The sequence below is a fragment of the Onychomys torridus genome, chromosome 14, assembly GCF_903995425.1.
Source record: "Onychomys torridus chromosome 14, mOncTor1.1, whole genome shotgun sequence".
NCBI lineage: Eukaryota > Metazoa > Chordata > Mammalia > Rodentia > Cricetidae > Onychomys > Onychomys torridus.
The window spans coordinates 47,640,313-47,783,355 of record NC_050456.1 but is presented as its reverse complement, the minus strand read 5'-3'; the positions used below and the strand labels follow the sequence as shown (position 1 = coordinate 47,783,355).

The window sequence follows — 143,043 nt, the reverse complement described above, 5'->3', positions numbered from 1 at the left end:
GAGTCAATGATCCTTGTTCCATATTCCAGCACGTTTCCAAAGAGCCAAAAGCAAGTGGGTAACTTGTGAGCTCCAGTATTCAATATGGAGGCCTTGTCTCAAACAAACCCAGGGCATCCCTACTCAAACATAAACTAACAAATGTAAGTGCTACCAAAGTTCCAGACACTATCCGAAGCTCTTCATTTGACACATTTCATTTTATACTTAAAAATTTCTGCTTTATATCCACTTAACAGATGAGTGAGTTGAGGCAGGTCTCAGAGCTATTAAGTTGGAAGTGGGGTATAAAGAGTCTGGCTCAGGCTGGGGATTTAGCTCAGTGGTAGAGTGTTTGCCTAGCAAGCACAAGGCCCTGGATTCAATCCTCAGCTCTAAAAATATAATTAAAAAAAAAAAAAATCTGGGGAAGAGTCTGACTCTAGAACCTTCGAAGTACTTATCACATTTAACATTGAAGATGAAATAGAAAACCTTCAAGCAGCGATTGCTCCAGAACTCAACACAGCCTTATTTGCGGTACCCTCTTTCTCCCTGCAGTTACATCAGCAAAGTAGACGTCCTGCACATCTTAGTCACTGCTGCCTATCGCCATGTGCCATCTCTAGACCAGATCTTGCAGCCAGCTGCGGTAACCAGACTGAGGAACCAGCTCCTGGAAGCTGAGTACTACCAATTGGGCGTTGAGGTGAGACCAAGATAAAGCATCCTTCTACCCTACCCCACTGTCAGGAATGGCCTTTGCTTAGCCTTGGAAACGGGCCTCGCCATCTCGCCATTGTCCAGATCATGGATGCATCCAGGGCACAACCAGTGTGAGAATTAGAGCATGGGAGGGTGGGCAGGTGGTTGGGGCAAAGGAACAGAATGGCTTGGGAAGACTCTTAGACCTGAATGTAGACACTTCTCACAGATGGAGCAATTTTTCCTCCAGGTCTCTACCAAGACCGGGCTTGATTCCACAGGGGCGTGGCATGCCTGGGGCATGGCCTGCCTCAAAGCTGGGAACCTCACTGCTGCACGGGAGAAGTTCAGTCGCTGCCTGAAGCCTCCCCTTGACCTCAATCAATTGAGTCATGGCTCAAGGCTAGTCCAGGATGTGGTTGAATACTTGGAGTCCACAGTGAGACCCCTCGTGTCCTTGGTAAGAAGCAAAGCAGGCAGAGTGCCCCATCCAGTGAGAGGCTAGGAACAGTAAGACCCCAGGGAGAAGACTGGCTTCAGGTCAGTTAATAGTGCAGGTTTGGGCTCAGAGGCTGCTAGGCTGGTGTGTGTGTGGTGTGGGTGTGTGTGTGTGTGTGTGTGTTATGTGTAGTTAAATAAGTGACTATATGTTTACATAAGTAACCCAAAATCAATATTTTAAAAGAAACTATAGAGGTACAAAAAAAGTCAAAATCATGTACCCAGATTACTTAGTTTTAATATTCAATTCGGGGGAGGGTTGTTCATTTTATTCATTTTGTGCATTGAGTGTATTGTAGTGTATTCATTCATGTGTGTGCATATGTACTCACCTCTACCTGCATGTGTGGAGGCCAGAGGTTGCTGTTAACAATCTTCTTCTATCACTCTTTACATTTGTTTGAGTGTGTGTGTGTGTGTGTGTGTGTGTGTGTGTGTGTGTATGAGCCCGTACACTCATGGAAGTCAGAGGACAACTTGCAGAGTCAGTTCTTGCCTCCCCACCAGTGAGCTCCCAGGGTCAAGTTCAAAGGTCAGGCTGGTTTCAGATGCCTTTACTGGCAGAACCATCTTGCCGCCCTCCACTTCCTTTCCTTTCCAAACAGGGTCTGCCCCTGAACCTGGCACTCGCCGTTTCCAGTAGACTAACTCTCCAGTTACCCCCTAGCCCCTAGAATCTGGGTGTCTGAACGCAGGGTGATAGATGCACACCAGCACGCCAACTTTTCCATGGGTGCTAGGGTCCACTCAGACCACTGAGCTATCTCCCAGTCCCTGGCTTTATTTTGTATAATCCAAAACAGCCTTGAACTCATGAACCCTAGATCTCAGCTGTGTACACTGCCAAGCCCATCTAGTGTTAAGATTTGTTGAGAGCCAGGCCTAGTGATGTACACCTATAGTCCACACTGCTCGGAAGCTCGGGGTGGGAGGGGGGTTGGAGGAGGGAGAACCCTTCTTAACTTCTTTTTTTTTTTTTAAGATTTATTTCTTTACTTACTTATTTATTATGTATACAGTATTCTGCCTGCATGTGTCCCTGCAGGCCAGAAGAGGGCGCCAGATCTCATTACAAGTGGTTGTGAGCCACCATGTGGTTGCTGGGAATTGAACTCGGGATCTCTGGAAGAGTAGTTGGTGCTCTTAACCACTGAGCCATCTCTCTAGCCCGTCCTTCTTAACTTAAGCCCCGGAGTTCAAAGCCAAATTGGGTAACACAGGAAGACTGTCTCAATAAACAACAGAAATGGAAATAAATTTCTTGGGTTTATGCTTTTGAATGAAACGTGAGTCGTACCCTATTGTAGAGAATTTTGTATCCTATCTATTTTTCTACTCTAAACCCGGAGTCTTTTTCCGCACTGTTAAATGTTCCCTCAGGCGTCGTCACATAGAGGCATGTGGGCCTCTGCTCCTAGCAGCTGCGCAGACTCAGTGCTTCCCACTTTTTCTCTCACATACTCTTTTCCTGCCAGCAAGATGACGATTACTTTGCCACCTTGAGGGAACTGGAAGCCACCCTTCGGACCCAGAGCCTCTTCCTCGAGGCAATTCCTGACGGAAAGATCATGAACAACACCTACTACCAAGAGTGTCTCTTCTACCTGCACAACTACAGCACCAACTTGGCCATCATCAGCTTCTACATGAGGCATAACTGTCTTCGGGAAGCCCTGCTGTACCTGCTCAACAAGGTGAGTCGTTCGGACACAGTCCAAGGGCAGTGGCCACCTTGACCATCCCCCCTCGTAGACTTAACTCAGTGTCCAGCTGTGAGATCATTTCCAGCAGAGTCAGGTCAAAAAGGCCCTGTCTATACAGTCATCCAATGAGGTCTGCAAGTCTTAAATTAAATCCCAAATTTCCCTCCTGACCAGCAATAATAGCAAATCCATCCCTTCTCCCACAGCGTAGAGCACAGTGAGACAATCAGCCTGGTCCCCAGAGTGAGGTACTCAGTGGGAGTCTCGTGGAATCTCAGGCATACTACCGAACCTCTTGGTTTCCACCTGGCCTAGGAGAGTGTGTACCTAGAGCTGTTACGGAGATGAGCACCCCACATGTGTACGTGAGGAAGCAGCACGGCCTCTCCTTGTTTATTCTCTCACTCCCCTGTCACCTCCCACTGGAGGCAAGATCACCAAGAGCATTGCTTGCTTGGTCCTCACCCTTTTGTTTCCTTATCTAGAGGGAGGGGGAGATTGAGAGAGAGAGAGAAAGAGTGTCTGTACACAGGGGCCATGGTGCATTTGTTGGTCAGAACAGCCTCCAGAAGTCAGTTCTCACCTTGCACCTTTGAGGCGGGGTGTCTTGTCTCTGCACTGTTCTGAAGGCTCTAGGCTAGCTGGCCCATAAGCTTCTTCCTGTGTCTGCCTCCCATCTCTCCATAGGGGTCCTGAGCTTGCAGATACATGCGCCTGCTCCTTGCATGGTTCCAAGGACGAAAGTCAGTGGTCAGGTTGCATAGCAAGACCTTTTACCCTCTGAGCTATCTCCTGGGCCTGGAATTCCTTTTTTATCTCAATATTCCAGTGGTAACTTTCTGACAAAGTGACTGATAGTTATCAAATTCCATAGGAAACTGAAAGAGCTTACCAGACTAACATGGTCCAGCCACACTAAATCAGAACAGCATCCAACGTAGTTTGCAAATAGACACTTCTTCTAGATGACTCCAAGAGAAATCCAGCATCATAATGAGACCTTATAGGGCAGTGAAAGGGAGACTGTTATGTGGCTACTACCATGTCTCAGCTGCTAAGCATGTCTTAAGAACCGTATCGAATGAGTCTGATTATCTGGAGTTTAATTTTGCCTTTCCCTCCCTCTCCACGTGAGTTGAGAAGTAAAGATGTTTCTACCAGGCACAGACGGAGGGTGTAAAGCATCAGGTCCTGTTGCCTTGGTTAAGTGCAGCCCGAGGTAAGCTGCTTATCTTGTTGCCCGAGTGGAAGCTGACAGCAGCACTGCCCTTGCTTTGCAGTTGACAAATCCAGGAAGGAAGCCTGCTCTCTTGTGCCCTGCCATCAGCTACCCTCGAACTTGTTCACGAGCCCCGACTTTGTCCTCCTGCAAATAGGGGTGCCGAAAGAAGACACCGAAAATGACACTTGAGCGCCTACTGTGTGTAGCGTTTCTGTGTGTTCCTATTCCTGTCATACTGCCCTCAGTGTGAACTTCCTACACATCACACCCTCTCCCCAAAAGGCCTTCGCAACTCATTAGGGTGAAAGCCAACTCCTTAGCATGCAGCTAGACCTCAAGATCCGTCTCCCATATTTCTGGGTTTTTTTTTTTTCACCACAAATGCTATTGATACTCCATATTCCAGACTCACCAAAATAGCAACATTATTATCTTTATTAGTCTTCATGCACTGCTCCATCTACCCAGAATGCCCTGCCTCTCCTTGTTTTCTTGGGAGAAATTCTGTTCATCCTTTCAAGTATAACAGAGGTTAAACATCCATAGAACAGGAGTACACACTTGGGAGGCAGAGTCAGGCAGAGTTCTGTGAGTTGAAGGCCAGCCTGGTCTATATTTCAAGTTCCAGGACAGCCAGGACTGTGTAGAAAGGCCCTGTATCAAAAGAGGAAGAGGAGGAAGAGCATGAAAGAAGAGAGGGAAGCAGAAGAGGGCAGAGGCCTAAAGGTAGAGAGGAGACAGGGCAGCAGAGGAGGCAGATGAAGAGCAGGGTTATAAAATATTAGATGGCGTACTCAGAGGAGGTGGCATCTGAGTAAAGGGCTGAAAGACACAAGAACAACTGGAGGAATTGTGCCCCAGGCAGAGGAAGTAGCAAATACAGAGGTCAGCGTGGCTGAAGCCAGGAGAGATGGGGACAGGGTAGTGTCAGGTACCATTGAGAGGGCAATAGATAAATCATGCAGTATATGTAGACACTGCGAGGACCTGGCCTGAATAGTGAATGAGAAACAAAATCACTGGAAGAGTAACTCCATCTGACTCAGGTGTCAACAAGATGCATTTGCTGGCTTACGATGGCAGAGACACAGTGGGAGATGGTAGAGCATGGAGAGGCCTGTTTCGATAATCCAGGTGAACGTGATGGTGGTGTGCGTCACCTTGTGGTGTGAGGCGTGGGCAGCTCCTGCGTGTGCTTCAATGGTAGAACTTGCTGATGTATTTTATATCCGAGTTGGAGGAGAAAAATGGTCCTGAGGCTTTTGACCTGGGCTCCTGGGAGGATGCTGTCATGACTGAGAAAGCAGGGGAGTGTGGGAGGAGCAGGTTTCGGAGAACTGTCAAGAATGCAGTTTTTTGTGTGTTGGATTTGTTGACTTTGTGGGAAGTCGTGCTGAGAGGAAGCTGGGTCCCACAGGAGATGCAGTTTAGGAAGTCCAGGGAGATGAGCAGGCTGGAGGTAAAGGTGTGGATATCATCACACACAGCGTGGAAAGCCCCGAGACTGGATGACATCACTACGAAAGTAGAGATAGAAAGAGAGTCTTCCCAGGATGAGAGAAAGCAGCTAAGGAAATTGAGTGGCCAGAGATGTTGAAAGAGAACCTAAAGAGGCTGGTTCCTAGTAAAGACAACTTTTTCTCAATTAAAAGTGAAATTTTTCAGCTTAAAGTTTTTCAAGGAGGAGGAAGTCATTATTCTGTCAAAAGCTGCTGAGCCCACTGGGGACAATAAGTCAGTCTTCTAGCATGGGAGAGGCTCTGGATTTGATCCTCAACACCACAAAGAACTGAAACTGGTAGAATTAACAGTGTAGAGATTCCTTATTGGCTAGCGTGCAGTGCCAATTGCATTTGGGGGCAAAAATGATATTGGGATAAATCATAGGAGGGAAGAAGAGCAGTGAGTGTGGAGAGCCACTCAAGGAAGGAGGGGAGCATCGATGGAGAGGGGTTCTCAGAGGAACCCGTGATGATGCAGAGGCGAGGACGGGCTACCCTAGGAGGATGCTGAAGTTCAGAGCAAGTCCTGGACTGCCAGGACCAGTCCCACACTTGTGGCTTCTTACCTTCCTTCTCTCCTGCTCCAGGAAAGCCCTCCAGAAGTCTTCATCGAAGGCATCTTCCAGCCGAGCTATGAAAGTGGGAAGTTGCACACTCTGGAAAATCTTCTGGAATCCATTGATCCAACGTTGGAGAGCTGGGGAACATACCTGATGGCCGCCTGCCAGCATCTGCAGAAGAAGAAGTACTACCACATTCTGTATGAGCTGCAGCAGTTTATGAAGGTAAGTGATAACAAGCCATCCTCTTATTATTATACTATTATATTATATTATTCCACTCCGGCACTGGTGCATTGTCATGCAGGAGAGGCTGTGCAAGATGAGGGAACAGGACAGTCATTTGATCCCTGGCCTTGGTATTTGACACTATAGAGCAAATAAATCCACCATGTTCTTCAACGTTGTTAAATATTTAGACTTTCATCCCACACTTAGAGCCAACCTTTAATCTTGTCCATAATAGCATTCTTCAGAATTCAAAAAATATTGGGCTGGACAGATGGCTCAGTGGTTAAGTGAACTGCCTGCTCTTCCAGAGGATCCAGGTTCAATTCCCAGCACCCACTTGGTGACTCATAATCATGTATAACTCCAGTCCCTGAAGATCTGATGCCCTCTTCTGACCTCCTCAGATGCCAGGCACGCATATGGTGCACAGACGTACATGCAGGCAAAATACTCATACACATAAAATAAAACAAGAATAATTTAAAAACAAAGAACTCGCCAGGCAGCGGCGCCTTTAATCCCAGCGAGTTCAAGGCCAGCCTGGGCTATCAAGTGAGTTCCAGGAAAGGCACAAAGCTACACAGAGAAACCCTGTGTGTGTGGGGGGGGGGGGGGGGGGCGACTCAAGGAATATAAAGGTGAAGAAGAACTAGAAGAAGAGGAGGAAAAGAAAGAAAAAAGGAAGAAGATACAGAATCCATAATGAATGATGATGTTCTGGAGCTAAAATGAGAAGAAATGAATGAAAGGAGGAGAAGCAAGTTTCCCCTCTCTGTGGATGCTCAGTACTGTAATCTCAAAGAAATGAGACCATCTGATGCCAAGTTAAGACTGACTTTGTACTTAATGGAGAATGGGAAGGATCTTCTTTGAGACCCCTACAGTGGTGAGATAATATCCCACCCAAGAGCTTGACAGGCAGTTCACTTTAGGGTCTCTGGGACCCTGTAATCACTGACGTAAAATGCTGCTCAGCTGGTGATAGAGTAGGCACTGGTGCCTATCGGGGAGGGAGCAAGGATCTGGGGATGAAGACGTCACAGGGCCAGAACCTGAAGTTCTGCTTTATCAGGGAGAGTCAGATCAGGATTCTCATGATACCCACCCTACCACCACCCCACCACCACCACCACCCCCACCCCCCCACCCCCCCCCCCCACCCCCCACCCCCCGACATCTCTGATCTCTCGTAAACCTAACATTCACTTTCCAATCCTAGGACCAAGTCCGGGCTGCCATGACCTGTATTCGGTTCTTCAGTCACAAAGCCAAGTCCTACACAGAGCTGGGAGAGAAGCTCTCGTGGTTGCTTAAGGCCAAGGACCACCTGAAGATCTACCTCCAAGAAACATCCCGCAGCTCCGGAAGGAGGAAAACCACCTTCTTCCGGAAGAAGATGACCGCTGCTGATGTGTCCAGGTGTGGCAAGGCTGGGGAGACGGTCAGTGAGGGCATGTGTCCAGGTGTGGCAAGGCTGGGGAGACGGTCAGTGAGGGCATGTGTCCAGGTGTGGCAAGGCTGGGGAGACGGTCAGTGAGGGCATGTGTCCAGGTGTGGCAAGGCTGGGGAGACGGTCAGTGAGGGCATGTGTCCAGGTGTGGCAAGGCTCGGGAGACGGTCAGTGAGGGCATGTGTCCAGCTGTGGCAAGGCTCGGGAGACGGTCAGTGAGGGCATGTGTCCAGCTGTGGCAAGGCTCGGGAGACGGTCAGTGAGGGCATGTGTCCAGGTGTGGCAAGGCTGGGGAGACGGTCAGTGAGGGCATGTGTCCAGGTGTGGCAAGGCTGGGGAGATGGTCAGTGCAGGGCAGGAAGGCTGGGCCCAAGTGCCACTGGGGATGAAAAGGCATCAGCCTTGGATGATAGTTACAGCCTGGAAAGCTACTGTAGGAAGGTATTAGGATCCCATGCTACAGCCAGACTGAACCCCACATTCCTTACAAGGAGCAAAAAAGTTCCAGCGCAACCTCTCTCTGATCTCTTTTCCTCCTTGGTACACGTCAGCCACTGGCCTCCAGCATCCTTAACCAAGTGCTTGCTCTTTTATGCTTGTTAACCCCTCTGTTTAGAACGTGCTATCTAAAGTAAATGCTTAGCCAGGCATGGTAGTACACGCTGAAGCAGGAGGGTCAGGAATTTGAGGCCATTGGTGTAGCTAGGTCTAGTCTCAAAATAATAACAACAACAACAATAATTAATAATAAAGCCGGTCAGTGGTGGCGCACGCCTTTAATCTCAGCACTCGAGAGGCAGAGGCAGGCGGATCTCTGTGAGTTTGAGGCCAGCCTGGGCTACAGAATGAATTCCAGAAAAGGCGCAAAGCTATACAGAGAAACCCTGTCTAGAAAAACCAAAAAAAATAACAATAACAATAATAATAATAATAATAATAATAATAAAACAACAAATCTTCTACCACTCCACTTTGTTGTCTTCTTAGACTCAGTCACTAAACTCTTCTGTGTCTGGGTACTGTCCATCTCTCCTCAAGCCCATGAGCTGGGAGAGCAGGGCACAAGCCTCCCTTCTCACTCTCGTACCTGCCACGAAGATGCTCTGTTAATATTTGTTGATTCAGTGCCGGAACTTTGTCCAGTCCCACAGTGCGCCCTAACTATTGTAGTCCATGGGGGCCCCCGAGTCTTTCCTTTCTGTCTACCCATAGCTGTTTGGAGGGTGTTTCAAGCCTCTTCCCTTCATGTCATTTCTTTGGTCTTTCCATTGCCAACTTCTATGAACCAGTCACCCAGCCCCAGACACCCACTCCTCAGAGAGCCCTGATGAGGCTGGACCATGCCTGCCCTGTCCCCATAGGCATATGAATACACTTCAGCTGCAGATGGAAGTGACCAGATTCTTACATCGGTGTGAAAGTGCCGGGACCTCTCAGATCACCACTTTGCCTCTGCCAACACTCTTTGGAAATAACCCCATGAAAATGGAAGTGGCCTGCAAGGTACGTGCAGGGTTTCTCTGACAGACTGCTCGCATCTTTCAGAATGCTTATCCCAGTTGTAATTATCTGATTATTTCAGTTGTTTGTTTGGTGACTTCCTCCCCACTGAACTGCGTGCCTCAGGTGGGGAATAGAGCCCATTGGGTCACTTGTATCTCCGGTGCCTGGATGCTCAGTAAAGTCTCAGCATATATTTAATAACTGACTAAATGGCATGTTGGCTCACATCTGTAATCCCAGCACTAGGGAGGCAGAGGTAGAAGAATCACGGTGAATTGAATTCACAGTGGATCTACATAGTGAATTCTAAACCAGCCAGGGCTGTGTAGGGAGATCCTGTCTCCACAAAAACTTGATGATGATGATGATGATGGTGATGATGGTGATGATGGTGATGATGGTGATGATGGTGATGGTGGTGATGGTGATGATGGTGGTGGTGGTGATGGTTGTGATGGTGATGATGGTGGTGATGATGATGATGATGGTGGTGATGATGGTGGTGATGGTGATGATGGTGGTGGTGATGGTGATGATGATAAATATAAATAGGGACCCTGATTTTTTTTATTGAGAAGTTATCTTAATAATTGTGATTCCTTTAAGCATATCTCCCTCTCCCTCCAGGTTATGCTGGGAGGGAAAAATGTTGAAGATGGATTTGGAATTGCGTTCCGTGTTCTGCAGGTATGATGTATTATTCAGGAGTATGGCAAGGGAACCCGCACCTGACGTTTCTGGGAAAGGCTGTTCTGTAGAAAATATTCTTGTCCCAGGAAGAGCAGATTTACATGTACATTAAGGAGGAGATCAGAACTGGGTCAGATGCCAGAGTCTATGCCACTGTGCCAAAAGCCAACCTTAGCATCTCAAAAGGTGTCAAGGAGCACGTGTAGGACAGCTCCCCGCAACTGGTGGACTGCAGCATGTCACTCATCCCCTCAGCAGGACATGTCTAGGAGTAGCCGGGACATCCTCCCAAGCCCAAGTCTGTGGCATAAGGGCTAACCGAGATAGGTTTCAGGCATTGATCCGACAGGTTTCAGCAGTGAGTCTTGATGATCTGTTTCAACACTTGGGCAGCTCTTAACAGACACCAGCTCCACACACCATTTCTCAGAGAAAGGTGAGTCAAGGGAGAGAGAATTGGTCTCAGGAAGTAAGTAGAACATCTTTTGAAAGTCCATGGAGCCAGGCATGGTGGCACACCCTGGAATCTCAGTGTTTGGGAAGTGGGGACACTGAAGAAGACCAGCCTTGACCCTGTCCTGAAGGAAAGAAAAGGCCCATGGAAGCAAGTAGGATGCACCATTTCATATCCTGAGGAGGCAGTTTTTAAACTCACTTCTGAAATGTTTGCCTTTCTTGCTTTCGCCAATGTGTGATATTTGTGTTCCCTGTTGTGACCGCAATCCCTCCCCACTGTGGGCATCTCCCACTGCCCTGAGCCCATCACCCCACGCTCTGTCCTAGGACTTCCAGCTGGATGCTGCCGCGACCTACTGCAGAGCTGCCAGGCAGCTGGTGGAGAGGGAGAAATACGGGGAGATCCAACAACTGCTCAAATGCGTCAGCGAGTCAGGCATGGCAGCCAAGAGCGACGGCGACACCATCCTCCTCAACTGCCTGGAAGCCTTCAAGAGAATCCCGCCGCAGGTGCGCTCCCTCCTGGATCTCTTGGGTCCACTCTCTGCTTCATCCTCATCCTCTTCCTCACTGCAAGATCCATTTCTCTTTCTGACTCTCTGCGCTCATGGTCTCTTAACAACTCTCTGCCTCTGTAGAGGCCCTGATTATGATGTCTGTCCCCTCAGCATGCTCTTGTCCAATAGTGTGTACTTGGAAGTGTCTGGGTTCTGATGATTAGATTAGAGTGGCCCTTGAAGCATGCTGCCTGCAAAACTGTTCCCTGTGACATGCTTGTGGGGCGAACAGAGCTACATCCATTTGTGAAAGCAGAGCATGGGCCTCTTAGGAGATGTTGTTCCTTCTGCCCCAATCCCAAGCATGGTATTATCATTAGCCATCATTCATTTTTTTTTAAGATTTATTTATTTTTTAAGATGTATACAGAAGAGGGCGCCAGATCTCATTATAGATGGTTGTAAGCCATCATATGGTTGCTGGGAATTGAACTCAGGTTCTCTGGAAGAGCAGCCAGTCAGTGCTCTTAACCTCTGAGCCATCTCTCCAGCCCCCATTCATTATTCTTATAGTGGGAATTGAGGTAGTGAGAAGGATCAAATGGGTAACCCCACCTTGGAGTCCCAGTAGCCGGGCTCAGACCAGATGGAGCCGAGGCTCCCAGCTGGGAGGTTCTTCTCCGTTTCACAGCGGTTACGTCTCTGTCATACACAGGAGCTGGAAGGACTAATTCAGGCCATACACAGCGATGACAACAAGGTGAGCAGAAGTGTCTCCTAGCCCTGGTGATGTTACTGAATGGATGCACAGGCTTCCCTTGCCCCCCACATCCTTATGCTTCAGTTTCTTTGCCATCCAGGACCTAGACAGCGCTGTAAAAGCTCCAGAGGGAGAAGAGAGAGGCAGGTGAACACTGACTGCCCAAGCCTTTGCCTTCCCAACTCTTTATCCCTGAGACTATTTTTAAATCTCCGTGTTATTCTGAGGTCTCTCGTCAGATAGCCATAGGCAATCTCAGTTCCGTTTTCAGGCTGACTGACTGTATGAGGTTCCTGGTGGGGAGGGGGTCTTCTTATTCTGGAGGGAAAGAGAGTGCAGTAAGAAAAACCCACTGTATTAGCTACTGTTCTCGTTGCTGTGACAGAATACTTAACAAGAAGCCATTTAAGGAAGGAAAGATGTCTTCCAACTTAGAGTTTGCGGGATGAAGTCCATTGTACTGGGGAAGGAAAAGCTCGGTGGCAGCTGGCTGCTTACATTGCACCCAGAGGTAGAAAACAGAGAAAGGCTGTGTGGTCTTGGCACACACCTTTAGTCCCAGCACTCAGGAGGCAGCAGCAGGTGGATCTCTGTGAGTTCAAGGCCAGCCGGGTCTACAGAGCAAATTCTAGGACAGCCAAAGCTACACAAAGAAACCCTGTCTGTGTTTAAAAAAAAAAAAAAAGAAAGAAAAAAAAAAAGATAGAAAGCAGAGAGAGACCAGAAAATGGGATCCTAAAACGGCAATACCCACCCCAAGTGACCATTTCCTCCAGCAAGGATCCACCTTCCAAAGGTGCCACAACCTTCTAAATAGCACCACCAGTTACAAACCAATTGTCCCACCACATGACCCTGGGAGGGGTATCTCACATTCAAACCAAAACATCCACCCAGCCCTTTGGAGGACAGTGTTCCCTCGGGGCCCAAGAATTCTAACCTGTTTGGGAAATGGCTGGACCTTTTGTTCTACATTAGCTCTGTGGGAAGTGCCAGCATGCTTATCCTTTCATCTGTGTAGTCATGGGAGCAATCATCCTGCCATCGTCAGGAAGGCCTCCAGGCTAGAAGAGTCCTGAAAAGCAAAGCCAGACCAGCTGGCCATCGGGAGACAAATTTTCCAGCTGTAGAGTCCCTCGTGATGAAAACTAGTGTTGGGCAATGGCTACTTCCACTACCCCAGAACTCCTCCACTGGAGCCTTGGCAGGCCCCAGGCAGAACCTGCTGACCATTTTTTCCAGTCTAGATCCTAAGGAGAGCATGTTCTAAACATTTCTTCACCTTTGTACAACATCCCAGTGAGGTCCTTGGAAAAGATGAGATTCCCACTTTCTAAAACAATGGTTACTTTTGTACAATCTGAATGAGAACAGTTGTTTCTCTGAGCAGCTATTCTAAGGTACTTTCAGGACCTCAGGGCACAGGTCTTGCCAAAAACTAGTTTGATCCATTTTTTTATTCTAGATTCTAACAATAGCATTCTCTTGAATTTTGTTTGTCAGCCTGAGGTATTTCATATACGGAGGATTAACTGAAGCTAGAGGCCTAGATGAGGAGGGCTCACTCCCTAGGGCGACTTATCTATCCCCCAACAGCAGTACCCAATTGCTTCAGTGAGCTCACAGCACACCAGATATTTTCTGTACTGAGAAACTATCTGAAATCAATCCAGAGAGACTAGTTAGCAAGACCCACACACATCCCAAAAAGATGAAACATTTTATACAGAGCAAAAAATGTCTCCAACTGAGAAATAACTATTACAGCAGAAAGGAAGCTGCCCGTGACAGAAAGGAAGCTGCCCGTGAGAGGTCAGCCACAGCTTGTAGAGGCCTTGCTCATGCTTTCCCAGAGTGATGAAGGCCTGGTGAAACCAGAGCCAAGGAGAAAAGGGTTCTTGAACCGTGAGATGGCAAGTGTGAAGATACATTAATCCCCCATGCTGGACTGCCTTAGCTCCAAACAAGAGGAGTCCATTCAAGTCTCACTGGGGTGATATCTTAACTAGACCTTTCCCAATTGTGTGTATCCATTTTTCTCTCCATGTTATCTGTCAGTGGGCTTTCAATTCGAGACTGGGACTAGCTCAATGGTAGAGTGCTTGCCTAGCATGCATGGGGCCCAGGTGTAGTCCCCAGGACCACCCACCCGAAGGGTTTTTGTTTTGTTTTTGTTGTAATTCAGCATGTTCAAAACAGAAAGGGGGAATCTGTAAACCCTTTGCAAGGGAAGGTATGATTATTTACTCATCCATTTGCCCATGTAAGGCCCATTTATTGAACAATGACTTCATGCGAGGCACAAAGGATATACTGTTCTTGCTCTCATAGACCTTGTAGTCTAGTCAAGAATATCAGTTAATCAACAGATAACTATAAAATCACAACCTGTGGATACTGGCAATACTAGTTCTGATTCTAAAAAGAAACTGGAGGAATAGAGACCCGACTACCTGTCTACCTTGGTTTTTCAATTCCTGTTTTATCTGTGGAAGCTCCTTACATCAGAACATAAAGCCATGCGATAGCTTGATGTCTTAGAACGTTTCAAGTTGTTGGGAAACAATAAAAAGCGAGCACCTAGCTATGAGTTTGGTGAGGGAGAAGTATTGTTTATCTGCCGGTGCTTTCTGATGCCCTCTCTGTCTGTTGATCTTCCTTCGGTGATCATTTCTCTTCAACTGTCTTGAACTCGATCACCAGGTCCGAGCCTACCTGACATGTTGCAAACTGCGGTCCGCCTACCTGATCGCCGTGAAGCAAGAACACTCACAGGCCGCCGCCCTCGTCCAGCAGGTGCAGCAGGCCGCCCAAAGCAGTGGAGATTCCGTAGTGCAAGACATCTGTGCGCAGTGGCTTCTGACAAGCCACTCCCGTGGTGCCCATGGCCCAGGCTCCAGGAAGTGACCCTGGGCAGGCAGCAGAAGCCAGAACCGCAGCCTGGGAGCTGCGGCCACAGGCGCAATGCCACACAATGCCCTCCATCTCTGTCTTCCTGTGGAGTGGAACTTCTGGCCCTGCCCTAGGTTGGAGTGAGCAGGATGGACCCTGCTTGCCTGTGTGGGCAAAAGCAGGTCCTTTCACACAAGTGCCGTGTAAAGTTGTAGAATCTGTGTTTGTCTGGAGATAGCCATCTTTCTACCTCAGAGTGACGGTGTGTGTGTGTGTGTGTGTGTGTGTGTGTGTGTGTGTGTGTGTGCACTCATGTTTACGCCCAAGCATTTTCTGAACAAATGAGACTCCTCTGTTAAAGAGAGGCACTTTACTTTCTACTTTCTGCTGGTCTGAAAACCTTCCCTGCGTTTGTGGTTCTTATTCCAGGTCATCCTGTGTGTCCACAGTTCCTCCCTACTGTGCAGACACGCTTTAGCAGCCCCTCTTGACAGAGAATTACAGAGCAATGCCAAATGACTGCCTCCTCTCCCTTTCCAAACTCAGAGACAGCATTAGGAGGGTGCCTGTGGAATATGACAGCTTTCCCAGCAACACCCTCACGAGCACAAGGCTTTCAGGTGACATCTGGTGACAGCATAAATGGTCAGATCTGGGGACGCTGAGGCCAGGCCCCATCACATTCACCCAGAGGGGAGGAAAAGGCAGAGCTGGCTCTTATCAGTATCCCTGCTGCAGGGTGGATGGGTAAGAACACATAATTTTTTTTTCTTTCAGAGTTTAGGGGAAGAGATGGTAGCCAGGATCCATGGCGATGAATGAATGGACGGACTCTGCCTATTTGTGTTCCATCCTTGTTTGTACCTCTTGAATTAGTTAAGAAACCATTCCTCTATCCCTTGTGCTTCCCTTCAGCCTCCTCAGGACCATGGGCTGGAATATGCAAAGACCTGGCTCATTGAGGCAGCAGTACACTAAAGGGAACAGGGCTCATTCATATCACAGTTATGTCTATAGATGAGTCAGAACAAGGCGGTAAGAAATAAGTCTCATCCAATGGTGGGGAACCAGATGAGGGTTTAATAAGCATCTGCTTATCTTCCCACCTGAGACAAGTCAGTGCCCGAGAGAAAGGGTCTGTCATTCAGTGACTGATTTGCAAATGAGAGCCCTAAAGAAAGGCTTAGAGCCCCAAGTCTCCCATCCGGCAGACCTCAGCCTGTTGGTCTCCCCTTTACTGCCAAGGGAACAGGAACTGGAAACTGAAGTCAGTGTCTCTGGTGCTTAGAAGCCCTGTTCATTTCTTCTGAACCAAGTTTTCCTTAATAAACCACTGTTCATGGACATCTGTCGGAGTCCAAGCTTTGGTCCCGTTGGAGAAGAAAGGCCGAAGTAAATACTAGATCTCTTAAGGATGCAGTCTGACAGTGACTTTCCCTGACTTGAGTCAGAACACACCACCCAGCTCCTAAGAACCCCCATTGCCTGGTGTCCGCTTACACTCAAGGCTGACCTTTTTGCACTGAGAATAAGCACTTTACACAACTGGGTTGTAAGTCACAGCCCTTGACTTAGGGTGTCACAACCAGATTTCCCTGACTTTCCTAACTTGAACTGTAAAATAGGGAACCATTGACCAGGTTAACAGACTGCAGACCTAAGACGTCACACTGTGGTCTCCAGCAAAGCAACAGTAACATCAAAACAATTGTACATGTCGAGGAGTTGTGTGTTCCACTACAACCAAGCCACAATAAACTCTCTGTTCCCCCTACTCCTCAGTTTCATGGCTTTATTTATATAAACACACTTTTTTAAAAGTTTTGTGTGAGTGCCTGTATGTATATATGGGTACCACACACATGCCTGGCATCTGTGGAGGCCAGTAGAGTCACAGGGGTCCCCTGGAAATGGAGTTACAGGTGGTTGTGGGCTGCCTGATAGGGTTGCTGGGAACTGAATCCAAGTCCTGTGTAAGAACAAGTCTCTTGGGGTTGGGGATTTAGCTCAGGCCCTGGGTTCGATCCTCAGCTCCACAAAAAAAAAAAAAAAAAGAACAAGTCTCTTAACTACCTAACTATGTCTCCAACCCATGACTTCTGTTTGTTTTGAGACAAGGTCTCACATAGGCTAGGATGGCTTTGAACTTGCTGTATAGCTGAAAGTGATCTAGAACTCCTGATCCTCTTGCCTCCATGCTCCTTGTTTCCGGACTCTTGCCTTTGCTCGTGTGTTCTGTGGAAAGAAAACGTGAGAGGGAAAGAAAGTTCTGCTGACTGACTTTCTCTTGAGCAATTCCTGTAGTGACTAGTGACTTTTCATTCAGTTAGGATTTTCTCAAATTCCCTATGTATTAAAAAAAAAAAATTACTAGTGGGCCACGAAGGTGTCTCAGTGAGTAAAGCGCTTGCCACGCAGGCCTGACAACCTCAGTTTGGTCCCTGACACCCATGCAGAGATGGAAAGAAAGAACTGACTCTTCAGATTGTCTTCTGACCTCCATATACACACTATGGCATGAGTGTGTCTGTACACACACACACACACACACACACACACACACACTATCCACATAAATATTAGTAAATTTTAAACTTTAAGAAAGGGCTGGGCATAGTGGTACACACCTTTAATCCCAGCACTTGGGAGGCAAAGGCAGAGGATCTCTGAGTTCAAGGCCAGCCTCGTCTACATAGTTCCAGGAAAGCTGCATAGTGAGACGCTGCTCAAAATAAAAAAATTAAAAAAAAAAAAAGAAAGAAAAAGAAAAATAGGAAAGCAATGAATGTTCCTGCTCAGCTCCCTTTGGGCCTGGAGAGATGGCTGATGGGTTAAGACCATTGGCTGATTTTCCAGAGAACCTGGGTTCAATCCCAGCACCTACCTACAGACTCACAACCATCTGTAACTCCATGTGGAGTCCCCCTTTTTTTTTCTCATGGTCCATTGGCCACCAGTCCACAAGGACAAAGGGGCAGAAGCAACAACAGAAAGCTTTGGATGGCCTGTGAACATGGTGGAAATCGCCTTCCACAAGGCAGCTTCAGCAAAACAGCTCAGCTTTATTCCAGCGTGAGGAATAAAGCATGGGGACAGTGGCAGGGGCACCACCTAATTTGCACCAAACAGCACATTCCTAGTCTTAGTTTATCATATGTGAAAGCACAGTCCTATCATAGTGCTTAGCACTGTGTAATTACCATATGGGCAGTAGGGGGAAGCATCTGCAGGGGACTGTGTCAAGGGTCACACTTATCCCTATAAGTCAGGCATCCGGGCCTAGAGACAGTCTCCAAATAGGGTCAGGAAGAGCAGGAAGCCCCCTCCAGGCAGAGGGAGTCCTCCATGTTGCTGAGCTTGGAGGGAGCTGCCCAGGCCATGGCAGATTGCAACCTCTAACCAGGAGGGCCTCCTAACAACTTCAGATCCAGGGAATATGACACCCTCTTCTCTCCATCAAGGGCACCAGGCACAGACATATGGTGTACAGACATATATGCAGGCCAAACATCCATATACATAAAAAAAATTATTTTTATAAAGTATTGTTTTATTAATGTGCTACAAATGTGGTTCAGTGTACAGCAGTTACCCGGCATGTGTAAAGTCCTGGGTTCAATCCCCAATTCCACCATTTAAAAAAACTAAATTTAAAATCCTCTTAGTGTACCCTTTACCACCAGAAAACTTGGTACGTTTCCTGTCTGCTTTAGGAGAAGTGGTGGACGTAGGTGATACAGTACGAGTAGAAACATGACTGAAAAGTCCTTCCATCCCTGTCACTCCCGGAGGCGACCAGTGTTACCAACGTCCAGTGTTTAGTCCCAGGGCAGGGGTGCAGGGGTATTTTTCCACACCAAATTACGCTGCAATGAATGATGCTGAGTCAGAGGATATGTGCATTTGGTAAACAATGCCACCTTCCAGAGCAGTTTCCTCTCCCTCCAATGGGGTGGAGAGTCTGCTCACCCTACCACGCCCACCATTCTTACCCCCAATAACTCACAAACTTCGTGGATCTTCGTTGGTTTTGAGATACTCTCAAGTTCATAGATTTTTGCTCAGGTGATGGGAGACAGATGACATCCTGAGACTTTCTTAAAAGTTAATTGCCGGGGTTTGGGGATTTAGCTCAGTGGTAGAGCGCTTGCCTAGCAAGCATAAGGCCCGGGGTTCGATCCTCAGCTCAAAAAAAAAAAAAAAGTTAATTGCCATTTTTCAAACTTTGTGATTCCTAGCATGACAAAAAAAAAAAAAAAAATAGCCAACAATGTTTTTACTACCAACTGATCTATGGATTTTTTTTTTTAACTATCTGTATGGTATTTGAGAAGAGCAAAACTCAAGCTTAAAACTACTTGTCTTTCTCTTTGGGTGGTAAGTTTGCAGAGTGACACCTGAGCTGAGGGCATTGGCATCGCTGCTGTTACCATCTTTCCCCAGAAATGCGAGCCCATCCGAGTCCTCATTCAAAACAGAACAAAAACAAACACATGCTAAGGGTGGAAGGAGACCTGTAAGCATCTGCGGTGGCCGTGACACAGACACGTCACAACAAGGAATACTGGAACATTCCATCTGCATGTAAGACAGGCGAGCACTGTGTTTGGAAACCCGAGACAGGCTAAGTTGCCAGATGTCTTTGGCAGAGGCTTAGGCAAAGTAGATCACAGGCAATTAGACTCTTAATACCCAGGCAAGTAAATACCAATAGTCACATTGCCCAGGCAGAAACGGACTCTTCTTGGTCTAACCCGCTCTCCTATGTTGCGTTATTTTTCTTGGGGGAGATGTGGAAAAACATATATTCACCTGGCTTATGGTACTTACTGATGGACAGAGCAAAGGAATAATTCCACTGAAGTGTAGCTAGGTGAATCGGTAAGTATACTGGGGTTACTGAGAGAAGCATAGGGAGATCTCTGGCAATCGCATCCCTGAAGAGCCCACTGTGGCCTGGGCAATGACTCACAAGAATTCCCCCATCCCCTGGTTACACCTCCACTGGACTCTTTGTCTCTGTGAAATTGACTGTTTATATGTAGGTAGCTTGTTTACCAAAACACCAAATATGGGTGTAATTTCCTGAAATAGAAAAAGAATTCTTTGTAAGAAAGCGAATAAAATGAAACCTGTTTACATCAAAGCTGAAACGGTACTGAGATGAAAGCAAGCAATAAATTTTATAAAATAAGTTTATAATACCTTATAAATCAGACAGGGCTGAAACGCCTCTGCTGGATGTGACTGGTCCTCCTGTTGTCATGCTCCCTGCTCCACACAGACCATCCAGTGGAGAACTCGAGGACTTGGGGAGCAATGGAGCCACCGCCTTTTTTAAGATTGTATTTATTTTATGTATGTGTACGGTGTTAGGCCTGCATGTATGCCTGTGCATCCCATGCACACCTGGTGCCCTCAAGGCCAGAAGAGGGCATCAGATTCCCTGCAACTGAAATTGTGAGCTTCCATGTGTGTGCTGGGAACTGACCCCGGGTCCTCTGCAAAGCGGCAAGTGCTCTTTAACTGCTGAGCCATCTCTCTAGACCCACTATGGATCTTTTAATGGTTCTGTGACACAGGCCACTCTATCTCTTCCCTAGATTGTGACCTGAGCAAGAAATCAACTCTTACTGAAGGAAGCCACTGAAACTTAGCATCGGTTCTTTTTCCAGTTCCTCTTCTTCAATTAGAATAGTTCCTTGTGTTCTATGCTTTCTTGGCTGTTTTAGCTAATAGAGATCACAGAGAAAACAGGTGGGACATACTGAATAGAATTTGAATGAGGAACAAAGTATACTAAGGCTATTAAGAGTCTGTATTAGGCCAGGTAGTGGTAACACATACCTTTAATCCTAGCGCTAGGGAGGCAGGGGCAGGTAGATCTGTGAGTTCAAGCCCAGCCTGGTCTACAAAGCAAGTTCCAAGACAGCTAGGGCTACACAGAGAAACCCTGTCTCGGGGTGAGGGTGGGAACACAGGGGGAACAACTCTGTATTAGAATGTTCACTTCTAATAATCAGTTAACCACGCAGATACTGAAATTGTCGGACAGTGACAGGACCTGGGGATGGAGACAAATAAACTGAAGCGAAGCAGTTGTCAAAGTTTCATTTGGAAGATGAAGAAATTGAAAATGAGGAACGTAGGCCAGGAAGCCAGGTGACAAACACTGGTTATCCCAGAAGGATGCAAGTTCAAGCCTGGTCCATGTAGCAAGTTCCAAGTCTCTCTCTCTCTCTCTCTCTCTCTCTCTCTCTCTCTCTCTCTCTCTCTCTCTCTTTTCCTCCTTCTCTCAAAAAAAAAAAAAAAAAGCCAGAGAAATGTCTGCTTCACAATGGCAATAGATTAAAATGGCTGAATACTAGAAATGTTCTATAGTTCAACTTAATGCCAATGTCAGGACACAAGCTTACTTAAACAGTGAGGGCAATGATTATCATGTAGCAGAAGTCTCAAGGGGAAGACGTGGTTAATTCCGTGACTCCCTACCTCCTGGTCAGTAGCCTGAGGTCTTCCCAACCTGTCCACTCCCGGTCTCAGCCTGCCAGCTTCATTGTTGGGCAGGCTCAGCTCCACTTGTGGACTTGGGATGCTTTTAGCCATGACAGCATGCGATGGAAAACAGACTTCTTCCTATGTGTCCCACTTTTTTGTTGGTTTTGTTTTTTGAGACTGGGTTTCTCTGTGTAGCTTTGGCTATCCTGGAACTCATTCCATAGATCAGGCTAGCTTCCAACTCACAGAGATCCACCTGCCTCTGCCTCCCAAATGCTGAGATTAAAGGCATGCGCCACCACTGCCCGGCTCTATGTCTCACTTTTTACATTTATACTTCATGTACTTATTCACTCATTAAGTTTTGAGACAGGGTCTTTGCTATATAGCCTAGACAGGTCTGAAAACTCCCTATGTAGTCTAGACCTGCCTTAAACTTACCACCTTCCTACCCATCCTCCTGTATTCTGGATTTAGTCACAGGCATATGCCATCACACCCACCTGCCTCACTTTCTAATCAACCAATTAGGAAACCTTTTCTAGAAACTACCAAAACTTTTTTCCTATGTCCCATTGGCCATGATTATGTCGCACACCTTTTCTTTAACTAATTTTTGCTTAGAAAATGTGATCATCGGATTATCTTGGACCAGTGGTCCAGAGTCCCAGGAACATATCAGAAACATCTGGGGAACTCCCCCCCTCCCCATTTGGGGAACTTTCAACAACACTTTGCCAAGACCAGAGCAATCACATGAATCCTGGTGCTTGAAATAGTCCATTTACAATCTGGGCAGAAGTAAGGACACTGTGAAACAGGTAAGTCAGAGTCACAAAAGGGAGAGCTTAGGAAATGACTATTGGTTGGCATGTTTTAGCTTTCTCATAGTCAGAACAAAATGCCTCATGGAGACAACCTATCAGAGGAAGGCTTTGTGTCTAGGCTCGTGGTTTTGGAGGGCTCAGTCCATGGTCACTTGGTGGTGGAAGGGTGTAATAGGAGATTTTTTTCACCTAGTAACATAGAGGAAGTGGACAGTGAGGAAGGAACTAGGAATCAGGCATAGCCTTCAAAGGCATGCTCCCAATCATGTGCTTCCTCCAAAAAGATTTCACTTCCTAAAGTTTCTAGAACCTTCCCCAAAATAGCCCTACAAACTGGGCAACAAGTCTGAGTCTGAAGGGGACATTTCACATTCAACCCATAACAGGTGGCAATTAGTAGGGTCTGCTGAGGTTACTCATTTTAAATTTCCAAGCAAGATGTGAAAATATCCTGTTTTTTAAAAGTTATCTCCCATCAGCCCTCCCTAGGGACAACCGCTCTTAGGAGCTCATTAGAAAGATGGGAATTGGGCTGGAGAGATGGCTCAGCTATTAGAAGTTGCTCACAACTAAACATCAGGGATGGGAATATAACTCAGTGAGCTTGCCTCTTGTCACTAAGGCCCTAGGTCCAATCCCCAGTGCTGGAGCAGGGGGAGAAGGAGAAAACTAGAATTAATTGCACATTTTCTCAGTTTTCCTACATATTCTATGGATATGTAATTTTAAAATATAAATCTCATCATACAACACACATTAATCCTTCTGAAATCTATCTAACTATCCATGTGTGGTTTCTTTTTAAATAATATAATTGTTTTTGGAACAACAACTTCAAAAGTAATAGCACTCCATATATATTTATAATAGATTTCTTAGGATTTTATATTACTATGAAAAGATACCATGACCATGGCAACTCTTATAAAGGAAAGCATTTAATTGGGCTGGTTTACAGTTCAGAGGTTTAGTCCATTAACAGAATGATGGGAAGCAGGCAGGCAGCAGGACACGGTGTTAGAGAGATAGCTGAGAGTTCTACCTCTATACCTGTAGGCAGCAGGAAGAGAGGGTGAGCCACTGGGCCTGGCTTGAGCTTCTGAAGCCACAAAGCCCACCCCAAATGACACACTTCCTCCAATAAGGCCACACCTCCACACGCCTTTGAGTCCATGGGGGCCATTTTCATTCAATCCACCACACTGGGGATTAGCTTTTTTTTCCCCCTCTAGTTGAGGGACTTTGGGCTGCTTCCTGCTAGTCTGGTGTCTCCTTACATACATATTCTAAGATCACCATAGATACTAAGAAGTAAAGAACAAGAGAGAGGGTCAGGAGGAAGACTCAGAAAAGGAACAGGAAGATGGTTGGGTTACTCAGTTTTTCATTGGTGTTTCAGATCACTGTTGAAACAATTTCAGGGGAGGAAACAATTTGGTTCAGAGGTTTCAGTTCATGGTTGACAGGTTCAATTGTTTCTGGGCCTCGATGAGACAGAGTGACATGGTGCTAAGACACAGCAGAGAAAAGCAAGCACTCTACCAACTTAGCTACGTTCCCAGCATCCAGCCCCACTTGCTCTTAAACCACGGACCCTTGGATCTGTATGGGGTGGTGGCTGGAGTTCCCTTCACGGTGTCCTCTAGCTGGAGCTTTTCTTTTCCTTGAGTTTGAGCAAAATGTTCCTTTTGTTGTTGTTGTTCTGAATCTGTTCAAAGTGTATATGTGTCTTATACTAGAAGATGATAAATACACAAAGGCCATCCTCTAGGGCTTGGAGTGATTGGTGGCATTGGATGCAGAGTCAAGTTAGACTCAAGCCTGGTGGCAGCGAAGATCATCTGTGGCCATTGGCCTTCATTTCTGCACACTGACACACTTCCTTGCTTGGGTGTCCCTTTGGATTCCTTTTCTCTTATTTTTCCAGAGGGTTGTTTTAGAGAAATCTAGGACAGTCTGTCAGATAAGCTGAAAGAAAAAGATTTGGTACTGCTTGGCTAGCCTAGCTAAGGGTGTCAGAGCCTCAGAGGACCCAGGAATAATGAAGGCAAGGGGACTGGAACAGTTGGAAGGAAGTGGGAACTGGTGTCACTCCTGAGTCATTCCTGTCTAGGATCCAGTCACCTGGGTTCCAGTGAGCCCTCAGCCAAGACAGGATGCCATATCCATATTCAAACACAAGTAAGCCAAAGAAAAACATTCTCTGTGGTCACAGAGAAGTGCCAAGATGGACAGGTGAATGTCTCCACCACTGATAAGCAGCATTATTGCTGTGGGACCAAGGCTTTGGATTGTTCTATATTAACTTTGGGAAAAAGGCATGGCTGACACCTCTTCCTTGCCTAGGCAGAATACTAGACAATATTTTGGTTGCTGGGAGGAAGCTGTAGGGAGGTGGTATGTAGCCTGGGGGCTTGTTGCTGAGGGAGGCTGTGGCCCAAGGGAGCACAGGAACAGCAGAGGAAATAATGGAGCCTGGCCTCTGCTACAGATAGAGAATGATCCATAATAGCCGTGCTTTTGGTTTCAAATGAGTAAGTATGTTAAATATATAGCCAACAAGAAGTAAAAGAAAAATAGCATGGCAGAACATCAGATTAGGCGCTTCTATCATCCAATGGAACAGCTCAAGAAGCCCAAGAAAACCATCAGCTGAGTCCCTGATTTACAACAAGGTCCCAAGCAGAACACCTTCCTTTCAGGTGAGACTTCCAATTAGCTATTCCCACAAGCATTTTTATATTATATTTTATATTTTTTTTATATTGTATGATTACCTTCCAGCTGTTCTTAAGGGCACAGATCAACTGACTCACCCTCCTGTTCTTAGGGACATCATGTTTTCACTCTCAGGCTGTTTTGTTATCCTCCTTTCTCCTTGACACAAGGCCAGCCTGTCCTGGACTGTGAATTTTAGGGGACACTTTGGGACAAACGTGATTGGGTCTGAAACGGAGGGAGAGCTACTTTGCTTCCAGAGCCAGCTTCAAACTCAAACAGCACATGGCAATTTGCAAACATAATCTCCATCACAGCATCTAATGTTGATTCCAGGAGGAATCCGATGGCCTGGGTCCGGGAGCCAGAGCAGCTGGCTCCTCGAGGCCCACACACAGCTTTGCTTCTTCTGCCTCTATCTAGCCCCCTCTGACTTATATGTGAACGCCACCTCAAGCTTATCCCCTGTGTCACTGTTCCCACTGCACCTTTTAGATAGATCTCTTAGACCCAGCAGACGTGCCTGGGACTCCCATGTGAACCTTTACACACACACGCACACACACACACACACACACACACACACACACACACTCATGGTGTGCTTCACTGCACAGACAGTAGCTGGGTGTACTTGCTCTCCACCTTCCATGCTTCTGAGTCTCTGTTCCTATTTCCAGCACAGAGAGGACTTTCAAGGGCATCATCAATGCAGTGCAGGAAGTACTATTGTTTCTTGTCTTGACTTTGAGCCTTGAGTTCAACATCTCTCTCTCACACACACTCACACACTCTCTTACACACACTCACACACTCTCTTACACACACTCACATACACATACATACTCACATAGCATAAAAAGAGATACACAGAGAGAATTAATAATAAAAGATTTTAAAGGCTACTCCCAGGGGCAAGAGGAGAAGTGTGGATAAATAGGATCAAAGTACCTCATACACATGTGTGAAAATGTCATAAATAAATCCATTATTTTTTTTCCGGAGCTGAGGACCGAACCCAGGGCCTTGCGCTTGCTAGGCAAGCACTCTACCACTGAGCTAAACCCCCAACTCAATAAACCCTTTATTTTTTACAGTTAATACATACTAATAAAATTTTTAAGGCTATATTGTATTGAAGAAAAGAGAATATTTATCACCAGTTGCCCTTTGGATGCCTCAGATCTGGGGTCAAGAAACATGACTTCTTGGGCCAGTGGGTTGTAACATTAACCACATCTGCCCACCTCTTTTGGGTGACCTTCAGCAAAGAGGTCATGGGGACCACACCACAGAAGAACAGGAGAGCCAGAGGGAATGAGAGCTGTAAATTTAGGGAGACAGATTGGTAGGGGCTTGCTCTTTTTGTATCTACATATCAAATCTATTTGGTTATAATCCATGGTGGAGCTGAAAGGCTCTGTATTTTAAGCCATACCTCTCACTTCCCATAATAAAATACCGGCCTTGAAAGAAACCTGAGTGAATGCCTCGCTTGCCCATCTTACTCTGTACCAGACGCCGTGTTCTAAGAAAGTTCTGGATGGATGGGTGAGTGGCTCAGGAAGATGACATATACCTCACTAGACTAACAGGCTGATTTCTTTTCTTCCATTTCTCCCTGAGAAAATAAATGAGGCGATGAGATGAACATAAATCTTTATTTCTCTAAAAATTGAGGTAAAGAGAATGGTTTGGGGTGGGGGGTGGGAGGGATATACATGGTGGAAAATGGGAAGGCCCAGCTTCATGCAATGGCTCCAGGATGCTCAAAATGAAGTTTGGTCAAAGTGAGCCATTTCTTCCCGCGTTGGTCCAGACTTCAGGGTCGTGACTAGTGTTTCATTTCAAAGAGAAGAGAGGCCAATCTAGAGTTCGAGGCTATAGTTCATAGAAATGTGCAACACTGGTGCTCCTGTGAGCATATAGGCTAGTGTTTCTGGTGCTGGTGAGGAAACTGACCTGATTTCCTAGGTTCCTCTACCATCCCCATGTCCAGCCTGGCATCTACATAGACCTCTTGAACCAGAGAGTTGTGGATTCTCTATGTCTTTGAGGAGGATGGTCTGCAGGTGTGAATATCATTCTGTACTATGACCTCACAAAAAGGTCATGTATATAAAGTGTTCTAGAAGATTCCGAGTAGGCAGGAGTCACAGCCGCAGCCGGCCAGGAGGATATCCTTTTGGGCTGAGCTTCTTTTGTCCCTTTTCATTTTGACATGGATTGAGCCTGAAAAGGCCATGTTCTTCCAGCCTACTATTCCCACTGGATTCCTAGAAGTTCACAACTGACATTCCACAGGCGCTCAGCTGTTTTCTTATCCCGGGCCCTTGGGGACACCCAGGTCCTCTTGCAGTCACTGGTGGGCATAGAGAGTGAACATCAGGATGAAAACTGACAATCTTGGAACATTTCTCAGAATAGAGTTCTAATTATATAAACTATGTGCACTGAACTAAGGAAACTACATTGAAATGGATTCCTAAGTATTTCAGGGTCAAGTGTAGTGGTACAGCCTAAATAATCCTAGCCCTTGGGAAGCAGAGGCAGGAAGATCAGAAGTTTAAGGTCATCCTTGGCTACAGAGTGACTTTGGGTTATCCTGAACTACAATTAGGCTCTGTCTTGAAAAAAACAAAATACAGGGGCTAGAAAGATGAGTTGGTAGCTAAAAATGTTGGCTGCTCTTCCAGAGGACCCAGATCTGCTGCCCAGCACCCTATCCAGCTGCTCCAGTTCATGTAACTCCAGTTCCAAAGGATCCGATATCCTCTCTGCCTCCCTGGGAACCCTCACAAATATACACTCACACAGACACATGTAAATTTTAAGATCTTTAAAAAAACAAAAAACAAAATATAAACATGTATGCACTTATACATATATACTTATACTTTGAAATAGTAATACATAGGCTTTTTGTTAATATGGTCTACAACAAGATGTAACACCAGAACTGATATCCAACTATTTCAAAGTAATTGTGAGCAAAAAAATTATGAAATATCTTCAATAATTCAACATGGTATGAAAACAGCTGTCACCCTATGGTGGCAAAGTCACAGATAACAAACACTACAATGACTTTCTTACTAAATTTAAAGAAACTCTGAATTCCATCTCAGTGAGACTTAAGCACTGCCCTGTTTCAGAGTGAGAAGAGGGATCAAGGATGGGAGGGATAAGACATAGACTTCCCCACTGGAGTTCTACCTTTATAATTATGATACTTCTATATGATGCTTGGAAAATACAACTCTGATTTTAAAAAAAAAAAGAGCTTATCATTTGACTGGCCTTACTTTTTTCCAACCTTATTGTTTATATATAGATACACATAAATGTATATGTATTTTTACTTTTATACAAAAGTGGGATCATGTTGTATTTGGTTTGGGGAAGAAGTCTTCTTTGTTGTTAAAATGAATTTTAATGATCTAGATAGAAAATATATGTACAACCCTCCAAAACATTTTAAATAATAAGGAAGCAGCTAGAATAAGAAGTGGGTTTGGGGAAGAAGTCTTCTTTGTTGTTAAAATGCATTTTAATGATCTAGATAGAAAATATGTGTGCGACCCTCCAAAACATTTAAATAATAAGGAAGCAGCTAGAATAAGAAGTGGCAATCCTCTTTCACATCCTGTCTGACTCTTCCTCAACTCCTGGAAGCAGAATTATTCCCCACTGACTGGTCTTTCTAGAATATCTACTATGTATTTGTAACAAACATTTTACATGTTTTTTTTTAAAAGATTTTACTTTTCATTACGTGCATCTATGTGTGTCTGTGTGAGAGCTTGTGTATATGAGGGAATGCCTGTGGAGGCAAGAAGAGGGTATCAGACCCTCTGGAGCTGCAGTTACAGCACTGAGAACTGACCTGGGGTCCTCTGCAAGGGCAGTAAGAACTCTTAGCTGCTGGGTCACGTCTCCAGCCCCTGTCATTTCATAGTCTAGGTTTTTTGTTGGTTTCTTTGTTTTCTCATATTGTATTATGAAAAAATCCCTTATTAATTGAATATTATCTTAAAATATATTAAATGACTACATGACGTCTCTCACATTCATAAGGCAATAATGTAAACACTCAGATTGTGGGGTAGATTTGTTCAACAAAAATAGGATGTATGCCAGGCATGGTGGTATACACCTTTAATCCCAGCACTCGGGAAGCAGAGGTGAGCTTTGTGAGTTAAAGCCAGCCTGGTCTACATAGTGAGTTCCAGGACAACCAGGACTACATAGAGAGACTTTGTCCCCCAAAAATTAAACAAACAAAAAACAACAAAAAAGGATGCAAACAAAAATTATGAGCCATACACATAATTCAGTTTTTGGTTTTGTTTTTTTGTTTTGTTTTGTTTTGTTTTGTTTTGTTTTGTTTTCGAGACAGGGTTTCTCTGTGTAGCTTTGCACCTTTCCTGGAACTCACTTTGTAGACCAGGCTGGGAACTCACAGAGATCCACCTGGCTCTGCCTCCCGAGTGCTGGGATTAAAGGCGTGCACCACCACTGCCTGGCATCAGATTTTTTTTTAAATGGTCCCATTTAAAAGAGAAAAAGAAGGGTTGGGGATTTAGCTCAGTGGTAGAGCGCTTGCCTAGCAAGCACAAGGCCCTGGGTTCGATCCTCAGCTCAAAAAAAAAAAAAAAAAGAGGGAGAGAAAGAAGCTAGGTATGCTGCTGGGACATAGCTGTAATTCCAGCACTCTTAAGACTGAGACAAAAGAATCATAAATTTGAGGCCAGATTGGACTTTACAGTGAGAAACGGGCTCTAAACTAGACCAAGAGCTGGCCATGGTGGCACACTCCTCTAATCCCAGCGCTCTGGAGACAGAGGCAGTTGGAACTCCTGATTTTGAGGCCAGCTGAGATGACTGTATGTATGAACTAATATACGCTTAGATGAGGGTCAAACACATTCCAAGAGCTCAAGCCACATGGCTGCTGCCATTCACCCATTCCCTTCTTGGATAAAGGTACTCCCCCGGTACTCCATTTCATAAATGGTGCGTTGCTTAGCAACAGACAGTAGACCAGACTGGGCCAGTCATGGAAAGGGAAGGAGACTTGATCTTGGACTTCTTATTTGAAAGCTCTGGAGTTGTGTTTACATGTGGTACTCAAATTTCTATCCTTACACAGCAGCAGGCAAGGCCAATTCTGCCAAGGCTGAAGTGAGGGTTCGCACTGAGCGGACGTGACCTCCCCCACGTCCACTTTTATGCCAAAGTGATTTCCAAGAATTAAAATGTCACATCAGCTGGTCTTTAAAGGAAAGGAATCCAGAGGGCCCGCTAACACTCTTGTGCTGCAGCATGACCAACAGAAAGCCGTCAGCGGCTTTCAGAAAACAACGGTACTCATGGGAACACGGCATTCCAAAATAAAACAGTACCACAAAAGCAGTTCTTTCCAACCTACGTTTCTTTGGAAAACTCATAGCAATCTGTTTGCAGACCCGACCCAAGCCTGGACTCCATCATCGGGCACAAAGCGTCTGACCAGGGCAAAGCTCCGGGGTGCTGTGATTGGCGGACACACGGGTCGTGGAGACCCCCTGCACTGCTCACACTTACCTGAAGTACTTGCCGCTCAGGGGCTCCAGGCCTTCGGCCAGGGCGCAGTGCAAGCTAGTCTGAGCTCCCTGCCGGGTGGACTTGAAGAAGGGAGAGAAAAGCCTCCACAACAGGCAAATCAGGTAGGAGTGCCTGACGATCTCAGACATGACGATACCTGGGTGAACCACATAGGTGGTGACCCCCGTTCCTAGGACAAAGAGAACACAGTAAGACCAAGGACACACTCTGAGCCCTGCCACAAAACACCCAAATGAGAAGAAGGGACTTGGGAAACCCTCCAGGGTTCAACACTCACTCTGCCCAGTATTCATGAATTAATCTCTTCGAGAGAGTTCAACACAGCCTTCTCAGCTTTCTGTGCTCCAAAAGAAGAGTCCTATTTCAATGTTATCTTATATGGGGGCTTACACACTACTAATACAAACATGTGGGAAATAGCGGTATTAATCATTAATAGCAGTATCTTTGCTGTTTCCATGGGAGGAGCTTTGGGACGACAATCTGTCTGAAAGGTTTGGGGTAGAGGCTAGTTGGGCAAGCACATTTATGAGGTGTGGCTGGAGGAGTGTTGGTGGCAATTATGGGACATTAAGCAGCCCCCAACACAACTCCTGCACCAGCTCATTTTCAATACTCTGTACGTGCAAGGGCTGCATTGTGCCTGTTCCTGGTGCTGTTCCCTTTCTTTTTAGTCTTTTGGTTTATACAACTACCTGAAGGAAAATAAATCAGTTACTAGCCAAGTTATCATTGGAGCAATCAGCCACCAATGGCTTGCACCAGCTGTTCAGTGAGATATTAAACTGTATGCTGGAAGATAGACGAACTAATAACTCCAAGTCTCCTGGCAATTGAAATGAAAACTACAAAAGTTTTGAGATTCTAATTTGGAGTGCAAAGGGTATTTTGATTTTCTACACTGTAAAGAGCAGGCCATTCTTTCACTGACACATGGAACTTATATCATCACATTTCCGCTTCTGATGGTGCTATAAATTCAATATGGTTCTCCAGCCATATCAGTTATGAATGTGAAGTATATCTTAACAGTGGATGCCCTAAACAAGGACAGACGAAGCTAGACTACTGTTCCCACCTTTGATGTGACGGCAGAGTATCTCTCACAACCAAGTCAAAGTGAAGATATTGGCCACATAATGCATATGTTCCATTAAAAAGGCCTCATCAATCTTGGACAACTTGTAACTATTTTAGAAAGTAGTTATTGTCCAAAAACAGAAGAAAATAAAGGTGAGATCTGACAGGGGAGCAGCTGGGTAAAATATATATATATATATATATATATATATATATATATATATATATATATATATATATATATATATATATATATATATATCAACACAGGAACAACAATCTAGACTCCATTCCAGCTGCAGTGCAGGTTCTTCTGAGTTCAAGGCAACACTGCACAGCATCCTTCTGGAGTCTGTTCCTGGGATGTGCTCTCATCATGCAGCCCTCTCTGTTTCGTGGCTTTATGCAATCTCCAGCATGAGGGGGGCATGCGAGTTTGGATCACTTAGCAGTGGACAAAATGGATAAGGTAACTTAGGAAATAATTCAAGCAGGAGACTACTGTGACCTCAGAATATTGAGACAAATGATGCCTTTACTGTTAATATTCTGATGATAAATCTGGTTGTAAAGGCAGCCTTGGCTGGTGGAGAAGGGTAGCCCTATGGGAAAATAAATTGTCAAAAGAATGATTTGGTATGGACTGTCATCAGGTTTCATAATTGCGCCTTGTCAAAGAAACATCATCCTCAACTGACCTGCAGAATGCTGTGGAGGAGGGTAATGGGCCAAGTCACTATGTGCCTTATTAATCCATTTCAACAGCTCGTCTGTGCTTCTCACTTGGTTCCTTACTGCCTCAATATATCTCCAAAGATCTGGTGATGAGAGGTGGTCGCTTCCTCTCACACCAGCTCTACCCAGCACAGGTGTCATGCCAAGGTCAGGCAACTCTATACCATCCTCTTCACTCTCTTCTTTTGGAATAACATTTCTTACTCAACTACTCAGAGGCAGGAGGATTTGGAGAGCAGGAGACAGAGGCTGGTCATGTCTCGGGTCTTAAAAGAGGGTGATGCAGAAGGCAATATTAAGATGCCCCATGTACAGCTAAGAAAACTGAGACACAGAGAAACTAAATAAACTGCCCAAGGTCATATCTAGTAGGCTGCAGACCAAGCTCTGTTGCCCCACATGGAGTAAAAAGTATTAATCCCATTGCTAGATTCTTGAGTGAGGCCTGTCTTACAAGGAATTGTACTTGAACAAATTCCTCAATACAGCTGTGCCTTTCTCTTTGTCTGTAGATAGAGAAAAATAGTAATGCTTATCTCATAAGAATGTTTTGGGGCTTATACGGTGCCTGGCATACAAAGCTCTCTATTATTTCTATTTATTGCCATGATTATCTTATTCTTCTGCTTTGGCATTCTGATACAGACCATTCTTCCCCAATTCTGAATTATTCACAATAGCCAATAGTGCCCTAGACTCAGAGATGTCAGAGCTCACAGAATATCTAGACCCCAGGCAAGAGCAGAATGAGTAAGGATTAAGGCCTCCTTTTATAGCTGAGGAGACAGTCAGGGAAGTTAAAGGAACGTGTCTACATATACACAAGCTTAGTATGTGCAAGGGCAAGGACTCAGACCCAGGAGCCTGAAATCCAGCCCTATCTTCCTGACGGAAGGCACAGACCCCTTTGGAGCTTGGCAGAACTTAGTGAGAGGCACACAAGAGAACAAGCTCTGGGCTTGGAGCAGAGAGCCCACGTTCCAGTTCTGACTCCTTTATGAACTCCAGAAGTAATCTCTGAGGTACAGTCTGACGACTCCATTTGTCATGTAAAGTTGAGCTAGCCTTTTCCATGGACTTCAGTTCTGACCTATAAAATAGGAGGAATAATACCCACTCTGACTGTAACAAAGGGTTGTTTGTAACAACAGAATGAAATAATAGGAGGCAAAAAGACAACAAATATGAGGTGACTTTTCAGAGTTCCAACACCTCCTTACAACGGTGCTTCCTGTGGGGCAGTGACTCCATCTGTGAATAACCTCATCCTCCTTGGCACACCAAGTTCCTTCTTGTAACGTATGTTGTACTGGTAAATTTTTATGTTTGAACTCCCAGAGAAGCCAGCTCTGGAATCGGGGTTGCCTCCCCCTTCAGCCTCAAGCATATTTATGTCAAACGTCTTCCAGCCCTTACCCTGTCCTTTCCTAGGTCAGGCTGGCCCCTGGCTCTGTAATGGGAAGAGGGAAAAATGGCAGCAGCTGAGAGTGTTAAAAATGTGTTCTTGAGCCGAGCAGTGGTGGTGCACGCCTGTAATCCCAGCACTCGGGAGGCAGAGGCAGGTGGATCTCTGTGAGTTCGAGGCTAGCTAGTTCGAGGCTAGCCTGGTCTACAGAGCTAGTCTAGGACAGGCTCCAAAGCTACAGAGAAATCTTGTCTCGAAAAACAAAACAAACAAACAAAAAAACAAAACAAAATGTGTTCTTGAGGACAGCTAGACAGCAAGCTGTTTCCAGCCCAGGTTACTATTGTCAATCCTGTAACATTAAAACGCCTGGAGTAGGAACAGGGAGCCGAAAGTTCAGCTACAGGAAGCTCATCCATGGAGAAAAGGTCAACAGGGAATTCCAGCTGCCTACTTCAATTTCAACAGTTGGCTTCTGCTGGCTGGTGTAGGTGCCTGCTTTGATAATGTTATGTTTATCTGAAGCTATTTGTTCTTTTACTTGGAAGCAATCTTATGCTCTATCCAGTATTCTCCATCTGAACTCCAGCTGACTGTCACAATGGGCCTTCGTCAGTGAATTTCCAGTAGATGTTTGTAAGCCCCTGATGCAACAGCCTTACCGTTTATTTGCTCTCTCAATTGGGTGACGCCAGTTGTCTCTGCTAGATGCTGTTAGTGCCCAATCTGATGCTTTAGTACCCGTCTGCTGCTTCTATCTGTTCCCACTATTTATCCTTTTATTTTTGCCTGCTACATATTTAATAAAATCACTCATTCAAAACAAACAAAAAAAAAAACCACAGCTATCATAGATCACTCTCTGGGCCATACAAAGTACAACTAAAATGTGTATGTTCACAGCAGCTTGGTTACAAAAGTTTCTATGAACCTCCAAGCTGGACCAAGGATCCTGTTTTTATTATTTAAATAATCAAATGCTTTCTTAGCTCTCCACACGTACCTTGGAGCCGCTTGGCCAGCTCTCGAGTGAAAAGCACGTTGGCCAGCTTGCTGTGGCAATAGGCAAAACCACTACAGTAACGCTTCTCACCATGGAGGTCGTGGAAACGGATCTTGCCACCAAGGTGGGCCACTGAGGATAGGTTTACCACCCGTGAAGGAGCAGACTCCTTCAATCGCCCCAAAAGCAGGTATGTAAGAAGAAAATGGCCTACAAAGAAATCCGTATTAGCTCACTGTCTTCTGAGGGTGAGTCACTCCATGCTAGAGGGTCACTTACTCTTCAGTTAGTCAATTCTCCAAAGCAAGGGCCAAAGCTAGACTGTAATCATGATATTTAATCTATATTTTTGTACCTATTGTTTATATACCCATCTGCTAGCCTCCAATTTCTCTGTATAACTGTGGGTCCTCATATACTCACACAGAAAGAAAGCTAGTATTTGGGGAAGGTAATATTTGCCTAGGACCCAAGAATACGCCACATGTTTCTCTGACTAAAACCTTAATCTTGAACTCTAAACACCAATCCATCTTATATATCAACTTCTCAAGGTTCATTCACCCCTGCATACCACCCCAAGGCTTGTTTTGGTTCTCATGTGGATGTTACTTCCCCTGCCAAATCAGGATTCCTGCATACCCACAGGTTGGCCCTGTCTAACAAGCCCTGCACTGCCAGCGCCCTATCCAAGGATGACATTTCTCCTTCTGAGATGGGGGGGGGGGCTTCTAAATACAGAGTCACATTTTTGATTGCTTAGAAAAGTACAAACAAGCAATGTGTCTTGTTTAAGGAATCCTATGAGGAGTCTATGAGACTGTAGGAGGCTCAATGGAGATCCTGAGTGTTGGTGTAGGGCCATCTTCCTATAGAGGACAAGGTGGATTATAACTCACATTTTAGCCACACAAGGATACTCACCCAGGTGGTTGACTCCCAAGTGGGTTTCAAAGCCATCTGCTGTCTTAGAATATGGATACAACATCACTCCTGCATTGTTGATCAGAATATGGAGCTTCTTTTCCTCTGTTGAGTACAATCAGGGAGATCCTGTGGCTAGTGATGCATCTTCTAGCCACCTGTCACTGTCTCGAGTGTTTGCCCTCTGCTTTCATTGGTGAACACTTTTTTTTTGTTATGCAAGATTATCACTCATCTTTCTCCTATCTTCTAAGATAAGATGTTGCCTCAGAGGTCAATAGCTGTTCCCCATTTGGACCTGTCTGTGTGATATGGAATCATCATTGTCATTGGGTTTCTGGTTTTACTTGCTGATATCTTCCTGGACACCATTTATTCATGTATATGGCCAATGTGTACTAACCACCAACTCTAGACAAGGCCCACACAGATGGGCCCTGGGATAGTACAGACATGGTAAAACAAGGCACACCTAGACCTTGTCCCTCAAGGACCTGTAGTCCTTGGTAGATGCTGGTAATTTCCCAAGACATGGGAACATGTTGACAATGGCACAGACTCATCTAGTGCCTGTAGCCACAGAAGGTTGCTTTTCTGGATGAAAGAAAAGAGCAGCAGCAAGACCACACCTCATGCCAAGGTACAAGCTCAGACATGGAGATGAAACCTCCAAGATTCCCTGTGTGGAGCAAAATGTTGATAAAGATCCTGCCCAGCTTGTCCCCCTGCCATCCCTTTGCCAATTCCCTGTCCTGCTGGTTCATGTGGCTGAACCTGTCCAGTGGGATCATGGGTATGATGCAAGGGCCATAGATGGTCCTGGGTGGGGCAGCCATCCCTACACTTTTTTTCCTGCTTTCCCGGCTACTCACTGGAACCTTACCTGCCAGGAAGCCCTCAGCAAAGGCTCGGATGGATTTGGTATCAGATAGGTCCAATTTCCGCACCAGCACCTGGGAGTTCTTGGTATCTGCTCGAATTTCACTAGCAGCAGACTCTCCCTTCAGTACATCTCGACAGGCAATGTATACTCGTGCTCCTGGGGCCAAAGTAGAAAGGGCAATGTGTGCAGAGGTACCGGAAGTGAGCTTGCGGCTGATGAGTAGAGCATACTCACAGCTGTCCCTAAGGTAGTGGAACGGCCATATTGCCACTTCAAGATTTTGATGGTAGAGCTGAGAACCCTGATTTTACACTCTAATGTTTAATTCTGCTTAGTATCTACCTTAGAATAACTGACTTGACCAATATTACACAGAGACATCATTCTCCTTACTCCTTGAAGTAGGGAAGGTACAGGAAGGGAGCAATGCTGAAAGCCAGAGTAAATTAGTGTCACATTGGACTTGGATTCCAGTTTCCTTGAATTCCCATCAGAGCCTCTAAGCCCAGGAAGGAAGACAAGGAAATTCGGGCAGGACCCTGGTGAAATGGGCAGGAGGTGTGGCCCTGAGGAGACAGAAAGGGAAGGACTCACCTCTTCGAGCAAGCTCTCTGGCTGTCTCCTTGCCAATGCCGGTGTTGGCACCTGTGACAACCACTACCTTCCCAGGAATCTGCACAGTTGTTGTACAAACTCCACCAGCAAAGAACTTCCTGTTGCCAAAGGGAGGAAAATCAGACACCATTTTCCCCATAACATGCTGAGATGCATAAAATGAGGCCACATAACTCCAAAGATGGAGGGCTTTAAATTGGAGTCATAAAATTTTTGTCATCTTAAGTTAGTTTGAGCCAGGCAGTGGTGGTGCATGCCTTTAATTCCACACTTCGGGGGCAGAGGCAGGTGAATTTCTGTGAGTTCCAGGCCAGCCTGGTCTACAGAGCTAGTTCAAATACAGCCAAGGCTTCACAAAGAAAATCTGTCTTGGAAAAACAAAACAAAACAAAAGAGAAGTTAATCTGCATGGGCTACTATTTGATTGGGCAAGGTAGTGACCAGCTCATAGTCATAGATGGGTTCATGTGTCCAGAAGCAGAAAATAATCACGTGGACAAGCAGAAAAAGGGCCCCTGAGCCAGGGCCAATGAAGGCATTCCTAGTCAGGTAACAAAGATATCAGTCTAATCTCTGGATTCCCATAGGTCAGCTGCCTCCTCTGACCCACATTGGAAGCACATGGGTGATGAACACTAGTAGAATCAATAGCCCTGAGCCCTGGGGCTCCAATAGTCACCGTAAAAACTGGTGGACAGCATCTGTGCTGACACATGTATCACCCTTCAACTGTCTCTTGGCTTTTAGAGAGTAGAGCATCTTGAGAGACTTTCTGCCACTGTGTTAAGGTGGTAGTGCTTGATAAGGATTTTATTCAGGCAACTGGCATACAGAGAAAACTTTCTTGTTGTAAACAAGACCAGAGAAGCTACAACACTTCCTGAACATCATTGGCTGACAGACACTGAGCTAGACTTTCTATACACTGTCATTTCTAGGCTAGACACTTTTTACACTCACTATCCACCCCAGGCTAGACTTTCTACACTTAATATCTATCCCAGGCTAGACACTTTCTACATTCGCTGTCTACCCCAGGGTAGACCATCTCTCTACACTCACTATCTTTCCCAAACTAGATACTCTCCATATATACTATCTTTCCGTATGTAATTTATATTATTCTCCCCAGCCATTTCAGAATTATTTCTACAGCACAAAGGAGAAAAGTGAAGCCCAAAGATGTTCAAGTCATTTCTAAAAGTGGCCAGGATCAAGTATGACACTTAGACACTCTGTCCTTAATATGTCTGTCTAATCTCTTTTTGGGGGTGGGGGTGGGGATTCAAGACAGGCTCTCTCTATTTAGCCCTTACTGACCTGGAACTCATTCCTTGACCTCACAGAGATCCACCTGCTTCTGCCTCCTGAGTGCTGGCATTAAGGCCTGTGCCACCATCTCCTGGCTCCTATATACCTTCTCTCCCTCCCCCTCCCCCTCGGTTTTTTCCTTTTTTTTTTTTTTTGCCAGAGCTGAGGATCGAACCCAGGGCCTTGCACTTGCTAGGCAAGTGCTCTACCACTGAGCTAAATCCCCAACCCCTCTCTCGGTTTTTTTTCGAGACAGGGTTTCTCTGTGTAGTTTTGGTGCCTGTCCTGGATCTCAATCTGCAGACTAGGCTATCTAACCTTCTTAATCATTGGCAAAGTTTTAATTCTCCACTCAGAACAGCTCTTTCTTTGGCACCTCCAGAAATCCCCAGTGAAAGGGCCATTTCCAAATCTTTTATTGAGAGAAGTATCACGGGGGAAGGAGTTTGTTTCCTTCCCAGAGGGCCTACTACTTGACAATGAGTCCCTCAACAGTGACACCCCATCCTACCTAGGGTCAGAAAAGAAAGGGAAAGTGTCAGAGAAACCTAAAGGGATCAAAGGAAAGATCCCGGACAGCCACCCCTCACCCTCAGCCTTCCCTTAGCACCAGCATTCAAATCAGCCCCACCTCCACCCGCCCAGGTGCTTCCTCCTCATTTTCCACGGCGGCTTCTATGACCTCTCCTTCCCTGCTTGAACTGCTTCGTCTCTTCTTTGCTCTTTCCCTTCTTCTCCTTTAGCAGTCGCAGCCAGCTACCACGGCGGGGCTTTGTAAAGTAGTGCTGAAAGGCTGGATTAAGACGTACCTGATGGACGGAGCTGTCAAGTACAAGATGGAGAGGAAAGACGTGAGCAGTCCCAAGATAACCAGCATCTTGTCCTTGGTTGCTGCTGCTCCAGATTCCGCCCTCAACCTGGCCTGGGGAGCCTTCTCTGGCTCCAACTCCTGGCAGCTCCTGCTGACTCTTGGCTTCTCTCACTCCAGGGCACTCTGCAACAGGCTGGTTTAAACGGAGCCCAGAATCTGACTTGAATCCCAGAGCCGTCAGAGCACAGCCTCTTGGGAGATGTAGTTCTGGAGGGGTGGGGCTTAAGGGAAGATTAGGGCTTCACTTTTTACCTGTAGAGAGAATTTGGAGAAACTGGAAGTTCCCCTAACCATCACCTCTTCAAGACAGAGTATGTTAAACTTTATCAGCAGACTTTATAAAAGCCACACACACAGTTACAATCCAAGTTATTTGGCAAGGAGAAGCAGGATGATCACTTGAGCCTACAGATTCAAGACCAGCCTAAACAATATAACAAAACACCCTGTGTCAAAAAACAAAAACAAAAACAAGCATGCAGACAAGCAAACCAAAACCCCAAGACCTAAGGTACTTGAAATATGCGTGATTTAACATAGAAGAGTGAGGGTCAGGGAGAAGGTTCGGGGTCGGGGGAGCACTTTCCAAGCAAGCCTGTCCACCTGAGTTCAGTCCCCAAAAAGCATATAGAAGCCAGATGTGGTGTCTCAGGCCAGAAGAGGTGGCTCCCAGCTGTAATCACAGTAATACTAACGTAAAACGGAAGCTTGAAGCTCAGGGGTCAGGGAACCCGGAGGAACTGGAAGCTCAGCAGAATCAAGAGAGAAGGCACAAGGAGAGAGCTGACTCCAGAAAAATTGTCCTCAGAACTCACAAACCCCAAAATAAACAAACAGGCCAGGGAAAATGGATCAGCAGGTTTCAGCAAAAACAAGCAGGCTTGATGCCCTGAGTTTGGTTCCTTGAGTTCCCACAAGCCGACTCCCAGGAGTTATCCCATGCCCTCTACACACACACACACACACACACACACACACACACACACACACACACGCCATGGCACTTGCATTCCCGCACTCACATATGTACACAATTATATAAGCAACAGTTAAAAATAAATAAATTGAAGAAATCGGATGAAGAGGAGGTGGTTGAAGGTCCTGTGGGGCTGCTAGTGTTCTATCCTTTGATCTGTGTGCTAGTACAGAGGTGTGCTCGCTGTGAAAATTCATTGAGTCAGACACTTGTGATTTCAGCGTTTTGTGTGCATGCTTTATGTTACACTTCAATGACACACCCGATGACATGTCAAGGGAAGGGTATGATGTTCAAGTACTTTCGAGCTAGACTTCTGGCTCAAATCCCAGGTCACCGTCCCACAAGCTCTATGGTTCTAGGTAAGTCACCGAGCCTCTCTGCTCCTCAGTTTACTGTTGATCCAAAATGGGAGTGATGAACACTTGCAAGCCTTCGTCAGGACAGTGTGCCTCGATCACCTCAGGTGATTCACAGGTCAGCCAGACTCCTAGGATGACACAGCAGTGAGGCCTACCAAGGTCATGCTCTATGAAACAGAGCAGGGAAGCTGCTCTCTGATTTGACTTTCGCTGGGAATTTGTCAAGTGGAGTCACTTGACATATTAGCTGTAGCTGATGTCACTGTCCTCAATAGTCCATAAGAACAGAGGCCGCAGAATCAGAGCAAGTGGGGAAGTTGTAAATGCCTCTTCCTCTTCTTCCATTCCTCCTTTCTCCCGGTCTTCATCCGCAAATTACTGATCCAGAAATCCAGATAAGAAAAACAGAAACCTAGTACTTCCCCCAACAGTTTCCCTAAAATACCTTTTGTATAATAATATGCCCATTTCTAGGCATGAGCAGTCTGCTGCCTCTGCCTGCATCCCTACCCAAAATTATACCAAAATGGAAGTGTTTTTTGGCTTTGTTTTGTTTTGGTTTTGCCTGGGGGTGGGAGTGTTTGGTTTGAGTCAAGGTCTTACCATATAGCCCTGGCTGGCCTGGCACTGGTCTACTCTGTAGACCTGGCTGACCTCAAACTCACAGAGTTCTTCCTACCTCTGCCTCCCAAGCGCTGGGATTAAAGGTGTGCATCACCATGCCTGATTGTATCTATTTTATTCAATAATGAGTTATTGTTCCTCTTTCTTGATATTTTTAAATTTTATTTTAAATTACGTGTATGGGAGAAGATACATGCCCATGAATGCAGGTGTCCACAAAGGTAGGCTTCAAATCTCTCTGGAACAGGAATTTATATGTGATTGTGAGCCACGCAGTGTGGGTGCTGGGAGTTAAGCTAGGGTTTTCTGCATAGTAGTACATGCTCTTAACCATTGGACCATCTCACCAGACTCTCTTCTTGATTCCCCCCCCCTCCCCCAGACAGGGTTTCTCTGTGTAGCTTTGCACCTTTCCTGGAACTCACTTGGTAGCCCAGGCTGGCCTTGAACTCACAGAGATCTGCCTGGCTCCGCCTTCCAAGTGCTGGGACTAAAGGCGTGTGCCACCACCACCCGGCCTTCTTCTTGATCTTAAAAGGTAAAATAACACATCACCTTTCTCAAAAAAAAAAAAAAAGTTCGCTGTGAGTGCTAACTGCCATTGACATTCCTATATAGATAGCAACCCTACCTTTAATCTATAGCAGATACTAGCACCATTTTGGGTTGTAAAATGGTAAAGAACTGTTCTGTGCAGTAGCTAGTGTTTAGCAGGATCCCTGTACTCCATTCAGTAAAATGCCTATGCACTACTCCTGCAACAACCAGAAATGTCTCCAGACATTGTCAACTGTCCGCTGTAGGCCAAAATCACCTCTGCTGGGAAACACTGTCCTTCAGGATGTAGGATCTATGGGAGGAGACTCCTGTATAAGGTTTTGGTCCTGATACTGGAGAATGAACACAGAGCTTCACCTACACTAACTTCATTCTCTACCACTGAGTTACAGTCCAGCTCTGGTATGTATGTTATTGAAACAATCAGAGCACAGCAAAGCTTCACTTAGATCCTTCACTTGACTCAGGTCAAGCCAAGCTAATCTGCTTACAGTCTGCTGCAAATGACTAGTTTCTCTCAGGGCCCAGGATGCTGATCTACTAATCATTTTGACCTTCCAAACTTTACTCCTCACACTTCAATTCTGTCTACCACTGATCATTTTATTAACCTACAATATCTGGGATCTGTGCATATGAACAGGCCAAAAACACATCTCTCCAGCTAATGAGATGGCTGATCAGGTAAAAATTCTTGCTACCAACCCTGATGACCTGAACTCAATCTTTAGTACCCAAATGATGGAAAGAGAGAATCAACTTCCTGAAATTGTCCTCTAACTTTTACATGCTTTCTGTACCATGTGGTCACATACACATACACAAAATACATATGTAGTATAAATCAATAATAAATGTAATTTTTTAAAAAGTTAAAGCCATATACCTCTCATGAATGACTTTCTTGGATGATAGGAGTGTTCTGTGTAGTTAGAGTTTTCCTGCCTGGCCCAGTCAGGACAAATCTCTCTCACCTGCCAGTCTAACAGTCGCTCAGACCCAACCAAGAAAGCACACAGAAACTTACATTGTTTAGAAACTGTATGGCCATGGCAGGCTGCTTGTTATCTACTTCTTCTATCTTAAATTAACCCATTTCTGTTAGTCTATACTTTGCCACATGGCTTGTGGCTTACCAGTGTCTTTACATGTTGCTTTTCATGGCGGTGGCTGGAGGTATCTCTCTCCAGCCTTCTACTTCCCAGAATTCTCCTCTCTCTTGTCCCGCCTATACTTCCTGCATGGCCACTGGCCAATCAGAACTTTATTTACACAGAGCGATATCCACAGCAGTTCTGCCTTGGTAGAGGTTTGGGTTGGACTTTAGAATGGCCAATGAGATGGCTCACTGGGTAAAGGCACCTGCCACCAAGCTGGATAACCCAAGTTGAATCCCTGGGACCCATAATGGATCCATGCATTGGTCAAAATAGAAAACATACATTTAAAACTTTTATATTTCACCATACGTAAATTTTAAAATAAAAACTAAAGATATTGAGCTATAGTTTGTGATATACATGCCGAATAGAGTAAATTGATGCCTTCATCAATTAAATACCCTTAATTTACTTAACACAAATGTAATAAGATTTTCTGGATTTTGTGATATTTGGAGCAACTGTTGGTTTTTTAAAGATTTGCAATATGCTCCTGACACCTTCTTAAAATATTTATATTTATTTTATGTGTATAAGTGTTTTGTCTGCATGTATGTATGCATACCATGTGCATGCCTAGTGCCCAAGGAGGCCAGAAGAGGACATCAGACCCCTTAGAATTAAAGTCACAGATTGCTGTGAGCCACCATATTGGAGCTGGGAACTGAACCTGGGTCCTCTGCAGCAAGCTCTCCTAACTGCTGAGCTATCTCTCCAGTCCTGATATTGACTGTTTTTTCAAAGTAAGAAAGTTTTTAGGTTCACACAATTTTGTGAGTCCTCTAAGAATTTGGTTCCAACAGGAGCAGATGGCAGGCCAGGGATTGTGACTCATGCCTACAGCCTCAGTTACTGGCTAGAGGCAGAGTTCAAAGCCAATCTGGACAGCATAGGTATCATAGTCAGGATTTCTATTGCTGTGAAGAGACACCATGACCACGGCAACTCTTACAAAGGAAAGCATTTCATTGTGGTGGCTGGCTTACAGTTCAGAGGGTCAGTCTATTATAATCATGGTGTAACATGGTGGCGTGCAGGCAGACATAGTGCTGGAGAAGAAGCCAAGTGTCTTACATCTCGCAGACAACAGGAAATGGTCTGAGACACTTGAGCACATATGAGTCCTCAAAGCCCACCTCCACAGTGACACACTTCCTCCAATAAGACCACCACACCTACTCCAACAAGGCCACACCTCCTAATAGTGCCACTCCCTTTGGGGACCATTTTTTTTTAAACTACCACAATAGATTTCAGAGAAGTAAATGGTGAAGCCTCTCCTACAGAGGATAATTAGAAAACAGACAACTGGGTACCAGGGATTGGAATGGGAGATAAAGTGAAAGAGATGGTGCTGAGGAGCTGGGGTTAGCTCAGTTGGCAGAAGGCTTGCTTGGCATGCACAAGGCCCTAAGTTTGAGCCCTAGGACTACAGAAATGGGGGGAGAAAGGAAGGAAGGAAGGAAGGAAGGAAGGAAGGAAGGAAGGAAAGAAAGAAAGGAGGGAAAGAAAGAAACTATGGTGAGTGGCTCAGAGATGGAGGGGGCAAGGCTGTCCAAAACTTCTGCCAACTTGAGAGTCCACAGATATCAGCAAAGTCCTTAGGCACCATGCCTCACTGATTGCTTTAAAACAATGCATTTTTCACTTGGGGCAAACCAAAGAATCTAAGGAATAATATGGAGAATACCCACTAGTACCTAGCACATCTGGAGTCCCACACATGGAATGCTGGGAGAGGAAGACTGAAAACTACATAGCAAGACCTTGTCTCAAAAGAAGAAGAAGGAGGAGGAGGAGGAGGAGGAGGAGGAGGAGGAGGAGGAGAAGAAGAAGAAGAGATAGAAGAAAGGAAGAAAGGAAAGGAAAGGAAAGGAAAAGAAAGGAAAGGAAAGGAAAGGAAAGGAAAGGAAAGGAAAGGAAAGGAAAGGAAAGGAAAGGAAAGGAAAGGAAAGGAAAGGAAAAGATTGGAAAGGGAAAAAAGAGAAAATCAAGATCAAGAATGCTGTGCAGGTTGCTTTTATGTCCACTTGCACAAGCTAGAGTCATCTGTAAAGAGGGAGCATCAATTTTGAGCAAATGCCTCTATCTTAGGATTTCTATTGCTGCGACGAAACACCATGACCAAAAAGCAAGTTAGGGAGGAAAGGGTTCACTGAAGGAAGTCAGGGCAGGAACTCAAACAGGCAGGAACCTAGAGTCAGGAGCTGATGCAGAAGCCACACAGGAAGGCTGCTTACTGGTTTGCTCCCCATGGCTTGCTCATCCTGCTTTATTATAGAACCCAGGACTGCCAGCCCAGAGACATCACCACCCACCATGGGCTGGACCCTCCCCCATCAATCATTAATTAAGAAAATGCCCTACAGGCTTGCCCTCAGCCCAGTCTTATGGAGGTGTTTTCTTACTTGAAGTTCACTGTTCCCCCACAACTTCAGCGTGTGTCAAGTTGACATAAAACTATCTGGTACAGCCTTCATCAGACTGGGCTGCAAGCAAGTCTGTGGAACACTTTCATAATTGACAGTTGATGTGGGAGGACCTAGCCTACTGTGTGTAGTGTCACCCCTGGGCAGGTGGTCCTGGGAGGTATGGAAAAGCAAGTTGAGTGAGCCAGGAGCAAGCCAGTTGGCAGTGCTCCTCCGGGGCTCTTTTTCTTATCCTTTGCTGGATGCTTTGATGAGCGCGTCTAACAATAAGTATTTTATAAATAGAATTTTCTAGAGAGAGACTGAGAACATATATTCAGTCTTTCCTGCATTATGGCTGATCAAATTTGTTTTGTAAAACATCTTACTTTGAAATACTACAGAAATACTGGGGGGGGGGGGGGACATACAGAGCATTTCTGAACACGCTTCCCTTAGCTCCACTAATCTTACCATCATAAGCCTTAGCCAGATTGGAAACTCCCCCATTATTTTGTTTTTGTTTTGTTTTGTGTTGTTTTTCAAGGCAGGGTTTCTCTATCACCCTGACTATCCTGGAACTCACTCTGTAGACCAGGCTGGCCTCGAACTCACAGAGATCTGCCTGCCTCTGCCTCCTGAGCACAAGGGTTAAAGGTGTGCACCACCACACCCAACCACTTTGCTTCTTTTACTTTAAGCAGTCAAGTACCTTGAGACAATACTCCCTCCCTTTGCCAAATGGGTTCTTGCTCAGATAGTAAGTAGGGCTGTTTGCGCCCCTTGGGGAAACTGCTTTCTAGCTTTCAACTGCTTTTCCACAAAGAAACTGTAACAAGGCAAAGTCTGTATTGTTTTATAACCACTATGCTCAGCAATCTGACAGGTTATGGATAAGAATGAACTTTTCTCCCAGACAATGTCTCCAAAGACCAAAATGACTAGTAAGTACATGAAAAGGCCTTCTTCCTCTTTAATCATCAGGGGAAACTAACCCACAAGAAAGGTTAAAATCAAATACACAATGGCAAATGTTTGCAGTGTAGCAGAGAAATTTAAACCTTCATGCTTGCAAGTGAAAATATATAATGAAATAGCTTCCTTGTAAAATAATTGAGCATAGAAATATGAAACGCAGGCTGGAGAGATGGCTCAGCCATTAAAGGCTAGGCTAAAAACCAAAAATATAAGAAATAAGAGATGACCCAGCAATTCCATTCCTGGGTATAGAGTCAAGGTAATGGAAACATGTCCACCCAGAAACTGCACACAAATGTTTATAACAGCATTATGTATAGTAATCAAAAAAGTAGCAGAAAAACCAAACTGCATTAATTGATGAGTGGCTGAATAAAATAAGCATATTTACATAGTGAAATATTTCTCAGCCATAAAAAGGAAATTAAATATTAATACATGCTAGAAAATTATCAATCTTTAAGAAAACAAAAACAAACCTTCTGCTGGGGGCTGGAAACATGGCCTAGTGGTTAAGAGTACATACTGCTCTTGCAGAGGGCCTGAGTTTGGTTTCTAGCACCCACATCAGATGCTCACAACAGCCCATAACTCCAGCTTCAGGAGGATCTAATGCCTCTGGCATGCCCACACACAGGCACTCACACATACACATAATTAAGAAATAATAAAAATAAAACTTTAAGAGATTATTCTAAATGAAAAAGGCCAGATTTAAAGGGCCACATGCTGTAGGATTTTGTTTATATGATGTGTCCTAAATAGATACATCCATAGAGACAGAAACAGATTAGTGTTTGGAGGCCAGAGGCGACTGTCAAAGGTGGCTCTCACCTTCTGCCCTTGTTGAGGAGGCACTTCATACTCCAGGCCACCTAGCCCCCAAGTTCCCCACTGATTCTCCTATTATCACCCTACCGCCTCTCAATGCTGGGTTTAGAAATGTCCACCACAAAATCTGAGCAATCTCCCCATCTCTAAATTGTACTTTAAAATAAATTTATTTATTTTTATTTTCTGTGTATGAGTGTTTGGCCTGTATGTATGAATGCACACCACATGCCTGCATCCAGCTCACAGACCTTAGCACAACCAATGCACTTCAGGCCTGCGTGAAACCCAGCACATAGGCAGCACACCTACCAAAAGGAGAACAAAGACCTAACCATGAAAGTCCATAGTTCTGGGAAAGTCCATAAATGTACTGACTTTGCCTTTTGGTTCTGTAGTTCTGCTTCTGGCTAACTGCTCCTGCTAACTTAGTTGTGTCAACCCAGGATGTGTGTGTGTGTGTGTGTGTGTGTGTGTGTGTGTGTGTGTGTGTGTGTTTAAAAGCTCATGTGAGAAAGGTTCTGAGCTATACTGGGATCCTGAACACCCAGTATAGTTTCTGGCCAATTAATAAAAACTTTCTATTGGCTTGTATCTGTGTCTGAGTGGTCTTCTCTGGTGGGTACCTCACAACATGCTTGCTTGCTACCTGCAGAGGCCTGAAAAACGTACCGGATCCCCTGGATCTGTAGTTATGGATGACTGTGAGCTACTACTATGCAGGTGCTGGGAACCCAACCCTGGTCCTCTGCAAGCGCCCTTAACCACCAAATTATCATCTCACCAGCCCCCAAAGTTTCCTTTTTAAAAGGATGAATTAATCACAGTACTCATGAGGCTGAAATGAGGATCACTTGGGCTCAGGATTTGGAAACCAGCTTAGGCAACATAGTGAGACTACATCTTTAAAAAAAAGAAAGAAAGAGAGAGAGAGAGAGAGAGAGAACAAAAAGAAAAAAGATGCATTTGTTGTGTAACTATAAATCAATTAATTATTAATTATATTGTATTGTAAATATTAATTATATACAAACAAAAACATAATTCATCGATTAAAACAAAAACAAAAACACAGGGGTCCTGGAGGGACAGCTCAGCAGGTAAGAGCACTTCCTGTTCTTCTAAACTACTCAGCTTCAGTTCCCAACACCCACGCTGTATGGCAGCTCATAACCACTTACAACTCCAGCTCCAGGGGATCTGACACCCTTTTCTGGCCTCCACAAGCACCTATACACAAGTGGCATACAGGACACACAGACACAGGACATACATACACATAAATAAAAAATAAAATGAATTTTCAATAATAAAAAAACAAACCCTTTAGGTGGCGGGGTGGCTCAGTGGATAAAGCTCTTGTCATCCAAGCCTGACAACCCGAGTTTGTGCCAAAGCACCCACAGAAAAGTTGAAGAGAACTCGTAAAAGCTCTCCTCTTATATTTTTGGTTGTGAGCCTAGCCTTAGGGGGAAAAAAAAGTTGTCCTCTAAGCCGGGCAGTGGTAGCACATGCCTTAAATCCCAGCACTCTGGAGGCTGAGGCAGGTGGAACTCTGTGAGTTCAAGGCCAGCCTGGTCTACAAAGCCGGGTTCCAGGACAACCAAAGCTGTTGCACAAAGAAACCCTGTCTTGAAAACAAAAGCAAAAAAACAAAAAACAAAACAAAACAAAAAAAGTTGCCCTTTGACCTTTACACACACATATAACAATACAAAAAACCAGACTTAAATGTCTTCATGCACATTTAGCATAAGAACAATCGTGGCTAATTTCACTAGAGTCACACCTGTGAGATTAAACACACAGCAGCGCTCAGTCTTCTTGGCTAGGGAGAGGTAAATCCTCTGTGTCCCCTTCCCTTGATTCTCAAAGGCCAGGCAACCCCCATGCCACTTTCTTGTAAAACAGACCACACAGAAGTGGCATCATGCAGCTTTCTATGTTCAGACTCAGGAGTCTTCCTGTCTCTTGACGACCACCCCTGGAACTCAAAGTCAGCTTACTAGAAATCCGATGAACAAGATCTGCATGCATAGCTCAAATTGTATTCTATTGTGTATGGACTTAACCAGTTTCCTGTTGCTCTTATAACTATCATATGAAAAGAAGTTTGTAACTAACAAATAAAATTCCCCAAACAAGAGAAGAAAACAAATAGGAGGAGAAAGAAAAGGGACAGGGGAAGAGTAGGAGGGAGAGATGATGATCAACCAGCATTCTAGGACCACCACAGAACGGTCCTGAGACTACAAAGAGAGAGTGGCCTAGCCCCTCCCAGCTCAGCTTCTGCCATAACTTGAGACATTTGAGGGATACCTTCTTGAATTTCCCCAGACCTGCCCACACGTCAATTGTACCCTGTGGAGCCATCACAGTCAACTCCATAGGGCACAGAAGGATCACCCTGTGAAGCCCTCCCTTACGCTTAATCAAGACCATTGTGAAGTAAATTTTATGTAATTCCTAAGTGTGGGTGGAGTGTTACCCAACTGTGGAACAATGGTTTGACAAAACTGCCCTGGAGAACTATTACTTAACTCACATTTGCAAAATAAATACCTTAAGCAATAAAACAAAGATCCCTTACTAATGACATCTTGCTACCCTTGAATCCATGCCTATATGTAAACTTGAAAGAGAATGATAGTAATTTATAAATCAGTTCTATCTGGAAGCCAGCCAGTCACCTAGGCCATAATCTTGTTCATTTCTTTTCAAATATCCGTTGAACACTTAACCAGTATGGATTAGTGAATGTGATGTTGGATTACAGTTGCTGAGGGGTGATTTGCCAGATCCCAATCTATCCAAAGTGAAAGATACTCTTGAACAGCACACCCTTCAGGCTCTCTATAGATACACAGAAGGATGGTCCCAGTAACCCAACCTAAGGAACTCATGGAGAGGACCAGGATATCCAGATAAAGAGGCTGTTGTGTGGTGGGAAACATAAGTCTGGCACTCAGAAGTCTGGGAGGGAGAAATGGGTGTGTTGAGTGTTGTGGGGGATGAGTTGAGCACTGTATTTCTTTAGGGGGATGAGTTGAGCTTTGTATTTCTTTGGGGGAATGAAACAGAACATGACCTCTGTGCCTCATTCTTTTGTTTAAACCCTTCACTGCTTGATGTAATGTAAAAGTGCAGCCCATCATGTTCTCCCAAGTTTCTATCTGTGCCTTTGACCTTAGTGGCCATCCCTTGCCTGTACCACCCTTCCAAATTATTAAAATTAGCAAACAAGATAATAGGGTTCATTATAGTATTTTCACATATATTATCATACCCTTTATAATATGTGCCCTTCTATCTCCTCTATCCCTCCTCCCACCTCACTGCTTCTCTCTCCCCAATGCTTTCTCGTTTTGTTTGTGTGTGGGTAGATAGATAGATAGATAGATAGGTAGGTAGGTAGGTAGATAGATAGATAGATAGATAGATAGATAGATAGATAGATATACAAATAAGTACATAGATAGAATACTTAGATAGATAGATAGATAGGAGGAGAGTTAAATCCAGATTCCATAAGAGAGAAGACATGTACTATTTTATTTTTCTTTCCCACCCTCACTGGGGAGGACTCTGTCTTGTTCTTCTCTCTGTCCTCCTTTAGGCCTCTTCCTTTCCTTTCATAGTCTTCCTTTTATTCATATCATATATATGTATTACCATATTTATATTTAAATCTAGATTATACATGTGAAAGAAAACAAGATATGTGCTTTTCTGAGTCTGGCTTCTTTCACTTAACATGATGATCTTTACCGTTTTCTAGAAAATGACATAATTTCATTCTTCTGTATAGTTGAATAAAATTCCATTGTGTCTATCTATTACTGTGGTAGTTTGAATGAGAATAAGCCCCATAGGCTCATATATTTGAATACTTGGTCCCCAGTTGGTCAAAGTGTTTGAGAAGGATTAAGAGTTGTGGCCTTCCCAGAAGGAGGTGTGTCACTGGGGTGGGCTTTGGCGTTTCAAAGGATTCATGCTATTCCCAGTGTGCTCTCTGCCTCTTGTTTGTGGTTTGAGATGTGAGCTCTCCGCTGTTCCTGCTGCCATGCTTTTGCTCTATCACCATGGACTCTAACTCTCTGGAACTGTAAGCCTAATAAATAAAACACTTTCATTTGTAAGTTGCTTTGGTCATGTCGTCTTATCACAGCAGTAAAAAAAGTAACTAATACAACCACATTTCCTTTAGCCATTCATCTGTTCATGGGCACCCAAGCACTTCAGTATCTTAGCTATTGTGAATAATGCAACACGCATAGATTTGCAGATATCTCTACTCAAATTACCTGTTGATCCAGGTTTAGCCACATTCTAGAAAAATCTGTCTTAGTTAGGGTTTGTATTGCTGCATCGAAACACCATGACTCAAGCAACTTGAGGAAGAAGGGGTTTAACTGGCTTATACTTTCACAGCAATGCTCATTATTGAAGGAAGTCAGGACAGGATCCTGGAAGCAGGAGCTGATGCAGAAGCCATGGAGGGGTGCTGCTTACTGGCTTGCTCCCATGGCTTTGCTCAGCCTGCTTTTTTTTTTTTTTTTTTTTTTTTTTTAATAGAACCCAGGACCACCAGCCCAGGGATGGCACCACCCATCATGGACTAGACCCCCCCCCCCATCAATTAAGAAAGTGCCTTACAGCTGGATCTTAGATCCTTTTAGATTTATCGAGTTGGCATAAACTAGCCAGGACAATTGACCTCTTGTCAACTTGACACACAAACATATCACTGTTTAACCATAACCATTCATTTCTTGTTCACCCCCAAGATCACACATTAACATCAAAATCACAACATAAAACATTTTACAAATGTTAAAAGTCCCACAGTCTTTAAAAATCAAACACTTTAAAATTCAGTCTCTCAGGGCTGGAGAGATGGCTCAGTAGTTAAGAATAGTTGCTGCTCTTCTAGAGGACCTGGGTTCGAATCCCAGTACCTACATAATGACTCACAACCATTTATAACTTCAGTGCCAGGGGATCCACACCCTCTTCCACATCCTGTGAACACCGCACCAATTTGGTACACAGACATACTTATAGGCGAAACATTCATACACATAAAACAAAAACAAATCTTAATAAAAATTCAGTCTCAACTGTGGGCTACTGTAAATCAAAAAATAAATTAAATATTTCCTTACTTCAAGAGGGAAGAACCAGGGCACAGTCACAATCTGAACAAAGCAAAAACCAAACTCTAACAGTGCAAATAACTCAATGCCCAATGTCTAGGTTCCATATATGATCTTCTGAGCTTTCTGGCTCTTCTCCTTGCCCCCAAATCCTTTGCACTCCACCCTGCTTTTCCCGAGCTCTGAACCCTTTGGTGTGTGTGTGTTGGGGGGGGGGTGTCTCTTTCCTCTGCACGCCTGTGCGTTGAGCTGCATTAACCTTGACCTCCTCTGAGGCCTCAGCTCCAATGCCATTTTCTTACTGATATCCAGAGCAAGAGAGGCCTGCTTTTTGTCAACTGCCAAAGCTTTCTCTATTCTCCTCCACAACCTTCCCATGATCTATTTAAGGTAATCCTCCTTTAAGACTTCCCCTGACATCCTTTAAGCTTGAGAGGGCAGAGGTTATGTCTGCCTGGCTCCCTCTGGGCCTCAGCACAATCCAGTTCACAGTAGGAATACCTGAAACATTTGTAAAAGGAATAAGAAACAGAACACATAAAAGGCTTTTTTATTGAGCTGCAAGCTGCTATCCAAAAACCTAAACATGACAATGAAAAAGTGACAAGAACTAATGATTACTAGAGAAATCTAGTGCTAAGTCTGTAAGAATATGTGTTTTGTAAAGGAACCTCCTCCCCAGTTGCTATACAACATATTGCTTCAAGTTGGCCACGCAACAAGTGTCTTCCAATCAAACGGAAATTAATTAAGCAAAAGAACCAGAAATTACTAGTGTAGATGGGAAATCACAGATAGATAATGACTTGTTAAAACTTAATCCATGTTCATCCCCACAAAATAGACCCAGATGAGAGAAAGGTTGAATTGGCAGCCTGCCAGAGAAATGTTACTGGCCCTAGTTCAAGACAGGATTAAATGTTTTCATAAACTGGCAAAACCAACTGTGCCAATCTGAGAAATCCGTTGCTAGTTTGAGGATTAACACGTGACAGTCATAAAAAACAACTATTATTTTATTATCATGCAATGATCAAATACTTGGTTCAAAATAGGCACAAGGGTGATTCTCTAGGGGAAAGTCTTACATGCTATGCCCCCATAGGACAAAGGCAGTCTCTGAGAAAGGATGCCTTCCACCTCACCAACTGTCAGACCAACGATGCCTTTCCTGTGTAATCGGCCTCAGAATACTTACCAGACGCTATCTCAGGACAAAATATGGTAATTTCCTAATCGTGACTGGGGAAAATTGAGCAAAGGACTGGACTTGGGCTCCAGGAAAAAGCAAACTGGGGCGATATTCAAAGAATCACTAGTGGCCAGAGGGCTGCAGAAGGGCTGGTTCAAGGATCCCACAGGGCCCAGGCCGTTGGATACTGCCTCTCTCCATTATTGGGTTCTTCAATAGTGCTTGGAAGCATTAGCCTGAAAGTACGCCGCCAGGCGGCCGCCAAATCCTGGACTACATTTCCCAGAGGGCTTTGCTCCTGGGCGGTTGCAATTGAATGTGGGTGTGACTAGGAAAGAGAAGCCATAGTCCGCCAGCGGCTTTGGAGCATCAACCTCCTCTGGGCTACAGCGGTGCTGAGATGGTTGTGCTCCTGCTGCTCCTCTGTCTTCCCTTCATCCTCTACCTGGCCACGCCGAAAATCAGGTCTGTGCGAATGTGTTGCCTTCTCTCGCCAGGTCTTTTTGAGAGGACAAGAATCCCCACTGAAACTCATCGTTTTTTTCCCCCCTTAAAAAAAAAAAAAAGAAAGAAAAAGAAAAAGACTGCAGGCGAGATCTTGGTGCCCTGGATGTGGGCATGGTGAGACGCCAGACTCCGGTTGGTCGTGAACGGGCTCCCGGTCCCCAGCATCCTGCTTTGCTCCTCTGGCCTACTTTCCCCCTAGCACCACCTACCACCTGCTTCTGGCTGGGGGGAAGCCCGACAGCGTGGCGGGCTTCAGACCCTACCATGGGGTGCAGCTCTCAATGCTATTTCCTCTACTCCCACGCTTAGAACCAGCCTTTGTCTAGCTACTTGCTTCCAGCCTTTGAGGTAGTACAGATAGCGCGTGCTTGCACTTTATTGCTTTCTGAACCCGACGCGAGTTTTATCTGTAGCCCCACTGCATGTATGCTCTTTACTGTTATTCACTCATCCGTGCAGATGTTACAGGAAGAATTGAAAGGGTAGATTGCTTTCGTGTGTGTGTGTGTGTGTGTGTGTGTGTGTGTGTGTGTGTGTGTGTGTGTGTGTTTGCCTGAATTAGACTCCTAGGGACCAGGAGAGGAAGGACGGAATGAAATAAGGCGAAATAGTCTCTTCACCTGGTGTCAGATCAGCCCAAAGCTGGCCTAGACCGCCGGAGAATCAGAGGCGCGCTCCACTAGGGGCAGCCCACTGATTGGTTCTGAGTAAGTCACCAGGAGTGACGGTGGACTAGTAATAATCGTCTAGCAGCATGGCTGTAGTTCCTATTGGACCTGAGGCTGGGCCGGATCCTCCTGTCATTTCTTACCGTAGTAATATTAAGATCGGCTTCCCTCTCTCTTTACTTTTCCTTCTCTCCCTGGTGGCCTTCTTCCGTTCGTAGTTTTACTTTCTCTTTGAATACTCACTGCTCTCACATGTAGTAGGCACACATGGATCTTTTTTTTTTTTTTTTTTCTGGAGCTGAGGATCGAACCCAGGGCCTTGTGCTTGCTAGGCAAGCGCTCTACCACTAAGCTAAACCCCCAACCCCACACATGGATCTTGTACTCACTTGAAAACATGGATTTCTTTCCACCACCAGATCTTCATATCCACATAGAATCTGAACAAAGACTTGAACCAGAACTAAATGGGGCACTTCTAGAAACAATGTTTCTTCAAGGAACAATGGCAATAGAATGCCCCTTCCTTCTGGAGTATGTAGAAGGGGTGGTAAGGGAAAACACTGGACCAATGACTGTAGATCAACAAGAGAGAACAGAAATTCAGGAGAAACCATGAAGAAAATTTTTTGGCAAACTTCTATAAATGAACAAAGACAAAAGGGGAAGTGTGGTGGTATTATGTTCCCTAAAATATTGTGCACCTTAATAAATTTATCTGGGGTCAGAGAACAGACAGCCACTAGATACAGAGCCAAAAATGGTGGCTAGAAAATGGGTCAGAGCAAGCCACAGCAGAAGCTAGGTGGTGGTGGTGCACGCCTTTAATCCCAGCACTTGGGAGGCAGAGCCAGGCAGATCTCTCTGTGAGTTCAAGACCACATTGGAAACACCTAGGCATGGTGACACTCGCCTTTAATCCCAGGGAGTGAGGGCAGAAAGAGAAAGATTATATAAGGACTTTATTATCCCCATTGGAGCTTGTGGGAGTGGGGCCAGAATTGGGCTTTTGTAGTTGATCTATCTTTTGTTTTTGCTGATAATGGAGAAAGAACCAAGCACAGGTCCTCAGGATTTGACAGTGTTGACACTCAATCTGAAGGGCTGTGAGAGACAGGCAGAGGCCTGACGCCTGAGCAGAGAGGTTTAGTTAGCCCCAGGCGTTAGTTTGCCTTAAGCAGTAGCTTCAGAGGCTGTTTGCATTTAGCAAGTTCAAGGAATATGTTGAAATGCTCTTTCAAAATACACCACTTAGTCAATAGATGCTTTTAGTCCCAAGATTGTAGAGAATAGATAAACCTGAGGGTTGTGTTTGTGCTTCACCCATTTGGAAAGGCTGCAGAGCATACAGCATAGACCAAGAACTCCTATTAGACAAACAAGATACAAATCCTCACGCTTTCTGTGTTACTCTGGTCTGTTGCTGTTATTATTATTATTATTATTATTATTTTGGTTTTTTGAGACAGGGTTTCTCTGTGTAGTTTTGGTGCCTGTTCTGGATTTTGCTCTGTAGACCAGGCTGGCCTCGAATTCACAAAGATCCTCCTAGCTCTGCCTCCTGAGTGCTGGGGTTAAAGGCGTGCACCACCACTGTCCGGCTTATTATTCTATTATTAATTTATGACCTTATAATTACATCTGGGGCTTTGCACATGCTTTTACCCCAAGCTAAATCCCTTGTCCCATTTTTTTTTAAAGTATGCACCAACACTCCCAGCCTTTTGTTTATATATATATATAATTTTTTTTTTTTTTTAATTTTGTGTGCGCTGGTGTTTTGCCTACATGTATGTATGTCTGGGTGAAGGTGTCAGATCCCCTGGAACTGGAGTTACAGGTAGCTGTGAGCTATAGATGTGAGCCACCATGTCTGTGCTGGGAATCAAACCCAGGTCCTCTGAAAGGGCAGCCAGTGCTCTTAACCACTGAGCCATCTCTCCAGCTCCTGTCTCATTCTTAAATGTTTTTTAAAATGTGTGAATGATGAGTTATCTTTTTCTTATTTTTGACCTAGATTCATAAGCTTATGATTCTACTCTTTGAATTGGATTAGCCATTCTCAAGATCATAAAATGCCATTTGTCACAGATTAGTATACAAAGATGAAGTTTTTTCTACTTGGTTGAGTCTTGTGATTACCTAAGCCAAAAATGCCTGATGGGGAACTCTAAATGAAGTCAGGTGCCTGACCAGTCAGTCAGCCAGGGGCCTTGTGCTTCAGGCTGTGCTGGTATTGTGTTGCCCAAAATATTGTGCACACTAATAAACTTATCCAGGGTCAGAGACAGAACAGCCACAATATTAAACATAGAGGACAGGCAGTGGTAGCACACACCTTTAATGCTAGCATTCCAGAGGCAGAAATCTACCTGAATCTCTGTGAGTTCAAGGATACAGAAACTAGCAGCATTTGGCTGGTTAAGCATTCTGGCTTTGGAGCAGCAGTTCAGCTGAGATTCATTTGGATGAGGACTCAGAGGTTTCCAGTCTGAGGAAACAGGATCAGCTGAGGAACTGGCAAGTTGAGGAAGCTATGGCTTGTTCTACTTCTCTGATCTTCCAGCATTCACCCCAATAACTGGCCTCAGGTTTGATTTTATTAATAAGAATTTTTAAGATTCTTACTACATCAGGGAGCAGATAGAACTTCGTTTTAGTTTTTTGAGACAGCATCTCTCTACATCATCCTAGCTGTCCTGAAACTCACTATGTAGCCCAGGCTGGCCTCAAACACACAGAGATCCCTCTGCCTCCTGAGTGCTGGGATCAAAGGCGTGTGCCACCATGCCCAGCCAGATCTAACTTTTATCTTTAAAATGCTATCACTTTCTGTCCTTAAACAAGAGCATAAAGTTTCTGTTTTCCTTTTTGAGACAGTTGCTTAGTAGCCCAGGCTGGCCTTGAACTCGATTCTTCTGTCTCCTAAGTGGTAAGATTAGACCTGGCTTAAGAGCAGAAGGCTGTCTTCTTTCTTTCTTTTCCATTTTTTTAAGCATTTATTTGTTGTGTATATGTATTTATTGTATGTTTGAGTGGGTACACATGAGTGTACCATGGCATATACATGGAGATCAGAGGACAGCTCCCAGGAGTCAGTTCTAACTTTCCATTATATAGTTCCTAAAGACTGAACTGATGTTGACAGGCTTGAGGTGAGCATGCTTACCTGCTAAGCCATCTTGCTGGCCTTGTCACCTTTCAACTTAAGCTTATAAAAGAACAACATTGGAAAAATAAAAGCAAATGCAGCCTTGGAGGTGCAGGAGCCCTCAGCAGGAATGGATAATGAAGAACTGATATGTTTTCCTATGATTCTAGGAAAATGCTGTCCAGTGGGGTGTGTACATCCGATGTCCAGCTTCCCGGAAAGGTAGTCATAGTCACCGGCGCAAACACAGGCATTGGGAAGGAGACTGCCAAAGACCTGGCCCAGAGAGGCAAGTGCAAGTGCGCCTGCTCCCAGCCTGCCCTGCTGATGTTTTGCCCTTCCTAGTGATTACTATATTCATTGTTTCTTCCCAGATTTTGAATGTAAGAATACTCCAAGCACCTCGTTAATTTCCTATTATAGACTGAATCTAGTGGGCATTTAACAAAAAACTAAAACATAATGAATATCACTTCTATTTTTTCTTTGCTCATTTGCTTCATATACCACTGTTGTGACGTAAGGGATAAAAATTGCTGTTTTGTAAAATATCAGGAACGTTCAGCATCTGTGTTCAGTCTCTCAAACCACTTGAAAATTAAGCTGACAATTTTTTCTTCATTTGCTGACAGGAGCCCGTGTGTATTTAGCTTGCCGGGATGTCCAAAAGGGGGAGCAGGTGGCTAGCGAGATCCAAGCCACCACCGGGAACAAGCAGGTCCTGGTACGGAAACTGGACCTAGCTGATACCAAGTCTATCCGAGCCTTTGCCAAAGACTTCTTAGCTGGTAAGTGGAGACAAAGACTATATTATGACCATTGAAGCATAATTTTTTTTTGAGCTGAGGATCGAACCCAGGGCCTTGCTAGGCAAGCGCTCTACCACTGAGCCAAATCCCCAACTTTCTTTGGAAGGTTGTTTTTTGTTTTTTGTTTTTGGTTTTGGTTTTGGTTTTTCTTCAAGACAGGGTTTCTCTCTGTAGCTTTGGAGGCTGTCCTGGAACTCGCTCTGTAGACCAGGCTGGCCTCGAACTCACAGAGATCCGCCTGCCTCTGCCTCTGGAGTGCTGGGATTACAGGCATGCGCCACCACTGCCCGGCGGCATAATTTTATTTCTATCATTATGCCAATATATTAAGATCAAAGGGACATCTTAAAGATGCAGAAACAGACAGAGAACCTGTCTGAGTTACCTTTCTATTGCCATGATGAGATGCCATAACCGAGGCAGCTTATAAAAGAAAGTGTTTAATGTTATAGGGGGTTTTTGCTCTTTGTGGGGGGCCCACCACCCAGCTCCCAAATAAATTCACACATGGAGGCTTATTATTACTTATGAATGCCTGGCCTTAGCTTGGCTTATTTCTAGCCAGCTTTCCTTATCTTAGCTTATCCTGTCTATCTTTGCCTCTGGGCTTTTCCTGTTCTCTTACTTCTGTAATTCTTACACTTACTCCGAGGCTTGCTGGTTGTGTAAGCTGGGTGGCTGGCCCCTGATGTCCTCCCCTTCTCTGGCTCTTTCTCCTTCTCCCTTTCCAGATTTCTCCCTCTATGTATTCTCTCTGCCTGCCAGCCCCACCTACCCTTTCTCCTGCCTTGCTATTGGCTGTTTGGCTCTTTATTATACCAGCTGGTGTTTTAGACAGGCACAGTAACACAGCTTCACAGAGATAAACAAATGCAACATAAACAAAAGTAACACACCTTCAAATAATATTCTACTACAGTTTAATTTGGATTTCACAGTTCCAGAAGGCTACAGTCTATGACCATCATAGCGAGGTTCATGGCAGCAGGTAGGCAGACATGGTGCTGGAGCAGTAGCTGAGAGATCACATCCTGATTGTAACCGCAAGGCAGAAATAGTTAATTGGGAATGGCATGGGCTTTTGAAATCTCAAAGCCCACCCCCAGTAACATACCTTCTCCAACAAGACTACACCTCCTAATCCTTCCCAAAGAGTTCTACCAACTATCGATCAAGTATCCAAATATATGAGCCTATGGGATCTGTTTGTTCTCATTCAAACCAGCACAGAGCCCCAAACTCACAATTGTGAGCAAGAGATAAAGTCAAACTGTAGCGGGAACATCAGAACTCAATGTGGGCTGGGCTTGGTAGGGTCTGTCATAAACATCCATGCTGGGATAGGAAAGTGATAGGCCTTTGAGAGCTGGAGCTGTATAAAAGGTTGGGATTCATCAAGAGCCATTTGGTCCTTGATATAAGTACTAAAAAGAAAAACAAAACCCTGGCTACCACCTTGGGGCCATAATAAAGCAACTTACTCTTTCTTAGTATATTGGATACTTTCCTCTTGCTGTGATAAGATATTATGACCAAGTCAACTTATACTAGAAAGCACTTAATTGGGTTTACAATTCCGGAAGGTTAGAGTCCATGATGACAGAGCAAAGGCATGGCAGCGGGAACAGCTGAGAGCTCACATTTTGAACTAGAAGCAGGACACAGAAAGTGTCCTGTGAATGGCACGAGCCTTTTGAAACCTCAAAACCTGTCCCCAGTGACATACCTCCTCCAGCAAGGCCACACTGCCTAATTCTCTCCCAAAATACTACCAACTGGGGACCAAGTATTCAAATGCCCGAGATTTATGGGGGACGTCTCATTCAAACACACACTTAGATCTGGATCGATGAAGGAAGGGTGGTGATCTGCAAGAAATTAGAACCCAAGCTGATATCATGAAGTCATTCTACTAAGTGTTATAGCATCTTCATTTAAAAACCTGTGGGGCCAGCAAGATGGCTCAGCAGGTAAAGGTGCCTGCTTCCATGTGGTGGAAGGAGAGAACTAACTCCCACACATTGTCCTCTGACCTGTACACACACTCCATGTCATGTATTCTCTCTCACTCAAATACATCAATGCAATACCATTGTTTAGAATTGGTATTTCACCAAAAGGAGACCCAAGATCACTGTTCAGGTATGCCTCACCCCCATCACCCAGGGGTGCTTAAGGAAGGCAGCTTCCACCTTAGGAGTTTACAGTCATGAATTACAAATCACACAGGAAATGAACTACAAGAGAGAGGTGACAGGTTTCTTTGGGGGCCCAAATCCTAGAAGTATCAGTGCCTATGGAACATCCTTTCCTGCCAACTTCTACATCTTCCCATTCAGCTTGGGAAGTCTTTCTGTTGGGAGAGATGGACAGAACACTTCCCCAAGACAATGAGTAAGGAGCTTTTGGAAAGCCTGGACATATATTCTGTGGCAGGAACTAGAAAATTTTGCCCTGTAAAAGTGTGTGAGATCAGCCCCAGTCTCACAATAAAAACCAATAACAAAGAAACTGAAAGGGGATATAGGGGGAAAGTGGAGTCTTACATCCCTGCTTTCATTCCCCCTCCTTGGAGGCCTAGGCCTGGGTTGTGAGGATGATTTCTGAGATGTGAAAGCCATGACTGTTTTCTCTTCCTGCAGAGGAAAAGCACCTCCACATTCTAATCAACAATGCAGGAGTGATGATGTGTCCCTACTCTAAGACGGCAGATGGCTTTGAGATGCACATTGGAGTCAACCACTTGGGTGAGAAGTCTCTCCTCGGTCCAAAGCCAGAGGGAACCTAAACTTTCTCGGAAAATTCGGGGTCAGATCAAACCTTCTCTGTGGAATCATTGGGGCTCAGGGCTATAATCAACCATGCATGCATAATAAATAGTTGAGAACCGCCTGAAAGCTGAGGGCTAACCAGCCCTGAGGCCTGCTCCAAGTTCTGCCTACTGTACATACATACACACACATATATACATACATACATACATATATACATACATACATACATACACACACACACATACGTGTATTTCTGTGTGGGTGTATGCTACATGTATGTATGTGTCTGTAGAAGTGGAAAGAAGGCATCAGATCCCCTGGAGCTGGAGTTCCAGGTGGTTGTGATCTTCCACATATGGGTGCTGGGAACCAGATGGGTCCTCTGGAAGAGCAGCAAGCACTCTTCCCTGCTGAGCCACCTCTCCAAGTCCTCTCCCTACTTTTTAAATCTGTGATTCCCATTTGGCTTCTGTTGGGGGTAGATTTGAATGGCTTGATTAGACTGAGGGATGTGTTGCCATTCTTATGAATAATCCTTATGGTCAGCATCAGGTAGAGGCCATGTTCTCTTTGTGTTCATTTGTTGGGGGACAAGGTCTTACTAGGTAGCCCAGATTACCTTCCAGCTCATGATCTTTCTGTCTCAACCTCCTGAGTGTGTACTGCTGTCTGGTCTCCAAGAGTGGCCGCTCAGCGCTGTTGACATGAAACAGGATTCATATCCATAGCACAGAGCTGCCTTGTGTAAGGGTGTCCGTGTCTTTGGCTGTTTCTATTCCTTAGATCCCCTCTGAACTTGTTCTCTAATTTACAATGGAAAGTGGCAGCGGTGGGCCTCGTTCCTGAGTGCCACCTCACCTCTTACAGCTGCTACTGCAGCTACCTCCAGAGCTGAGCTCTGCTGGCCGCTGTGCGGCTTAGCCCAGCCGGGTGCTCAACAACTCTGATAACCCCACTTTCTCTCGACAGGTCACTTCCTCTTGACCCATTTGCTGCTAGAAAAACTGAAGGAATCAGCCCCATCAAGGGTAGTCAATGTGTCTTCCTTGGCACATCATCTGGGAAGGATCCACTTCCATAACCTGCAGGGTGAGAAGTTCTACAGTGCATGTCTCGCTTATTGCCACAGCAAATTAGCCAACATTCTCTTCACTCAGGAACTGGCCAGGAGGCTGAAAGGTGAGTGTGGGGTGAACAGTGTGAGAGGCAAAAGTGAGTGGGAAATAGTGAAAAGCCATAAGGTGGGGACTGTTTTCCAGAGCCCATCACCTAGACAGAAGTGTAACGGTATGGTTTTGTAAGTCGCCCACATTGACCATTGGAGGTGGCTGGCTGGGGACAGGGAAATTCCTACTTTGAATCTGAGGGCTTGGCCCCACTGCTTACTGCTGTGTGGCTTTCAGGAAGTTACTGAGATTTTCAAGATGTAGTTCCTCCCAGGTGCAGTTCGGACTGCTTCATGGGGTTGCTGTCATAATCCATTCTGTCCTCACAAGCAAGTCAGAGTTTCTCACTTCCAGTGATAAGTGAAATGGAACTTAATAACAGACGTTAGTATGAAACATGTACTGGGATTGGTGGACGGGGGGGGGGGGGGGGGGGGGGGGTGCATCTCTCTAATAGCAAAGGGTCAAATAAGGGGCTGGAGCGATGGCTTAGCAGTTCAGAGCATGTGTTGCTTTTGTAAAGGGCCCAGGATCAGTTCTCAGCAGCCACATGGTTGCTCAACTATCCACAATCCCAGGAGATCTGACCCCTTCTTCTGACCTCCTCGGATACCAGACACACATGTGGGGTATATGTCTGCAGGCAAAACACTCATAACAAAAAATAATTTTTTAAAAACAAAAGGGAAAATATTCTTGAGAAGGGGGATCTCTAGTCATAAGTAAACAGGGGTCGTTAGCTTCGTCTGCTGTGCATTTCTAATAATGAGAAAGGGAATCTAGGGTGGGCAGTGCTTAGGAGTTGAGCCAGACAGAATTCAAGCTCAAGGAATCAGGAGCCAGAGCCCCACTGTTGAAGCAGAAATCAGACCACACGGACAGAGGCAAAGAAGGAAGGATGAGAGAAAGGTGGTCAGCTCAGTCCCGAAGCTGAGTCTGTGCCTAGGGCCAGGCATCCTTTATCAGCCCAGGATGGGTCAGGAGAAATGAAAGTAAGAACCACTAAGGGATGGCTGGGAAGTCAAGATGACCCAGAGGTAGAGATATGCATCCAGTGTGAGAGTTAGGTAAAAGCGGAGTGTGCACCAGTGAGGGACCCTAGCAGTTGTGATAACTAAGTGGAAAATAGTGGTATGATACAGGAATCCTGATGCCAGGGAAGATCCATCATCCATCCCACAGACATGCATCCCATGTCCTAGTTAGGGTTTGGGGATGAAGTACAGGACAAGACAGGCTCAGGTACTTCCTTGACTTGGCTTACATCTAATGGGGGAGGGAGATGTTAACAAGTGTTTGTATAAGCCACGTGTGTAAAGTCACTCTAGTTATGTGTGAATGACACTCACTGTAAAGAAGTTCAAATAGTACTTCCAAAGATGTACACTAAAGACAAAAAGCCTCCATTCATCCCCATCCTTCCAGTTACCACTGTCGGCAGCTACCAGTCATTTTCCCAAGCGTTTTCTTCTCTGTGTGTGTCAGAAATGAGGAACTACAATTCTAACAAGATCTCAATGATCTTTCCATGTAATCAATACAAATTTACCCCCATTCAAAGGAACAATTTGGGGTATAGATTTATAAATGTGAGCATATAGCAGTTAAGAGTTCTTGCTGCTCTTCCAGAGGACCTAAGTTCAGTCCCTGCCTATAACTCCAGCTCCAGGGGATCTTCTGGCCTTTTCATGCACCCACACACATGGCATACACACAGAGAAACACACATATACGCAGAATAAAACAGAAATAAATCTTTTTAAAAAGTATCAGCATCAGCCAGGCAGTGGTGGTAGTGCACGCCTTTAATCCTGGCACCCAGGAGGCAGGACAACCTCTGGAGTTTGAGGCTAGCCTGGTCTACAGAGTGAGTTCCAGAATAGCCAGAGCTACAAAAGAAAACCCTATTTCAACCCCCACCCCCCAAAAAAAGGATGAGCATCATAAAATTGTAAGATGTGTGATGTCACCACAAGTGTAGATTTTTGTCGGGGGGGGGGGGGGGGGGCATGTGTGTCTTCCCGTGCCTTGCTCTCTTTGGCTAGTTGGTGAAATCGAGTCTTATCTTCCTCTCTGACATGACACCCACCTGCACCAGGCTCTGGAGTGACAACGTATTCTGTCCACCCTGGCACGGTCCATTCTGAACTGGTTCGGCACTCATTGTTTATGAGATGGATGTGGCAGCTTTTCTCCCTTTTCATCAAGACCCCTCAGCAAGGAGCCCAGACAAGCCTGTACTGTGCCTTAACAGAGGGTCTGGAGAGCCTAAGTGGCAGTCACTTCAGGTATGAATGTATCTGTCTTTGCAAACGAGTTGTTATTGCTTAAGGGAAAAACTTGGGTTTGTCTGGTATAGTATTTGCTTTTGTGTACAGTGTATATCCCAGAGATGGAGACATGGCTGTCAGCACAGGCTGCTCTTCCAGAGGTCCTGGGTTCCATTCTCAACACCCAGTTAGAACTGTCCATAACACTAGCTCCAGGGAATCTAACACTCTCTCCTCTGGCCACCAGGGGCACCAGGCATGGACATGTGCACAGACATACAGGCAGATAAGTAAATACTCATGCATGTGAAAATAACAAGACACTTTTAAAAATTTAAGTACATTTCTTAAAATAACTTTTGTCCTTTGAATCGAAGACTTTTTCTTTTAATAGGAGAATTGGCCTGTTCACATTTATGTAGTACCTGCTAGGTTTAACTTTATTTTTATACCGTCTTTTATAGTAATAATTATGTTTTCTCTGTTTCTGTTCTCTTTCTCTCTCATGTCACTCCTGTTTTCCTCCTTTTTTTGGACCCCACCTTCTGTTTTGGTTTTAATCTGTATTCCTCTATTATCTTCAAGATTGAAATAGTATCAATAGATCCCCTTCCATTTTGTTTTATTATTTTCTCTGTGCTGGGAATGGAAACCAGGGCCTCTTGCAATGTTAAGGCAGGTGTTCTATCTTTGCTATATCCCCTGCCCTGTTTTGGTTTTTTTGGGTGTGTTGTGTGCATGTTAGTGTGTGTAAAGGTGCATGTGTGTCAGTACATGTGGAAACCAGAGGACAGCTTCAGGCCATCCACCTTTTGAAGAGGCTGGGACACAGAACAACAAGATTTCTCTTTAGCTTGAGACATGCCAAGGTAGACTAACTGGCCAGTGAACCCCAGGAACCCACCTGTCTCAATGCCCCAGTCCTGGGATTACAAGCACATACCACCACACCTGGCTTTTTTTTTTTTAAAACAGGAGTCCTCGTGCTTGCAAAGCATGCATACACTTTACCAACTAAGCTAATCGCCATTCCTATTTCCTATTTACTTATTTTTTGAGACACAGTCTTTCTGTTTAGCCCAAACTGACCCCAAATTCACAATCTGCCTGCTTCTGCCTCAACTTTTCTTGTGGAATGTTTTGAACATATATGCAGCATATGTAGAATAAATAGCACATTAATCCCATCTATACCCGCGGTCCAGCCTCAGCTGTCAATAACCATGGCCAAACCTGCCCCATCCCCATCCTCAGCCTGTCACCATAGTTTTAGTAAGAAAATAGTAAGAAAACATAGATCAAACTTCTAACATGTTTTACCTCCACCTTCAAGATATTGTTGAAATAATCTACGTTTTTAGAGAAGAGGCTGTGGATAGTATTAGATTGGAAAGATGAGTAAGCAGATGATAAAAGCTAATAATGCCAGACTTAGGGAGGAGCCCTAGAAGTTGGTTCAACGGAGAGACAGAATCTGATCTGTGCTTTCGGGGAAGAAAAAGAAAAGAGAAAACTTATATATATATATATAAATGAATGAACAAGTAACCCAGTAAGACACAGAGTTTTAAGTAATGAGAACTGGAATGAAGAAGAAGCTTACATGGGAGAGGTCTGAAGTGTAGTGGGTGCCTATGAGTGTGGGGCTGGAGGAGGATTTGGTAACCCAGTTTCACATCCGTGGTACTAGGAGGTTGATGAGAACATGAACCGAGAAACAGCCGTGGGAAAAGAGTACAGGACTTGAGGATCTTTAATTCCGAGGCAGTGGGCATGAAGTCTGGCCGACAAGGCAGAGAAGGAAATGCACCTCAGTGTTAGAGGGGATGATGGCTCCACCTCTACAGGGAAGACCGCAGGGCAGACACACCCTACTGGGACTGTCTTAATTCCATTGTTTGCTATTCACTCTCCAAAAGGGACAAGTTGGTTAGGAGGTAAGCTTGCTATTGCCAAAAAAATTAAAAATGAAATGGACAGTCAGTTGAAGTGACAGTTGAGACCGTATGTGTCTCGTGTGTGATATCTGCATGCCACACAATGTACAGTAGGTAGTGGAAAATGAGGACCTGAAGTTTAAGAACTATATAAACTATAAAAGCACCATACACTAGACAAATACATAGCTCTGTGCATTGGAATGATTTTTTTTTTTTTTAAGACGTGGTCTCACTATGTAGCCTTGGCTGTCCTAAAACTTGCTGTGTAGATCAGGCTGACCTTAAACAGTGGCCTCTACCTCTCACAGTGCTGGGATTAAAGGTGTACATCACCACATCAGCCTCTTTTTCTCTCCCTTCCTTCCTTCCTTCCTTCCTTCCTTCCTTCCTTCCTGCCTTCCTGCCTTCCTGCCTTCCTGCCTTCCTTTCTTTTGAGACATGGTCTCTTGTAGCTCACACTGGCCTCAAACTCACTCTATAGATGAGGCTGGCCTTGAACTCCTAATCCTCCTGCCTCTAATTCCCAGATGCTTGGATTACAGGTGTGCACTAGCACATGTGGTGATTGAACTGACTTGTAAGGACTTTTTCTCTGCTGTGGACATTACTTTTACTTCATTTGACCTAGCAGCAGTCATGTAGATCAGTACCTAGAAGCGAGCGTGGAAGTCTGTTTTAATTGAGGCCTCAGCTATTTCAGTGGCTATTCCCTCAGGCTGGTTTTACTAATCTACTTTCTGTCTCCAAGGATTTGCCTATTCTGGATGTTCTATATAAACGGAACCATACAACTAGAATCTTCTGTGTCTTCTTTTACTTACCCTAATGTTTTCAAGTTTCATCCATGCCCAAACATATGTCATTACTTAATTACTTTTTAATTACAAAGACTATTTCATTGTGTGGACATAGCATCATATATCTTGCATAAAATGAACATACTATTCTATTTACATAATACTATAAACATTCATATAATTTTAATTTTACTATTATTATTTGCTTGCTTTCATTGTAGCTTTTCAGACGGGGCTGGCCTGGATCTTGTGTCAGGCCTCCTGTCTCTGCTTCCCAAATGCTGGCATTATAGGTGTGAGCTACAATGTCCCAGCTCTGTTTTTTGGTTTTGTGTTTGTTTTTGAGACAGGTTTTCACTTTGTATTTTGGTTGGCCTTGACCTTGCTAAGTAACCCAGGTGGGCCTTGGACTTATGATCCTCCTGCCTCTGCCTCCTGAATACTTGAATTAAAGACATATACCAAGTAGCTGACAAAATGGAGGGAGGGTTCCCAGAGATGCACAGTTCAGAGAGGAGAACAATACAAATGCCTCATTTGCCTGTGGCCAACCCTGCAGGCTGAAAGAACTTCTGATTCTATTTATACCTGTGTTGGGGAGGAAGTCTTGCTGGGTAAGGCTTTGAACCTCCTATAACTGTAGGGATGAGGGCAGAGCTGCTCACTCTTGGTGACATGGGGAGGTCAGCTGCGCTCGGAGGAGGCCTTTCTAACTGCAAACAAAGTGTAAATGTAACGCAGAGTGTCTGAGCCGCAACACCTGACCTTTCTTGTGGGAGGCTGTCCTGTGCACAGTAGGATCTTTGGCAGCCCGCCTTGCCCCACTTGACGCTGGTAGACCCCTGTCCATTGTGAAAACCGCAGCTGTAGTTAGACATTACCAAGTCTCCTTGGGAGGGATGTCACCCCTGATTGAGAACCACTGCCCTGGAGGACAAAGCAGGGACAAAGGACAAGGACAATCCCAGCATGAGGATGTACTAGAGGGGACAGGGAGGTTGCTCAGTTGGTAAACACTCGGAGTTGGTCCAGAGTTACTTTGCTCGGGGTTCCCACCAGCATTTCTTGCAGGATCGTTGGATAAAATGATTCTCATTTAACTAGAACATCTCATCTGAGGACCTAAGGTCATTCACCAGAACCCACAGAAAAGTCAAGTGCAGTGGTACACACCTGTAATCCCAGCACTGAGAGGCAGAGACAGAAAGATCTCTGAGGCTTGGGGGCCAGCCAGTGTAGCTGAATTGGTGACCTCTAGTTCATTGAGAGACCCTGTCCTAAAAATAAGGTAGAGGGTGATTGAGGAAGACATTTGACGTCAACCTTTTCCTCATACATGAATACACACATGACATGTACACACATGCACATGAGTATGCACACATATACACACATATATGCACAAACAAAATGTACTAGATGCAGAGGATTTTAAATGACTAAAAGAATTGTCCTTGATACAAGGCTTGGATACCTGTCCTGCAGAGTTATAACAATGCAGAGAAGGCATATGAATACCTTTCTGTAGCTTGACTGTGTCCTCAACACAACGGTGTTGACCAGAACCATCAAGATCAGTATTATTGCCATTATAACAGAGTGGGTTTGGTATTATGAAAGTGGCTTCCTCTCACTCCTCCCCAGGTCCCCTTGTGACAGGGCTTCAAGCATGCCAGGCAGTGAACCTTCTTCACTCATGTACGGATGCCTTCTGCAGCCACTGTGAACAGTGGGATCTTAGCTCCTACACACTGTCTGGGGCCTTGAAGGGTAGACCTTGCAGCCTCATTTGAAGTAGATGGAGCTGTCCAGGTGTCAGGGAGGCACTGATCACATTGTATAACAGACAAAGCATTCTGATTAGACATGGTATAGGGAGAAGATAGAAATATTTTCTTAGGGGAAAGACTGGAGAATAGGTTGGATGTGGTGGCATATACCTATAATCCTGCATTTCATGGGAGGGCATAGAGGCAGACAGATCATGAGTTTGAAGCCAGGATGGGCCACAGAGCAAGTGTTCCAAGCTAGCCTGGGCTACATAGATGCAAACAAACAGAAAGATCAGAGAATGAATGGGACAGCACTGTCCCTGTGAAGTACCTGGGGGCCTGTGAACACTAGACTGCTTTCCTGTCATATTTTTTATTCTAGGCAAAAAGCAAATTCCATTCTTTTTTTGGGGGGGGGGCAGGGTTTTGAGACAGGGTTTCTTTGTGTAGCCCTGACTGTCTTGGAGCTAGTAATGTAAACTTGAACTCACAGAGATCCACCTACCTCTGCCTCTCGAGTGCTGGGATTAAAAGCATGTGCTGCCATCACCCAGCACAAATTCCATAATTAACCCTCTGTTCATCTCTGTTTCCCTTCCAGTGACTGTCACTTGACATGGGTCTCCGGCCAAGCTCGTAATGAGACAGTAGCCAGACGGCTGTGGGATGTCAGCTGTGACCTGCTGGGCCTCCCTACGGATTGGTAAGTGGTGGTTTGGACTCAAAGAAGATTGGAAGAGATGATGATTGTCCTTCAAAGTGGCCAAAACCTTGAGCACGAGAGCAGACCTTCAAGCCTTGCCTGCTTGGTGTCCATCCAGTTAAATCCCAGTACACTGCCAGATTCCTGGAAACATTTTGAGTTTGTACTGACTGACTTTGTTCCCGTGCCTGCCGATATTTCTAGTGCTATCTATCATGCAGTAAGATAGAGTACCCTCAAATGACCTACGCAGCTCCTGTTTTCCTTTGGAAGCCCATTCCTAAGAGAATGGAAGCCCTAAAAGGACTGGTGCATGGCAATATGAATTAGGTATGCTCCTCCCAGCCAACCAAACTGTCCTCGAAGAGCTCCACAGCAACCTCAGCTGAACCCCCAGAGTCCAGTGACTTGGCTCAAGAGCAAGCCTTTGTGGCCCCAACATCTGGATACTTAGCGGAAAGTCTTCACTAAATCTGGCAGTCTGAAGCATTTGCTACTGAAACACGTTCTCATGTCCAGATCACAGATGAGCTTCCTTCTCTAAGAAGTTTGTGGAATTTGAAGGGCGGAAATAAAAATAAAGTCAAACTGTCATTTCCCACTGTTTCTCAGCTGAGTGAGGAGGTAATGAAGTGTTATGAGAAGATAGGCACTGGGCTTCAGTTACTGACTCCAGACCCATGGAGGCCTCTTTTTTGTACCTTTGTTTCTCTTAGGAAACAGAAAAGGCAAGGCCTTTTCATTATCACCGTGCTGGTCTTTGTGTATCTCCTTGTGCATTCATGCAATCGAAAGTGTTTCCACGAAATTCACGGCAGCCTACAAAGGAGAAGTCCTCAGTCAGACTGTAGTTTAGTTTAGACAAATGACCAGAGGTCAGACCCATGTGGAGTCTTTGATATTAACGAGTATGGCTGCAAAGAGAGGGAGACTCTGTACATGTTGTAATCAGTCACTGAGAAGCACAGATGCGGCAGGGAAGAAGTTTTAAGAACAGAAAAATCCTGGGAGGGAATCTATGATAGAAAGGGATCAGTTAGGAATCTAAAACCATAACACAGTAATAAGGCAGCTATAGAAAGCTCACTATTGACCAGGCAGTGGTGGCACACGCCTTTAATCCCAGCACTCGGGAGGCAGAGGCAGGTGGATGTCTGTTAGTTTGAGGCCAGCCTGGTCTACAGAGCGAGATCCAAGACAGGCACCAAAACTACACAGAGAAACCCTGTCTTGAAAAACCAGAAAGAGAGAGAGAGAGAGAGAGAGAGAGAGAGAGAGAGAGGGAAAGAAAGCTCACTGTGTGTGTGTGTGTGTGTGTGTGTGTGTGTGTGTGTGTGTGTGTAGAAAAAGTCCAAAGCACAAGAGTGAAAAATTAACAAGTCTTTTTTTTTTTTTTGATTTTTCAAGACAGGGTTTCTCTCTGTAGCTTTGGAACCCGTCCTGGACTAGCTCTGTAGACCAGGCTGGCCTCGAACTCACAGAGATCCACCTGCCTCTGCCTTCTGAGTGCTGGGATTACAGGTGTGCACCACCACCGCCCAGCTACAAGTCTTTATTTAGAAAATTTATCCTAAGGACTGACACTGGTAATTACAGTCAATGCATACTCTTTCAGAGCATATCCTTATACTAGCTTAACATTATTAAGATGTCAATTTGGGGTCAGGTGGGGAGAGATGGGATGACTTAGCACTGGCTGCTGCTTCAGAGGACCCTGGTTCAATTCCTAGGACCTACATGGCAGCTCACAACCATCTCTAGCCTCAGTTCTAGAGGATCCAATACCTTCGTCTACCTCCACGGGCACTGTACGGATGTGATGCACATGCAGGCACTCACACATAAATCATTTTGTTAAGGAAAAAGAAAAGATGTCGATTTCAGGAATGGAGGTGAGTGCTTTCCTGGCATGTGTGAGGCTCTGGGTTGGATCCCAGTACTTCAAAAGAAAGGAGAGATAGCTTCAGCTGACTTAGAGTCTGTGCTTTATCTGGAGAGCTTTATCGGCAAAGAGAGTCAGGAATTCCTCATGTCCCATCACTTGTTTGGAGGATGTCCTTGTAAGATCATTTGCCATCTTCTTGGGCTGACAATTATATTTTAACTTGAATAGGTAAGACGGACAGGACCACAATCTTTAACTTCTAATACTTGTAAATTAATAATTTTGGTGGGTTTTCTTTCTGACCGTTAAACTATATATTTAAAAATGAGTTTATGGGGAAATTGGGAAACTTTTGGTAATGCAGCAAATAACTGAATTAATATTTTACTTAATTTATATTCAACTGTCAATGAAAATAAAGGTTCTTTTCAATTATCATGTTTTTAGTTCCAGATTATAACTGTAAGAATTAAAACAAAGTTTAATTGTAGTTTAAAGAAAACACTTACTGTGGTTATGCAGCTATTTCCCATTCTAATGGATGATGTGTCCCAGATTCATTACAGTACACATGCCTTAATTTGGGTTGTGAGCATCAGACCAATCATCAAATCTATTTCCTACTTACCTTTCATGCCACTATCCAAAGGTCACTGTTTCCACAGCTCTTGGTCATGGCTGGCTCTCCTTGTTTGTACCTCTTTATTTCTGTGGCAGAAATATGAGGCTTGAGGCTGAAGAGAAGGCACAGCTCTTAGGATCACACAACTGTTACCTGCATGACAGGCAGCTCACAACCACCTGTAACTCCAGCTCCAGGGGATCCAACACCCTCTTTTGGGCTCCACAGGCAGTGCACTTGTATGCATACATATACACATACATTTAAATATAAATATTTTAATTTTACTTTTGAGGCAGGATTTCTCTGTGTAGCACTGGCTATTCTGGAACTTGCTCTGTAGACCAAGCTGGCCTGAACTCAGTGATGCACCTGCCTCTGCCTCCCAAGTGCTGGGATTAAAAGCGTGTGACACCACTCCTGGCCTATCTTTTATAAGAAAAAGAAATATAAGACTTTTCACCACCACTAACAATCCCAGATTGTTAATTAATTAATTAATTAATTAATTAATTGTTAATCTCTGCACAATGCATATTACATTTTATTTATTGAATTCAATGATCATTGAATTCAAGCTAGTAAAACCTAGGGCCTCAAAGAGAAAAATCACCAAAACATTACCCAAGGGACCTGCTCCCCTATACATCTTGGAAAATGGAATGTAAGACTTTGCCTATAAGTGTTGTATCCTCAGTTGCACCCTCAGCCCCATATCTATCTTTCCATGCATAAATACTGAGCTCTCACACAAACTTTTGAGAGCAGGCTCTTTGTGCAAACCATACCATCAGTATACATAGGAACTAATAATACCCATGGAAAGTCAGAAGGGACCTCATGATTGTTGATATATTTCACTTAATGGCAGATGAGACACAATAAGACGGGTCTGCCTTCCACACCAGATCATAAATTACCCAAGCGCAGAGACAAAAGTCTATTTTGTTCAACATACGACTTGGCCTTTGCACAATGTCTATGCTTAACCTGTTGTGAGAGCCTAATGAACTAGACCGGCTCAGCCCCTAGAAGCTGTGAGTGTATTTTGGGATCACACAGCCCAGTTTCCTCTTCTGAAAGCATGGGACCCTGGACACTTAATCTCCTCAATATTAGTGTTTTACCATCTGAGGGCATGCGTGACTCTGCTCACCTAATAATCTAGGGCTCAGAGTGAACATTTAGTCGAAGTCGGGGGTCAGAACGAACTGCGGACAGCGAGGATGAAGTAGAGGCTCCTGTGCTTTCCAGTCACTGCGCAACAGGGCTGGCCTTCCACGCCCCTACACAGTGTGACCCATCAGCCGAGCTCCCTCACTTAACTACAACCCCCAGCATGCACTGCAAGGCCGGCGGGCCCGGATGAGGCGGCCGAGGCGCCCGTCCCGCGGGCCCCCTCGGGCATCTTCGCCTTGGTACCTCCCCAGCCCCGGCTGGCTGTCTCCAGGTCGGAGACAGCTGCTCGTCCCCGGCGCGGCTCCGGGCCCCTGAAGTCGCCGGGAGTCGTCCCCGCCCCGGCTTGCCGTCAGGCTTTGGCGCCTGGCGCCCGCGCGGTGACAGCTGGGGGAGGGCGTCGGGCTTGGAGGACCCCGGAAGCGCCTGGTTCCGGGCGGCCCAGGTCCCGCGGTCGCGGGGATGGCTTCGGGACCGGGCAGCTGAGCACCGAGGTGGGAGTGGGCCCTGCGCCCGGAGTCTCAGAGGCCGACGCTCACGTGCACCTTGCGCCATGGCCACCTCCGCCGCCGCCTCCTCCGAGCATTTCGAGAAGCTGCATGAGATCTTCCGCGGCCTCCTTGAAGACCTACGAGGGGTGCCCGAGCGGCTGCTGGGGACCGCGGGGACCGGTGAGGCGGGGGCGGGACCAGACCAGGAGAACTCCGCCCGGTGCGGTCCTCCCAAACGCGAACCCGGGTTCCCCTGCTTCCCGTTCGGACACGCCCCCTGCTGCAATCTGTCCCGCGACGCCCATCGTCTCCTGCAGCGGCTCGGCGTGACGGGGCGTGCAAAGGGATAGACATTAGGATGTCGTCCCAGAGATCCTCTCGTGCCCTAGCCCCCCAAATTCTTAGTTATCCGCCTCTCCCAGGAGCCTAGGAGGTTCTTAAGTCTGCGGTCCTGTGTTTCAGTATGATGACTCTTAAAAGAAATCGTAAGATTGGGGCTTGGGGATGTCGAATTTTGGCAGTTTGGTAGGCAATGAAAAATTTTAAATAATTCTAACCATAGAGTTAATAGGTGAGACAGGCGGGAATAGGTAAGGGAAGTCAAACAGCCACATCGAAGAGGAACTTGAATGTCTCCCATGAAGACTCTTTGATGGCTGTGGGGAAGTCAGCTGAGTAATGTGGATTTCATTTTAGAAGCAAGGCTGCGGTAGCTGGATAGAGGATGTGAGAATGGATATGAGGCTGTGTTAGGAGCTTCCGTGGCAGTGGACTAGGTAAGCATGGGAATCTGGAGAGTGAGCATTCAACCCAACAGGTGGCTCTGAGGCAGATTTATGAGACTGGTGGATAAGAGTAGGAAGAAAGACTGAAAGTTTCCGTGTTTTCTCACGTGATCAGTTGAGTGTGTGAACTTAAATATGAGGAGCAGATTCGTTTGAGTTGTAGAGGAGACTGTCTACATGTGGAGTGTATTCTGTATCTAGCCTGACAAAATATTCTCCTGCCATTAAAAACATTATGAAGACTTTATTAAATAGTAAAAACCAAGAATTTGCCAGTGGCAAATACTTTTAATCCCAGCACTTGGGATGTAGAAACGGGAGAATCTGTGTGAGTTAAAGGCCAGCCTGGTCTACCTAGTAACATAGAGCGTTCCAGACAAGATTTTATATAGTGAGATACTATCGAGGGGCAGGGGAGGGGGCAGATAAGGAGGGAATGGAGAGATGGAAAGAGAGAGACACTGGCTTCAGACTGGCTTAACAGCATTGTGACCTTGCAGGTTATTTTAACCAAAGTAGTTTCCTCTACAAAATAAAACATAGCATCTAACTTCATGGGCGTTTTGTGAGGAGTAAATGAGTTAATATACATAAAGCCCTTAAAAATACCATCTGGCAATAAGAGCTACTAGCTTCTGTTAATATATGGGAACTTGCTATTTTATTTCCATTTAAAGTATTAGCTCTTTATACAGCTATTCTTAGGATACTCTTTTTTGTTTGGTTTTGGGTTTTGGTTTTCTTGTTTCTCTGTGTTGCCCTGACTGACCTGGAACCTGATCTATAGACCAGGCTGGCCTCGAACTCAGATCCACCTGCCTCTACCTCCTGAGTGCTGGGATTAAAGGCGTGCACCACCACGCCTGGTCTCAGAACACTTACTTTCTAATGTTCTCAGCACTTTGTATATTTATGATATAGTATATTGTTTGTCTTTCTGTTACTAGAAAAGGAGTTTGGAAGTGTGGTCTACAAATCGGCACCATCAACACCACCTTGTTAGATACACACACTCAGGCCCCACCCAGACTAACAGAATCAGTAACTATTGTGACAAGCAGTCTGTCTTAACTGCACACATAAAGATTTCTGGTGCTGGCTTAAGTTTCAGAACCAATGAACAAGAAATAAAATAGTATTTTGTTCTGTTAGCATGTATCATAAACTCCCAGGAATAGTACCCAACACATCCTGAGTGTCGTAGTGCATGCTTAGGAGGCAGAGGCAGGGATGGGTCTCAATGAGTTCAAGGCCAGCCTGAATTCAGACAGTAAGACAGTGTCTCAAAAAAATAAAATAAAATAAACTACATAACAAATAAAATAATTTGTTAAATTATTTTAAACATCATTTTTGGTTGTTTAAGGTACTGTGAGTTCTTAGAAGAAAATAACTGAGTAAGCAGAGTATTTTTTTTTCACATTTTCATTACTCTTAAAAATTGATGTACACACCTATTAAGAAAACCAAAGCAAAAGAGAGACTTATTTCCCCAAAGTGTAGTCTGTATTCTCTCTTGGCCCTTGAAGGAGCACTGTCACTTCTGTTTAGGAAGTTTCTGTGGCAGTGACAGTCTTACCAGGGATGAGAATCACTGATCTCTTCATACCACTCATCACCTATAGCTTTGCATCCTCCAAAGAGCTTTTGTAAAGCCTCAGGGTGCTGCAGTTTGTCATCTAATTGGACTGTTGAATGAGGTTTTGATTTTGTGGTACCTGTAGACATGTGTCCCTGTGATAAGATTATTGACACTTCTGTTTTCATTTGCTTGAATTCTAGTATCTATACCCGAGTCCCGGTTTTGTTTTGTGTATATGTGTGTGTGGAGATCAGAGGACAGCTTATGTTTTCCTCGTCCACCACATGGGTCCTAGGGATTCAACAGGTTATCAAGCTGCAGCAAACACTTTAGGCTTGCCAGCCCTTTCTGTATTTTAAGAGCTAGGAAGGAAACATGAAGTACCACGCCCATGCCGAGCAGTAAACACTAGTCACTCACAGGTTACAGAATTTTAATTACTTCATCTCTGGTGAGTTTTGTTGCTTGTTTGCTTGCTTGTTTGTTTGTTTGTTTGTTTGTTCGTTTGTTTTTTTGCTCTGGGTCTCTGGACTACTGTGAAAAGCAATGGTAGTTCCTAGTATTTGAAAGTTGACTGTGCCTGGCACTTGCTAAGTGCCCTCTGAAGTCAGTATTACTCATTGCACTTACAAATGAAACAGGTTGAGAGAGCTGATGTTTTTGTTCTCTTCCATCAGATAAAGTAAGCATGTTGTTAGTCTACAGATAGACTCTGTAGGTCATAGAAATGCCACGCTAGGGTGCTAAAAGCAAATGAATCCTGTGTTTTCAAGATCTTGGTGAAACTGAAGTTTTTCTCACTAATGAGCCCAATATTCTGTAAGGAGAGGGTGTCATAGTACATTAATTTGAGCCTTTTCTCGCTGTTTTTCAAAGCCTGTTTCCATTTTATTCCAGAATATGGTGCTAGCCCATTTATCAAATGAAACAGTTGATCCCTCACCCTTCGCTCACACCTGACAGATTGGGTGTGTGCACATTGCTTCCAGTGGCTCTCACTCTTGGTTTGGGGCCATCCTTCCCATTATACAGTTCTGCTTTACGGTTGATTTTAGCATGGATTCTAGTTCTCTAAAAGGAGTAAGAGATTTCTTGGTTTAGCATATTTTACTGGTTGTTTAAGGATGTATACTTTGGGGTACACAAACACCCTTTGGTTGTACACAGCCATGTCAGAAGAATTGGCTTCTGAGTCAATTGTAAAGCTAGTGTCCCCATGTACTCCTGTGGCCTTAGATGCCTGAGATCTGCTTCATTGCGGGGTTCAGGTCCCAAAGAGGATGTGTGGAGTGGAAGTGGAGGTGGGGGGCGGGGTAAAGAGGAGACAACACTATTTGAGGGTCAATCGGGGAATCTGGTTGCCTGCCAGCAGCCTTTAATTGCGAAAAGATGACACTTTTTCTCCTGTATAGTTAGTTGCACATAGGGTTAAATGGGAGGCAAGGGGCATGTGAGCTGGAGTGTGGCTTGAGGTCAGGGGTTGAGGAATCTAGCATTGACCTTGACAATAGGCCCCAGTCATATGTAATGGAAGGGCCATAAGTTCCTCTTGGCTAAGAATGACTGCTTTATCAAGCAGGAACTTTCTTCAAGCTCCCAAGGAAATAGAGACGATATCCAAATGCCTGACCTTGGGAAGAGGACTTCTGGGGAGCAGACACTGTACTACAGTTTCTTAGTCTTACTGTATGGGCCTGTTCCCCTCATTATGCTCCCATTTGCCAGGGCTAAACTTGCCCCCATTTTTGTTGTTGTTGTTGAATTAATAGATTCTTGGGTTGGGTTTGGGAATTTCGTTTCTTTTGTAAGCAGTATGAAAAGTGGTTCACTGGGTGTGCTTTGTGTATGTTAGGGAGTATCACACAACCAGGTGGACATAGCACAGGTGAGCTGGGGTGGCAAGAGGTCAGGGGCGTGCTTGGCTACACAGTAAGTGGAGACCCTGTCTCAAAAGAGGGAAAAAAAATGAGTTCAGGACCTATTGTAACAATGGTAACTGGTTTTTTTTTGGGGGGGGGTTTTGTGTGTGTGTGTGTGTGTGTGTGTGTGTGTGTGTGTGTGTTTTGAGACAGAGTTTCTCTGTAGTTTTGGAGTCTGTTCTGGAACTTGCTTTGTAGACCAGACTGGCCTCGAACTCTCAGAGATCCACCTTGCTTCTCCCTCTGCTGGGATTAAAGGTGTGCGCCACCACTGCCTGGCTGTACCTTTGTAATGAGTAGATTGTATGTAGATTTCCACATGTAACTCTTTCAGGGAATGCTTTTTTTTTAAGCTCTGGAACTCATTATGTAGACCAGGTTGGCCTCAGACTCATAGATCCATCAGCCTCTGCATGGTATTAAAGGTGTGAGCCACCACAGTGAATGTATACATTTTTAAAACTTCAAATTCTTCACAAATGAAACTGATTGCTGCTTGTTAGATATGAAGGCATGATCTGCTTTCTTGTTTTACAGCCATAGAAATGAAGAAAATTACCCAAGCTTTCATGTTAAGGCAGGTCCAATACTGGTTCTAGAACCTAACCCCCCTGACTAACCAGAGCTCTCCACTCTACAGAGGTTTACTAGCATTCCAAGTAATTTAATTCCTGAGTAATTTATACTATGTCAGGTGCCATTTTTATTGTTATTTAGACATTATTCCTTTATCAGTGTATTCATATAAAATATATGTGTCTAATACAGTTAGCTTCAAAGGACATACATATTTTAAGTGGAAAATCTTCATGTTATAAATGATCAGAAGAAACATAGTAAAGGTGAAGTAATATTCATTTAGATACTATTACTTTGAAACTGAAGCTTTTTCTGTTATTGCTAAAAGGGAGGGATCAGGAGTTTCTGTTAAAGACAAAAACCAGCCAAGAGTGGTTGTACTCACCCATAACTCTAGCATTTGGGAGACTAAGCCGGGAGGTTTGCAAATTTGAAGGCAGCCTGGCCAATATAGGGAGAGCCTAACTAAACAAGCAAATAAACAAATAAGTGCGCCACTTAAGATGACATGCAAAGGGCTGGAAGGAGTGACAGTCTCATAATTAAATCATTATCCATGCCACCATAGGTGAGAGAGAGGTGTCACACTAGTGAGCAGAGGAGGTGAATTTTGAGTTTGTTTTTCAGAATAGTGGTGGTTACAGATTCACTTTGGAAACCCAGTGTTGATAGACATTCATATTGATGAGAGAGAGAATGCCTGCCCCTCCATGAGGATGGGGAGGAGAAAAGGTTAAAAATGATTATTAATTTAAACCTGTAGTAGGGATGCTGTTGGCCATAGAATCAAATAATTGTTAAGCTAGACTTTGTCCTCAGCAGGAATATTTCCCTGGGTACTAAATGCCAATGCAGTAGGTAGGCATCCTTCAGGCACGGTGAGAGCAAGTCTTCAAATGTTTCTAAGCCTCTGGGGAGTGGTGGTAGTGTGTGTGTGTGTGTGTGTGTGTGTGTGTGTGTGTGTGTGTGGTGTGTAGTGTTACCACCCCACCCAGGGAAGAAGGGGAAGGTGGTTCTAAGCAGAGGGAATGGCCTCTACAAACGCACAGAAGCAGTAATAAGTGTTTGAAATGCACTTGTCTTTTCTAGAAGAGAAGAAGAAGCTGGTCAGAGATTTTGATGAAAAGCAACAGGAAGCAAATGAAACGGTGAGGACAGGGAGCAAGTCCTTGTTTCTTGTACTTGGTTTTGATCTTTTCTAAAAATACTGTGACTTTATAACTGGTAACCTTTCCCTGTCTACTACCTTGATTTTGACTGTAACTCTTAGGTCCTTCTTCATTATTGTGATAAAATACTCTGTCAAAGGGGCCTGAAGGGAGAAAGGATTTGTTATGGCTCACATTTCAAGGGTATAGTCCATTGTAGCAGACAAGTCAAAACAGCAGGTCACATCATAGAGAGTGAGGATGAATGCATGGTTACTGCTCAGCTCCCTTTCTCCACTCAGTCCAGGGTGCTAGGTAGGGAATGGTGCCACCCACAGTGGGCAGTCCTTTGCATCCTTGAGTAATGCAATCAAAACCATCCCCTAGAGGCTACCCTAGATTACAGGTGTGTCCAGAAATTTGTCTCCCAGGTAATTCTAGATCCTGGCAAGTTAACACCACTAACTGTCATACTTACTAAATGTGGCTGCCTGGTGGGAATGGGTGTTGAGGGGGCTTAACAAACAAAAATAGGAAAAGTTTGAAGATTTCTGAAGTCCAGGCCTTTGATAATGCTTCCTGATATGAGTAGTAGGGGCATTCCCATACCTTTCCTGAAGCTGGCCACTGAGATCAGTTACTGACCTTTGTTAAACTTATTAGCACAGAAAATGTATACTTCATGGGGCATGCATGTGTGTGTGCACACTTATTTGCAGTGTTAGGTATAGAGCCTAGGTCCTCACACATGCTCGGTATTGGTAGGTAGGTCCTCATATTTGCAAAGCAAGCACTTTATTGTCTCTCCAGCCCCAAAATATACTTCCTTGAGTGAATGTCTACTAGAAACTATTTCAGGTGCTTAAAGTGAACATGGTGTTCGTGGCCCCTGCCACAAAATACAGTTGCTATTTTAGTAGCCTGTGGTAAAGTTTAAACTAAGCGTATGCCCAGGTTAGGGAAAAACCAGGCTGTCTACTTACCCCTTTCTGCCTCCCTAGTTGGCAGAGATGGAGGAAGAACTACGGTATGCACCCCTGACTTTCCGTAACCCCATGATGTCTAAGCTTCGAAACTACCGCAAGGACCTTGCTAAACTCCACCGTGAGGTGAGAAGTACACCTTTGACAGCCACACCTGGAGGCCGAGGAGATGTGAAGTATGGCTCATATGCCTTAGAGAATGAGCATTTGGTAAGTGGTAAGCATTTGGTAAGAATGAGCGGTGGTAGCTGTTCCTCCTTAGGGCCTGTGGTACAGAAGTAGATGGGCAACAGTTACATCAGTGCATGTTGGGTCTCGGGGGTTTTATTTTCCTGCCTTTGGCCTCTTTCCTGCATCTAGTTCATTCTTCCTACTGGTACCTGCTCTTTCTAATTCAGGTCTTCTAGATTTCTTTGTGTGCATACATATATAGAGATGTAGAGCAGTACTTTGTTACTAGCAAACCTAGAAACTCTTCCTGGCTAGACTCTGTCTTGACCTATTGCTCTAATTCCTTTTCTTCTTTTATATAAATTTTAGAATCATTTTCTCAGATATATTCCCAAAATCTAGTTAGGTTTTAAGTTTTCTTTCTTTCTTTTTTTTTTTTTTTTTAAGATTTATTATATATACATTGCAGAACATCAGAAGAGGGCACCAGATCTAACTATAGATGGTTGTGAGCCACCATGTGGTTGCTGGGAACTGAACTCAGGACCTCTGGAAGAGCAGCCAGTGCTCTTAACCTCTGAGCCATCTTGCCAGCCCTCATTTTGTTTTTGAGATGGGGTTTTATATTAGCTCAAGAAATCATCCCATCTCGATCTCCAGAGTAGCTAGTCAGTTAGGATTTTAATTCATCTGAGTTTTGTTTTTGTTTTTGCAAGACTAATGCAAGCTTTCTGTTAGCTTAATCTCAGGATAGCTCAGCAACTGATAGAGAAGAAACACAGTGCTTCCCAGTTAGAGCCATTCTGACGCCCTAGTCCTGTAGAGTCAGCTAGAATGCATCCAACACAGGATTCTGACATCAAATTAGACTCTAAGAACCCGTATCTTAAACCCTTAGAGAAGCTGGCTAGATACAGGAATAGAATAAAAACTTGACAAAGATTAAGTTTAGTGTGCTGCACTTGGATTATATTCCACAAAGAACAAAGTTGACATAGAATTTTTACAAGAAATGGAAAGGAATCCAGCATGTAAACTTAACATCTATAGAAAGACTAGCAGTAGATTCTAACTGCTGCTCTCTGACGGGTCTTCATTAGAGTTTGAGAAAAGAGTGATACAGACTTGACCTTGCTGGTGTTAAAGAACAACATTTGGGAGTAATGTAAAACTTTGAAATGGAGGCAGATACAGTCAAGGTAAGAGGCTGGGAACCCAAGTCAAGACAGGCAGATGCCATACAGTGGATGAGCTCAGAAAGTTCAAGGTGAGGTTGCTGTCTATGCTCCTGTGCCAGGGCTATGAATGCATGCCTTGGGACCCCAATGCAGATGGACACCGTAGACCTCACTGACAAGCTTATCAGCTTCTGTCTGGAGGCATATGGCATGGAGCTCACAGTGATTGTACTTAGAGACATAAGCATGTGGGAGATGGCCAAACAGCTGGAAATGGTCGTTATCAGAGTCTGATGCTATGTCCGCTGTGACCACTGCTCCTCCTCAGATGGCAGCCAGATCAGCACATTTTGTGTACCAGCACAGACAGGCACTCACTGCCAGGGTCCCAGACTTTGATGGGGTGCCAGCTGCAGAACAGTACCAGGCACTTTGCACAAAGACCACCAGCCCAAGCAAGACAAGGGAGCTCTTCAACTTTGCTGCAGTCTAGAGCTGCAGACACTTGCTCCAGGTATTCACAGCCCTGCTTGGTGGCTGACCTGGAGCAGAGCTGAGGCATCCAGCAACAACCCCTACATTTATTTTTGAAGAATAAAAAAGCTGAAATAATTTTGAAATGGGTACATGTGAGTATACCTGTAAAGACAGGCTGGAAAAAGGCAAATAGAATCTGTTAAAACAGAAATTGTAAAAATAACTCTCAGGAGGGTTGAGAAGTTCAAACATTTGTTTTAAATATATTAATTTCAGAACTTACAAGTTTTCTTGAAGGGGGATTCTCACTGTATTGTTCAGACTGGCCTCAAATGCCCAATTGAGCCTCTCAGCATTCTGAGTAGCTGGGACCATAAGTCACTTATCACCTTACCCAAGTCCACATGTCATTATAGATTATTCCATGTCTATCTGAGATTGATTTATGTGATTATGGGATGTCATTTCTTGCTTTCTTTAGACTAATCATTTAAAACTATGTTTTATTTAAAAATCTTTTTTCTTCCTTTCAGCTAATATAATTGTGGTTTATTTTTTAAGATCCATTTTTTGTTTTTCGAGACAGGGTTTCTCTGTAGCTTTGGAGCCTGTCCTGGATCTCGCTCTGTAGACCAGGCTGGCCTTGAACTCACAGAGATCCACCTGCCTCTGCCTCCCGAGTGCTGGGATTACAGGCGTGCGCCACCACCGCCCGGCAAGATCCATTTTTATGTGTATGGGAGTTTGCCTGCGTCTGTTTACCACATGCATGCAGCTCTTTCAGAGGCTAGATGAGAGTATTGGATCCTCTCACAGATGGTCGTGAGCCACTGTGTGGGTGCTAGGAATTGAACCCAGGTTCTCTGGAAGACAGCCAGTGCTCTTAACCTCTGAGCCATCTCCCCAGCCCTAATTTGTTTATTACATTATTTATTTTGCATCCGTGCACAGGCACATGTGTGGAAGTCAAAGGACAAAATTTTCAGGAGTCTCCATAATTGAATCCAGGTCTCCAGGCTTGGCACTGAGCCACCTCACTAGGCTCCATGTTCGCTGGACTGGACCTCACTATATTGACCAGGCTGGCCTCAGAAGTTGAGCTGTCCTTCCACTTCCAACTCCTGCTTGTTAAGATTATAAGCATGCCTCACACACAATTGGTTTACTTGACCCTTGGTGATTTCTTCATTTACCAGTTTGTATGCCATCTGTGAAGTAAACATTCTGCTCTAAGAGTCTACTTTAAAAATTTTTTGAGACAGAGTATATTGTCCTGGAACTTGCTATTATAGACCAGGCTAGCCCTTAGATCTCCTGCCTCCTTCCTGAGTACTGGGATTAGAGGTGTGCATGACCCCAGGCCCAAGAATCTTTTCCCCCATACAGGGCTTCTCTATGTAGCCCTGGCTGTCCTGAATCTCAGATATCCACCTGCCTCTGCCTCCGGAGAACTTAATTCTTAATGACATCCTATGCCATTTGCCATCTGTCCTGTAATGAGCTCTGTGAGCTGAGCCCCTCTTAGATGTGTGGGCTTCGAACAGATCAGGACTTAGACCTGCACCATCCCTGTCCCTAGTTACTGATTCTGGCCTAGGCTGCTTTTGTCGGCATGGTGTGCTTAGGATTATAGATAGAGGAAAAGTTCAGTGAAGACTAAAATTTAGAGCTCCTGGGGAGTTAGGGCACCTAAGCGGCTGACTTGAGGCCCAGATTCTACCTTCCCTGTGAACACATCACCAGTGATCATTTTGGAGTGTTGTTTGTCATGAGGTGAAGTTCACCAGAGTACAGCCACATAAAAAATAAATAGCTTATTGTTTTTAAGAATGTGGCAATGTCTCTGGCTTTTAATTACTTCCGTGCTGAGAAAGCATACTTTATATGGTCCCCAAGTCCTCAGTATCAGTCAAGCCCATCTTCAGTGAACTAATTTTCCAGAGTTTTAGAGTTAGTCCTTTACTTGTGACACTACTAAAGTTCAAGGGTAGCCGGGCATGATGACACACACTTGCAGGTCCAGCATTTGGAGGTTGAGCCAAGAGGGCCATGCTGAGTTTGAGGCCAGCTTGAATTACATTAAGATTGTCTCATTAAAAAAAAAAAAAAAAAAGTGAATAAATATTTAAACAGATAGTTTTAAGTTGCAGGCTATTTGCATTATCAAGTCATTTTTGCATCCTCCCCCTGCCCAGTCCGGTTGTTGACTAAACTTGCTAGTAACCAACCAGTTACATGTTGATGATAGATTTTAACTGGTCCACAGCAAAATGCTCCAGTTTTCGGGGTTTTTTTTTGTTTTTTTGTTTGTTTGTTTTTTTGTTTTGTTTTGTTTTAAGTCTCTTCTCTTGCCTCAGAAGTATAGCAGGCAGTGGGATGCACCTCTTTAGTCTGTGACCTTGAGCAGGATCTGATAATTCATTAGTATCTTTGATTCTATTTTAGAAGCACAGCTGGCCAGCTTTTCATACCCACTGCAGCTGAATACTCAGCCTTGAGTTGAAAATATTTTTTAAAAACATTGCATCTACCTAGGCGTGGTGGCCCATACCTGTTTCATCCCAGCACTTGGGAGGCAGAGGCAGGTGGATCTCATGAGTTGAAGCCAGCCTGGTCCACAGAGCAAGTTCCAGGATACCAGGACTACACAGTGAGGCCCTGTCTCAAAAAAAAAATTCTGAAGGATTTATTGCCTTCTTTTGGCATCCATGGGCACCCTGGTACACACTACAAATCCTTGAAAACTTTCTCATATATGCTGAACGTCTGATTTTTTTCTGGTCATCATTCTTTTGAACCATAAATAACTACTTACATAGCATTTACCTTTCATCAGGTATAATTAATCTAAAGATGATTTAATATGTTGGGAGGATGTATGTATGTTAACATGCAGATACTACACTATTTTACATATGAACTGCAGCAGCAGTGTCCTAGAACCAATGCCCTGCAGATACAAAGGCAAACTAATGAAATGATGCTCACTGTATCCTTTTACACAAGGAAAAGGTCACAAGGACTGAACTGACAATAAACTTATGAGGAAAGAAGTCTAACACGGCTCTTCCCTCCTGTCAGAACCGACTGCAGTCTCAAAGAGCATTGCTTCTCCAAGGCACCGAAAGCCTGAACCGGGCCACCCAAAGCATCGAGCGTTCTCATCGGATTGCCACAGAGACTGACCAGATTGGTACAGAAATCATAGAAGAGTTGGGGGAGCAACGAGACCAGTTGGAACGGACCAAGAATAGAGTAAGTCTGGGCAATATGTGAAGTAGGTGGGTCCCCCATACAAAGGCCAGACACTACAGCAGGACTGAATTCTGGGAATAACTTGGTTCTTCTTCTCCCTCACCCCACACATACATACAATATACTTTTCTTAATTTTCAAGTTGCTTGGCTAAGACATTTCCCCTAAGAATTAATTTTACAGGGGTAAGGAGATGGGTCAATCAATAAAAGTAGCAGCTCATATCTGTAACCCCAGAGTTGGGGGATGAGGATTAGAAACAGTTGGATCTTTGGAGCTTGTTACCAGCCAGTGTGGTCAGGTTTATGTGAGAGATCCTTTCTTAGTAAGGTGGAGATCAATCAAGGAAGACACCCTCCATTCCCACACAGATACGCACATACAACACACATATAAAAAAATACATGTATGTGTATATATTTGTGACTGAGTGTCATTTAAGCCTGGGTGCTGGCCTGGAATTCAGTGATCCTCCTGCCTCTGCCTCCTGGGATTAAAGTCGTGTGCCACCATGCTAGACCACAAAGAAGTAATTTTATCTGTAAGATTTAGAAATCATTACAAGTTTTATTTCTGAAGAATCTGATTTATGCCACTCCATCTCCCTTTATTCATTACAAGAGAATGTGAAAACACATGCAAGGATTCAGTGTCATCAGCATATTTTAATTTCAGATCTAGTGCCTTATTTTTCTATTCTTAGAAAATAAATGTATGTAGGTGTTTTACCTGCACATATGTCTCTGTACCACATGGGCCTGGTGCCTGAGGAGGCAAGAGGAGGACATTGGATTCCCTGGAACTGGAGTTAGATGGTTTTGAGCTGCCATACAGGTCCTGTCAATCAAACCTGGGTCCTCTGATCGAGCAGCAAGTGCCCTTAACCGTTGAGCTACCTCTCCAGCCCTATTTTTCTATTCTTATGAAAACACTAGCTACTTATGTGACTGTTTTTAACACCAAGGCTCTTTTTTCCCACGTCAAAATCAGTACAACTGATAGTTAATTTGCTTATAAATTATATTCCAATCCCATTAGCCTAAGGTAAGTTGCTCCATTGAGGGAAGAAAGCAGAAATATATGGCTTAACTGATTACCATATTGAGGTTCTCTGGTCTGACTGTAAGAGGCTTTAGGAAATTCCTTTATATATATATATATGTTAGTTTACTTCAAATTTAAAGAATGAAAAAATAGTTTGCCTGTTGAATGTTATATTCTTAATGTTTGTCCTGAGGCAAATCTTAACTGAAAACACTGTAGCCAGGATTTGGACAGGAAAGTACTAGCTCATTGTGAGGATTTGATTTTCTTGTACATCTTGTTAAAGCAATCCCCCCCCCCCCATTTTCCTATTTTGTGCAAATTCACAATAAAGTGCTACTCTCAAGGCAAGCTATAGAGAGGCAAATTGCTAACAGATTGTGCAAGTTTGGGGTCTTGAATATACTTTGTAGATTAGTTGAACTTAAAACACCAAAGATTGGTCTGAGAGATCGACTTGCCAAGGCCACAGGACAGTGGTAACAGGCAGCAAGGAGCATCATTGAAATGTCCTTCTGCTGACTGGATTAGGAGCAGGTAGTCAAATGAGAAAGGTATACCCGGGCTAATTCCTCTCTCCAGTCAGTGTAACTACTCAAGCAAGTAAAGAAAAAAATAACCAAGATCCTGAAATAATTAGCTCACTAGCCTACGAAGTCCTAAGGCCTGGAGAGCAGCACTTACTGCTCTTGCAGAGGACCCAGGTCCAGGGGATCTGATGCTCACTTTTGACTTGTGTGAATACCAGACATGCACGTGGTATACATACATCAGGCAAATGCTCATACACATAAATCCTTAAAAGGAAAAAATAAGCAAACACCAACTCAAGAGGCTCTCCTAATGACTGACAAAATTCAAATCTTAAATTGTCCTACAGTCACTGGCCAGGTACAGATGAAGCCTTCCTATTTGGCAGTCAGAAAGATTTGGTGCTACAACTGTGGCACAATTCTTTTTTTTTTTTTTTTTTTCTCCTGAGACAGGGTCTCATTCGGTAGTTTTGGCTGTTCTGGAACTCACTATGTAGACCAGGCTGTCTTCAGTTCACAGATCCTGCCCCTGCTTCCCATGTGCTAGGATTAAAGGTGTACACCACCATGCCTTTAGCCTTCCTGTTTGCATAGCCAGGGTGAAGTTTAGATTCCTCACAACCTCCCACTCCTCCAGGAGCACACACATGCCTGGACCTTTCTAGGTTCTTTCACTTAGACTCGAGTATAAGCCATTATATCCGTTGCATTTTTTAGCGAAGACCCTTTAGTACCCACTGTTCAAATTCTATAGAATTTTTTCAAAGGATAAGGAAATGATTGTTATTTTCTCTTTCAGCTGGTAAACACAAATGAAAACTTGAGCAAAAGTCGAAAGATTCTCCGCTCAATGTCCAGAAAGTAAGTTAAAAAACAAAACAACAAAACCTCATCTTCTTGAGACTTAATGTATTTCAACTAAGAAAGCTTAAAACAGTAACTTAACAAATGTCCTAATAACCTTAGTGCTATACAAGCACCCGGCACTCACCATCCAAAGAAGGGCATAGGTTGGGTGCAGTTAAACTCTCAGGATAGAGTCCTTTGTTAAAGCAGGGGAAGCTTGTCTGCTGGACACCATTAACGTCAGTTTCCATTTCTCGGAGGGCACCTAAGGAACCGATGGGCTTTTCTACTCCCTGAGCTGCTTTGTCAATGCCCAGTGTGAGCACTGATCGTGCTCAGTTCCTGCCTTTCATGGCAGACCCTTTGGGAGTCCTGTCCTGTTAGCAAGAAGTATTAAACAAGCTGGCAAGTAGTAAAGGTGGTTGTGGGATGAGTTGACGGAGAGAAGCATCTCCAAAGTTGTCCTCTGACTACCACAAGTGAACTGTGGTAGTGCACACATGTGTGCACACATGCGCTAGTTAGAACAAAACAACCAATCTGAGGTAAGTACTAACAGCAGCAAAAACAGGGCCAAAGGGGAGGTAGCGATGCTGGGCTAAGCTGGCTGTGCAGTAGTGTGGCACATCTTTGTGTACATGTGAGCCAACAAGAACTACAATAATCTGTTATTTAACTAGCAATTAGAGTAGAATTTTCTCAAACAGTGGTAAATTCCTTGTGAGATAAGGAGAAAGATGATGGTAATCTGAAGTAAAATTTTTAGAGTGACTGTTCAGGGAGCAGAGCAGAGGGAGAGAGGGGGGAAGGGAGAAGTTACAAGAGACTAAAAAGCAGTACTCAAGGCCACTAGTTACTTGACCTAAAAGCAGGACCCATCCATGAGCTTAGTGAACTTTGAAACCGGAGTATACCTCAAACCCTGTTTCCATGTGCACTCAGAGCTGTATGTACAACTGATAGGACCATATTTAAAGCAGCAGAAATACAAGTGGAGGATATTTTTAGAATTAAGAAGCCATGTTTATGTTTTGGTATTTATATTCCTGTTTCCCACATGTCTGATTACTAAGCGATGTCCTTCAGTTACAGCTGAAGAGCACCAAGAATTGTCAGTAGCCCAAGAACTAGGCCTTAGTGCTAAGTGGCTATGTGAACAAACAGACTCCATCTGCCTCACTGTATCCAGCATTAGAAACAGCTAGACATAAGGTTACCCAGACTCATGTCTACCCTGCTTGTCTCTGTAGAGTGATAACCAACAAGCTGCTGCTTTCCATCATCATCTTACTGGAGCTAGCCATCCTGGTCGGCCTTGTGTACTACAAATTCTTTCGACACCATTGAACTTCCTGGCGGGAAGGGATTGTGGACCAGTACCTTGACTCTGAATGAACGGTGTTCGGCATATGTATTGCTGCTGTGGGCTAACAGTTCAAGAATGCATTGTGTAGCCAGACTCTGGGAGGGCGGGCGATGGAAAAACCATATAAATGTGAAGGAACTGCAACAAGACCAGTATGGTATACTAAGGTAATAAATGCTGTTTATGACTCCTTCAGATTTACATGTATAACATTAATATCTTGTAAACTTCAAAAAACAAACAAAAAACCCAAATACATTTACAGTAGAAGTATTGGTCACCAAATAGAGAAGGGGAATTTTACAGCTGTGAGTGCACAGATGTTCGCATTAAGGCAATATTGATCCAGACAGCTGCTTAATATGTGTCCCCTTAACTGCCTTGCAACTCTGAATGCCATTGTGAAAGGTGCAGTTTACAGTATTTCCTAAATTCTCACACGTTCTTCATTTTCCGATTCATCTGGTGAGCTAGGAGTAGGGAGGTGGTCATAGACAATATGTCCTCCTTCTCTTGTCTGCCCGAAACTTGAAGCAATCACGTCCACCGCCAGGCTGGCTGTAGCCTTGGCCTCTTCCTCTGAAGTGGCCAAGTGAGGATTGACTTCAACAAGATCCAGAGCTGACAGCAACCCTGGAACAATAAAGGTAGGAGAAGACCTTAGAAAACTCCTGCTGGGCAGCAGTGGCGCATGCCTTTAGTCCCAGCACTTGGGAGGCAGAGCCAGGCGGATCTTTGAGTTCAAGGCCAGCCTGGTCTACAAAGCCAGTTCCAGGACAGACTCCAAAGCTACACAGAGAAACCTTGTCTCGAAAAACCAAAAAAATACAAAAAAACAAAAACAAACAAAAACAACCCTCTCTACTGCTACTTCCATTGAGGGTTGTTCCACCTGGTAGAAAGTCCTTTTCCAACCTAAAATTGCTACTGTCAGAAAGCCCTCTGCAGATGGCTAAGTAAAGGTGCCTTTGCCAAGCCTGACTTCCTGAATTCAATAACTGGGTCCACATGGTGTTAAGAGAGCCAATCCAGCAAGTTGTCCACTGGTCTCCACATGTGCTCACCACTCCCCACAAACATAGAAGCAAAATTAACTTAAAAACAAACCAACCAGCCAGGTGGTGGTGGCACAGACCTTTAATCCTAGTAATTGGGAGGCAGAGGCAGGCAGGTCTTTGAGTTCAAAGCCAGCCTGGTCTATAGAGTGAGTTCCATGGCAGCCAGGGCTACACGGAGACACCCTGACTCAAAAAACCATGAGGGCCTGACAAGATGGCTTGCTCCTCTTGTAGAGGACCCAGGTAAGTTCCCAGCACCCACATAGTGGCTCAGTAGTGTCTACAGTTCTTAATTCCAAAAGATCCATCATCTTTAGATCTCCGTGGGCACCAGCAATGTGGGTATACATCCACATATGTAGGCAGAACACTCCCACACTCAAAATGTAACCCCTTTGCACCCCATCCACTTGACCACAAGTTTAAGATGAATAACTATGTTAGGACTGAAAAATGATACACTGAAAAAAGTCTACACTGTTCAACTACTGTACTAAGCGTTGTCCGTCAGGCTTTTAGGCATCCTATCTTTTTGGGGTTTTTATTGGCCCTTTTCCCTCCCACCCAGTGCTGGGATTGAACCCAGGGTCTTGTGCGTACTAAGCACATACTTTACCACAGAGCTGCATTCCAGCCCCATCAGTACTTTACCCTTTTGTTAAGGTGTGTATGTGTGTGCTCGTGTGTGTGTGTGTGTGTGTGTGTGTGTGTGTGTGTGTGTGTGTGTGTGTACACCTGCCACTGTATGCATGTGGAGGTCAGAAGACAATCTTGGGTGTTGGTCTTTATTTCTACTTTGAGATGGGGTCTCTTTAGTTGCACATGCCAGGATATCTGGCCCTCAAGTTTCTGGAGATTCTCATGTCTCCATCTTGCCACAGGAACATTGGGATTACAGGCATGTGCTATCTCTGGGATCCAAACTCAGGTCTTCATGTTTGTGCAATTGATTTACCAAACAGCCATCTTCCCTATCAGTATCTCTTAAAGCACCACCTCACATGCCCAAAGTATAGTAACTGCTGTTAACTTCCTTTGTTTTAAGACAAGGTCTTGCTATCCCAGGCTATCCCAAACTTTCATGACTCAGTTCTAAGAAGAGTTTCCACATATGACACAATTTTTGTCTCTTATCTGACTGGCCTAGCGCCTTGGCATTTGGTCAAAGAGAAGGATCCAGCCAGGTGTTGACTGGTTCAGTCTGGATTCCAGTTGCCTTCTGAGGTTTGAGTTTGTGCCTCTGCATGGTTCATTTGTCTGGAGTGGGCTGAGGAAGGAAAGAGCCTCTCCCTATCTGCCTTCCCTTCTTCCCCCCTTATCTGGCCTACTTCCCTTCAGACATTTTCCCCCAGGACAGGGTTTCTCTACATAGCCATGCTGGAACTCACTCTGTAGACCAGTCTGGCCTCAAACTCAGATCCACCTGCCTCGTGAGTGCTGGGATTTTAGGCATGCACCACCACTGCCCAGTGTGGTGGTATATTGTCTACCCTAATAAACTTTCCTGAGGATCAGAGGACAGAGCCAGCCACTAGATTAGACACAGAGGTCAGGCAGTGGTAGCACACACCTTTAATCCCAGCACTTGAGATCTCATGCCTTTGCTTGGGAAGCACACATGCCTTTAATCCCAGGAAGTAATATGGCAGAGCAGAGAAAGGTGTATAAGGTGTGAGGAAACAGGAACTCTCTTTAGGCTGAGGATTTTGTAGAGGTAAAACTAGTGGCTGGCTGCTCTGCTTCTCTGATCTTTACCCTGATATCTGGCTCTGGGTTTTGTTTTTTTTGTTGTTGTTTTTTTTTTTTTATTAAAAGACCATCTAAGATTTGAATTACAGCCCAGCACCTCCTGGGCTTAGATTTCTAATTTAATCAGTTACTCTGGGTTAATCTACCTCTTAAAGAGTGATCTGAACAAACTAGAATTCACTATCATAAGTATTTAAGAGTATTTAGAGTGGCTACAAAGTTGACGTCTATTCTAATACCTGATGGTTTATTAATAGTACATCATGGTACGTGATAAGCTGTACAGTGGTTCTTAGTGACGCCTAGTTGAGTGTATTGTACAAAACTACAGTGACCAAGGATATTCACATCGCATTGTCAGTATTTCCTGCACAGATAACTTGTGTCCCTAGTGATTTGTCTTATTCCTGCTGGTTAAACCTAGCATCTAGCATATCCTAAAGTATCCTAAAGAGGGTTTGAACCATCAAAAAAAAAAAAAAAAAAGTATATTGCCTATGTTTCCAGACTACTGCCATCCTGCAGATTAGTTGAAGCATATTGTTGTCTTTGTTGACAATGTCACGTCAACAAAACAGAAGGGAAACAAGACACACCACTGCCTGCTAAGTTAACCCCTCCTGAGTGAAGCAACATGAAGTACTGAACTTCCAAGTTGTCTGGTAACTAAAAGATCATTGTCAATATTTATATTTGTGTATTAAGAATAAGTGTCTTCCTTATTCTAATAGACAGTTCTCACCTAAGGTTCTAGGAGACTCTAGGACCCAATCCCCATTTCTGTTCTGGCTAGTTAAGGGTTCCTTATAGGGCTGGTGAGATGGATCAGAGGCTTCTGCCACTAGGCCTCACAGTCTAAGTTCTATTCCCAGGACTGACGTGGTGGAAGAGAGTCGACTACAAGTTGTCCTCTGGCTTCCATGTGTGTGCACACTTTCTGAAGGGTTCCTGAAGGCAGTTGTGAGGTGTGTACCTTTAATCCCAGCACTTGCGAAACAGAGGCAGGCAGATGATGAGTTAAAGGCCAGCCTAGTCTATATAAGTGAGACCCTGCATAAAAACAAAGGATTCCTTATAGGCCTTGGCCTTTGAATCTTGGGGTTCTGGTTGCTCTTGTCTCCCAGTTTCATGAAGTGATTAGTGAAGTTGTATCATGTGCTAGTTACTGTTGATAATCTAGAATTCACCCTAATTCTTTATCAGTCATTCTTCTAAAGGTATCCTCCTCCTTATTAAAATTACCAACAAGCTCCAGGAGAAGGCTTAGATTAAAAAGAAAAAACTTAACTTACTAACTTAAACTGCCTTCAAGATTGAGACTGGGGAGATAACTCTAGTCGGAGTGCTTGTACGAGCATGAGGACCTGAGCAGAATCCTTAGAGCCTATGTTAAAAAAGCCAGGCATAGTGTTGTGGGATTATGATTCTAGTTAGGGAGGCTGAGACAAGTGGATCTTGGAGCTCATTGGCTAGTCAACTTGCCTAGTCGGAGAGTTCCATGTAAGTAAGAGATCCAAGAAACAAGATGGGTGGTACCTGAGAAACGATTTTAATCCCAGCACTCGGGAGGCAGAGCCAGGTGGATCTCTGCGAGTTCAAGCCAAAAAAAACCAAAAAAAAAAAAACTGGCCATGGTGGCTGGTGCATGCCTATAGTCTCAGCAGCTGGGAGGTGGAAGCAGGATATGTCATTCAGTCATCCCCCCTCAACTACATGAGTTTCAAGTCAGCTTTGACTACATGAGACCTGGTCTCCAAAAGAAGGTTGTAGCAGGCTTAACACCAAATCCCAACTCCTAGTGAACCAACAAGCCCTTACAACGAGAGAAAATGAGCTACTTGGCTTTGTCTTAATCTTCCTTTAGACAGCTTGGACACTGGGACTGCATGCTTGGTATTCTGTTTGTATATTAAATCTACTAAGTGTGAGTGATACAATTTCTTGTTCAGTGTTTGCATGTTTTGGTACAGTCCAGATCCAAAGATGCCTTTAAGTATCTATATCCTCTATTAACCTGACCGTATGATTTGGGGCAATAAAAGTCTAACCAAAAACAAATTCAGTGACATACAAAAGAGCCCCTGCAGAAAGATTTTAGTATGTTCCATATATGTAGTTAACAGGCTGCAAACTTGAATACTACATACCTGTTTTATGTATTTCTTCAGTAATATACATCCCTTCTCTATAAGTTAATCCCCCTACAACAGGGGTTCCTGTGGCTGGTGCCAGTTTAGGGTCAAATGCATCAATATCAAAACTCAGGTGGATTGGCTTCTGTCTTCTGGAAAGGAAAAGGACGAGAGAATACAACACTGGTTATGCTTAGAGTCTTCATTCTGTGGCTACAACTTGAATTTGTTCTCATCCTGGTGCTTTGCTAGTTCAGCGTATTTCTAGATTTTCTATTCCTGCAAATTACTCAGATTAGCACATTAACTTCTTACATTGTAATTTAATATATTGCTGTTTATTTTGCATGCCTCAGAAAAACCCCAGTGTGTATTTCTACCTAGGTCAGTAGAGCCTCTCACACTAGTAACAAGGAATTCTTCACTTCCATGATGGACTAATTAAGTTAGCTTCATTTAGGTTATAGTTGTTGCAGATGAACATAACCCAGTTTTCTGCTTGCAAATTTATCCTCCATTTCTAACTTGAGTGCAGATATCCCATGACTGAAACTAACATACAACATCCTCATAGCAAATGACTAACTTCTTAGTGGCTTAGAGAGTGACCTAAGATGGCAGTTCTGACCTGGACCACCCAGAAGGCTGAGAAAATTGTCCTAACTAGCATGCAGTTTTGTGCTTAATACGAACTCAGATGAAGTAATGAGACTAGGAAGATGTGAGGCCACTGGAACAATGAATCTTCTCATCGTAAGATCGTAATAGAGAGCCAACGGAATTCATGAGAAGAAGGATGGGTCAGTGACTTAAAGGAAACCCCCCAGGTCCATAAGAATATGGTTTGACAGTTTGCCTTCTGAACTATTTGAAAATATATGTACATGTTTTGCTTTTATTTAAGAAGTGCAGTTACTGTGTTCAAGATATGGGCTTAAGTGTGCTGCTCTCCCAGAGTTTGCCCATCTTCCCCTGGGACTTAGAAGTAGACATTTGCTGTTTTACTTACTTGCCAATCAGCAGATCAAATGTCTGTTCCATGACCTTCTGGATACCAAGTCGATCAATGTCTCTCATGGAGAAATACTGGATGTCATAATTCTTTAAAATAAAACTGGTGAGATAAAAGGAAAGACTCTAGTTTTAAAAGCAGTTTTAATAAACGTGTATTTAGGAACTATCACCTTCATATTGACCTACAAGAAGTAGGCAGGGCAGGCCCAGAGCTTAACTCTTGTACAGCAACTTACTGTTCGGGAGGGTCCACATCTCGTAGGCCAATGTACACAATACTCGGGGAAGAGAGACAGGGTTTGACCCAGGAAAATCCTGGCAGTTGTGGTACCTGTGAAGAGAGGAAATTCTTACTCTCACTAAAATAATCTTGATCCTTAAAGCATACTATCCCTTTCCTCTCCTGCCCACTGTACGTTTAAAATGACACAAAGCACACTTGAGCTAGAAGAGAAAACTGTCCAGTGGAAATGTTTCAGAAGGGAAGCCGCAAATTACAAGTTTCTTGAGAATGTTTTAAAAAAATTATTCTGCTGGGTGGTAGTGGCACACACCTTTGATCCCAGCACTTGAGAGGCAGAGGCAGGTGGATCTCTGAGTTTGAGGCCAGTCTCATCTACAGAGTGAGTTCTAGGACAGCCAGGGCTACACAGAGAAACCTTGTCTTGAAAACAAAAACAAAAAAGTCTTCTAAGGTGATCTGGTTTCTCATTAACTACCTACGTAGCAGGAATATGCTGGCCAGTCCTTCCTACCCCTTTGCTCATTACAGATTGGTCCTTTAACTTATCCTGGCTTAGCTTGGCTTTTTACTGAGTAGAGGGATAAAGAGTCTTGTCTGCCTTGCATAGACTCCCTGTCTTTTGAAGAGCTCAGAAGAATTTTACCCAAAGGCAAGCACAGTGTCACAGAGCCTCCAGATCAGTGTGCTTTAGTGACACAGCCCTTGGCTCTGAAGAGTCCAGGACTACAATTATCTGCTACTACAAACTGGATTTCCTCAACAATTCTGAGCCCCACTGAGAACAGAAACCTAGTTATCTTTGTAGCCCAAGCATCCAGCTGGCTGCCTGGTCCTTAATAATATGAAGTGAAGGAGTTGAGTTAGCCACATTCAGTCCACCCTTCATCCAAATCTCAATTCGATTCCCAAAGTCCCAGAATCATCTTGCAAGCTACTCCCTGTCTCATTTTGTCTCACTTACCTTGTCTTGTAGTTCTCTAACAAGAAAGGAAAGTGGTTGTCCATGGATATTTCCAGATACAGTGGTGAGGGGTGTATTAATGTCGGCATGAGCATCAACCCAGATGACACAGAGATCTGGGCGGTGCTGGGCGTGGCCGCTAATGGTACCTATTGCCAGGCTGCAAAGAACAAATATAATAATCTTCAAGGCCTTCTGCTTGGCAAACTGTCTAGTAACAGATAACCTCAGCCAACATTGCTTATACTCTGCCCCCAGGGCAAAGTCAGGGTCTGGCCTAAGGCTGGGCTCCAGGGAGACAAAAGTCCCTCAATTGCACTTCCCAAAGATTAACTTTTAAGTGGATTAGACCAGAGAAAGGTAAAGCTTTAAAGAATCAGTGCCCTAGTCCTAGGGGATCCAAGACGCTCTTCTGGCCTCTGAGGGCACTATACTCACGTGGTGTATAGATATGCAGGCAGGCAGAAGATCCGTACACATAAAATTAAATGTTAGGGGAAAGAATGCTGATGATTGGCTGTCCCTGCAGTGAGACACATGTCCCAGCTGCTCCCAGACCCGTGGTAATTTGTCCATTAGCCCTAACCCAGAAAAAGAACTCAAATATTAACATTTGTTCAGTGAATGCAATTTAGTCGAGCAATGGGATCTAGTCTAACACTTTGCAGAAAAGTTCTAACTTCCAAAGAATCTGAGACATTGAAGGGGGTTTTATTGTTCGGTTGACATGGGTCTTGCATGTTGCCTAGGCTGGTGTCCAAGGCATTCAGGCAGTCCTCCCACCTCAGCTTCCAAAGAAGCTTAGGCTACAGGTATGTGCCACTACACCCAATGTACAGTAACTTTTTTTTTTCCCCAAGACAGGGGTTCTCTGTGTAGCTTTGGCTGTCCTGGAACTCCCTCTGTAGACCAAGCTGGCCTCAAACTCAGAGATCCACCTACCTCTGCCTCCTGAGTACTGGGATTAAAGGCATGCACCACTACCACCCCAGTCTACATTCTTTTTTTAAGATAAAAATTATGAAGCTGACTTGCAGGTATAGCTAAGTAGCCCTGTATTTGCTGTAGTATGTGTGAAGCCCCGAGTTTAATTTCCAGCACCACACAATCAGCTGGTTTGTAACACTTCTTAAAACCCGAAAAGTGGGGCTGTAAGGCATTCAAGTTGCAAGGCAACCTCTATTGAGCTCGTGTATACCACTGAATAAAAGTCATTCGAATTATACATTTATTCCTGCCTGCTAGAATTTAACAGACTCTAAAACTCTGGCAAGTTTTAACTTTGAGTAACCTGGTTACCGTACACACAGCTATAGACGAAAGAAAAACTAAAGGCGGTGGCTGTCACATTGATGAAGTCCCCAGTGAGACTTGACCTCAAGGGAAGGAAAAAAAAAAAAAAGATTAAACACATTCAGAGACGGGACTGAGGTAGGAAGGGGGAGAAGCAGCCCTCTGCTCTGGTTGACTCCCCTGAATGCCCAGTCATCTCTAGAGCACCCGAGTCTGATCTGTTTCTTTTCCTGCCTGAATTTTTATTTCCAAAGAGGAATCTACTTGCTCTGCACCCAGAGCAAAGGTTTAACTTCTGGTAGTTATCTAGAAAGTTCTCTGAACACCTCAGGGAAAATCGCTAGGCTGAATCAAAAAGAGAAACAGTGGATTTGGATGCCTGCTCTGCTACTTCCTGGCGCTAGGCCTTGAACAAGTTATCTAACTTGTTCAATAAATGAGATAAAGCCCTATCTCCCTGGTGACATTGTTCGGATTGTCTAACTGAAAGTACCAGTAAGTGTTCAATGCTAGTGCACAGTACCTCTTTCCACTTTCACTGCTTAGCTCATGCCACACTCCCTGGTGAACTCTGATTACATTAGCCCAGAGCTCGCCCACCTCTGAACTTCTTGCGTAGTATTCAGTTTTTTTTCATTTTACATGTATTTATTTTATCTAGTCCTAATAGATCTCAGGTGGAAAACACTATTCACTAAGGATGATTGAAAGGACTGCGTCTTTATTAGAGAGAAAATATATTAGTATCCCAAGGAAGGATCACTAACAAATGTAATAGCAGAAATGCTTATAAAAAATTTCAGTATGGATGGATCAGAACAGCTTCATGAAGGTCTTGAGACACGGATCAGAACAGCTCCATGAAAGTCTTGAGACAGTTTCTCAAGAACCTTACTTTGTCTACCTCTACACTTGCATGCATAATCTTGTCTGTTGTGTATTTTTCTCTCAGTAAGGACACTGAAATAAAGAAACCCATCACTAAGCCCAAAGCACCCTTGCTCCTGGCTTACCTGTGGTCGCCTCCTATGGTGACACAGCTGTAACCACCTGACACAGCTCTGCTAACCACCTCAGACAGTTCCTGGTTGGCAAGGCCCACTGAGCGAGGACACACTATCAGATTATTGTAGGGATCATCTTTGGGAACTTTTGTAAAACTCAAATCTCCAAAGTCCTTTAGGTGGCATCCTGAAACACATGGAAATAACAAAATGAACAGTTGATGCCATTCCAACTTCTGCTGGCCTGGGCTACAAGTAATCACTGGCAACAAAGTTGTGATTTATCAGCCTCATTTTGTCAGAACAATTCCTGATGTCATCTGACTGGCAAGGTTGGCTCAATCCTGCAAAGTAGACCCTCTTAGGAACACCATTTTCCAGAAGCTGCATGTTGGACAGTGAAAGCCAGAGCCATTATTAACCTAAGAATCACCAGATAGGTAACACGCAAATAAGACCTCACTTCTCAGAATTATAAAATGTAATTCAAATAAAAACCCATCAGGCTATACGGAAAATTAAGTACTATTAATTTAAGACAAAAATACATGTGTGAAAATTCTCAAGGCCCTGGTTTGAGCCTCAGCAGGGCAAGAAAACAAATTCTCTTTTTTTTCCCCCTAGAATAAAAGATCAGGAGCTGAGGCTAGAAAGATGGTCAGCAGTTTAGGGTACTTTCTGCTCTTCCAGAGGACCTGAGACAGCATTTAACATCAGCTGCCTATAACTACAGCTCCAGGAGATCCAGTTCCCTCCTCAGGCACTGGAGCACACATAGAGTATTACCTAGCCTGTACAAAACCCTGTGCACATAGTGGCACTCCTCTTGGGAAGTGATAGCAGGAGAATCGGAAGTTGTCACCTTGGTTACATAAACAAGGTCAAGGCCAGCCAAGGCTACAAGACTTTTCCCAAAATAATAATAGTAGAGAACATAAAGAGAAAAATATCTAACGTTTATTCATTACTTATAGGGGCTCAGGTCCTGTTCAAATTGCTTAACATAAATTTTTATTTCAGACTTAAAATAATGAGGCAACTAAAATAATGCCTAGTGCATAGATGAGCCATCAGAGAAGGAACTTGCCCAAGGTCACACACCTGCTAAGTGCCAAAATCAAAATCTATAGTGAAGAGGCCTAGAAAGTGTTTTTGTTTGTTGTTGCTGTTTTTGTTTATTTTTGTTTTGTTGAGACAGGATCCCATTATATATACCTGGACCTGGAACTCACTATGTAAATCAGCCTGGCCCTAAACTTGAAGAGATCCCCCTGCCTTTGCCTCTGGAGTGTTGGGAAAGCCATTCATCTTAACATTTGCAGAGGCTGGTTAAAGGTTTGGATTATGACCCGTTCAGATTGATCAGGAATTTAAAGTGGACAGTTTAGGAGCTTTCCTCTTGAACCCAACTCATCCTAAAGCAAAACTTGGAGAGAATGTAAAAATGAAAAGCATTAACTCAAAATATAAAATCATAAGGCCAAGAATGACCTGGGGCATTAAGGCCAACCTTAATCCTCAGCAAAAAATGGATATTGGAAGCAAAACAGAGAATTTCATCCTTTCTCAAAAGATACACCTTGGCTAAAATTTTTATGAACCTTTTAATTCCTGCGTATTAAGAAATAATTATAAAAGGCCCCAAGGAGATCTAGTCAACTAAAGAAAGGAGATACAGGCAAGTAGAAGATGACTGTGACAGCAGGCTGAAGACACTCACAACTGTTCTAGTTTGCTCCTCTGTTGTTGTGACAGACACCACGCCCAAAACCAATCTGAGGAGGAAAAAGTCTATTTGGTATACGCATCTCAGTCCATCACTGAGGGTCATCAGAGCGGGAACTCAACACTGGAACCTGGAGACAGGAACTAAAGCAGAGACCATGAAGGGATGCTGCTTACTAGCTTGGTCTCCACAGCTTGCTCATGTACCACCCAGGACCACCTGTCCAGAGGAGGCATCACTCACAGTGAGCTGGGCTCTTCCACACCCATCATCATTCCAGAAAATGTCCTACAGCTGGGCATGGTAGCACATGCCTTTATTCCCAGCACTCAGGATACAGAGGCTGGTGGTTCTCTCTGAATACCAAGCCAACCTGGTCTTCATAGGGCATTCCAGGCCAGCCAAGGTCACATAGAGATCCTGTCTCAAACAAACAAACAAACAAACAAACAAAAAAAAAGAACGAAAGAAAGAAAAAAAAATGCCCCCATAGACCTATCTACAAGCCAATCTAATGGAGACAATTCTTAATTGGCATTCCCCTTTCCTTGTTGACTCTAGCTTGTATCAAGCTGACAAAATAACCAACAAGTTCAAGAATCAGCAGAAAAATGACCAAACAAAACAGTTGTTTTAAAAGGTTTGTGGGTAGGGGGCTGCTGGAGAGATGACTCAGCAGTTAAGAGCACTTGCTGCTCCTACAGAGGACCTGTGTTTAGTTCCCAGCACCCACATGGTGACTCATAGTCACTTATAACTCCAGTTCAAGGGGATCAGACACCTTCCAGCTCCTGCATGTATGTGGTGCACATACATACACTTGGGCATACACATAAATAAAGTTGGGAGGAGGCCTGAGCAAGGTGGCTCATTATATGCACATTTGTACATGTGGGCACACATACACATAAAGTTTGAGGGGAGGGCTGGGCAAGGTGGCTCATAGAGTAAAGGCTCTTGTCCCCCAAGGCTGACAACCTAAGGCTGATCTCTGACTCTTAACAGCCATGGTGGATGGAGAGAACTAACTCTCAAAAGTTATCCTCTGACCTCTATACATGTACCACAGCATGTATGTGCTCACACACATATCCACAATAGATTAATGTAAAAAATAATTTTGAGAATTCACAGACAAAAAAAATTTTTTTTTTCACATTTGTGTGATTGGTGAGGTGTCTAAGAGCATTGCTGGTCTTCCAGGAAACAGGAGTTCTGTCCCCAGTGCCCACATTGGGCAGCTCACAGCCTCCTCTAACTCTAGTTCTGGGGCATCTGAATCCTCTTCTAGCCTCCCAGTCATCTGAACACATATGGCACACAAACAGACATACAGACACTCTGAGGCTAGAGGAGGGTGTAAATTCCCCCTAGAGCTGGAGTTACAAGAGGCTGTGAAGCCATTGTGGATGCTGGGAATTGAATCCTGGTCCTCTGGAATAGTTAAGCGCTCTTAACCACTGAGCCATCTCTCCAACTCAGCTGGACAGATCTTGAATGATTCCTATTCTAGAACGTTTCTATCTCCTGTCTCAGGGACTTCCTTAAACCTCATCAAGCATGAGGGTTTTAACATGGTATAAGAAACCAGAATATACCTGGTGTTTTGTAAAACTACAATATTCACTGTAAAAGATGTGGTGGCAGTTTTTTGTTGCTAACTTCTCTACATCTGGAATTAAATGAAATCCTAACAGCATATCTATGAGGCATTTTTTTTTTTTTTTTTTGGTTTTTCGAGACAGGGTTTCTCTCTGTAGCTTTGCACCTTTCCTGGAACTCATTCTGTAGACCAGGCTGGACTCGAACTCACAGAGATCCGCCTGGTTCTACCTTCTGAGTGCTGGGATTAAAGGCGTGCGCCACCACCCGGGCCCGGAGACAAGATCCACTTCTAATCCCGATCTTTGAGGTGGGAAGATCCACCTTTAATCTGGCCACACATTCTGTTGGCAGCCCATCCATATAAAGGACATGGAAGAAGAAAGCACTCTTCCTCTCTGCCTGCTTGCTCTCACACTCACTAGCAAGTCCCCATTCCTTCACTGGTATTAGCACTTACTTCTTTGAAATTCTCATGTATACTGAAGAGCATCTGAGACATCCAGATTCATGGACTGAACAACTACTGAATTTGTGGGCTTTCCATTGGTAGACAGCTATTGTTGGACTAACGGGACTACAGCCTATAAGCCATTCTAATAAATCCCCTTTCTAAATATATATCTTTATATCTATATCTATATATATATACATATATACATACACACACATATAGTCATTCTATAAGTTGTTTCTCTAGAGAACCCTAATACAAAAGGTTATAATAATGTTAATATTAACTTTCAGAACTACTTGCCAAACCTTTCACTCATAGAAAAACAAGGACATTAAAGTTCCAGTGGATAAGATAAGTAATAGAACTTAAGGAACACTCAAGCCCAATCAAGGATCCCAGGGTGTAAGCTGATATAAGCCTGACAGAAAACAGTACTCTGGTCACAGGCGCCTAAGAGAAAGGAGCTGGGCAAGGTCTGAAAAGAAGCTGGCGATCTTGTTGGTTGCAGTACTCCAGAGCAGGCAGACCACATTTCACTAGAGGATTTTGGTCATTAAATGTGCAGCCTTGGGGCTAGGCAAGAACTCTGGGGTGGAGCAATTGCTTAACAGGCACAAGATCCTGAATTTAATCCCAGATACTAATCAGTTGCTGGAGGTGGTTCAACAGATTCACTTACATACTGAATGTGGACACTAAGATTACCAACTCTGGAGGACTGGATAGATGCCTCAGTGATTAATAGCACTGGCTGCCCCTCCAGAAGACCCAGCTTCAATTCCTAGCACCCACATGGCAGCTCACAACTGTCTAACTCCAGTTCTGGTCTCTGCAGGCACCAGGCATGCAGGCAAAACACCCATACATATAAAATAAATATTTTTTTAAGGCATGACTACCCACTCTATTTACTGATTCCTTCTTGCCAGTCTTCTTGTTCGTCACTCACTTTCCAGATGCCTTATCCACAAGGGCTTCTTGACCGTGCGCACTGGAAGGAATATTTCTCAATCTAACTATACCAGCTGCATGCATTTTTGATTATTTACATGGTCAACATGACTCTGGCCATGAAAACTTGATGAGCTTTGCCTTATGTGTCCCCAAAACTAAGAGGCAGACTCTTCTGGGGTTTGTATCTTGAAAAGCCCTACCTAAGTGACCTACTCCATATGACTGTCTCCCTAACCCGACTCTTTAATTTTCATGATGTAAGTACCATGTAAAAAGTAGAGACAATGACTGCTGGAGTCAAGGAAGGGCCTTCTACAAGTACAGTTTGTACCAATGCTATTTTGTGTGTATTTCTCCTCTTCCCTTATAGGCAATAAAAATTCTCTGGAAGAATGAATAAGGCCGGGCGGTGGCGGCGCACGCCTTTAATCCCAGCACTTGGGAGGCAGAGCCAGGCGGATCTCTGTGAGTTAGAGGCCAGCCCTAGGCTATAGAGTGAGTTCCAGGACAGGCTCCAAAGCTACACAGAGAAACCCTGTCTTGGAAAACCGAAAAAAGAAAAAAGAAAAAGAATGAATAAGTATCTAAGGGTACAAGCTCCCATGTTACTCCCCAAATCTGACAACTGTATTCTTGCAGGCCTTTATGCATAATACATATTTTTTAAACAAAATTATTAGATTGAATAGGTTAAGTTGTTGCAGCTAATTACTCAAAATATGGCTCAAATACAGCCATGTCTGTGTACCATCCAAGTAAACGGCAGACTTTCCTCTGTAGTGATTCAGGACCTGGTTTGTGGCTCTGTCATACCTAGGGTTTTGCTCTTTTGTGTCTAAGGCTAGGTCTCCCCAGGTTCAAGACAGCAGGGACAGAAAAAGGCATGAAGCAGCCCTTGCAAACCTATGAGACCTCATCACAATGAAGTTCTGCTTCATCCACCATGTTCATCTGACCTCTCACCATCAGACTGCCACTTCTTCAAACACCTTGACTACCCTTAACACAGCCAGCAGGATGCAGAAAATGCTTCCCAGGGCTTTGTCAAATCCCAAGCCAGGAATTTTCACACTGCAGGAATAAACAAACTTATTTCCTCATGGCAAAAATGTGTTGATGGTAATGGTTCCTATTTTAACTAGTAAATGTGTGTTTGAGCCTGGCGTGGAGGTGTTTGATTTCAATCCCAGCACTCTGAAGGGCAGAGGCAGGCAGAGCTCCAAGTTCCAGCTGTAGTTTGAGGCCAGCCTGGTCTATGTTACAATTTCAGGACAGCTGGGGCTACATAGTCAGACCCTACAATTAAAAAAAAACAAACAATGTGTAAGCCTAATAATAATGACTTAAGATCCATGGTCTGAAACTATAACCAAATACGCTGGGGCAACCCCACCCTCTGTCACCAGACTTCATAGAAGAGCGGGGATCTCAAAGGACAGTGAGTTTCTAAGCCCTTCCTGCCGGTTAGGTTAAAATGGTAACAAGATGAACAAAACAACAAGAAAGGGCAGCACATACTAGGATTACAGGTTGCATGAGGCATCTTTGTGGTTTTTTTCTCTCCATCCTTCCTCTTGTGTTTTCTTTGAAAACAATGTTGTAACCTAAGACTTCCCAAAATTTGTTTTCATATGTCAGCATCATTTTGTTAAATGGGTTTGAGTGAGAAGACCCAACACACACACAGAGACACACAAATAAATACAGGTAAATACACTTGCTATTCGAGTTACTGACTCAAGTTTTTTTGTTTTGTTTTGTTTTTTAAATCCTTACGTGGGGCCTAGAGAGATGGCTTGGGGCTTAAAAGGCACTTGTTGCTCTTGTAAAGGACCTAAATATGATTTCCAGCACCCACAGGGCAGCTCACAACTGTCTATAACTCCACTTCCAGGGGATCCGATGCACTCTTCTGACATTCTCAGGCACCAAGCACATATATGATGCACGTCCATACATGCAATCAAAACATTTATACATAAAATTGATTTAAATTTTTTTCTAACTCATTACATGAATTTTGGCTTGGATTTTAGGCTCTGAAGTAACTCTAAACATAATTCTTCTACTTTATGTTACATATTTATGTGAAGCAGCATTCTTAAAATTGGTGATCCTAGAATAAAAATATCAAATCACCTTTGAAAACCATTGACAGTAACTATGTCCTGCAAAATCAAACACTCAGCCAAGATTTACCTTTTAATACAGAGTCTTACATTTGTACCCAGATTTTCCTGGAACTATATCCCTTGACAGCCTCAAACTTATAATGATCCTCTTGCCTTGGCCTCTCAAGCACTAGGGTTATTTACAGACATGAGCCTGCACACCTGGTTCAAGTTTTAATTCTGCATGTAAAACTAGACACATCCATCTCATTAGTGTATAGATTTGCTATTGTCTTTAATAGATGTTAAAATATGTATACTACAGGGTTGTTTTAAAACAAATTTATGATTATCAAAAAATGCTTGATTTGTATACCTATATATCTAGAATTGCATAGAAATTACTCAGGTGAAAAGGAGAGACAAGTAGAAGTTTAAGCCCTAATACAGAGCTTAATGGCATGGCTGAGGGCCTAAATCTGGCCTACCATCCACAGATGTTCCTAGAAACTGGATGTGCCCACAACAGTGCCAGCCAACAAGTATGTGGAAAGAAACACCCTGCCACAGCTTCTTAGAAAGGAAAATTTCCCCTTGTGCCTCTTTTGTTCATTCATTTATCCTGCTTCCAGAAACCAGTACACACCCATTAAGTAGAGGCCTTGCCAATAGCACAAATAAGAATCCAGGTCTGGGGACAGAGCCACCAAACCAGTTCCAGACCTCCCTCCAGACTGTTTACTTGAAAGTGAAAATTTTTCCCAGCTGCTGACATCTCAGGATCTTGTGTAATCTTAGCTACCCAATACATGGAGACTGGATGCAGACTTTGATAAGGAGAGGAAAAACTGGCTTAGTTTATTACAACTGATTTGGGAGATGACAAGGAGAAGTTAGAGAGTTTGTTTTCTGAACTGGTAAGGGTTTGAGATTATAGATAAGGAACTGTCACGAGGAATGTGAGCATGTGATCGCAAATACAATAGGATCTTCAGAGGAAGTTGGTGTTGAAGACCACGTGTCTTTTTTTATTTTCTGACCAAACTGGCTTCTGCCTCAGCCTCCAGGGTACTGACTGGGTTTATGGGTATGCACTTCTGTGCCTGTTAGACTGTATAAAAGGTCCTCTGACTTTTACAAGCAAACTGTGTATAAACACAATTAAAAATGTGGGTTTTTTGTTTGTTTGTTTTCAAGACAGGGTTTGTCTGTGTAGTTTTGGTGCCTGTCCTAGGTCTCACTCTATAGTCCAGGCTGGCCTCGAAATCACAAAGATCCACCTGTGTCTGCCTCCCAAGTGCTGGGATTAAAGGCATGCGCCACTGCCGCCTGGCTCAAACTTTTTTTTTTAAGAATGGAAAAGAAAAAAAAAAAGATCTCTAATACTAACATTCAATGTATGACAGAGTAGGGAAGCCTAAAAATATGGAATTCCTCAGCTCAGGCCTTAGCTCCTAGTTCCTTAGGACAGATGGCCCTTCCCATAGGGACAGTGGGACTCAGAAAGGTCCAAAGCAGTGCAGTATTCTGGTCTTGTTCTAAATTCTTGCTATGGTTTTGAATGTTCCCCTTCAAAAATTATGTGTTGAAAACTTAATCTTAACGCACCAATTCCCAGTTCCCATGCTGGGAAATGGGACTGAAGGGGAAACATGTATGTCTCGACTGTGAGGTCTTCCTCATACCCACTGCAAGAGAGTGTGAGGCTGTAAGTTGACTCTCATTCTCTTTGCCATGCTCTCTGCCATGTCAGGATGCGGTAAACTTAGGCCTCACAAGATGTAGTCTCTTAATCATGGACTCCTCAGCCTCCACACCTAGAGCCGATACATGTCTACTCATTATAAGTCATCTGGTGCTGGAGAGATGGCTTAGTGGTGATAAACAGCGGCTGCTCTTCTAGAGGACCAGAGTTCGAATCCCAGCATCTACACAGCAGCTCATTGTAAGTCATCCAATTTCAGGTACCCTGTTAAAGCAATTTAAAATGCACTAACACAAAGTGAAATACAAAGCTGAGTCTCTGGCACTGGATCTTCCAAAGACCAAATGATGGTAGTGACAGAGGAGAATCCAAAACTCTGAAGACATTAACTTCAACAACTTAGCTTCCAAGCCCACATCTAGGCCTACATTGCATTATGCTGGGTTCCTTTTTGACAGTTGCTTTGCTTTGATTTCCTTCTGCCTGCAAAGGCAGATTATCCTTTTTTATATAAAAAGGGACTACACACGGCTCTACTCCCTCCAGTGATAGCAAATTCTGAGATTCGCTATTTGCTACTGAGGCAACCTCGCAACCAATTTTTGTCCCAATGATATCCCAGTGTTATTCAGACAGCATCCCAAAGACATTAATGTCATCTTTTTTAAATATAGAATTTCCCCCACAAACTAGAAATTGTGAATTGACAGCCTAAGATCTAGAGCTGTCAACAGACATGATTTGTGAAGTCTATGCAAAATATGTTTCACGGTGTTTGTAAAGCAAACACCGTGTAAGAAAACATGCAGGTCACAAGTCCCATACTTCCTTTCCAGTCACAGAAGTCTCCATAGTTTGATAAAGATATACTTTATATTCCATGAGGTTCATTCCTAGAATTTACAATTCAGTGGAATTCAGTGGTTTTTAATATATTCGTCAAGTTGTGAAAATGGCAATACTATCTAATTCTAGAGCACCTTCAGTTCCCTTCCTCCCCAAAACCTAAACACATTGCCAGTCATTCCTTATTTCCTCTGTCCTGTTTCCTTCAAAGAGCTGCCCTCTCTAGACATTTCACAATTAAGGAGCCAATAAGTGGCCTTTTACATCCGCCTTCTTTCAAAGCATAATGTGTGGGGACTCACAGAGGTTCCCTAGTAAGGCCTTACTCAAGGTCAGAAAGTCTGAGCTTGATTTGTCCAGCAGGGCTGCATAATGGGATGATTTGGCCAACGGTGTGGTTACCAGGTGTTTGGAAGGGTTTACACTTGTTGGTACTTTATACCTTGACCTTGGAAGGGGGAGGTCTTTTGCCCACATAATTAAACTTAGGGCAGCTGGGTATTGACTCAGGGCCCGACCAAAGCTATCCTGTGTGTCTGTCTTTCTTATTGTCTCTGTCAATATATCTATCTAATACTTTCTCATTCCTCTCTCCTCCCAAATACCCTTGGACAGGTCAGAGCTGGCCTCCTACAATCATCCCTTCAAGGCTCACAGTTTTGGTTTTGATGAAATCCAATGGATCTATTTTTATTTCTGTCATATCTGATTTTGGTGATTGGCTAAGATAGCCAAGAAACCACAGTCTGACCCAAATTCACAAAATTCACACTTACAGTTTCCTCTACAGTTTCATAACTTCACATTAAATTTAGAACATGCCAACTTTTAAAAATTATTTAAAGACTTATTTATTTTTATGTTATATGCATGTATGAGTGTTTATGAACTATTACATGCCTGGTGCCCTTGGATGTCAGAAGAGTGTCTTTCATCTCCTGGAATGGAACTATAATATGGAGACGGTTGTGGATGCTGGGAACTAAACCTCAGTCCTCTGTAAGAGCAGCCAGCACTCTTAACCACTGAGCCATCTCTCTAGCCAGAGCGAATTAGGAATTTTGACAAACACTATGGAGGGGGAGTCCTTTTTAAAAATTTATCCAGGGTGTCCAGTTGTCCTGACACCATTTATAAAAGATTCTTTTCTTTATTGACTTGTACCAGTCAAGTAAAAGCCTTAGAAATAGAGCATTCTAAGAAACTACTGGAATCGTCAAATAATGACAATTTCCTGGGAACTGTCATTGATGATGCTAAAAACCTGAAGTAGAAGGTCTACCCCTTTGAACACAGCAATCTCGGTTAGGGCTCTGTTAATGGGTTCTGTTCCATTAATATTCTAGATCTGCCTCAGGGTCTTTGTACACGTTGTTCTCTCTGCCTGAAGTATTTTTCTTCCAAATTTGCTTGGACTCCTTTCCTTCCTGCCCAGGTCTGATCACTTACCCCCTTTTCAGTGAAGTCTCCTATCTAAGGTACAGTGCTTACCCTTTGCTTTCCCCATCTCTGGCTTCTGCCTACTCTGTTAAGTGCTCCTGACCACTGACACACTTCCCTCAGTTTTACATTTCCATTTCCAATCACACCTTATTAGCACATTGTTAGCAGAAACTTGTTTTGTTCACTAGCATTAAGTCTAGCATCAAGGATTTAGAAGCACTCTAATGCAAATACAATATATTACAATTTTGCACATACACATCAGTAAAGGAATACGCTCATCATATTTTTTTTGTTTTTGTTTTGAGGCAGGCTCTCGATAGCTTGCCCTCCAACTCACTACTAGACCAGAATGGCCTCAAACTCTGAGATCCACCCACTTCTGAGTTAAAAGATGTGTGCCCCCATGCCCAGCTCATTATATTCTGAGTGCCTAAAAGCTGCTCTTAAGAAAAATAAACTTAGCTGGACACAGTGCCACATGCCTCTAATTGCTAACTCGGGATGCTAAGGCAGGAGGATTGCAAGTTTGAGGCCAGCTGGGATACATAATGATAGCTCCAATCAGAGAGAATGGGCAGGAGGGAGGAAAGGAGAGAGAGCAAAAAAGAAACTTGAAGATGTGGACATTTTTCAAAACAGATAGGAGGCATACTTTATATTAATTCACATCTTTAAGTTCAATGTGTTTTGATGGTTGTATAGTCCTATAACCACCACCACACTAAAAACAGAATGGGGAAAAAAAAAATCCAGTCAGCATGGATTATTATTGAGAACTTGATATCTGTAAGCAAATCAAGACTTTAGACTGCTGCTTTCAGAAGTCATATGCAGGAATGTGACAGTTCAGAAATCAAAGCACCTACCAGAACAGGAAGTTGTTGAAATACAAAAGAATTAAGATAGAGTCCAAGATTAAAGGCCACAGAAAGCAAACTAGAACACTGGATTAACTCACAAAAAGATTGTGTAAGGGGGTGGGGGCAGAAGACCAAAAATCTGCAATCAAGGTCTTCACAGTAATCTGTCTCTCACTGGCACTTATGAACTAATTTGCTAGTTGGGAGGATTTAAGCTGCAAACAACGGAAACCTGCCTAAGCAAGAAAACAACGGATGGATCTGAGACTTTCCCAGAAATCATTAAAAAGAATCATTAAGAATTTAAAATCTGAAGCCAGGCATGGTGACACAGACCTAGGGAGGCAAAGGCAGAAGGGTTGCTACAAGTTTGAGGTCACCCTGGAGTTCCAGGCCACCCAGGGTGACATAGTAAGACACCAACTAAGCAAACAAACAAACAGAAACATCTACTGACACCCACAATACAAAATGTTCCAGTGAAGGTATTGTCACAGTCCCTTCTGGAATTTCAAATCAAAATTTGCTATGCATGCTTTCCTTGGTGGAACCTAGGTCAATCGGCCACAGCTTTAGCAGCGATGAAAACAAGGCGGAATGTGCCAACTGGACAGGCACTGCTCTGTCAAGGCTCAGAGGCGTCTGTTGGTCCGTCTGCTCCAGAGTCTACTTAAGCTCTGACCACCGTGGAAATCCACTTCATGTCATTACAAGTAGAGTGAATGTCCTGTGCTTAGAAGTAGCAACAAGCCTCAATGAACACTTCCAAGTCTCACTTTGTAATTATGGTAATGTGACTCAGCTGTGACAGCGAAGAAGCCACACGTTACTAAGGCTGCTGTATAAAGACCTGACAGTGTTAGCTGGCCACAGGTGCTGCGATTCAAGATGCCGCCTGGGAATGTTCTGGCCCTCTCATCACAAAGCTCGCCTTATTTTTCCTAAGACATTGCTTCTTGAATCCACTCCCCCCCCCCCCATAGCAGAAGAGGAATCTGTTTTAGTGATGCAAGAACAGCCAATAGAGAGCCTGAGGTAGTCCATTGAACATTAGGGATTTTAAGTATGAAAAGAGGTATCTGTGAAGTTAGCATCTGTGTTTGTTTTCGGCGGTTAGGAGGCACACGCTGAGCTGCCTGACCGTGATGACGCAGTCTGGTGGCTCTCTCCCACTATCCACTGAAACTTTCAGGCTCACGCCTGGCGATCCGCTATCCTTTATTTTGCTGGACTTCTTAACACGCATACACACAACTGCTTGCTTTGTTCCCAAAACATCCTCCTCTTTAGGTCAACACCTCACTCTCTCCCTTGGTTGGTCCTTCCAGGTCCCTTTCTGGGAGACCCTCTTATCCAAAAACACACAAATGATGTGTCTCTGGCATTTGTCCATTACGGCAGACTCAGATAGCCAATCACATTTTATGATTTTTTTTCCTGCGAGCGCACGTGTGTGTGTGTGTGTGTGTGTGTGTGTGTGTGTGTGTGTGTGTGAGAGAGAGAGAGAGAGAGAGAGAGAGAGAGAGAGAGAGAGAGAGAGAGAGAGAGATACAGGCCAGGGATACAAACAGGGACAGACAGAATCAGCGGTTGAAGAAAGGTATTTATTGGGGGTGAGGACACATACACATGTAGCAGACACACAGAGGGAAAAAAAGATCCTTCAAAGATGGAAAAATCCAGTCTCTTCTTGAGGGCTAGGGGGTTTTAAGTCTCTGAAGAACTGGTGGGTTTGTAGAAAGAGGATGGTTGATTGGCACACAACTGTCATATAACATGTCCTGGATCTGGCTTTGAACTTGGTGAGCCAGTCCGTCAGCAGGAGACCTGCTGCTGGGGGAAAAAGCCTACAAAGCCCTTGTTTTAAGATGCCAGGCTTTTGATTCAAGTCAGGGGGGATGAGGAAAAAGTCTTGGAAATTCTCCATGGCTCCATCAGTCTACCTACCACAGAGGCTGTCTCCTAGTCTCTCACCTGTGTGTGCACTTGTGCATGCCTGGTGCCTATGGAGACCAGAAGAGGGGCATCAGATCCCCTGCAATCACAGACAGCTGTGAGCAGCCACGGGGCTGCTGGGAACCAAACCTGGGTCCTCTCTAAAAGCAGCAAGTGCTCTTAATTCCCAAGACATCTCAACCCCCCTCCATTCTCACAGCTCTGCCCCAACTGTGACTTTCCTCTAGGAAGCCAGGCTTGCTTGCCTCTCCACCCATCTAGTGCCTCATTTTCCTTCTGAAAACCCATCACGTTCCAAACCAAGTTTCTTTCCTCTTCAAATCTGCTTTTCTGCCAGGCGTGGTGACACACATCTTTAATCCCAGCACTCTGGAGGGAGAGGAAGGTGTATCTTTTCAAGTTCAATGCCAGCCTGGTTTACATAACAAGTTCCAGGACAGCCAGGGATACACAGAGAGATCATGTCTCAAACAACAACAAAAATTCTGTTTTTCTTGCTATCTTTTATTTTCTGTCTAACACAATCACCCATAATCTAGTTACTCAAGTCCATTCAAAGACATCACAAGTCTCTACCTTGTCAAAGGCCTTCCTTCTCTCCTTTAAAATCTGACCCATGCTAATTTGAAAGTGCTCAAGTGACTACAGTTATTTCGATACTCAAACTGGATGGGTTCTCAGTAATGCAGCTGCCTTGGAGTCCTCGTGTTCCTGTGAGCAACCCCTCACCCACCCTCCTATGTCATCCCAATACATTCACTGGTTCACCAACTTGACTTTGGTGTTATCTTTATTTCCATGTGTCTTCTCTTCCCTGTCATGGTCCCACATAAAAGGGACGAATTAGATCAGTTCATTATTCCTGATTTTGGAAGATGAGCGGCCCCTGGAATGGCCTCACAAATCAGCAACTGTTTTATAGTAAGAGTGGACAAAGATTCTGTAGTTCACCCAGATTCTGCATTCCCATTGCCAAAGCTCTCTACTGAGTGTACATTTTGTATTCCCAATACCAGGAAAGACTGTGAATGGTCCCAGGGACAACAGAGGAGAGGCTAGAGATATTTGGGTCAGATACCATACAGGGACTGAAATTTGGTACCTTGGTACTAATAGTTCTCCATTACTGTAGACATCTTGGTTTAGATTTACTTCTGGTCCTAAAAACCTAAATACTACCTCAATTACAAGACAGAAACTTGCAAATGTGACTACAAGGGGGCCTGTAAAAACGCACAGCTCTATCTAGCCCCTGCCTGAGATCCAGGGAGTCAGAACTCTTCCATGGGGGAGTTTAGGAGCTGCTTTTAACAAGTCACTCAAGTGATTTCATAATTAGGTAGTTTTGAAAAAACTCATCTGTGTCCTGATGTCAGTAATACAAACCCGTTAGGCCCAGAGAGGCAACGGTTTGAAGAGAGGCAACACACATGGGACTGATGGATGGCTCAGAAGCATCCGAAGATGGAGTTAGGGAAGCTACCATGATAGTGTAGTCACTGATGGCTGGCCCAGGCCCTCCTTTGTTCTGCCCACCCCCCCCACACACACTTTACACTATTCGCAACAAGACTTCCCCTGAAGACTCCCTGATGTCTCTATCTGCAGAAGGAATCTGAAGGATACCAGATGGTGCAAAACACTTCCCAGGATAGAAGAGATAGAATTCTAAACAGGTCTTGTTTCCATTCCTGAACATTGGAGATCCAACCACTTACCCAATGAGGAGAGCCTCTTCAGCAAGCCCGCTTCTCTAATGGCAGCTGGGCCATATTCCACTCCTTTCTTTTTCTGCGAATAATACAAATTCCACAGATATAAAGGAAGGTTGAGGAAGGGGCGGGAAAACTTTGACACAGTGATGCTACACTGAATTCCTAACAGCTTCCTCTGCAAACCTGCCACAGTATCCAAACTTCCACCGCAGGGGTCTGGTCAATTCGTTAAATGCTTAATGGATGGAGGAGACAGAACTCCGTTATTGAAAGCAAATCAACCTTCTGAGTCACTCACTGAGAGCCGGGCCAGAGGAGTCAGAGCCGGGCCAGATTGGGAAGGGGCTGAGTGAAGCTATGATCCGGTGGCTGGCATGGGAGGCTGGGCTTCCCATCCGTGAGCGCGCCCTCCCCGACAGCAGGTTTCTTTCTTTGAAGACAGAACAAAGCACCTCCGGTCCTCCCGCAGCTGGCGAGGCCAGCATTGATTTCTTTCCAGGTTAATGCTCTTTGGGCAAGAATAGATCCTGAAGCCTTCCTTAATCCCCAGGTCGCAGTCTCTAACCTCTTCAACGATCTTCCAAAGACCCGGGTTTTGCCTTCTCCAAATTCTCCATGGAGTCCTCTCCTCTCCCTTTTGCTCCCCTTCACCACCCCAAGCTGGGAATACCGATCTCTCTCCATAGTCCTGGGGAGGCCGCAGGAGCCCGCTCTCTCGATGCCCACTGCCCTCTCGATGCCCGCTGCCCTCTCGATGCCCGCTGCCCTCTCGATGCCCACTGCCCTCTCGATGCCCACTGCCCTCTCGATGCCCCACTGCCCTCTCGATGCCCCACTGCTCTCCTTCACCCCTCGCCTTCCATCCATCCCTCATCTGCATCTGGGTCGGGGAAAAATCCCAAGTGCGCTCCGGTGCCAGCCGCGGGAACCCGCGAGCTTCCCCCGTCTCCGCGGCGTTTCTCCTCCTCCTCGCCCTCCACCTCCCGGCCCCCACGCCACTCTCTCCGGGCTCCTTGTCCCGCCAGCTCGGGTCCCAGCTCTCACCTGTCCCTGAGAGAATGGGGCTCCGACTACAGCCACCGAGTGGACAGATCTCGTCAGGACGCAATGCACTTGCGTGCGGAGGAGACTCGAGGCACTGCTCCTAAGGAACATGATTGGCAGGGAGGGGATCACCATAGGAGAAGTGACTCAGTGCGACTCAAAATCTCGAGTGAGCTCCGCCGCCCCCAGCTCCACTGCCTTACTAGGCGAGCGCCCCGCCCTGTGATGTCAGCATCGCTTGGACACGCCCCCAACCAGCCCCCGGCGCACCTTCTCCGAGGACCACTTCTTTCCAGAGCTTGGGACACGCCCGCTGTTGAGTCACCAAAGAGGGCCTGTCTTCTCTCCCTGGAGGCGCCCCCAATGCCTAAACCTCGAGGACCTGATCCAAAAAGGCCTTGGTCGCAGTGGCAGGTGTGTGGTTTCCCGGGAAGCGGAGGTGAGGTCCTCGCCAGGTTGGAGACCTCAGTGGAACATGCGACTCGACACCTGCTCTCCAGGTTTCTTCACACATGTGTACCTGCCGCAGGCGCTGTCTCGACTGAAGACTTGGTGCTGGCCATGATCTGGCCGACAGGCGTCGTCTGCCAGTCCACACCAAGCCAGCATCTATCTATAGCTTTTAAGCATTTTGAAAGCTTAAAAATTCTATGCACATTTGCCCCATCTTTGAAGAGCCAAAACTCAGAGCAGAATCCTCTGGGTCTGGCTTCTTAGTAAAGACTCATCTACCTTGGGTATTCCTGATGGGGAAGTTAGGATTTACCAAGCAATTACTTTCTAGGTGTTTTTAATTTTTTTTTAAAATAGTTGTTTCTTTTTTAGATGTATTAGTGTTTGGCCTGTATGTGTGTCTGTGCACCACATGCATGCATGTGCCTAGGGAGGTCAGAAGTGGACATTGGATTTGCGGGAATTTGTGGGTACTTGGGATCGAACCCAAGTCCTTTGCAAAAGTAACAAGTGCTCTTACCTGCTGATCCACCTCTCCAGCCCCTGTTTTCAATTCTTTACATGATTTAATGAGAGCACTGGTTACTAAAGGTCAATTATATCAACACATTTGGACCGTTCTAAACTAAAAGGAAGCTAAAACAAATGCAAAATACCAAATAGCTACTCATGGCTTTAGTAGTAAAACATGTTTACTGGGCTCGGCAGTTAAGAGCACACACTGTTCTTGCAGAGGACCTGGGTTTTGTAGAGTTTTGTCCCTAGCCTGTAATTCCACCTTCTGGAGAATCAGGTGCTTCCAGCCTCCATAGTCACTGCATGGTAAGGGAGATAAAAAGATCTGAATTCTTTGATGTAAGCACAAGTTTGCAGTGTTTGATAGAATAGACATATTTAATGTTTCGTATACACAAGACTATCAACACCAAACTCTTAACAATAACACTATAACAAACAAAAATCTAGACCTTATTCTTTCCCAAATCCATGTTTCCTAAAGACATCTGAAATTTATTTCACCTGATGTCAATTTGCATGCTTCTTTCTAAAGTTGTTCAGAAGTCTCCATAGCAACACTAACTCCAAGGTGCTTGGTATAAAGGCCTTTCATCTTAGGGGATAGCTGGTATACGTGTCTCCCCCTGGTGGTTAAATAAGGACGTCTTGTGCTGTAAGCAAAATCAGCCCAATATTACTTGAACCTGGCAAGGCTGTGGTTAAGCGGCTTTGGTTCTTGTTTTAAGATTTATTATATATACAGTGTTCTGTCTACATGCATGCCTGCACACCAGAAGAGAGCACCAGATCTCATTATAGATGGTTGTGAGTTGCCGTGTGTGGTTGCTGGGATTGACTCAGGACCTCTGGAAGAGCGTTCAGTCAGTAGTCAGTTAACAGTTCTTACCTTCTGAGCCATCTTTCCAGCCCCCAGCAGCTTTGGGTTTTTATTGCTGTGATAACACACCACGACCAAAGCAACTTGGGGAGGAAAGGGTTTATTTCAGCTTATTTCAACTCTCAGGTCACACTCCGTCACTGAGGGGAGTCAGGGCTGGAACTTAAATGGGGCAGGAACAGAAGAAAAATGTAGAGAGACTCAGGCAAGAAAGGAACTAAGTACGAGAGCAGAAAAGAAGATGTGTAGAGAGAACTGACTCAGAAGAATAAGGTGTGTGGACAAACAGTTTCGTGTGAGTAGGTTTATTAGTGAACCCTTCAGATGAATCCACTGCCGGCAGCGTCTCCTGGAACTCTGGGTGAAGGCTATCGAGGGTCGGGACCCCAATAGCTTTTGTTAATATAAGGGCTCACAATTATCTATAACTTCAGTTCCAACATTTCTTCTGACCTTCTCAGGTAGCAGGCGTGCATGTGGTACACATGCATACAGGCAAGCCAAACTGCTATACACATAAAAATAGAATAATTAAGTCTAGGAAGAAAGAATCGTAGCTAAGCAAGACCTGGAAAGCAAGTAGCTTCTTCAATGGTTCCTGCTCCGACTCCTCTCAGTGATGGAGCCTTTCCTCTCAAGCTGGTTCTTGCGCTGGCTAGTGTTATGTCAATTTGACCCAAGCCAGAGTTCATATCTGCCTCTTTAATTCCATGACTGCCAGCCCACATTCTATCTTTCATAGCCTGCTGGGAGTAGAAAGGGGTTGAGGGCCTAGAAGAGAGGAAGATCCAGTAAAATCTAACTGTTGTGTTTGCTGATTTCTATGGTGTAAACACTCATTGATGCTGACTTCAAACTTCCTACACAGGAACCAAAGATATCATTGAGAAAGGAGTTCATTATGTAAAAATTTCACCATGTAGATGCAATACACAGAAATAATCTCAGGAGCATAAATAATAGTGAGAGATAGTTTTTTTTTTAAATGGGCAGTAGTAAGTGCTAAGTATATTGTCCTTATTTATTTATGCATTTATTTGTGTGTGTGTGTGTTTCCTATGCCCGTGTGCATGCACCAGTGCATGTACACACACACACACACACACACACACACACACACACACACACGGGGGCAGGGAACAGAAGAAGTCCTTCTCTATTACTCCCTAATTGTGTTCCTTGAAACAGGGTTGTGAAATATTTGTATATTGTGTGAAGATGTATTTCTGTGATTGGTGTAATAAAAAACTGAATGGCCAATAGCTAGGCAGGAGACTTCCAGGCAGAGAAGAACACTGGGAAGGAGAAAGGTGGAGTTGCCAGAAGCAGAGGAAGCAGGACTTGCAGGAGAGGTAAGAGCCATGAGCCACATGGCAGGGTGTAGATTAATAGAAATGGGTTAAGTTCCAAGAACTAGCTGGGAACAAGCCTAAGCTATAGGACAGGCTTTCATAATAAGAAGTCTCTGGGGCTGGAGAGATGGCTCAGAGGTTAAGAGCACTGCTTGTTCTTCCAGAGGTCCTGAGTTCAGTTCCCAGCAACCACATGGTGGCTCACAACCATCTGTAATGAGATCTGGTGCCCTCTTCTGGTCTGTGGTTGTACATACACACAGAACCCTGTATACATAATAAATAAATAAATCTTTAAAAAAAAGTCGCTTTTGGGAGATGGCTGGTAGGACTGAGAAAGACTCATTACACAGTGTCTCTCACTGAACCCCGATCTGGTGGGTACTTTGGCTAGGTCAGCAACCCGGTAAGCCCTAGCAAGCCCTTCTGTCTCCTCTCAGTCCCACACTCAGTGCTAAGTTGCAGCTTAGCTCTTCATATGGGCACAGCGCACCTGAACTCATAAACTTGTGCTTATGAAGCACATACTCTCCCCCATTGAGCTATCGCCCCGGGTCCTAGGGTCTCAAGTGTCACAGGCTGGCCTCAAACCAGCTATGTAGCTGATGCTGACCTTGAACTCTTGATCCCTGGCCTTTGGCTCCCAAGTGCTACAGTCATGCCTGTATTTTTTAATTTAAGTTTATAAAACTTGATTTTTAAAGAAGGCAAGGGGTTGGGGATTTAGCTCAGTGGTAGAGCGCTTGCCTAGCAAGCGCAAGGCCCTGGGTTCAGTCCTCAGCTCCGGCAAAAAGAAAAAAAGGCGATGTTTAATAATTAGCTTACAAATTTCCTGAAAATGACAAGCTGCTAAGAACAAGCTTCAAGCTGTGAGTCCGAGAGAACTGAGCAAAAACTAAATCCTCAAAGGCGGGGGACTTGACTTCTGGTCATCATTTTATCACTTCCTGCATATAGTGATTGACATACAGCTGGAGCAAACAGCAGCTAAGACAACCTGAAAGTCCTTATTCACAGTTGTAAGTCTGTGGCTCAGATATGGAAAACCAAAGCCCCAGGAAGCTTTCTACACTTCCTTTATGTGCTAGTTACAATCATCAGCCACACTTTAGAGCTTTCCACAGTTTTCAAAATGCGTTCCTTCACTTGCTGCAGTTGTTGACTGAGCACCTGGTGTGTGCTAGGAACTTTCCTGCATGCCATCAGCACGTATGGAGACAGGTGAAATAGTTCATCACCTGTGGCGCATTTAGTTGGGCCAACAGTCAAATAACTTCAGATGGGGGCTGGAGAGATGGCTCTGTGCATAAGAGAGCTTGCTGTACAAGCATGAGGACCTACGTTTGGATCCCAGCAACCAAATGAAAAACCAGACATGGCCTCACATGGGCCTACAGCCCCAGCATTGTAATGGGCAGGACAGGAGGGTCACTAGGGCTTGCTGCCCACAAGCCTTTCATAGGTCCAGGAGAGACTCTGTTTCAAAGGAACAAAGAGGAGAGAGGTAAAGCTGGCCACCAGACAGCCTCCTCTGACCTCTGCACATGTGCACCAACACCACACACAAATTAATTAATAATGAAGTAAAAAGAAATTTATAAATAACAATACAGATGGTAAGACATGCCATGAAGAAAATAAAGCAAAGTAATGGGATAAGAGGCCAAGACATTTTAGAGGATGTCAAAGGGCCTCTCCAAACTTATATCTGAGCCAGAGACCCAAGGAAGGTGAGCCTGTTCCTTACTAAGGGACAGCAAGCTCAAAAGCTCTGTGGTGAAAACACACACACACACACACACACACACACACACACACACACACACACACACAATCATAAAATGAATAAATCATGCCTTTAATCCCAGCACTTGGGAGGCAGAGGCAGGCGGATCTCTGAGTTCGAGGCCAGCCTGGTCTACAGAGTGAGTTCTAGGACAGCCAGAGACACACAGAGAAACTGTATTTCAAAAAGAAAAAGGAGAGAGAGAATGAGAATGTGTTTGCGGGTTAGTGAAAGAGCCGGAACACCTATGTAATCGGTGTGTGGTAGGTCAGTTCAGGGAGACTGGCAGGGGCCAACCACCAGACAGCATTGCAGAGCAGAAGGGCTACTGGTCTGAAGCAACACTGGACATTGAGGACTTTCCTTGTTCTTTCATATCTGGAGGGAGACAATCGATACCACCCTAGGATAGAGTCGAGGGAACTGGCCTAATGTTTGTGTTCACAGACTCATCCATGGAAGTCCTAACTCCCATCGAAAGGTAGCGCAAGCACTCCAGGGAGATGATGAGCTCACAAGAGTGGAGCCTTCATAAACTGGACCATGCCTACATCAGTTCCTTGTCTCGATGCCCAAACACAGCACCTGACAAGCCCTTAAGGAAGGAAGGGCTGATTTTAGCACACACTCTGTGGGTATGGGGGAATCATGGGAGCACAGCCTTGAGGCGGGTGCTCACTTTCCATCCAAAAAGGCAAGAAGGACAAAGGCATGAGTGTGTGTGTGTTCAGCTTGCTTTCTCCTTTTTATTCAGCCTGGAACCCCACCAGTGGAACTGTGCCCCCCTCGCCCCTGCTCCCGCCCCACCCTTGGGATAGATCTTCCTACTTCAATTAACCTAAACTAGATAGATATTCCTCACAGTCAATCCAGAGGTTTGTTCCCATGGTAATTCTGAATCCCAGCAAGTTGACAAGATAATGAGCTGGCAAGACGGCTCAGCAGGAAAAGGAAATTTTCACTAAGCCTGATGACCAGAACCCACATGGTGGGAAGAGAGCTGACTCCCATGTGTTGTTCTCTGACCTCCACAAGTACGCTGTGGTTTGCATGCCCATACACGTCCTCACACAGATAAACACGAGAGAGAGAGAGAGAGAGAGAGAGAGAGAGAGAGAAATGAATGCAAAATAAAGATTCATCATCCCAGTGTCTATGATAACATGAGATGCAGGTATCCCGGATGAGCCATGTTAGAAACATGGTTGTGTAACAGACACACTACAACAGCTAGTGAGTGTTTTAAGAGCCGTGGGGTTTAGAGGTGCTATAGTGAAGGCAGAGAGGAGAGTTGATGGAGACACCCCGGAGCGTCCCTACACAGGACCAGATAAGGCTTTGCAACCTGCGCCAGTGTATGTAGGACACTGAGTTTTCCAGTGCAGGTCCTGATGGTAGGCAGTTCTGAGCATCACTTTGAAGTGTCCAGGCGGGACAAACTGTCCTTGAGTTGGAGCCCAGGACCAATGAGGAGGTCTTTTGCTCCGGTAATTTTCCTGGACAAGGCTTATGAATCACGACTAATGTCTTGTTTTTTTATTTCCTGTTCTGTGCTAAAAACACCCTCACAAAAGCAACCTAGTGGAGAAAGGCTTTATTTGGCTTACAGTTCCAGGTTACAGTCCATCATTGTGGGAGATCAAGGCAATGGGAGCTCAAAGCGGTCATGCTCCATCTCCAGTCAAGAAGAGAGAACAGTGAACTCGTACATGTACATGAGTGCTCAGCTCTTTCTCCTTTCCATTAGTCCTGGACCACACCATGAAATGGTGCTGCCAGCATCCAAGGTGGGGCTTCCCACCTCAACTGACCCAATTAAGAAAATCCTTTATAGGCACACAAGCCAACCTAATCCAGATAATTTCTCACTGGGCTTCCCTTCCCAGGTGGTTCTGTATTATGTCAAATCAACAATCAAAACTCACCATCATAGTGAGCAACAAAGGGATGCTTCAGTGCCTACCACTTCTTAGTCTTGGTGGGCTCCGTTCCATATGTCCCAGGGGAGGGGCCTGTCTGGTGACACCAATAGATCTGTGTTTCTCCTTTGATTGGATACATTCACAGGTGTAATTCTTTATTGGCACAAATAAACCATCAGTTTGTGCCTCCTGGTATGCTGGCAGATGGTGGTGGTTTACTTGTGTGAACAAGATGTAGAATAATTCTGTCTTTAGCCCTTATACTCCAAATGGAGTAACTCTGGTTAAAACAGTAGCTTTCAAATATATTTAAATAACAAAGGAATAACAAATATATTTAAAATAAAAAAGTCCAAGATCATCCTTGTCTACACAGTGAGTTCGAGGCCAGCCTGGAGATACGTGAGTCCCTGGGGTGAGGGGGAGCGCTGTTTTCCTACAAAGCCCATGTTGGCAGGTGGTTTATACATGTGATTGGTGGTAGTCTCAGGCTTCTCCCAGCTGATGATGAACAACCACAGAATTGGGGGTGCGGGATATCTTCCCAAAGCAGGGGGGCAGATGACGCATATTTGATCCCTACCAACCTAGTCCTACGGTATTTTTCAGTTGTTTCTTTTTTTTTTGAATCTCAAGAGCAAAGGTCATTATGTCAAGAGTTATTCTTATCACTGGTTGGCTTATGCCTATGCTTTTATATCTCGAAGGGCAGGCCAGATGGGACAGCTGCCCCATGGCCCTGTTGCTGATTGCCAAACGCATGGTAAGGAATAGAGACATACTTGGCACTCAACTCCAGTTCTCCACCGTCAGATGTCTATTTCACGGTCTTCTGGACTTTCACCTGAACTGGACTTTCAGTCTCAGACCAAGCTACCTATACCTAACAGAGGCAGGGGAAGGGTGTCCAGCTAGAACAGGACCCGCTGGGGCCTGAGTATGAGTGGTTGGTTGGTGGCAGGTTTTTCCATTTTGGTCATAAAATACTTTATCACAGATGGAGAATCACGCCCCAGGTGGCTTTGCTAGTGAGCACCCGGGCTACTCTCCACCTGTTATTCCTGTGTTTTGATTTACTCTGGACATTTTGCTGATAATGAGAATCCACCTCTAGTGGTGAAATAAACCATGAGATACAAACAGAACTCAGTGGTATTAGCCTCTCAGTTAGAAACCCGGCCCCTGGGGCTGGAGGGATGGCTCAGAGGTTCAGAGCACTGGCTGCTTTTGCAGAAGGCTTCGGTTGGGCAACCAGCACCAGCATGATGGCTCACAGCCATCTGAAACTCCAGTTCCAGGGGATCTGGCACCCTCTTCTGGCCTGCCTGGGCACCAGACACACATGTGGTACACAGACATGTGTGCAGACCAAACAGCCATGCCCATGAAGCAAATAAATCTTTTTTTAAAAAATGAAAATGAAATCACTTTAAAAAATTAAAAATTGTATACCTAATTCTCAAATGGACATACACACTATAAAAAGAGCCACCTCTATCATCTCCCATTGCATCCCAGTCTCCTTAATAGTATATTTAATTACTGTTACTTTATGCACCACAGTTTTAGGATATTCCTATCTTCTTTCCTAAACTTTTACTTATTTTTCAGTATTTTTTTATACTCATTCCTGGTCAAGAGATCCTAATGGCCAGATTCATTCACCCAATTTAACCAAAGAAAAGGCCTAAATTTACAGCTTATTTATATTTAGAAAAAATGCAAATAAACCTAAAACATTTATCAAATATGGATGTCAGAGGACAGCCTTGCCTGTTGGTCCTTAATTTCCAACTCCCTCCCCTTTTTTTTGAGACAGAATCTCTTTGTTGTTCACCACTGCACATACCAGACTAGCTCCCAGGAATTCTCCTGTCTCCACCCACTTCCTCACTGTAGGAGCAAAGACTTTAAAGATTTGATGCCACACCAGGCTTTACGTGGTGGGGTCAGGAGATTTGATCTCAAGCCCTCACGGTTGTGGGGCAAGTGCTCTGTCCACTGAGCCATCTCCTCTGCCCCAGTCACAGGGTATTTTTGTTGTCATTTACTTGTTTAGAATTTATTTAGGGCTCATGCTATAGCATGCATGAAGTCAGAGGACAGCTTATAGGAGGCTGTTTTTTCCTTGCACCATGTGAGTCCCACAGATGAACTCGGGTCATCAGGTGTAGAACCAAGTGCCTTTACCCACCGGCCGTCTTGCTGCCCCTCTCCCCAGGCACAGTTTTAATTCAGATTAAAACTTTATCCTTCCATGCATCTGGATACCCAGGTAAACCAGATACAAACCACTTTTCTGAGAATAGTTTGAAGCTGGGTGTGGTGGTGCTCGCCTTTAATCTCAGCACTCTGGAGGCAGAGGCAGGTGGAGCTCTGAGTTCAAGACCAGCCTGGTCCACAAAGTGAGTTCCAGGATAGCTAGGGCTCCACAGAGAAACTGTGTCTCATAACACACACACACACACACACACACACACACACACACACACACACACACACTAGCTTGAAGTTGCCATCACTGGTCCCCTGGGTACAGAGGTTTATATGATGGAAACTGACCTAGAATAAGGATTAATTTTAAAAATTCCTCCATATTTAAAGTGGGAAACAAAGTGTTCCAGATGCCTGAAAGGGTCTGCTGAACAGAACTTTAAGTGGGCCTGATTTTAGCCCCCTCCAGGAAGACACCCTAACACAAACAGGCATTTTGTTTTTATCATTTTGTTTTTGAAATGTATTGTGGAATATTATTTTAAAGTGTGTTGCATTTTTTTCCTGCTGCTTTCGTTAATAATTCAAAGATGTGTTACGTTTGTTTGATTAAGCAAAATTAGCCTGCGAGCAGGAGGCTGAATGAGCAAGTAGCTGACAGGCAGTGGTAAGGAGGAACCACATGTAGCTAGGGTTCTTAAGTGGAGGCTGAGAGAAGGACGCTGGGTTTTTTGTAGACTAAGAGAGAAAGTTAGCTACTTGCTATTCAGCCTCTCTGAGCTAGCAGAATTCCAACTCAACCTTTGAATTTTGAGTTCTTTAGAGGGATAGAGAATTAGATAAGTTCCCTTAGTAGCTTTGAAAGAGTCGGTGCCTGAGGGAACAGAATCCCCTCAGGCTGCGGCCCTTGCGGCTGAACCCTTGCTAGTAGCAGCAAAGTTGCAACCTCTGATTAGGACAACTGTTGCTTAAAAGGCAGCCACAGTTATAAAGAAAACCAACAGGAATGTGTCTTAGTTACTTTTCTGTTGTTGTGATAAGACACCATGACTAAGGCAACTTATAGAAGTAAGAGTTTATTTGGAGCTTACAGTTTCAGAGGGTGAATGTCTTAGTTAGGTTTTTATTTCTGTGAAGAGACACCATGACCAGAGCAACTCTTGTAGAGAAAACATTTAATTGAGACGACTCATTTACAGTTTAAAAGGTTCAGTCCACTTCATCATGATGGGGAGCGTGGCAGCAGGCAGGCAGATGTGGTGCTGGAGATGAGAGTGCTACATCTTGCAGACAACAGGAAGTCGACTGAGATACTGGGCCGTATCCTGAGCATAGGAATCCTCAAAGCCCGCCCCCACAGTGACACACTTCCTCCCACAAGGCTACACCCACTCCCACAAAGCCACACCTCCTAATAATGCCACTCCCTGTGAGATTAGGGGGGGCAATTAGATTCACATCACCACAGTGAGTCACTCACCGTCATGGCAGCGGGCAGGCAGGCGTGGTGCTAGAATGGTAGCTGAGAGTTACACACAAGCTGAGAGACACACAGACACACACACCTGATCCATACACACGAGGCAGAAGAGAGCTAACTCAGAATGGTTTGGGCTTTTCAATCCTCAATGCCCACCTCCAATGACACATCCCATCAACAAGGCCACACCTCCTAATCCTTCCCAGATAATTCTACTAACTGGAGACCAAATGTTCAAACATATAAGCCCATGGAGGGTCATTCCCATTCAAACCAACACAAAAAGCAAGCCAATCTATTGCCACTCCTTACCCAATTGAGCAGCCCAAACCAGGGCAGTGTCTCTTTTCATACAACCCTGCCTACTTCTGAGGGCATTTCCACGTCGGTGGCTATGAAAAGGTGTCTAATTTCCAGGGATGATGGGCATTCAGGTAGTTTATTTGCTGTGTCATACTCTCATCTTTTTTGGCCAAGTTTTTGCATGTTGATGAATGACCAGAAAGACATACCTAAAATCTGTGCAGATTTTCACCTTCTTCCTGGCTGGCACTTGTAGGGTCCTTGTCAACACTCAATTTTGCCTTTATTGCTGACATCTCAGCAGAGGAGTTTTGCCTTTATCCCTTGGTCAGTCATATAGTATAACCCAGAGCCAGCATGCTCTCTTGTCCCAAGAAGCTCCATCCAACAGTGAAAAGTTCCCTGCCTGATTGATTTGCCAGGGCAGTCCTGCTGTACTAGGCTAAGTCCACAGTTTTTATACAATTTTGACTTAAAGCAGCAGTCATATGAAGTGTACTATAGACTGATGTTTGCCTGTTATTTTAGCTCTTTTTTGGGGGGAGGGTTCGTACAGGGTTTCTCTGTGTAGTTTTGGTGCCTGTCCTGGAGCTTGCTCTGTAGACCAGGCTGGCCTCGAACTCACAAAGATCTGCCTGGCTCTGCCTCCCTAGTGCTGGGATTAAAGGTGTGCACTGCCACTGCCTGGCTGTTATTTTAGCTCTTAGCCAATTAGCACCACTTCGCTCTAAAGGTCAATACCTGATGGATAAAAATTATTTTTTAATGGATGTGTGTATGAATGCATGAGTGAAGGGCATGTGCGTGCATGTGTGCACATGTTCCAGCTAGAGGTTGACTCCGGGTGCTTTCCTCTTTCACTCTTCACTTACACAGAGAGGCAGGATCTCTCACTTGAGCCCTAGGCTTGCTGACTGAGCTAGCCAGCTTGCTCCAGGGATTCCTCTTGTCTCTGCTGCCTCTTCTACTGGAAATGGGAATCTGAACTCTGCTGTTTACACTTGTGGTGGCAAGTGCTTTCCCTGCTGAACCATCTCCCCAGGTCCCCAGGGTGAAAAGTTTAGCATCCAGTAAATTGCAGTGAAGGGCAGCTATGGCTCAGCCATGGGAACCATCCTTCTGGCGCTTTCCTAGCCGTTTGAAGTAAATGGTAAGCAATTAACTGGGGAACATCTCCTAGCATTTGGATCAACATTCCAGTCAAACTTGTTGCCTCTTGTCCAGCTAATGAGCATGGGTTCACTTTAATGGACCAAAGTCCAAACCCTTTAAAGCTTTATGGCACACTATTGGTTCATAACTGCAGTCTTAAATCTAGCAAAAATCCAGCAATACCAAGGAAATCTAACTGTCCTCTAAGGGTTGAAGTCTTTTTTTCCTCTTCCTCTTCCTTCTCCTTCTCCTCCTCCTCCTCATTAAGTAGTCTGTCTATTCCATTTGATTTTCACCTCTGTTCTTTCTTCTACACCATAAATTCTCAGGTTTGGCCTTTCATGTATCACAGACTTCTTGGATAATCATTCATGCTCCTCAATTATTTTCCTTATGTATGTCTGTTTTCTTGATTTTTGTCTTCTATTCCTGAAATTAATTCTTCTGCATGATCTTGTCTGCTAATAATGGTATCTGTTATGGTTTTTATTTGCTTGATAATCTCCTTCATTTCAAGTGTCTGTTTGTTTGTTTGTGTTTCAATGTTTCAACCTCCTTGCAAAAATTTTCCTTCATATTTTGGATGCTCATTTCCAATTTACCAATAGCTATGTTCTCTTTGAAGACTGTCTTGTCAAAGTCTTGGATTGATTTCCTAAATCCATGCATCTGTTTGTCTGACTTTTGTAAGTGTTCAATAATTCTTTTGAATAGTAACACTCTAAATGTATTTTCAAACATTCCAGCTATCTCTGTAACTTTGAAATCCCTTCCAGGGGAACTGATCAGTTGATGATGAGTCATGGACAGTAATTTGTGTTCTTTGTCATGTTTTACATATCTGTTGGAGTGGGTTTGTTTTTACTTCCTCTTCTTCTACGCCTATTGGAATATTCTGGTTTCTGTAGCTCATCCTAGAGGACTGGTGAAACTTGGTATTGACTAGCAAATGAGTTAATGATGTGATCCTGTCTTGACTATGTGCCATCAGGACTAAGGGGCTGGACATTCAGCACCAAGGCGACCAGATGGAGTCAAAACCTTGGTCACAGCTTGGGTTCTGTGAACCTGATGGAGGCAGGATACAAAACTTCAGACCCAATAAAGTCTGTCTATGTCCCAGGGGCTGTGGTGAGTGCCACAGGCCCAAAGTAAACTCTGGAGCCATAACAGAATAGACTCCAGGTCCTGAAGTGACCATTGGAACCTCAGAAATCAAAGCCCTACATCCATAATGACCTCAGAGAGCACTGGAACCAAAGCTCCTGTCTTTGTGGGACCCTGAGCCCACTGCAGTTGAAGTAAGGTCCTGCACGGGCCTCTGAGGCCACTGGACTGAAGTCCTGGTGACAAGGTGCCCTCTGGTTCTGCAAGAGTGGAAGGGCTGAGCACGGACTCTCTCTGGTCCTGCAGAATCTGGAGTCCTGGTCCCACGTCTTTCCATATGTAACATTTTTTTCTCTTTACCCGAAAGTGGTGTTCATGCTGTGACTGTCATCTCCAGAGAAAAGATATCTTTAAAGGGGAGACGTACGGGCTGGATAAGTGGCTCAGAAGTTAAGAGTACATACGGCTTGCTCTTGCAAAGGACCTGAGTTCAATTCCCAGCACCCACATGAGGTGCATCACAGCCACTTGTGACTCCAGCTCCAGGCCTCCTTGGGTACCTGTGCTTATGTGCACATACCATATACAGCTGCATACATAGCATTAAAAATAATAAACAAATAAATGTAAAAAAAAAAAAAAAGAAATGGGTGCCCCTCCCCTTTAGCTATCAGTATTGACAATGGATCCAAAAGAATTAAAATTTCCTCAGGAATCCCAAGCTGGAAGAAGGGAAAAGCAGAAACACTGGTGCCAGCTAAAGGAGATATTAGCTTTGCAGGAAGAGATTTTACACGGTTTTGACAACTTAAATTAGCAAGCACATATTTCCTGGCTTTTGTTTCAGCCTATCATTATAACACTGCTACAGAAAAGGCAAAAAGAAACTGCATGAGTTACTTTTCTATTATTGCGATAAAACATCATAACCAACCAAACGGCAGTGGTGGCGCACGCCTTTAATCCCAGCACTCGGGAGGCAGAGCCAGGCGGATCTCTGTGAGTTCGAGGCCAGCCTGGGCTACAGAGAGAGATCCAGGAAAGGCGCAAAGCTACCCAGGGAAACCATGTCTAAAAAACAACAACAACAACAACAACAACAAACAAACAAACAAACAAAAACAAAAAAAGAGAAACAAAACAAAACAAAAACACAACATAACCAAAGAAACTGGTAAAAGGAGTTTATTTGAGCTTAAGCTTCCAGAGGGTCAAGAGCCTATCGTGGCAGGGAGAGCTGGCAGTGAGTGACAGGCAGGCAAAGCAGCAGGGGCAAGCTGGCGAACAGAGAGAGCCAACTGAGAGTAGGGTGAGGTCCTAAGTTCTCTAAGTCTGCTCCAGTCACACACTTCTTCCTGCAAAGACACACCAGTACCACCAACTGGGGACCAAGGATTCAAATGTTCAAGACTATGGAGGCATCTCATTCAAACCTCCACAGAAGCTAACAGTGTATCTCTCTCAGATTTGGCCAAGCTGTAAATAAATCATTTTCCTTTACCATTTTGTCTCCTCACTTCTTTTAAGAAGCAGTAGGTTTATAAACCCAAGGTCCTCCTGTGTTTGGAGAGCCAGGCAGGAGGTAGGCCATAGGTGACTAACAGCTCTCTGTGGCTGGAATTCAGGGAAGTCCCAGCTGTGGAAATCAGTCTTAGGATCTCTGACCCTTAAATGTTTGTCGCTAAAAATGTATATTGATGAACTGGTGAAGACAAGGGGGCTTTTTGGATTGTGAGCTGATTTTATTTGCAAAGAGTACTCTAGTTCTCCAGGGTTATGATTTGGAGAATACCTGGCAAATCTCATCATCTAAATCTTAGTCTGTTTTGTGCTTTTGATGCCAATTTGTAAAGAAGGTTGGTTTCTAATAACTCTCATTTTTAAAAAAAACATTGTTTTGAAATTTTATGTATATGAGTGTAGGTCGAGTTATTCTGTCCCACCAGTCAGCTCTGTCCCACCAGCTGGCTCCCAAATAACCACACAGAGACTTATTAATTATAAATGTTTGGCCAGTAGCTTAGGCTTATTACTGACTAGCTCTTACAACTCAAATTAACCCATATTTCTTATCTACGCTCTACCACATGGCAGTACCTTTTGTTTTTTAGCACAGCATGTTTATCTCCTGCTTCTTCTGCATCTCACTGGTGACCCCCTCCCCGTCTCTGCCCTCCTTCTTCCCAGTGTCCTCTCAGTTTGGATCTCTAGCCAAACTGCTTCCTGTTTATCTATTGGTCAGTCAGCTCTTTATTAACAATGAGAGCAACACATCTTCACAGTGTACAGAAGGATATTCCACAGCATACTAATATTTTGTCTGAATATGTATTGAAGGAGGAAACTTTCCTTCTGGTCAATAGAGTCTCTAGTCTGTGTGGAGATTGACCAGTTGGATGGGTCAATCTCCTGGCCAAAGGACCACACCTAGGAAGGCAGGCTCCCCTTAAGCCATGTTAAAGAGCTAGGTTTTTAGCTTAGTTTGGCATTTATCTTTAGATTTTGGTTTAATGTTTATCTCTCTGTATGTTTGAGGCATGAGAACTATTTGGATTCTTCTTGAGTCATTTTGAAGTACCAGTTCTTTAATAAGCACTATTATTAATTATGAAAATCATTAATGAGAGGTTTTAGTATTAATGAGAATTATTCAGAAAAGCGTAACTTTTCTGCTCACCCTTCCTTCCTTCCTTCCTTCCTTCCTTCCTTCCTTCCTTCCTTCCTTCCTTCCTTCCTTCTTTCCTTTTTTTCTTTCTTTATTGTTTGTTTGGTTAGTTTTTTGAGACAGGGTTTATCTGTGTAGCCTTGGAGCCTGTCCTGGAACTCACAGAGATCTGCCTGCCTCTGCCTCCCAAGTGCTGGGATTAAAGATGTGTGCCACCACCACCCAGCCACTTTCTCTTTTCTAAGAATGCTTTCCTTAACATCTTGGGCTTACCCAACATTTTGAGCTTCTTTACTCTTTCTCTAAAGCTGCCTTCCCTGCCATGAGGATGCTTCTCTACCATGCATCAGACCTCCACAACAGTTTAAATAGCACAGTCCCCCCACCCACTCTATTCTAGGAGTAGGAAAACTGATGTTTACAGTTTGCCTGCCAGGGGGGCTTTTCTTTTAAATGCTAATAAAATTATCCTCAGCTTCCACTTGAGTCTATTTTAAAATTATTTTATTAATGAGAGTAAGAACTGTAAGACAGGAGCCCAGTTTCCCCTATATCATCTGGTAATCATGAAGGTAATCAAAACTCCAAATCTGTGTGTGCACCACATGTGTGCCTGGTGCCTTTGGAGCCCAGAAAAGAATACTAGATTCCCTAGAACCTGAGTTACAGAAGGTTGTGAACTACCATGCGAATTCTGGGAACCAAACCACATCCCCTGCAAAACCAACAAGCACTCTCAACCACTGAGCCAATTCTCCAGTTCCAAATGACTATTATGGCTCAGCAGGTAAAGGAAGCCTGATGGCTCAAGTTTAAGCCCATGTGAGTAATGATCTCATATGGAATTATATCAGAATATACTCTGTTCTTGGCTAGAAGGAACTCTAGCTGCTTGTCCCAGAGGTACATCCCTTGGTGTTGGGACTTCCCAAGACATACAAGAGGGGAACTCCATCCCTCTGGTGACACCCTGGGAAGCAATTCCAAGTAATCAGCTCACATCACTGACCTCAAACAAATTCTTTAATATTAGCTCTTCATTTAGCAATGAGATGAGCCTATAAGCTAAGATTCCATCTATCCTGAGAATTCCTACAACTAACCACTGTGCCTGTGGCTACTTCCTCTTTACTGTATTTTAAAAAATTCACTGCATGATAAAAATTACTATTCCTTGTATGTCTAATCTAAAATGTGATTTTTGGGTTGAGGCAGGATGGTCACCTGACTGTATCCCACTCCCACATTACTGCCTGCCTCTTGAAAACCTGGTGTGGCCTAACCAAACTGTAGATACTGAAATGTTGATTTTTGATCTTCCAGATAGATAGCCTTGATCTGGTGCTTTTAAATGTCAATTCTGAAAATTGAGGCTGGGAGAAAAAAAAAAGGGAATCTTGCTGTGGGTTTGTAAGATTGATAACAAAGATTTACAACAAAAATGTAAACTAAAAGCAGATGACTTTATTATAAGTATAATTGGACTTAACTATGTGTTCAGAGATCTGTTAAACCTATCCTGCCTTACAAATCTTTTTTTCTTAAAAATTTTTAAAAGACTTATTTATAATTTTATGTATATGGGTAATTTGTCTGTATGTACATCTGCACATCAGAAGAGGGCATTGGATCCCATTGTAGACTACCATGAACTCAGGTCCTCTGGAAGTACAACCAGTGCTCTTAACCACTGAGCAATCTCTCTGGCTCCTCTTTTTAAAATTCTTTTATTATTTATTTTATATGTATGGGTGTTTTGCCTGCATGTATGTCTATATACCATATGCATCTCTTGTCCCATGGAGGTCAAAAGAGGGTATTGGATCACCTGGAGCTGGAGTCACTGACAGCTGTGAGCCATCATGTGGGTGATGAAACTGGAACCCAGATCCTCTGAATGAGCAACCAGTGCTCTTCACCACTGAGCCATCACTCCAGCCACCTTATTTAGTTTTTGATAGTCAAGGGTAACAGAAAATGAGAGGACACAGAATTTAACATTTAATCGAGTTCTGATAAGCTTTTAGAGCAATGACTACTTACTGTTTAGTCACAAGCTCAACATTTTAGATTTATTTTAGTTGTCATCTAAATATATCTAAATATAAACTTAAAATATTTCTCATCAGGCCAAAAAAAATCTCTGTCTAATTTATACCAGGCTCTCTGGACAGAAGGAAAATGCACATGCTTTTAGCCAAAATCTGTAGTTCTTGTTGGGACTCAAAGGAATGAGTCTACTTCTGCTGTTTTACAGATACCCATCCCCTGCTTTGTCTACGATATGGATGTCAGTACAGAGTGGTAATACTAATGTATCTAAAACTTTTTTTTTTTCCGAGACAGGGTTTCTCTGTGTAGCTTTGCGCCTTTCCTGGATCTCTCTCTGTAGCCCAGGCTGGCCTCGAACTCACAGAGATCTGCCTGCCTCTGCCTCCTGAGTGCTGGGATTAAAGGCATGCGCCACCCCCTACCCTCCTCCACCCAAGTATCTAAAACTTTTATGTCATTTTTGTAAGACAGTTCGTGGAGGCCTCAGAGGACTAAAAGAGTCATAAAACTTGGATCCACTTCACCTCTGTCGGAAGGACCCCAGATAAGAACAGCTTATTCCTAAGGATAGTATTTTTTTCTCTCTCCTGATCTTGGGAGTCCTGCTCGTCCCAGTTACTAAGAATGTGGTCCTAAGAGTTCCAGAGAAGTTAATGAATTTTAACTTCTGTTCCTAGTTTAGATTTGTCTCAACAGGTTTCTACGTGAGCTTCAGTTGCTGACTATACTGCTCTGGACAGCTATGAGCTCCCGACCAGCTAAAAGCTAACATTGACCAACCCAGCCAACATGATTGTTCCCTGTTTCTACAGGGTCAGACAGCCACATGCTTCTGACAAATGCCCCATTGCCCAGCCTTTGACTAGCCTTTCAGCCTTTTTGGGGGCCCTGACAAAAACGCCCCAATGCCAGCTTGAAGCAGTTCCAGAAGAGAACACATCACCCCATGGTCCCAGTCCAGAAAAGGTGTAAATGCTGGGTCAAAAGGAAACTCCCTGACATAGAGGCAAGATGGCCAACTATACTGCCCATTGACATACCAGGAAAATAGGTTCAGAATTGTTAATTGATAACAATGGTTCTATAATGAGATAAGACACTTGACCTTCTTTGTGCAGAACCAAAGAGATATTACTCAAAGATCAGAACTACAGGGCCTTAAAAATGGCAACAGACACAGATGTCACTGTCCTAGAAAAATCTGTTAGCTAATGGTTCTTGGGTCCCAATACCCTTGAACCTCTGGACAAGTAGGGCTCATGATTGAGTCCTGTCATTGGAACTTGTGAAGTGGGAATGTGAAGGCAATACAGACTCCATCTTAGGGAAGGGCCTCCATCTTAGACCACCTACTCTACTCAGTTCCAGGAAGGACCCCAGGAATGTGCCATGACACCTTGAATGGATATAGAGCAGTATGTTCTGTCTGCAGTTTACGGCCCTTGAAGATATCTAGATCATCCTGCTGAGCAGCCCAGATAATCATGCTCAGTAAGTTGTGGTTTCCTGCCAAAAAGTCCAACCCAATAGTTTCAAATATGGTTTCATGCCCAAAGTCTACAACAACAGTTTCAAAAAAAGTCACTTTGTCCTATATCCCTTCTACCCAACCCCAAGTTGCCAAAGCATGTAATTCCTGGCTTGCAGTTTTTCCCTATTAAAAACTCTGTACCCCTGGGCTTGCTGCTGCCACCGAATTTCCTTCCATCTGCCCAAGGGTGGTCCAGGTTTGAACCTGACAATAAAAGGACCCTTATGTGCTTGCATTGGAAACTGGCTCTTTGGTGGTCTCTGGGGGTTTCTCGAAACAAGGTACAACACATGACATGGGCACTAGGAACACCTGTAAGTGCTGAGCCATCTCTCCAGCTACCCCCACCTCAACATCTATTTTTTTGTGTGTGTATTTCTTTGTGTATGTCAGTGTGCTTGTGTTTGTCAGTGTACGCCACACGTGTGTTTGCCACAAGTGTGCATGTACCCAAGGAAGCCAGAAGAGGGCATCAGATCTTTTGGAGCTGGAATTACAAGTGGCCGTGAGCCTCTGATGTAGACACAGTAAACCTAACTCAGGATCTCTGGAAGGGGAACAAATGCTCTTAACCACTGAGCCATCTCTCCAGAAGTATGATGTCAGCATACACAAACTTTCCTGAGGGTCCCCCAAAGCAAACAAGCAACAGTAAAAAGCAAAACAGGACCAAAAATTATGTGAAGCTCCTCCTTTGTCTTATATCCCAACAGGTAGGCTAACCAAAGAGAACACCTGCTCTGGGCACTGCCTTTGAGGGACACTGGTGTCCAGCCTGCATCTCAGCAGCCCATAAGAGGATGAAAACTCTAGACACGTAAGATACTTAGCAGCAATTCTGTGTCCATGTGTGTTGGTGTCTCAGAGGCTTTTCATTAGCAAGATGTTCATCTAGTCTACTGGGGCCTTTTGTTGTCCTGATTTTTATTGCCCCCTTCATACTGGGACAACTCCCATCCCATTGACTGTTGTCACAAGTTTGAGGGTCTATAATCAGAAGAGTCTCAGTTCTTTAAAGAGTGACCAGAGCAGCTATGACAAAAGCATAGTAACCCTTGGCCACGGCAGCAACAAAGGTCTCTGAATAAACTTTGGATTGTGCATGTCACACCTCCTGAAGTCACTTCAGAAACATCTCTTGACTATCCAAATAAGGTCCCAAGTGGCTACTTGAACCCATGTTCAAAATGAAGTCTGGTTGCTATCTTCCAAAGGGGGCGGGAGGGTCACCCAGGTACTCTGTGTTCCTGGAGTAATCACACTGAACTTTGCAGCCCTTGCCCAGGCAAGTTCCTGTTCCAGCTGCCAAGGTAAACAGGCTCCAGGAAGTCCCTTGTGCCACCTGCGGTCAACCTTCTTTCCCCCCTGTGATGCAGGGAACAGAACTCCGGGCCTCCAGCATGCTGGGCAAGTGCTCTACCCCTGAGCCAGCCCTCCCACCACCACGCTGTAGTCAATGACGACCAATCATTCCTAAATATTTGGTTTGCACAGCAGGCAGAGTGGGAAGCCAGGGAAGACATTTCTCTGTACAAGCCAGCCCTTCTCTTTGTTTCCTCAGAGCGCCACCTCAGCCACGCCTCTGAAATTAATGACCTTACATAAAAAATTAGGTCATCATTTTACATCTCAGGAAAACTCTCCTGCCCCCAGTCACAGTTTCTCTGTGTAGCCCTGGCTGTCCTGGAACTTCCTCTGTAGACAAGGCTGGTCTCAAACTCACAGAGATCCCCCTGCCTCTGTCTCCTGAGTGCCGGAATTAAAGGTGTGCACCACCACTGCCAGGTTCCTTATTTAAATAAAACGACTTTATTTTTATTTATGTATATATGTGTTTATCCCACATGTGTGTGGGTACCCATGGAGATCAGAAGAAGATGGCAGTGCCCCCTGGAACTGGAGTTACAAGCAGTTGGCTCACACGGGTGCTAGGAACCAAACGCAGTTCTTCTAGAAGAGCAGTAAGCACTCTTAACCACTGAAACTCTTTGCCCAAAGACAAAAATACTTTAAAAAAATACTTCAAGTGTGCAGTCTTTTTTGTTGTTTGTTTTTCAAGACAGGGTTTCTCTGTGTAGCCCTGGCTGTCCTGGAACTCACTCTGTAGACCAGGCTGGCCTCTGAACTCACAGAGATCTACCTACCTTTGCCTCCTGAGTGCTGGAATTAAAGGTGTGTGCCACCACTGCCCAGTTTCCAGTATGGTTTTTAATACTTTGTCTCATCACATCTTAAAACATACAAATACACTTTCAGAACCTGTTATAACCCTGGAACTAAATTTTATGAAACAAAAGGCACACATAAAAACAAAACAAAAAACAAAACCATGGAGATCATTTTGTGCTGGCCAATTCCTCCTGGGTGTGATTGATATGCCCAGTGTATTCAGTGGCACTCCATTGGAGAAAATGGTTTTCCCCTTTACCAGCAGGAATCAATTGCAAATAGGTTTTTGGTTAGGGATGGGACCCTGTGTCCACTCCCCCCTCTTAGTGCTGGGACCCTGTCTGGCTTGAACCCGTGCTGTCATGGTCTCTGTGAGTTCATGTGTATCAATCCTGTTGTGTCTAGATTCATCCACCACCTCTGGCCCTTAGGATCATTCTTCTCCTCTTCTGACTAGATCCCCGAGCCTTTGGAGAGGAGATTAGATGAAGACATCCTATTTAGGATGGGATACTCCAAAGTCTCTCCCCGTCCGCACATTGTCTGGATGTGGGTCTCCGTGTCAGTTCCTGTCTACTGCGAGAAGCTTCTGTGATGGAGACTGGCACACTGACTTTTGAGGTTTTCATTTCACAGCCCACATTTTTCATTTCAGTTTTCGTTCAGTTTGTTTTCTTTAGTGATTCTATTTCTTTCTTACATTCTTCTTTAATGACTTGAATCATTTCCATTCAACTATTTGTGTTTCCAGGGTCTTCCTTAAGGCATCCATGTCTTCTCTAATGGCCTTGAACACATTCAGATTTGCTCTTTTGAAGTCCTTGTCTTGTCCCTCAGCTAAATTACTTTTCTTGGGGCCTCTACGGGTGGCCTGTTATCTTGGCTGCTCATGCTGGTGGTTTGTACTGAGATGTGGGTATCTGGACTTAAAATGTTTGAAGTGTTTCTTGGCTTAGATCTGGTCTCCTTGTCGAGTATGTATTTGGTCTTTAGTTGCTGTTGCCCACTTTGGCTTCTAGTCAAGGGTGATGGCTGTGGGGTCCCTGGTAGGGGGTGCTTCTGTGGGTCAGCGGGTGTCACAAAGGATAGGAGATGAGCTAGAAGGGAAGTCTGAGGGGTGACGGGAAGGAACCAGGAGGATATGGGGCCTGCACCAGGAAGCATAGTCTGCGGGGATTAGTTAGAGAATTTTGTTCCAGACCAGAAGCGTGCCCAGGCAGGTGTGTGTACCATGCAACAGCAAGAGCAGTAAAGCCCCGTTAATGCCTCATATTTCAAAACTAGAAGGCGCCAGGCAGTGGTGGCACACGCCTTTAATCCCAGCACTTGGGAGGCAGAGCCAGGCAGATCTCTGTGAGTTCAAGGCCAGCCTGGTCTACAGAGCAAGATCCAGGACAGGCACCAAAACTACACAGAGAAACCCTGTCCCAAAAAGAAAAAAATAAATAAATCAAGGGTTGGGGATTTAGCTCAGTGGTAGAGCGCTTGCCTAGCAAGCACAAGGCCCTGGGTTTGATCCTCAGTTTAAAAAAAAAAAAAAAAAAAAAAACTAGAAGACGATTATGCACTCCAAGTTACAATAAGAAAATCTTTCAAAGTGCTGGTGTTAGCCTTTAATGCCAGCACTTGGGAAGCAGAAATAAGCAGATCTCTAAGTTCGAGGTTAGCCCAGCCTACAAAGCAAGTTCCAGGACCTCAGGGCTACACAGAGACTTGAAACAACAATAACAAAGACAGAAAAGAAAAGCTTTCATGGGAATAATACCAAACCAATTATAAAGGTTAAGAAAATACTGTTATCAAGTCGAGTGGTGGTGGTGGTGGTGGTGGTGGTGGTGGTGGTGGTGGCGGCGGCGGCGGCGGCGGCGGCGGCGGCGGCGGCGGCGGCGGCGCACGCCTTTAATCCCAGCACTCAGGAGGCAGAGACAGGCAGATCTCTATGAGTTTGAGGCCAGCCTGGGCTACAGAGTTCCAGAAAAGTCAGGGCTACACTGAGAAATCCTGTCTCAAAAAAATAAATAAATAAATAAATAAATAAATAAAGGAAGAGAAAGAAAATACTGATATCAAAGTACAAACAATTACCAGATTAAATAAATCTAAAATTTAAAAAAAGACAACAATGCAGAAGTGAGGATGATTTTCCTGTCTGACTCAAGGGTTTTGGTATTTGTACTCATAATGTTGGGTATATTGGCATCTAGTAGAATTTCTTACCACATCTGAGGACATTTTGTTCTGGCTTCATGGGGCAGATCTTTCCCAGGAGCATCTCAATCCTTATCACGGTACAGTTTCAACGTGGTGCAATATCACTATGACTAGCTGGGGCTTGAAGATGTGTGCAGTGTCCTGTGCAGCCAAAACTAACATGGGATTGAACACAGTCGGTTGCCTGAGCTCCAGTATGTGGAGCAGCAGCAGCAGCAGAAGGGTGCTTCTCTCTGGTGTGCATAGTACTTTTGATAATAAAACCTTCCTTCTCTTGTTAAATTGTTTTCCTCATGAATGAAACTACCCTTCATAATAAGCCAATAAAACACAAGTAAATTAATTGTTCCCCCAAGTTCTGGGGGCTTCCCTGAAAATTAATCAACCCCCAGGAAGAGGATAAAGGAACATTATCTTATAGCTGATTAGTTGGTCACTGCAGAAGCCTAGGGCTTGCACCTGGCACCTGAGGCATGTCGAAGCCCTGTACATCTAAGTTCTTGACTTCTGGTATCTTATACTTCTTCTGGATTATATCAGAACTAAATCATTTGGTGTGTGTGAGTCCATGCCCCACATGCCCACATTTAAGCACAGGTGTGTTCTGTGTTTTGAAAGAAGAAACAGGCCCTAGGCTTGGTGTTTTTAGAGATGACTCAATCCATGGTTAGGAGCACTTGCTGCTCTTGCAGAGGACCTGGGTTCAATTCCTAGTACCCATGTGGTGGCTCACAACCATGTGTAACTCCAGTTCTAGAAGATCTGAAGTCCACAGGCACCAGACACTCATATGGTATACATGAAAGCCTGTAAGGAAACCACTGATACACATAAAATAAAAATAAATAAATCTTTAAAGAAAAGAAAGGAGGGCCCAAAGAAATGGTCCATCACTGGTCACAGATCTCTGGACTTTACAGCATCTCCATCCTGGAACTTATCAGCAGCCGGACACTGAGAAACAAATACCTGAACTATCCCAAAAAGAAATGGCCTTGAGGTGGGAGAGATGGCTCAGTGATTAAGAGCACTTGCAGAGGACCTCACTAGGCTTCCAGCAACCACAAGGCTTCACAACCATTTATATCTTGAGTTTGAGGGGATCTGATGCCTTCTTCTTGCCTCCGGGGGCACCAGGCTTGTACCTGGTGCACATATACACATGCAGGCAAACACTCATGCACACAACATAAAAAAGAGAAATTTCATGAGAGGAAAAGAATGACTCGGCACCAGATAAAACTAATTTTGTTTTCTGTTTGTGCCAAGTAGGTCAAGAGAGCCTCCCAGTCCTTTTTCACTGAGGTGCAGGGCCACCCCACTCTTTTGTCATTATAGATACACTTTTCTCTGTCTCTTCAGAGTTATTCGTGACTGTAACAGGCCTCCAGACCTTAGCACAACTGACTCCATGATGGAAGGACCATTCAGGCCATAAAACTCAGCACATAGACAGCATCACCTGCCAAAATGAAAACAAAATCCCACTCTGTCAAAGCCCACAGCTCTGGAAAAGTCTCTAAATGTACTAATCTTGCCTTTTGGCTTCTGTAGTTCCAATTTCTGGCTAACTGTTCTTATTAACGGAAGTATATCAACCCAGGATGTGGGTTTTTTGTTTTGTTTTGTTTTTTGTTTTTCTTTTATGTTTAAAATCTCACCCTGAGAAAGGCTCAGGACTACACTGGGATTCTGAACATCCAGTGTAGTTGCAGGCCAGCTGATAAAGACTTTCTATTGGCTGAAGTCCATATCCTAAGCAGTGTTCTCTGGGGGACACCCTACAACAGAGCAACCCCCCCCCCAGTATAAGTAACTCTCTGTTGTTACTCTCAGGTCTCTACCCTCTAGACCGGTGGTTCTCAACCTTCCTCAAGCTGCGACCCTTTAATTCCTCACGTTGTGGTGACCCCACCCCCCACAACCATAAAATTATTTTCCTTGCTACTTCATGACTGTAATTTTCCTACTGTTATGAATCATAATGTCACTATCTGATATGCAGGAAATCTAATATGTGACCCCATGTGAAAGGGTTGTTTGACCCCAAAGGGTCACAACCCACATATTGAGAACCACTGCTCTAGACTCCGGACTCTGAACTGAAGATGGCCGAGGAAAAGATTTCTTCCTGACAGAGCTCAACCCTAGCAGCCCCTTAAATGGAACATGAGAATTTTAGAAAGTACTCATGCCCAAATCCTTTCATTCTAATGGCGAGGTGGATCAGGCATGGTTTTTAAAGTTCCTCAGGTGACTCTAGCTTGCTGCAAGGTAGATAATCTAGTATTCAGAATTCTGTGCCAGGCATAGTGGTGAGTGATCTAATCCCAGCACTCAGGAGACAGAGGCAGGCAGATCTCTGTGAGTTCGAGGCTAGCCTGGTCTAGAGATCGAGTTCCAGGACAGCCCGGCTGCTTAATGAGCTCATAAAATTGAGCTGAAGTGCAATCAGCCTGTCTGGCAGGAACAGATGTTCTAAAGAAACATACATGCTCCTTTCTTTGGTTGTCAAATCATTAAACTGTGGACCTCTAAGAAATGAGGATTCCCCCAGGAATCTTCTGCTGGAGGAAAATGTAGAAACCCTAATGGCAGCCAGAGGAAGGAGTTTGTCACCTAGACAAAGATTGACAACTTGTCTGATGACCTTGCAGGGGAGGCTGGAGCTAAGAGTGTGGCCAGAGGACCACACCCTGGCCAGACTACATAGTTATACTCGTCCTGCCTTCTCCTTAAGCCTTACCTTCATGCTGGGGTCATGAAGATGGACTGGGGTGGGGTGGGGGCCACTGGGTCTCTTTTTCCCTCTTTCCAATGTGGCCATGTACAATAATCTCCTCTTTTTGCTTTCCATCATTATTTTGGCTCTTTTAATTGGCTAATGGAAGGTGAATGGCCGAACCTGGCCTGTTGGGGCACAGGCTGTGATTATAAGTCCTGTAACAAAAGTGTTAAGATCTAGCTGAATCTACATATCACTTATGTTTAGATCCACTTAAGATTTTTATTTTTTGAGACAGTCTCCCTACATAGTTCAGATGGGCCTTGAACTCAGGATCCTGCCTCCTTCCATCTCCTTAGTGCTGGGATTTCAGGCGTGAGCCACTAAGCCTTGCTAGGTTCATCCTTTTAAATAAATTTCATTTAAAAGCCTGTAGAAGGGTTGAGGCTGTCATTCAGTGTTAGATCTCTTGCTTAGCATGTACAAGGCCCTGAGTTCAATTCTCAGCACCACAAACCACCAACCAACCAACCAACCAACCAACCAACCAAACACACCGAAAGTAAACCTAGCACCTGAGTGTACAAGGACACAAGGCATCCTGATATTAGGGGGAGAGAGAAACTTTTCACACTAAGCCAGAAGTTCCACGAATTAAATTGAAACTATCAAGTGTCA

At 44.4% G+C, this 143,043-nt stretch overlaps 5 protein-coding genes across 8 annotated transcripts in view; 3 read left to right on the top strand and 2 right to left on the bottom strand.

The window, feature by feature from the left end:
* Zfyve26 (zinc finger FYVE-type containing 26) overlaps positions 1-16,416 on the top strand; it is a 66,321-nt gene extending 49,905 nt beyond the window's left edge. For 2 of the 4 annotated variants that reach the window (XM_036205866.1, XM_036205864.1), the window contains exons 33-42: positions 541-688; positions 935-1,144; positions 2,661-2,879; positions 6,200-6,397; positions 7,623-7,822; positions 9,215-9,356; positions 9,984-10,043; positions 10,830-11,012; positions 11,715-11,759; positions 14,463-16,416. In XM_036205866.1, coding sequence (XP_036061759.1) covers positions 541-688; positions 935-1,144; positions 2,661-2,879; positions 6,200-6,397; positions 7,623-7,822; positions 9,215-9,356; positions 9,984-10,043; positions 10,830-11,012; positions 11,715-11,759; positions 14,463-14,666 — 1,609 coding nt within the window. In that variant the 3' untranslated portion in view covers positions 14,667-16,416. The remainder of the gene's footprint in view (positions 1-540; positions 689-934; positions 1,145-2,660; positions 2,880-6,199; positions 6,398-7,622; positions 7,823-9,214; positions 9,357-9,983; positions 10,044-10,829; positions 11,013-11,714; positions 11,760-14,462) is intronic. The other 2 variants (XM_036205867.1, XM_036205865.1) reach the window with 2 other exon arrangements.
* Positions 16,417-26,341: 9,925 nt separating this feature from the next.
* Rdh12 (retinol dehydrogenase 12) lies at positions 26,342-53,423 on the bottom strand. Its single transcript, XM_036206177.1, has 8 exons — positions 53,380-53,423; positions 39,067-39,380; positions 36,926-37,044; positions 36,332-36,487; positions 35,449-35,553; positions 34,525-34,734; positions 30,281-30,470; positions 26,342-27,056 (listed from the first exon to the last, which is right to left on the bottom strand). Exons 2-8 carry the CDS (start codon positions 39,132-39,134, stop codon positions 26,954-26,956), a joined length of 951 nt encoding a protein of 316 aa, XP_036062070.1. The 5' UTR covers positions 39,135-39,380; positions 53,380-53,423; the 3' UTR covers positions 26,342-26,953.
* A 279-nt stretch (positions 53,424-53,702) lies between these two features.
* On the top strand, positions 53,703-70,528 carry Rdh11 (retinol dehydrogenase 11). Its single transcript, XM_036206507.1, has 7 exons — positions 53,703-53,838; positions 57,870-57,988; positions 58,332-58,487; positions 61,151-61,255; positions 62,252-62,461; positions 64,547-64,736; positions 69,829-70,528. The coding sequence occupies exons 1-7, from the start codon at positions 53,774-53,776 to the stop codon at positions 69,932-69,934; spliced, it is 951 nt and encodes a 316-aa protein (XP_036062400.1). The 5' UTR covers positions 53,703-53,773; the 3' UTR covers positions 69,935-70,528.
* A 3,253-nt stretch (positions 70,529-73,781) lies between these two features.
* On the top strand, positions 73,782-90,171 carry Vti1b (vesicle transport through interaction with t-SNAREs 1B). The gene is made up of 6 exons (XM_036205771.1): positions 73,782-74,284; positions 80,059-80,117; positions 81,119-81,310; positions 86,008-86,181; positions 88,558-88,619; positions 89,855-90,171. The coding sequence occupies exons 1-6, from the start codon at positions 74,167-74,169 to the stop codon at positions 89,949-89,951; spliced, it is 702 nt and encodes a 233-aa protein (XP_036061664.1). The 5' UTR covers positions 73,782-74,166; the 3' UTR covers positions 89,952-90,171.
* Arg2 (arginase 2) lies at positions 88,292-116,054 on the bottom strand. The gene is made up of 8 exons (XM_036205770.1): positions 115,848-116,054; positions 114,807-114,879; positions 99,435-99,612; positions 97,129-97,288; positions 96,160-96,254; positions 95,919-96,023; positions 94,925-95,061; positions 88,292-90,603 (listed from the first exon to the last, which is right to left on the bottom strand). Exons 1-8 carry the CDS (start codon positions 115,980-115,982, stop codon positions 90,398-90,400), a joined length of 1,089 nt encoding a protein of 362 aa, XP_036061663.1. The 5' UTR covers positions 115,983-116,054; the 3' UTR covers positions 88,292-90,397.
* Positions 116,055-143,043: the final 26,989 nt, after the last annotated feature.

What these genes read in the sequence shown, in the direction of transcription:
- Rdh11 (XM_036206507.1), top strand. Translation starts at nt 53,774, where the DNA reads ATGGTTGTGCTCCTGCTGCTCCTCTGTCTTCCCTTCATCCTCTACCTG. An exon ending in CTGGCCACGCCGAAAATCAG is followed by an intron (nt 53,839 to 57,869) that starts GTCTGTGCGAAT and finishes CTATGATTCTAG; the next exon opens with GAAAATGCTGTCCAGTGGGG. An exon ending in CTAAGTGGCAGTCACTTCAG is followed by an intron (nt 64,737 to 69,828) that starts GTATGAATGTAT and finishes TTTCCCTTCCAG; the next exon opens with TGACTGTCACTTGACATGGG.
- Vti1b (XM_036205771.1), top strand. Translation starts at nt 74,167, where the DNA reads ATGGCCACCTCCGCCGCCGCCTCCTCCGAGCATTTCGAGAAGCTGCAT. An exon ending in AACAGGAAGCAAATGAAACG is followed by an intron (nt 80,118 to 81,118) that starts GTGAGGACAGGG and finishes CTGCCTCCCTAG; the next exon opens with TTGGCAGAGATGGAGGAAGA. An exon ending in CCTTAGAGAATGAGCATTTG is followed by an intron (nt 81,311 to 86,007) that starts GTAAGTGGTAAG and finishes CCCTCCTGTCAG; the next exon opens with AACCGACTGCAGTCTCAAAG.
- Rdh12 (XM_036206177.1), bottom strand. Translation starts at nt 39,134, where the DNA reads ATGCTGGTTATCTTGGGACTGCTCACGTCTTTCCTCTCCATCTTGTAC. An exon ending in TGCTGAGGGCTTCCTGGCAG is followed by an intron (nt 35,554 to 36,331) that starts GTAAGGTTCCAG and finishes TGTACTCAACAG; the next exon opens with AGGAAAAGAAGCTCCATATT. An exon ending in CTTGGGAGTCAACCACCTGG is followed by an intron (nt 34,735 to 35,448) that starts GTGAGTATCCTT and finishes ATTTCTTTGTAG; the next exon opens with GCCATTTTCTTCTTACATAC.
- Arg2 (XM_036205770.1), bottom strand. Translation starts at nt 115,982, where the DNA reads ATGGTGATCCCCTCCCTGCCAATCATGTTCCTTAGGAGCAGTGCCTCG. An exon ending in TTAGAGAACTACAAGACAAG is followed by an intron (nt 96,255 to 97,128) that starts GTAAGTGAGACA and finishes CTCTCTTCACAG; the next exon opens with GTACCACAACTGCCAGGATT. An exon ending in TTTGATCTGCTGATTGGCAA is followed by an intron (nt 95,062 to 95,918) that starts GTAAGTAAAACA and finishes TTTCCTTTCCAG; the next exon opens with AAGACAGAAGCCAATCCACC.